Genomic DNA, 127,127 nt, shown 5'->3' with positions numbered 1-127,127 from the left:
TGAATCAATAATTCTGGTAATTCTTTACATTTATCTCCTAGACCGGTACCTGGTACTCGTGCCTTGTCTTCAGCTTCTAGAGCTGTCCAATCGATCTTTTTCTCTCCCACCTCCCATTCTTTTTCTTTTAACTTTTCATATACCCCTGCGGGTAACAGGACCTTTAACATTTTAATGATATCTGGGTAAGTGTATTCTCCCATACGGAGCATGTCTTTTAATTCTCTATGGAACCCTGCTGGATCTTTGTCATGACAGGGAATTAATTTCTTCATTTCAAGAAGTTCCATCTTTGATACAGGGACTGGCGGAGCGCGAACAGGATTTGCATATTCGGGGACTGTGTCGTCCAAATAGGACGAAATAAAAATATCAGCTGCGGTCGGTTTATGACGTAGCTTGGTCGGAACTAATGGCGGCGGGAAATTACTGGATGCCTCTGGGGTCGCTTTTGGCAAACCTTCGGCAAGGAGAGGATACATACCCTTAATTAGGGCATGCCTCTGTCTGTCTGACTGTTCGGTTTTGACTCGTTCACCTATCTCGATCAATTCTCTTTCTTGGGCTCGTTCTTGGGATTCTCTACTTAACTCTGACTTTCTGACTTCCTTTTCCGTTCTTCTATGAGCTTCCTTGCGCCATAACTCGATGGCATCTTTCTGTGACTGTCTGGCTTTCTTTTTCCATAATGCTTCTTCTACTCGCATGATACATTCGGCATCCCATGTACCCGATACGGGCCATCTATACTTTTCTTCTAACTGTTTGGTATACTCTACCCATAAATCTAGATACATTATGGCGCTTATGCCATGTTTCTGATACATAAAATGACCTGGACTGTCCCTAGGCGGAACAGGAACTGCTTCCTCTAACAGACCCTTTCTAGTTTTCAACTGACGTAATCTTGAAAAGAGCGGCATTGTAAACTTAAATCGGAACACAATACAATACACGAAGAACAATAACAAGTGGAAAAACAATTCAGGCATACCACGACATTGGAATTACATTAAACAATATCATAACATAACAGTTCGAACAGAATATTACCTGAAAATACTGAAAACAGAAACAGAACAGATTTTCTCGAGAACGGAACAGACTAGAGTTACCGGATGCACTGCTGTAACAGTACGGAACATACCGGTCCCACAAAGGGACGCATCAAGACCCGTATCCACCTAGGTGAACACTTCGTTTGTGAGTCTGGGCACCACCAACCCACGGACCAGGAGTCAATTTAGATTGGTCCTGTCTAGATACTACCCCAGCAATGGTACTCACCGGGCAGCACGGAACGGAAAGCCTCGGACGGGACTGGACTGCTACGACGACGAACTTCGGACTTCGGACTTCAGTTACGGGTGGGCCTCCGGATACCTCGGACCTTGGACTCTCAGCTTGGGCTCTGGTCGGGACTCGCCGCGTTCCTCCACCGTCTCGTTCGGATGCTGGACCGCCTCCTCCGTCTCCTCCGTGGGCCTGAGGGATACTTGAAGCAGAAATATCTGCACGTGGCCGGTATGGTTCCGTCACGGCTGCAGAGGGTCAGGGGGTCGGCGTGGCTTCACCGACGCGTGGGGAAAGGGCAAGTCCCTATTCGGGCGCCATTATGTGGTAAATAAATAAATAATACCCTATTTTTGAATGCTTAAATGAATAACAGATAGCTCAATAAATAAGAGTCAAGATTCGAGGTAGTAGGAGTTTTTGCAGGTTTATTACAGCATAAGGACAGGATCAGGACAACCTGCATAGGAAGAGCAGAATGACAGGGCCCAGCAGGACAACTGGGACCCAGTAGGGGAAAAGGATGCCCAGCAGCTGCTGGGGCTAGGTCTGGGATGAGCTTGAAATGAGCGCGCTAGCATTCAATAACAAGATACAGGCATATATACATAGCGCAAACACATAGCAGTACATTGCAGTAGGCGTAACAGTGGGTGGAGTAGAAGGCGTGACGTGTAGCAGTCGCGAAAGATAACAGTAAAAGTGGGTGTAACTGGGAGTTTACATAGACATGTGATGCAAACGTAACAGAATATGTCATGAATGGGCGGAAACATAGGAGGGGGCTACCTAAGGAGCCGGGACCTCTAACCTAATGGTGCGCGAAAACGGGCAATGACGTGTTACTAGGAGAAGCTGGGGGCTACGAACTCTGTGCTAGGAGTAGAGACTAGAGTCTGGAGGGTCGGAGCGACATGTACCTAAACCCTATCTAGTATCTGATGTTTAGGGAACATGTTGATATAAACTAAGAGTCAGGAGGGGAAAAGCTAACTTGATTCTAAGACTGGACCATGCATTATTCTACACGTAATGCGTGATGAAGAATATTAAATGACCATTAATACAGTATTTCTCTAACGTGGAGCCGAATAGGCTAGACAATGACGGAAACTATTGATGCAGTTCAGTAGCTTAGGAATGCAGAAGAGGAGGACTGAACTGATAACTGGAACTATAACATACTTTTGGCAGACTCAGAGGCAGAGCCAAGCTGCACCGGGCACTGCGAGGCAGGAAGTAAGTGAAAGGTCGAGGATACAGGTGGGGGCTGTATCGCTCCTCAGCGAGGCTTTCAGGAGACAGGAGCTGAATCTGTGGTCCGGGCCCTGTTGAGGCCTAGAAACGGGGACTTTATAATGGAATAACGTGCACACTGAGAAACGTGGCAACATAACTTTACATAGGCCTGATATTCGTATTATTCACGAGGACTGGAAAATGACATATCAGAGATGGACACAACTATAATTGCGTCAGTAATCAGACATGGGGAATAACATATGCATATTGGTCATGCACACATAACATATGATGGATGAGGCGTAGGGACACAGAACATGGCGAAATTTACTTTTCCACAAATCTGTTGTGACAGTCGACTCAACAGATCTGCTATCTGATTGTGAATTCCTGGAAGGTGTTCTACCGTCAGGTGTATGTTTTGAGGAATGGCCCATCTCCAAATGTTCTGTGCGAGCTGGGACAGTTGCAGAGAGTGTGCCCCCCCCCCCCCTGTTTTTGTATATAATACATGGCTGTCATATTGTCCATCCGGATTAAGACAGCTTTGTTTTGTATTTGCAGTTGAAACGTTTTGAGTGCTAGGAAAATTGCTAGCAGATCTAGATGGTTGCTATGGAACAGTTTTTGTTGGTTGTTCCATTGGCCTTGTGTGGTATAGTGTAAGAGATGGGCTCCCCATCCTGTGAGGGATGCGTCTGTCGTGAGCACTATCTGTGGAACAGGTTCTAGGAACGGCCGTCCCTTTGTCAAGTTTTTGGTGTTCCACCATTGCAGAGAGCGATATGTATGGCTGTCTTCCAACACCAGGTCTGTGAGCTGACCTTGAGCATGATTCCACTGTTGTGCTAGACATTCTTGTAATGGGCGCATTTGCAGTCTTGATGTGGAACTATGAAGATGCAAGATGCCATCATGCTTATTAGTCTCATGAACACTCTGGCTTGGAAAGACTGCTGGTGTTGAAAAATGGAGACTAAGGTCTGAATGCTCTGTATCCTGGCTGGACTGGGATACGCTAGAGCTGTAGATGTGTCTATGGTAGCTCCTAGCTACTGATGAACGTGCGAAGGCTCTAGGTGCGACTTGGTGTAGTTTATGGTAAACCCTAAGTCGTGCAATGTCTGAATTGTTTGCTTTGTGTGTTGTACACATTGGCTGAACGATTTTGCTTTTATGAGCCAATCGTCGAGTCAAGGGATGACCTGTATCTTCTGAGATGTGCCGCTACTACTGCTAAGCACTTTGTGAACACTCGTGGTGCCGTTGTGACCCCGAATGGAAGGACTTTGAATTGATAGTGCTGTCCTTGTATGACAAACCTTAGATACTTCCTGTGAGCAGGATGTATAGGAATGTGAAAGTAGGTGTCCTTTAGGTCTAGTGTTGAAAGAAAATCGCCTTGTTGTAGTAGTGGGAGTACTTGTTGCAGAGTGATCATGTGAAAATGATCTGATTGTATGTAATGGTTTAGGGGTCTGAGGTCGAGAATTGGTCGTAGTGTCCCGTCCTTGGGAATTAGGAAGTACAGAGAGTAAACTCCTGTTCCCTGTTCCTCTAAAGGAACTACTTGAATAGCATCCTTTTGTAGAAGTGCTAAAACTTCCTGTTGAAGCAGTCATATGGTCTGCGGACATTGGACGCTGCCTGGGAGGTATGTTTGGGGGGGAGGGGGGGGGGGGGGGGTTGCTGTGAGTTCTAGGCAGTAGCCATGTTGTATAATTTGTCTCACCCACCTGTCTGTTGTGATGGAATTCCAGACAGGTAGGAACTGTGATAATCTGCCCTCCACAGGAGTGGAATGCTGTAGGGGAAGCAGAGGGAAGTCACTGTTTGGGAGTGGAAGAGGAGCGGTTGTTGTTATTACCTCTGCCTCTTCCCTTGTTATTATTGCCTCTGTATCCTCCTCTAAAGTAACCTTTGTTAGAGGAGGTCTGTGTGTGCGTTTTAAAAGATGATGTTGTATCTGCGCTGGTTTGCTTAGAGCCTCCTCTATAAAAGGAGCGGCGAAAAGAACTTCTAGTCTGTGTTCATCTTTTCTAGTGTGTTGTCTACTTCCGGCCCGAACAATTGGTTTTGATTGAAGGGCTGGTTCAAGATGATAGTCTGTACCTCTGTTTTAAACCCTGAAATGCGTAACCACGCGTGTCGTCTGAATATAACACTAGTATTGACTGCTCTGGATGCTGTGTCAGCTACATCTAGTGCACATTTAATTGAGGCATTGGATATTAATTTGCCTTCTTGTATGAGCCTGTTGCCTGATCTTTGTATTGATCTGGGAGGTGCTCCATCAGTTTTTCTAATTGGTCGTAGTGAGCCCTGTCATAGCGTGAGAGCAGGGCTTGTGTATTTGCTATGCGCCATATATTTGTAGCCTGCGCAGCAATCCGTTTCCCTGACGCATCAATAACTTTAGATTCTTTGTCAGGTGGGGGCGTGTCACCAGAAGTCTGGGAATTGGCTCTTTTCCGTGCATTAGACACTACTAAAGAGTCTAGTGGCTGATGTCCCTTAATATAGACTGGATCAGATGGTGCTGGTCTATATTTCTTTTCTATTCTTGGATTTAATACCCTACATCAACCGGGTCTTTAAATATTTCTGGAGCATGTTTAATGACTCCTTTGATCATGGGTAGTATTTGGGTAGACCTTTGTGACTGCTCAAATGTATCAAGTAAAAAATCCTCATCAATGGCATCAGAGTGCATTGAAACCCCGTGGTAAAGGGCAGCTCTATTTAAGAGATGATTAAACCCAATACTATCTTCTGGAGGGGAAGGTTTTGTTGGGTAGGCCTGAGGATCAGGAATGTCGGGCACATTGTGTGGTGGGAAGCCATACATATCATCATCTTTAGGATATTCTGGATTGACATCTTCATCTAAAGGGTATGCATGTGGCACTGGTATGTCATTCCCCCCACCTAGATCATACTCTTCGTCATTGTGGTGTGATGATGCAGGAGATTGAACAGGAGAAACTGTAGGTTCAATGTAAGGAGGGATAGGAGAGGAAGAAGGTGAAGGAGAGGAAGGGTGCATTGGAAAAGTTGCACAATCCTTCTTTTTGGCAAGAACCACAGGTAGAAGTGGTGTGTCTACTGGTCTCTTCTTGTAAGGAATAGCTTCCACATGTCCAGTTTTTGGATTGATATGGACTGTTCTTTGTTTAGGATCTGGTCTAAACAGTTCTTCCTCCTCTACAACCTTCTTCGGCGTTGATTTCTTCAGTGCCGATAGGGGTTGTTTTGTGTTTTTTGCTATAGGAGGCGTTATTGAGTCCTGTGGCAAATTTTTCGGTGCCGAAGGTGGTTTCGGCTTGGTAGGCTTGTTAGAGGGTTTAGGTGTCTCTGTATCAGGCCTTGGAGTCTTTGGTACCGAGGTTGAAGATTTTTGAGTAGAGACGGGTCTCGTTGGCCTTGCGGCACCGGACTCTGGCTTTCCATCTTTATTTTTGAAACCGGAAAGTTTTGGAGTCGAAGCTTTCGGATCTGGTACGATCGTTGGCACCGATGCATCTTTTGGTTTGGGTGCCGAAGGATCTTTGTCTTTGGGTACCGAAGGGCGTTTTGGCTTCGGTGTCGAAGAATCCTTTGGTGTCGAAGGATGTGTGTGCTGCGGTGCCAATGGAGGAGGTGGAATTGGCACATGTGGTTTTGTCGGTGCCGAGTCGCCGGAAGGCGTAGTTGTTTTCCTCGGAGCCGAGCCCAAAGGCGGGGCGTTTGAGGGGATATTTCGATCTCGACTGGGCCCCATGGGCGGAGTGCTGACCATTGCCTTTGGCTTGGGTAGTGTCTGTTGTGCAGGGGCAAGAGTACTCACGGGTTGGCGAGATGGAATCGAGTCATCTGAGTCCTCTGCCCCAGATTATGATCTGGAGATCAGGCGAGTCTTCCTCTGTGACGAATGGAGCCTCGTCCTCGGAGATGTCTTCGAGTGGATCTTCGTCCTCGGAGACGTCTTCTTCGACGATCTCCTCCTTGAAGATGGCCTCCAGTGCTGGTGCTGATCTCCTCATCTCGTGTCGATGTGCCCTCCGATCCCGAATGGTCTTCTTCGATCGGAAGGATGCACAAGCTGTGCAGGTCGACTCGTCGTGTTCTGGTGATAGACGGAGGTTGCAGACCTCACCTCGTGATAGTCGCTATGAGGGAATTTTGCTCGACATACCGGGCATCTCTTGAATGGAGTTCTGTCCATGAGGCGTAGGCCGTACGGCGCCGATAGGCCCAACCGCCCGCGTCGACGCACCGGAATGTAGCTGATGTCGAAATTAGTCTATTCGATGTCGATAATGTTTTTAGAAAGTTTTTACGCTTCAAAGTTGCTGAAAAGTCTTTTCTAGCTGGAGCGGAAAACTTTCCTCCGAACCCAGTGGCGGAAAAATACCATCTGAGGATGGAGTCGATGACCATGCGCAGTATTGTCCAAGGGAGGAGTCACCTATCTCGTGACTACCAAGACTTTTTCCAAGAAGACAACCTGCAAATAATCGAGTCCAACACCAGGTGGCGATCTATTACAAAAGTGTACGATCTGCAGCTCATATGCCTCGAACTGTATGTTACTTTCCAACTCCATATTCCATTGGAGACCATCTAATGAGCAGCCATGTAGCCTAGTCCACATGCCTTCTGCAAACACTGTAGTGTGGATTAAGCATCTCAGCTGATGCCATGGTTTCCACCTTCGCACTCCTCGATTATACTTGATCTCCGCTTTCTTTCTAACAAAGCCACTTGCTAGACTCTTCTCTGTACAGACAGCATGTAAAGTTTAAAGCCACCAGGCTTGTATGTACTCATATTCAGCAGTGTTTAATATGCTGTAGAACATATTTTGCTGTGTCTGGCTTGTGGCCAGGACATTCAGTGAGCTATAAGGAAGAACGAGGAAGGGCTAATATTGAAAGAATCCATTCAAGGAGTAACTGCTATCTTGTCCAGTGTATGGAGTTACTATAGAGTTGGGTGCATGCTTAAAATGTCTTGCTAAAGGCTTAGATATTGGTGTATATTGATGAATCTGTCAAAGTGGTTTTCAGCTTCCCTAGGTTAGTGATGCGACAGACCTAAATACCTTGTTTTAACTTCACAGAAGTATTGACAGTGAGGCAGGTGACACAAAATTTACTTCAGTGGCCTCCTCTTAGCCAACTTAAACCATGACTGATCTGGTTGAAACCCCGAAAAAGAGGTGCAAATGCTACTTTGCATATATCACATTTGGGAAAGTTATGATAATCTAAATGAGGGGAACACAATATTATGGTCATTGTCTGCATTCATCTCCACTTCAGAATGTGTAAGGCATAGTGCATGGCGTAGGTCACTTTCTTGGATAGCTGGAGATTCCACATTAACAAATATAACCTGCAACCTGTTTCCATAGCTTGTTGTAAAATCAGTCTGAATGCCAGCTATTCAAAGGCATCCATTCACAAAAATGCTTCTAGAACCAAATGGTGTCGGCCATTAGGGGGGAAAAAGTAAGTTGTGTCTGAGTAAATTAGATTAGGAAAAGTGAACCACTAATAGACACAAGTTGTAAGAGGGGGATGATTTAGTTGAAGTTGTGAACCCCTTCAAGCACGTCAAGGGACTTGGGTAATTGCATGTCTAGAGACGTTCTTATGATGTTAAGGGAAAAAAGTTAACCAAACTCTTCTTTGGCTGTCTCTGAACTCATATCAATAAGCATCAACTTAGTTTTAAGAGAAAGATCCAGTTGATCTAACAGTTCTTTTGTGCTATTATTCACATAGTATAGTCTACTTCGTGCCCAGAACTGGTTTAGTTACCACACACGTATTTAAAGTAATCCTTTATTATTATATTCACTTCACATTAAAAAATGACCGAACCTTTCCAAGACCCATCAGTGTAGGCCTTGTGGTTCTAAATCTTTATTGTTGTAGCCTAGTCTATTTGATTCAGTGTCACCATGTAAAACATCCCCATGGGGAGCATTTGAGAGCCACCGGTTTCAAAGGTGGTTCTTATCTCTGGACTCCTCACATCCTGGAACACTGTCTCCATTACACACATACTTACAAAGATGCATGGATATTATATTTGTGCAGTAGTTCAGGAACGTTCATCGTGATAGATGGCTCAGATTTCTCAAGCAGGTGCGATGGTCTTGTCGTACTGGCAGGGGTTGGGCAGGCTTGTTGGATACATGGAGCAGAAAATAACATTTGTTTATTTGCTTTTAAAAGAAATCTTTAGTTGCTCCTCCAATCACAGCTATGATAGGATGGTCTATCCACACCTTTGTGTTGTGAAGACCGTCCAATATGCCATTCCCTTTTCCAGCCTTCACCAAAATCTTTAGCCTTTCTTGTACACTTGATGGAAGACCGATGACATGCCAAAACGTGTAGTATCACGCCTTCTTCTGGAAAGGAGCAGGCTTATGGAGGTGTTTCAAGTGTTTCTTCCTGTCATTAATGCAACCTGGAATGGAGAACAGAGCAATAACCTTTGTTGAGGGATAAAAAAACAAGTATTTGCAATGCAATAGGTCTCGCATTAGGAAAGTTTGAGCTATTGGTCTTGTAAATGACAATATTTTTATTTATGTGTTGGTTTTGAAAATAGCTAAATTAATAGCTTTGTCATTTACAATGCCAATATTTATAACTTTCGCAAATGTGACACCTATAGCATTTGTAATGCAACATGTTTTGTATTTACGTGACTTAGATGTATTGATATTACAAATGATGATGGCTTTTAATTTTTTTAAATAATACTTAAATAAAAGTGATTGTAATTTATAATGGCAATAGCTTAAACTTTTGTAAATAACTTTTGTGAAGATTCTGTTTAGTGTATTTTATTGTGACGAAAATCCAAGAACAGAAGTGAAATATTAACATCTTTTTGTGACATTTGTAATAAAGCTTGAAACATTGAGAGAACATACTTGACCCAGTTGTTGTTGAATTGTTGCACAGATTGATGCTGTGATGGCGCGGAGTGATGTTGTGGTGGCGACGAGTGATGCTGTGGCGTTTAGTGATGCTGTGGTGGCCCTGAGTGATGCTGTGGTGGCCCTGAGTGATGCTGTGGAGGCCCTGAGTGATGCTGTGGAGGCCCTGAGTGATGCTGTGGAGGCCCTGAGTGATGCTGTGGAGGCCCTGAGTGATGCTGTGGAGGCCCTGAGTGGTGTTGTGGTGCTGCTGAGTGATGATGTGGTGACGCTGAGTGGTGCTGGGGTAGCGCTGAGTGATGCTGGGGTAGCGCTGAGTGATGATGTGGTGGCGCTGAGTGATGCTGGGGTGGCGCTGAGTGATGCTGGGGTGGCGCTGAGTGATGCTGGGGTGGCGCTGAGTGATGCTGGGGTGGCGCTGAGTGATGCTGGGGTGGCGCTGAGTGATGCTGGGGTGGTGCTGTATTTGAAACGTTTACGTTTTGACTTGCACCAAATCATTTGACACATCTGGCTCTGATTCAAACAGCAAGTTACATCGAGCAGAAGCAAAATGTAGGAATCTGGCTGAAAGAATCACATTCTACATAAGTATGCCAAATGCCATCACGTCCTCTCCTACGGTCCAGTATATAGCTAAAATGGCACATAGAACAAATCTAGGGCCAATTTGTGGAGAACAAAACAATGCCAGGTACCGCTTTATTCAAGGTGAAAAGTATACGTCATATTTCACAAATGTTCTTATGTCAGCGCAGCCTAAAGGTGTGCCAAATCGGTGACTGAGCAGATCTGCACACGTTTCGCTGCCTTGAAATACTCCGAGACGAGGAATGCAACTGTTGTCGAGAGTGACAGGCAACACTGCGACTTTCACAAGGACACGTCAAGAAGACCTTTGAGGACTGAAATCAAAACACCGCTGCCGATAACCTAACTGATAGGGCAAGATCCTGCGCCTACCGGTGCATACTTAGTGCTGCATGGCAGGCTTGAATGATTTGCCTAGTGCTGTGTAACGTGAAGGGACACAACGTAAAGAGCAATGGTAAGAAAGGTAAGGATTCCCACAACAGAGCAGCATTGTTTTCAACTTGGGAAGGATGATGTGCGATTTCAAATACAACAGTGATCAAATATCGACACCGGCTCCCCAAGGCGACCTCCAATAATGATGTGAGAATTCTTTTGTCAAGAAGTCAACTACTTGTGCTGTTCTCAGACAAAAAGATATATTTAAGGCTCCAATTGATATTAAGACGTTAGATTCGAACTAGATTTTTTTTCTTTTTGAATAGTGGAGGACAAGACAAATCTGAGGTCTTCTGCTTTTGAAGATGAAACGCCAGGGGCGCTATAGAGGCCACAGCAGGATGGCCAAACTGTAGTGCAGCTCTGCCGGTTGGAGCCCACAATCTCTAAAATATCACCTCAATCGGCGTTATTAGGAAACTGCAACTTGATAGTGCAATGGACAAGGACTGTAACTGGCCCCAGATGAGTAGTTGAAGATATTAGGGGGCATTGAAACTATACTACGTGCAGAAACCAAAACAAGAACATCGCCGAAAGAAATAATGAAAAGCGGCAGGGAAATGCGCATTCCTTTGTACTGTGAAGGAGGGTGGGGGAGCGGATCCCTTTGAACTGAAGCTCACGGCCTCGCAGCCGTGAAAGTGAAAGCAGGGATGTAATTAGGGGGGAGGAGAAGTGAGTACGAGCGCGCATTGCACACGCTGGGGAAGCAGCAGATGCCTGTGGGAGGGAGGCTGATGACTTTGATGTGGACGCGCTTTCCGCACGACTGCACCACACGAACTGTCCCAAATCCGCGCTGGTTTAAGACCTTGGTTTGCCCACTATACTCTTGTCTATTATCCCTTGCGGGATTAATAGGCGAGACCTAAAAAACGCCTAAGGACACCGAAGAAACCAACATTATGAAAAACACATGACATGCAGAAAATCAATGTATCAACTGTAGATAGGATGGCACAGTGCGGAAGCCATGAAACTGGATGATATGAATATGATGGTGACCTAAGCCACAACGTCGGTCCACATTTTTAGCCCAAAGAACATCCAGGTGGTTTCTTCTTTCTCGGTCAACTGTGCTTTCTGGTTCCTGCTTCATTAGCTCTCTTTGGAGAAGCCTCCCCAGCACAGCAACCCTTTCACCTGTGGGAAATCTAGGCAAGATGGTTTAACCCACGCCACTTGGGTTTAAGTTCAACCAAACCTATTCCGAGGAGTAAGGGAGCTGGTTTAGAGATAGCTGCCGGAATCGTTAATATTGGGCTGGGTATTACCAGATCACTGGCCTTGTGGAAATGAGGGCTTAAAAGGAGAGCAATATGTAGAAGATAAAAATACTTAATTTTTACCTAAATGTGTGTTTGGTACAAAGTTTCCATTACTCAGCGTGTCTAGATGTCCATCTTCCTGGGAGACAGGCCCCTCGTTCCACATGAGGTCAAAGCCACCAACACGCCTTTCCTTCCCTGTCAACCTGAGAAAGAAGTGCAGGTCACAGGATTAAATGATTGACAATTATGCAGCATCAGTTCCATTACCTATAGCAAATCGTACTTTACTAAAGTTTTTAATCTTTAACACCATGGGGCAACTACCTTTCAGGTGACCTCACTAGAGAGGTTTGTATGCTCAAGATGACACCCAGCAGTATATGGTAATCGCATAGGCATGGAACAGAGGATCTTACTTCAACTACGAGTCTTCCCAAGAGTGAAGGACTCTGTGTATACCTTCACCATCCTTCACTTCTCCCCAGCATATGCGGCTTTCCTTCTCACAGCACCATTTGTGATGGCTCTTAGTAACATAGAGGGCAGTCCCTGTTATTGACCCTCAAGCAGTGCCTCTCTTGGCACATCACTAGTTACTCCCTGTAATGTCTTTAGTAGATAGTCAAAAGAATATCAAAGATGGTAGATCCACTTTGTATAGGAATCCACAAATCCAACTTGATAAGTCGTCCAAAGTATTTTAATGGTCGTTCTCCAAAACAAATTCTTTCGCAGCCAACACGTGTTTCGTCATGTGCTTAGTACATGCATCAAATGACTTCATCAGGGCTGCAACCCAGAAAGTTAAAAAACACAATATCAATAATTCTCTCATATTCAGCTATTGATACACCATCACTATTCGTATTTTGTTTTTGAACTTATCTATTATACGTCCAAGGATGGACTTGATATTATTTGAGGTAACTATTTTATATATAGATATTTTTATGTTCTGGTACTGGGATCTTTTTGGACTTTTTATCACAGTACACCTTTCAATCTTTCGGTGTGGCTTGAGTAGAGATTAACTTAAACTCATTCCTGTTTTTACTGACTTCTACTTATTGATTTGCACAGAGGGTGACAAAGTATCTCATGTGTCTCTCTGATTTGTTTAAATCTTTCTTTCTTTTGGTGATGGTGATCAATAGCTGAATATATGAGAGAATTATTGATATTGTGTTTTTTAACTTTCTGGGTTGCAGCCCTGATGAAATCATTTGATGCATGTACTAAGCATATGACGAAACAGGTGTTGGCTGCGAAAGAATTTGTTTTGGAGAACGACCATTAAAATACTTTGGACGACTTATCAAGTTGGATTTGTGGATTCCTATACAACAGTGGATCTACCATCTTTGATATTCTTTTGACTATCTACTAAAGAGAACTTTAAAGACATTACTTCTGCACTTACTTAATAATTATCTAATACATGAATATACATATTGTGGATTTGAATTGTTGTAGAGCTCAGGGAGTAACTAGTGATGTGTCTTGACAAACCCTGAATTTCTCATCCAGGTTTTTTTTTGGGATAGAGTGGTAACCTATCCCTTTTCCCTCGGAGTTCACGGTAATTGCATTTCACGACATATTGTTTTTACATCCTGGTGTGCGCCGGATATTTGACCTGGTTACCATTTTTGTGATAGTGCCTCTCTTGGGATCTCATCTTTGAGACACTCACACACATTGCACCTTCCTCTTCACCCATCTTATAGCCCGCTCTTCTAACAGTCTTTCACAGTATACATGTTTCTGTGTGCCCCACTTACTTACCTGCCTTCCATATCCACTATGTGCAAAGTGTCTTCCAGCAAGCGTGTTTTGAGCTCGTAGTCCTCCTGGCTGCTGGCAGTGAGGGACGGAGAGGCATTGATTTCCAGCAACCACCTGCAGACAAAGGAAAGGTATTGGTGATGGCTGGGCATGACAACGGTCACGTCAAACACCACTAGGCAGAACTCTGGCACTACCTAAGAAGCGCCCAGAGGTTGAATCTCACACTTTTAATCCAGCTAAGCCTTTACAAGTGTGAAAGTGTGCCAGGCGGCAAACACTTCACAAATCTGAAGGAAAACAAACACTTTGTAGTACCGCATGCTACCCACTTTCCTCTGATCGCTGGAAATCGCAGAAGTTGGTCATTATAGCTTCCCTATCATTTTTAGGGTTACCCTCGAAACATATGCAGCTCCTATCACTCTACGGTCTAGGATGAACATTATGTCCAATTGTAGTCTTTTGTTGGATTTTATATTGCGTTCATGTTATATATGATTGTATAGGTATATAAGTAAATGTCACGATTTAGATTTCTATAATCTACACGTTAAGTTTAAGTCTCCAACCTTATCCTCTGTTTCATTGCAGAACGAGGAACAGCTCCCTCCTCCCCCCCCCCCCCCCCTTCCATAACCTCTGAAATGTGTCTGCAGATTCCTCTGACGCAAGAGTCTCAGGATGTGCCTGATGCATGCTTCACTCCTTTCTCGTAAATCTTTCCCCCTTTTGCAGGCCTTGGACTGTGGTATGTCTGATCCTTTCTCCTCAAACCAGTTGTACTTCCCTACACAAAGTATGGTACAGGAGGGTATGCAAGTAAAACGCCTTTCTTCCTATGTCAGAACAATTAATGATGGAAACGGATTGTGCGCACACATGAGCTATATGATTGTATTTGTTAAACTGATTTATAAAGGTCACACCTTTTAATCTTGAGTGTTCGAGCACAGCTAACTGAACCCCCAGTATGATGTTTTGCTGATTACTATTAAATATTCTCTCTCTCTGCCTCTCTTATGTATATAGCTCTCTTACCTCTGTATCTAAGCGATTAAGAACCTTTTGACTGAGAAAGGGGCAGGATGCAAACTGATCAGTTAACCATACCTTTTCTTCTGAAACGAGTAAAGAACCACCATTTTCCCTGATAAGGAGTTGGTAAAGCTTTCTTTCTTGAAAAGGTAGAGGGCCAAGTGGAGAACTGGAGCACCTAAATGTCTGGGCTCACACTGGTAGGGAGGCTGATGTACATTTACAACATTTCGTATACCACCCTAAACTTATCTTCTTCTTTGAACATCACCATTTTAGTTGCCATCACCCTCCCTCACAAATGCTCATCCTCCTTTTACTAAGGATTTAAAAAACACATTCATATAACAAAGCTAAACAACCAAGTACCGAGGTCAGCCTAGCCAGGACAGTTGATATATAATTAAATGGAAAAGCTGGAAATCAAAGTCATAGCATGAACAGATCATTATTATAGGGGTCCTAATCCTATTAATGCCACCTTGTTTTAAAACTCTGGAGATTACTTCCATAAATGTTGTCCAAAGCCAAGATTGACATGCCGAGATCTTGTCACGTTAAGAAGACAGAAATGTATTGTTACTGGACCTTCCAGAGCAATCCCAAACACAGGTGGCGCTTGCATAACTACACGGCTCAAGAAATGTCCTATAACTACTTCTAGATTTTTGATTTGATATTGCTTTTTAAAAAGAGGGCAATATGTTTAACTGCTAACCTCCTAGATCAGCAATAGCTAAGTGAGCATTATCCCCTTGATTTGATCAGAGGTGAAGGATGTTGCAGCCAGTGCTATATTAACCCCTTTCTAAGTTAGACCTCGAAAGGATGTTGAGGCATACCAGTGACTTCATGCTCTCCGGTAACCATAAAGTCTACGGAAACTCACAGCACCTCGTTTGTTTCTCTATCTTTTTCCATTGTAGATTCCCAGCCTATAAGTAGGGAGCCAATCCCCACCCCCACTTGAGGCCCCGAAAGGATGTCGTATCTCTCTTACGCCCTCAGGTCACCATCAATTAGGATGTCGTAGCCATACAGCTCGAAGCAGTGTTTGTCATTGATTATCACTTTCTGTACACTCCGCAGGGTTTTGATGAAGATGTTGTCCATCTCATCGAATAGCTTTTCCACCATCAGTGGTCCATGCTTTGCCGTTAAATAATGTCGCAGCTGCTGGATCATCCACTTACAGCCCTAAGAAAATGAATAAATAAGCAACACACTTAAACAAGACAATTTTACGAGTCAACAGTCAGCAAGTACAGAAACAAACACTAAAGAAAAACAGAAATGCAAGCGCTTGAAACATGAAACTGCAGGAAGTCCAAGCTTCCCAATCAGGGCCAAGAATCAAACGCCATGATTTTGTGTGATAAGGCCAAAGCTTAAAATAAGCTCCCTTCTTGACGCAACATTAGTGAAATCAGTGCTTTTTCTGGAAAACTCCTGAATGCCCCTCTTTACTCCTCCTTTAACCCCCTTTCTCCTTGTGCTTCCTACAGCGCCCTGTTCCTGAGAAGCAGTGTGTGCTTTAAATCATTCATCCCTCCCTCGGTGAGGAAACATGAGAGTAACTGACGTGACGGGCAGCAGCACAGATGATCAATCAAAAGGGGAGTTTTGGAGCTGAAGTGGCATAGAGCTAAAGCAGACAGAATAGTGGTAGAAAAATAAAATAGGTGACGCGTCCCAATGGTGGCATTGGACTGGAAAGCTTGGAGGTGAAGGTTAGGGATGCACAGAGGCGGGGGTAGGACTCTTGATGCAGTCACCTTCTCTGGATCATAGTCAGGAGCCGTCTTCTGAACTGCCACATTGGTAAGATGAATATCTGGTGTAAAATCAATGTTAAGGCTCAAAATAACTGGTAAACAAGCTGCTATTGTAAGAATATGGTCCTAGGGGGCCAATACATTGATCATACTTCGCCCAATGATTTCAACTAAGTGTACCACAAAGCATTACAGAACTTGTGACAGGTGTGTGGGTCCTTGGAATGGCCTTTTCTTGCACTGCTGTATGTGCATAATCTGGATATACCATAGCCAAAACATCTCTTCATGCTAATTCTGCATATAATTAAAGTGAACAGCTGTAGAATGGTGGCGAGGGCATCCTGCTGTGAGTGTTTAATTTAATATATATATATCTATTAATAATAAGTGCCAAGGCATTTCATGGCGGCCAAATGCCAGTGCTAGGTTCACCTAATAACCATAACACTCCAACAATTTGACCATTTGGATTATTGCATGTCACCAAAGCAGTAAGAATGGCATGGACGAGGTTTTGTGTATTATTTTAATGTTCAGGTATATTGAATTTTAAGCCAATCTGTTACATGCTCTGCTAAAAAAAAAAGCAGGCAGTGCCACCATGAGGTTAACTGTCAGAAATAAGTGTTGGTGCCAAGCACTGGCAAACACCAGCCAAAATTAAGCATTAAAGCTTACTACGGGTTCATGCCACCTTCGAAGTCTTGCTGCACAAGCCATGAATACTGACGATTTGTATTTCGACTATTGTCCTGATTGTGAATCAGAGTACTTGATGATAACGTGGCGGTGGATGGTTGGGGAAGATGGCAACTAGCATGCTAAGTTCAAATCAAATCACATATGAGAATATTAAAGTTAAATAGTTGGCTTAAGCTTCACAGCAGCTAAGTTTACCCGGTGGAAGTCTATAGGGCCTAGCTAGGTTAGAACTTGTGAAGTCAGGAAGTTTGCTACAGGTATGTTAGATTGAGTGAATGTCAGCCATTTCCTGATCAGGAAGTCCAAAGGATCAGCTGATAGTCAAAAAAGAGAGGTGTGGGACATTTCTGAAAATATTTTACGACTTTTTGAAGCCAACTAGGCTAACGTCCAGCCTTCTCCCAGATAAAGCACACCTTTGACTCACAGAACACAAAAAAACAGGGAAATGGATAGTCGTCAAGTGGGCCAGAAAAGGGTTTGAATACCCAAAAAGGTGCAGTAAAAATCAAAGGGCTTATTTACAAGCCCCTTGAGCCACTTTGCGCCACTTTCCCATGTTAAAAATGACGCAAAAGTGGGGCAAGTGGCTTGAAAATCTCCCCCCAAGTATTCAAAAGAAAGTTTAAGGTAGGAATGAATGAGAAGAGGTATTGACTTGGGTGGAGCTAGAAAGATCAGAGCATTGACTGAAAGGGAGTGTTGTAGATGTGATAAAAAAGAGGAGATAGAAGGTGTAAAAAGCAAGAAAGGACAACCATGGAGAGAGAAGTAGAAGGCCGAATAAAGTAGGAAGAAGGTGGGTGTCCTACTTTAGAAGCGCGCTAGCTTGAGCAAGGAGAAATTGAGATGATTTAAAAAACAATCCAGAACTAATGAAACACTAACTACAAGACAGTGATAATGGCAAGCCCTGTTTTTTACACTCTAAATATCATCACCGTTAAGCTGCTGTTTTTGGCATTATTTTAACCTGTGCTGTGTTAACATTTTACTAGTTGGCGTGTTGTCTACTACTTTGTTAAAGGGGCTCTAATCTTTTTAATATTCAGTGAATGTTTATGAAGTGGTGCGGTATGTTAACTATGTATTTCTTGATGTCATTTGCAAATGTAAGAGACATGAGGTTTTAATTCTTCCTGCTGTTTTTATTGTGACTGATTTCTTTTTTTTTTTTGCTTCAGTCTACCAGATCGCAATGTATTTTTTCTGTTTTTACATGGGTGCGGTTGTGGGGGAAATTTGGTTCTGTGGCACCGAAATTTTAATCATCCATGTGTTAATCAACCTGCAATCATAAAAGTGAGTGCGTGGTGTGGGCAGAGTGGCATAACAAAGGCAAGCTGATCTGTGCCGAACGCAGCCTGCCATGCTGCCGGGAAATCCCTCCAACCCCCATGTTGGATAACTTTGTTTTTGCCTATTCTAGCTATTCAAATAAAAAGGGGCTTTATCACTGATAAAGATACCATAAATATGCTTGTGAAAGAAACATTATGAGAGAGACAAAACATTTTACTATTAAGTGCACATTATGCAATGTCTGCTCCCGGGGGACGTGGCCTGCTGCGAAAGATGGCGGACACATAGACGTGCAGGTTCCGGGCTGGGGCCGCTAATCTCACCGAACCCCCTGCCTTTAAACAGCCATCTACCATTATACTGGTAAAAAAACTACACTGCTGTACCGGCGGCGTCCCTGCCATGTGCCTTGCTGACGCTGAAGGGGGTGATTTTTGACCCGAAAAGAATCGGGTTTAAGTTGGACCTATCGACAGGGTAGCGCTGTGGCCGACTGCAGACGCCGAGCGAGTACAGGCCTATACTTGGGCCCTGCCTGTCGGCGGCCGAATAACTGCCGGTAGAACTGAGGGCTGGCCTCCAGGGAGAGTCATTGCCAACCGCCAGCGACTTTTGCAGATCTGGGTGGTGGCGCGAGCCCCTCAACGAACGTACCAGAGGTGAGGCCTAGATCTTGAACCCCTCCGGAACTTATAGCGAGGGTGGTCTGCGACCCCAGGGAGCGAACTAGCACTGTGATGGTGCTCGACACTGAAGGACTTATAGCGCACTACCGTGTGTGGGAGGGACTGCCACTGGAGCTTACCAACTCTAATGATAATTCCCTCTTTTAGTTGAGGATGAACATGTAACCCCTACGCTGGATCCCCACCCCCTGATAATCTGGACATTAACTAAAGGAAATTAGGGAATCACAGATGGTATTGGAGCAACAACTGGGCACCCTCACTACTGATGTTAATCTGCTGTGGGCTGATCACAAGAAACTGTCAGAGAAAGTTTGGTTTCACTCTACGGCGCTGTCCGACATCACTCCTTGGCGCAAAGAGCAAACAGAGGCGGTTACTAAACTTCAACTACAAAATCGTGCAGAAGGACTCGCACGTAGAAATAATGTTCGAATAATAGGCATTCCGGAGAATAGTGAAGGAAACAATCCCACACAATTTATTGAACAATGGTTGCGCAACGCAGTGGCAACATAGGGTCTGACTGGTATGTTTAGTGTTGAAAGGGCGCACAGGGTCCCCGGGGTGGGGGAGGCGTACACCCAGAGATGCGCCATGACCAATTGTGGCCAAGATGCTCAACTACAAATATAGAGACACTGTGCTCCGAACGGCATGAGAAAATGCACCCATGCTATATTAAAATACCAGAATTTCAATGTTCCCAAACTACACCATACAAGTACAACGTCAAAGGGCATCATACATGGGAGCCAAAAAACAGCTGCAGCAACCCAGATTGAAATATGGTCTCCTCTTTCCGGCCTGTCTGAACATTATCTACGAACTTGAAAGTTATTTCTTTGATGAAGTAGAGGCAGCGTGGTCCTGGATCAAGACCACGTTTCGGGATCTTGCAATTCTGGAGGAACACAGGCGCTTAATCTTTGCCGTAAAAGAAGTAAACAGCGCCACATGAAGCGCACAAAACAGGATCAGGGGCGGCTCTAGGCTCATGGTGGCCCTGGGCAGAGAGCGTAGGTAGGGGGACCCAGAGGAACCCAGGTGCTGAGGCCAGTGGAGAGGGAAGGGGGGGGGGGGGAGTCAGGGTGTTTGGAAGTGGAACAGAGCCGGAGGCCGCCAAATCCCTGCCAGGGGCCGCCACCCAAATATGTATCCACCCTCAGAGGATTATTATATTAAGGATATATTTTGGCGTGGCGGCCCCTGGGGTTTGGCGGCCCTGTGCAGGTGCACAGCTTGCGCATGTCTAAGGCCGCCCCTGACTGGATGAAGAGTCTTTGCCCACCCAGAAAATAGAGAGCAGATGAGCGGCGCTCCAGACAGCGGCTGCATTGAGAAACTCCGAAGCCCCAAACAGAGAGGACACATTTTCAGATGGAGCAACGCACACAGACACGGATAGTAGCCTTACTCCGAGATAATAGGATGACATGACCGCCTCAATACGGACTACAGTGCACGCCCTAAAAGGTATTTAATGGCATGAACTCATCATGCACATATACCAGATATGTGTGTAGCCGGCACTGCAAGATTAAGAATGACGGAACTGCAGAATACAGATACCTTGAATGGACGGACTGATTCTACTAGCTGTTATGGGGAGCTGGTCCTGGGCCCGGGCCCGGGCCCGGGCCCCCCTCCCCCCTGTAAAAGACACAGCTGTTAAGCCAGCAAGAAGACACAGATGATCACGGCAGGTCAAGAAACCCCACCTCCCTTACCAACCACCTCTCCCCCAGCAAATGCATGTACTGTTTTACAACAGTTGCACTTGAAGGCGTATGTTTGGTCAAGCACATTTTTACACAGAAGTTATGACACACATAGCGTCATCACACCATTATAATTTCACAAAATGGAATGTAAGGGAATGGGATCTATTTATAAGTGGCATCGTATATATGTGCAGCTGGGCATACTTAAATCTCAGATAGTATTTTTACAAGAAACGCACCTAAATACTGTAAATTCTGAAAAAATGGAGGGGACAATTGTACCATACCACATACTCAGTGTTTGTGAGAGGAGCGGCAGTGTGGGTAAGAGCGGGAGTCCCCTTTGAGGTACTAGATCAGCGCATAGACACAGAAGGCAGATATGCAGTAATTCGGGGGCAAGCTAGATAGAATACATGTGGTATTAGGAAGCATTTATGCCCCAAATAGTGAACAAGATGTGTTCCTTACGAAAGTCAGCACAGCATTAGTGGAGTGGTCAAATTACCCCTAGATACTGGGGAGGGGACTATAAATGCAGTGTTAGACACAGAAATAGATCGGTCATACCCCCACTACCTGGGGCTACAACGGTAAGACAAGCTAAAGCCCTAGTGGTATGGGTGGTCACTAGCGGACGCTTGGCACAGTAGGAACAGAGGACTGCGCAAATACTCATTTTATCCACCAACTCTCACACTACATACCCGTATAGATAGCATTCTGTGCTCCCCTGCGCTGTTGCCACAAATAATCAACACAACATATCTAAGCAAAACACTGTCGGATCATAACCCACTGGAGCTAACGTTCTTCTGGGGGCGAGTACCAACACCAGTCCCGACATGCAAATTCAATCCTATGCTATTTGAAGATGCCGCTTTCCGGGCGCATATGACCACCACAATTGACGCATATTTCTCGACTAATGCAAACACAGCTTCCACAACTTTATTAGAATGGGAGGCATTCAAAGTAGTAATGGGGGGAACTGTGATTGGTACGGTAGTGGGGGCGAGACAAACTATCCCCCGGGAACTTGCTAGTGTAGAATCACGATTGGGCATCCTAGAGAGAGATGCTGTGTTATCCCCGACTGGTGACAAGAAACAACAGGAGGCATGCATTGATCATGCGGACTTGCTAGAACGGCTGCGAGTGGTGAATTATTATGCACACGCACAAAAAATATACACTGAGGCAGACAAAGCGGGTACATTACTTGCCAGTTTAATTAGATTCCCCCCGTCGTTCCCATACCTGATATCTGTACCCCACTACGCACTTCTGTGAATATTCACCTTGAGATAAATGAAGCCTTCCGGAAATATTATGAACATTTATACACAGCCTCTCGGACAGTGAACCCCCAAGCAATACATAACTAACTGAAAGAACAAGAGTCGCTTAGAACACAGATTTTGGCAATAGAGATTCATAAGGTGATTAAAGACCTCCCACGTAATTAACCCTTTGGAAATGGATGGCCTTCCCGTAGAATTCTTTGGAGCCTACACTATACAATTGGTGCCCAACTCGAAAATCTATACAAGTCAGAGCTAGAAGGCGGAGCCCTCCCCAAAACTACATTTCAAGCCCACGTAACATCCCTGCTGAAACCAGGCGGAGCCCATACTGACAGAACAGCTTACAGGCCTATATCCCTTTTAAATACAGAATTCAAAATACTGAGTAAAGTCCTAGCAAGCCGCCTTTTCCCTTTCCTCACAAAACTCAACCACACAGACCAATGCCCGGCCAGAGCACATCCCTAAATATTCGTAGATTATATCAAGTAATGTGGGAGCTCCCAGATCACCTTCATAATGCAGGATGTCTCTCACTAGACCTACGTCAGTCTTGACACCCTTAGCTGGGAGTTTATGCTGGCAGCCCTCAAAAGATTTGGGATCCCAGACAAGTTTATTGAGTGGGTGAAGCTATTATATATCTTCCGACAGCACGGGCCTGTACAGGGGCACACATTTCAAGCCCATATGCGAATCAAAGGGGAATACAACATGGATGACCATTATCTACTATATTATTTGTGCTTGCATTAGAACCCCAGGCACAAAAACTGCGTGGCGATGCAAGTGTTTGGGGTATTCCACTGGGGCTGATGACACATGCCCTATCCTTGTACGCTGACAATATTATACTATACGTTAGAGATCTTCAGTGCGGGCTCCAGACAGTCGCCCAAATATTTGCCCAGTTTCACATGATCTCCGGCCTAGCCATTAACTTTGATAAATCACTTGCGTTCCCCTTTAAGGAGAATTCTGTACCCAGAACAGTCCCCTTTGGTGGAGAAGAGCATACAGTGGCGCCATACACTTATAAATAACTAGAAGTACGAATATACAGAACTCAGCAAGACACCCTGGATGAGCATGTACAGAGAGTAATTGCTTCCCTGCGATCCCAAACCACGTTCTGGATATCGCTCCCGCTGTACGTGGCGGGGCACCTGGCCATAGCGAAAATGGTTATGCTGCTGCGGGTCCCATATTATTTTACTACTCTCCCGATAGTGATTTCCTCCATCATTTTTAAACTATTGGATAAAATATTACTAGAACTAATATGGGGCACAGGGAGGGGCCGAGTCAGCCTAGGAAAGCTCCAACTGCAAGCGGACTCTGGACGCATGGCAGGTCAATACTTCAGGGCCTATTGTATGGCGAGTCAATTACAGTGGCTTGCTTACTGGTTAGCTGGGCGCAATCTACAAGAAGTAGCATACACACCTGGCATGATTGCACGAGGCGCACTACATACCCTACTGTGTCCTGGGAAGACCACTCTACCCACAACTCCACCATTACTGAAAGTGGCGCTGTCTTACTGGAAACTGGCATTAAAATATACAGCACCCACCATACCATATGCACCTAACATTCCGCTGCTATGGCTCCCTACACCTGGAGGAGTACTGACTTGATACCAGCTCTCTAAACGGGAGCGAGATGAAGTGACTACCGTCTGAGCACTATTTGGGGAGGGTTCTCTGCTAAATCATACAAATTTCGTTCACGAAGAAGACCTCACTAGTGTACTATTTTTTTTTTTAACATGCCAGCATAATACGATACGTCAAATGTGGATGGGCTCCCGAGGGTTTAGAGCCACCAACGCATGAATTAGTACACTTGATGCACTTAATGGGCACCGGCTAACACTTGACAAAGTGGTCATACCAGGGTATAAGGGCATCCTATGTACGCTGCGGGCAAAATGGGATGCAGACTTAGGTAAAGTCCTCACAGACAAAGACTGGACGTCCCTTCTTGCCTACCCAAAGGTGGTCTCCTACAGTTTATGCTTTAATTGTATACAGTACATGATCACTTAGAGAGCATACCTCACACCACATCGATTGCATGCGATGTTCCCTGCGGTGGCGGTGAACTGCCCTAGGTGTGTGGAACAAGACGCTGACTTCGTCCATATCCTGTGGAAATGCTCCGCCTTATCCACCTACTGGACACAGATAGCACGCTCGCTGAGAGAGGTGGTAGGTGGGCACACTTGGACTACAGTGGAGGACTTTACCCACGCCCTAAGGGGTACAAAGTGCAAGTGAGGTTTGCAGACCTATGGCTCATATTAGTAAACGCCTTGTCAAAAGACAATGGAAATCAGTGAGACAACCAACTGTGACATCCTGGATTGAGGAGGTAGAACACTGGGGGCTGGCAGAAAATGGGGCGATGCGAAGGCAGAAAAGGCTTGGATTACATAAAATGCATATCGCTATGTCCTGGGATATACTATTGGAATCTTTCAAAGCCCTGGACACAGATGAACCCCACTGGCATCTATATGACATACACATAGCAACAACCGAAAATTAGCATTACCCTGAGGCGCACACACAACAGAGAGGCGCAACCGAGGTGGGGAAGAGGAAGGAGAAAGCAAGGTTCTTACTGCATATCCATCCACCTTATGACATTCCTGTACCACAGAGTTGATGCCTACCCAAGGAATATACAGACGTCTCCCTACAATCCCTTACACAACTGGCTGTTGTAGAGGCTGCCCCGTTAGTTAGTTAAAGAGAGGGTGGGGGGAGGGGTGGGGGGGGGTGTTATGTTATCAATGGAATAAACCAACTGATAATAGCCGATGCAGGTTCTTTTGACATGATAGTGACAGTTCTCGAGCAGTTTTTCCAATTGAAGATATGTTGCCTACTGCATGCTCAAGAATACACTGCTTGTAGCATTTATACGCAGCTTAATACTGTATGATACACTGTGCCTAATAAGGTGGACAGAAATGTACTATGACTTAATATATATGCTCAATACTGTATTTATTGCAAAACTCAGTCTGGTATAAAAAATAAAAATGCAATGTCTGCTCCCGCACTGCACATAGAGCTGAAATGCAATTTCTCGTATGTAGCATGATTTAGATGTGATGTTTAAAACAGACTCAACTACTAAATTATACATTTTAAAATCATACCATCAGATAGGGTGCAAAAACCCTGATTTACGGACCTCCTCAATCATCATTAAATCAATGGTATGAGTCATTTAGCTTGCTTTGCTTTATAAGCAAACAATAATCCTCTTTGGTAAACTTAAAATTATGATTTTAACACCAGTGTAGGCGAAGTGGTCAATTAAAAAAAAACTTCTTTTCAAATTGAAATTGATTTCTGATCCAACTCACTTCGCAAGACAATATTCCACAATATCAAAAGTAACACAGTTGATAAACCTGTACCTTTAATAATATGGCTATTCCTTTTAGGTTTGAAGTGCCAATAAATAGGCATGGTTCATCTCAAAAGGTACTGTGGAAAAGACACTGGAGACTATTTTCCGCCTTTCCCATCACAATTAAAGTCACAGCTCTACAGAAAAATGTAACTTGCAACAAAGCACCTGTTGATCCAAATGGCCTGCTCACAGATCTCATTTCTTCTATTACTCTAGTCCTAATTGTACTTTTGCCAATCCAGACCAAAGTAAAATCAACAAAAAGGAAAGATAAACATTGGTTTTCCAAGGAATTTTCTCCATAAAGTTAAAACTTCACAGAATTGCACACAAGTGACTTAAAGCATATGCCACAGATTTAAAAATGTAATTCCTAAATAAATCTAAGGATTATTACAGACAGATCAAACAGGCCAAACAAGCTTATTTCTCCCTGGGCTTACATATTACCCTTACATTTTCCATAGAATGTTTTAAACCAGTGAAGGAGGGACAATCTCCTAAATATGGCCAAGCTCAAATTACTCCCACAGCTAGTCTATGTTACAATCTGGCATCCTTCTTTACTAAAAAGATGAAAATATTAGATATAAAATTAAGACAGAACCCATTGCCAGACCTTGCAATAATTCCAGAAGTGATATAACAGGTGTGTTTTTGACAAGTTTTTTCCAATTTCAGAATTCACCCTAAGGGACACCATTCATTAGACAAAATCGTCCTTCTGGTCCCAACCTTGTAATCTGCTGGCAAAATGAATGAAAAGATTATCATTAGGTATGTTCATCTTATTTTCTCTAACTCACTTAAAACTGGCGTAGTAACCAAAATTTGGGAAACTGTTGTTGATAAACCACTACTAAAAATTGCCTTTTTACATCATACGGATCCCAGCAACCATTGGCCAGTTTCCCTCCTCCCTCATTTATTTAAACTGTTAAAGAAACTGGTCAGTCTACAACTTCTTATGACAAGCAGCCTGGTAAATACTTGTCAAGCAGAATTTAGACAGACCATAATAGAGAACTCCTGGAAGTTTCTGTCTTAGATGACCTACAAAGGAAGATGGATCCCTTAGGTCAAGGCGCCTTGGTTCTGGACCCCTCAGCCGCATGTTACACCATCAACCACAATATCTTATTTGGAAGACAATGTGATATAGGGCTTAGAAGACTGTGGACTGATTTTTGGCCTGGGTTAAATCATTTCTACAAAACAGAACACCGTCTCTTTCCACAATTTATCATTTTCAATTAAGAAAAATTATCCCTGCTGTTTTTTAACATTTATATCCACCAACTTGCTTGCTTCGTTAGTGTATCATCTGGGTACAAAGTTTTTTTATGTGCACACATGACAAACAGTTGACTTCTGGATTGACTTCAGACACAAATTAAACTCATCCTTTAACAATTAGCCAGGAGGAAACTAGGCAATGCATATCTACAAACTAGCTAAAATTAAACCCTGAAAAAACTGAAATACATTAACATCACCCAAAGCAGCATCAGGGATTTGAACTGGCCCGCTAGAATGTGGCAACCACCCATGCCTTCAGCTGGTAACTTAGGAATTCGCCTCGACTAACCATAGCTCCTCTACTCAGATAGCTAATGTGACAAAACTGTGTTTTGTTTCTTCAAATTAAAAGGTTTCAGAATATCTTACCGCTTTTAGACAAAGAACTAAGAATATCAATGCTCTAATCCAGTCAAGGTTAGACTATGGCAGCTCAGTCTGGTTGACTGCACTAAAAAATGTTTTATGGAACTACAGCTGATGCAATTACCTTAGCCAGGAAGAAACTACATTTGCCACCAGTGCAAGATAAAAACCTTTTTTAAGCTTTATTCATTATACACAAAGCCGTCATGCTAATACTCTCTGTTTAATGGCCTAGAAATTCTCCTGGCATCAATGCTACTAGATACCTTTGTTCCAATGGAAAGTTCTTCCTGAAATTCCCCAGAGCACGAACTCCCACTTTTGGTGATCAAGCTATCTCAGAGGCTTCAGCCAAGTTGTGGAACACCCATCCAGTTCAGGTATGGAAAGAATGCACCCTCATAGTACTGTAAATCCTTAACACCTTGGCTGCGGCGCGAATTCCGCTGCGTTGCTGGACATTCCTTTCTTGGGCGTGGTTCGGACGACCTCAGCCGTCGTGCGCACACGACCACCATGACTCATGACGGCCGCGGGCCGTCATGAGCATGGAAGGGGTTAAAAACATATCACTTTAAGTAACACTGACTTCACACAGCCACTCAATCAATCTCACAGAAGCACCCACCAAGAAACCTCTGTTGGTTAATGAATTAAACATCAGAAAGGTCTCCCACCTTTCAGACGTTTAGCATATATTGTTCATTTGTAGTAAACAACCTATTTACACAAACCATAAACAGCTCACGTCTGCATGGGAACGTTTCTCTAGTTATTCTGCCAGCATACCACAATGTGCAGAAATGAGTCAAACCTAACCAGTGGTTTAAGACCCAAATGTCAGTCCATAGTGCAAACCAAAACATCACTTTCGGGAAAATACGTTTAAACTTCCAAGACACATGAGACATACATATATTTATGCATACAACTAGGGTATATTAGATTGAAAAAAACAGATTAGACAGATACTGTAAAACTTGGCAAAAGTTACTGAATGTCTAATGAGTCAGGATACAGTGGTCATCAATACTACTCAGGGTGAATCGGGTGTTGGAGAAGCGAGCAAACCCATCTCGGTATAACCAGGCCTTGAGCGGGATGTACTGAAAGCAAGCAACATACAGGTTATTAATGAGACAAACCTCCTGTCTACATGGATAATTCAAAAAATGTCTCTCATCCTACCACAAACTCAGCAAGAGCCAAACATTGATTAGACCAGGCAGTTAGGAATTTGTAGGACTTTTTTAGGAATCAAACTTCCTTGAGGCTCCTAGACCTCAATTAACAATGCTTGAATAATGTTGGCTTTTCCACAGGTCAATGCTAGATTTTTGTAAAGGTAAATTTCTGTAATGGGGGCCCCGCAGGGCCTCAGAAAACTGGACAGATCATAGTTTCGAACTGCAACAGTTCAGATCCGCGGGCAAGTCTCTGTTCAAGATATGCCCCATGCAAATAGTACATTTTAGCATTGTACACAAACACAAGAACAGTCCATTCACCTTTAATTATGTAGTTCATGCTGTGTAATCTGGCTGAGCATTGACAGACTAGAGCCCACGCCCTATTGACGAAACCACTCAGTGATGAGGGGTCATGATTACCATGGCTTGAAACAGAAAGTGTTCAAGATGGCCCCAATCTCATGAAGAATACCTTCTGTAAGATAGCTCCAGCCTAATCACCCTGTCTGAAAATTACATATTTACCCTTTGCAAAACAATCTGATTAATGCACTCAGGAAATTGGCTACACTCTGTAAAGCTTCAAGACTAAAACACCCACACACACTCATTAACAACAAAATAACAATACACAGCATGATAGCAAACACCAGTAAGAAATCCCCAGACTTTTACAGCACAGACTTTTGTTGCTTACTTACAGAGGTTACCAACACGTACACTCGGAGGTCAAATTTGCGTCCTGTTGAAAGGAACAGAAAGAGGTTAGCATTCTTACCAACAATGGACAAGGTACACTGGGAGAGGAAAAGTAGTAGGGAGAAGAAAATTGTTGATGGGGAAATTTAAGAGGAGCATGCGAAATAACCTGGTCTAGGAAGGAATTAGGGACACAGAAGCTTAGTGATTGACCTGCAGAAGACGTTATCGCAATCACCCTGACCAACAACCCGATGGCCTAGGAACCAACTTGCAGACTTGACCAACTAGAGTGATTACTAGCACGGTCGCACCATATGCTGCTGTGAAAGGCTCCTCAGGGACACCAGATGATTAGTAAACAAAAGCATGTGAATCCACAGAAGACTCTATGTTGGGGAGCAAGAGGCTACTCTAGGGTAACATTGTTTTACAGGTTTTGGACCATCCATAGATTCCCAAGCCGTTTAGAAAAATTACCACGATGAAATTACCATTTTACAACAGAACTGCACACCTTGAAATACCCAATACTGGTGAAGTCATGACTACTGCCAAGTCACTCTTTTCATAGGGTTAATTAAATTCAAGGAGGCATTTATCTTACTGCAGTGGTGACCTTTTCATCAGCCAACCACAGCTGGATCCCTATTGCAGTATCCCTGCTATAATGAAAAAGTGTTTCCATACTTTGAATATATGCTGTAATAATAGTGCAGAGGCCCAATGTTTTTCTTGGGAGCCGCTGTTGAGGTTACCAAAAACCACAGCTGCCAAATCATGATTGTCTTTCATATTGTTTCTTTCATCACCCTAATCTTCCTTGTTTCACTCTTTCAGGTTCTTTTTCCATCCCTCCTTTTAGGTCTTGCCCACAGAAATGCATATTGTGAATGATACCAATATTTACAGTGGGCTTTAGGTATGGGTAACCATTGCTTACCGTTAGTTGGCTTTCATGTCAATCTCATTTGAGGAAGGGGATGTGGCCTAATGGCTAGGGTGGTCGATCTCAAATCTGAGATGTGTGTAACAAAAATGAATGTGTCCATCTGTAACACAACTGGTGCCCATATAGAGCACTCTGAAACCTGATATCTTTGGGTCAAGTTTGCGCCACATATAAAACTCCTCTTCTTGGGTTTGTCTCTCCCCAGAAGCATATCTCCCTTCCCATCTTTTTTGATTGGGTGACATGTATACGTCCACAGCTCCACAGCATGGAACCACTTTTTTCTTTTTAGGTCTCGCGACCTATCAATGCGCGCAAGCGCATTGAGCGGAGCGAGAATTCAAGTGCTCAAAATCCTCGTCAAACCAAGGGCTTCTTGCTGCGGTTTTGTTTGAATTCACGTGAATCACGTGACCAAACAAGCACGCGCATCAGCCTCCCTCCCTCCTAATTGCATTTTTTTTAACGGCCGCACAGCACATCAAAGGGCTTCGCCCAGCGTGCGCTCTGCGGCTTCTCCTCCCCTAATTAATCATGGCTGGCCGGCCGTACTTTCAGTTTCCCGGCCGCTGCTGTGATAGACTCCAGTAAGACAACTAAAAGGGTCTTGACTCAAAACTCAGCAAGGCTGAGCCCAACTTAACTAATAGAACAACACATTTGCCAATACTGAGCACCTTAGTTATGACCTATAAATCAAAAAAAGTTGTCATGAATATAACATGGACACTTGCTTAAAGAATTGCAACATATACTTTTAATTGCTTTGTTTTCAATGATTATTCAATTTTTACACATACTTGTTTTGTGCATGGGAATACAAACAAACTATGTACATTTATATACAACAACTTGTAAAACAAATATCACAAAAAGAGATGGCAATAGACACACGCTATCAATTACACTCACTCTTGGCCAAACATTCAAACCACTGTTCAGACATACACATACAGGTCCTGATGTCAGCGCTATTATGCAAAAACTAAAGAATGAACCCTCGTTGTTTGGATCAATGTATAATTCTTTGTAAATTTTTAAGAGAAACAAAATTTTTGCTGTTTGAAACTCAATTTTTTGCTTCACAAAAATCTTTTAAGGTGACACAGGACCGGGTCGACGCGTTTCAAACCCCGTGATTGCCAGGGTTTTCCTCAGGACCAAACTTACTCAATTCTTGGGTCAAGGCTCAAAAACTCCGCAACGGTCAAAAGTTGTATTCCACTCAGAGTTGAGGGAGGAGCGGTTTTGTGTGCCGGTGTCTAATAATCATGCTTCATTTGAGTGGATCCACTACGAAAATCCATTGTGTCGGGTCCCCGACTTCTTAAACTTGGATCGCGCTAATCGTCGCGGTGAGAAGTCTCACACGTAACTCCCACACCCCTTGAGTTACTGCAGGAGTTGGAGTGAGGGTGCAAGGAGGAGTCCCACCGCGACGATTAGCGCGATCCAAGTTTAAGAAGTCGGGGACCCGACACAATGGATTTTCATAGTGGATCCACTCAAATGAAGCATAATTATTAGACACCGGCACACAAAACCTGACATCAGGACCTGTATGTGTATGTCTGAACAGTGGTTTGAATGTTTGGCCAAGAGTGAGTGTAATTGATAGCGTGTGTCTATTGCCATCTCTTTTTGTGATATTTGTTTTACAAGTTGTTGTATATAAATGTACATAGTTTGTTTGTATTCCCATGCACAAAACAAGTATGTGTAAAAATTGAATAATCATTGAAAACAAAGCAATTAAAAGTATATGTTGCAATTCTTTAAGCAAGTGTCCATGTTATATTCATGACAACTTTTTTTGATTTATAGGTCATAACTAAGGTGCTCAGTATTGGCAAATGTGTTGTTCTATTAGTGATAGACTCCAGGACACTTTGCAATACTTGCTTACACGGCAGGAAGCACGTTAGCGTCATTGTGGTTTCCTGTTTACGTCCTCTGAGACGTGAACAGCCAACATCCAATCCCCAACCCACACAGTATCCACGTGGATTAACCATGTCAACGCACATCAACATGCACCTTAGAGTTCATGTCAGATTAAGGTTTAAATAGAGTACCCTGCTACACCCCTGTAGCACAAACATGCAACCTTTAGCGTTTTAAGGAACAGGCGGCTTTCACGAGACACCCGGGCAGGGTTGTTAGGCGGATTCACACACTTTACTGGTAATGAGTTCCTACCGTGAATTTCATTCAAGACCTGGTTTAAAAGAATTAGCACCGCAAAATAATGCCGAGACAGGACATTGTGCTGTATGGCACTTGTTTATGAAACGCATCAGTTTAAGTTGTTATATGATTCATTTTCTCTATTGCTAGTTGATGAGGTCAAACTTGTGAAAAAAATATTGTGATGAATTTCCTTTGTTTTTTACTTTTGGGCACAAACATGCAACCTTTAGCGTTTTAAGGAACAGGCGGCTTTCACGAGACACCCGGGCAGGGTTGTTAGGCGGATTCACACACTTTACTGGTAATGAGTTCCTATCGTGAATTTCATTCAAGACCTGGTTTAAAAGAATTAGCACCGCAAAATAATGCCGAGACAGGACATTGTGCTGTATGGCACTTGTTTAGGAAACGCATCAGTTTAAGTTGTTATATGATTCATTTTCTCTATTGCTGGTTGATGAGGTCAAACTTGTGAAAAAAATATTGTGATGAATTTCCTTTGTTTTTTACTTTTGTGACACGACTAGTCAGATATTGCATGCTTAATTAGCCTAGTAACATTTGCTTCCTAGCCGCAGGCCAGGTGAAGGGCCCGCACCCCAGGAGCCAGGGCGATCAGTGAACTTCCACCCCTTCCGGACGCCCCCACCCCCCAAACTTTCCTTATCACAGAAGTGACCAAAAGGGAAGCACACGCAGCCTGTACTCCCTGTTAAAACTCTTATGCAAAGAGCTGCAGCCAAGAGACACGACCCCCGCGGAAGCATCCAAGCCGGGGGGCGGAGCCTGAATCGGAATGGAATTCTGTTCACTCTGGCAACATCCAGCCGGATCCAGTGCACATATACTGCTCTCAGTGCTATGAGTGTAAAACCTGCGGCACGAGCCAATCTCGGTGCCGGCGCCGACCCCCATTGCATCCCAACTCACCTCCCAGCGGAGCTCGCAGCACTCCAGCACACCCTGGTGCACTCCTGCATACCGCATGACACCCTGGTGCATTCAGGACACCCATGTGCACTCCAGCATACTGCAGTGCACCCAGCACACCCTAGTGTACTCCAGCATACCGCAGTGCACCCAGTACACCCTAGTGTACTTCAGCATACCGCAGTGCACCCAGCACACCCTGGTGCACTTCACATACCGCAGGGCACCCAGCACACCACAGTGTACCCAGCGCACCGCAGTGCATCCAGCACACCCATGTGCACTCCAGCATACCACAGTGCACCCAGCTCACCCATGTGCACTCAAGCATACCTATGTGCACTCAAGCATACCGCAGTGCACCCAGCACACCCTAATGCACTCCAGAATACCTCAGTGCACCCAGCACAACCTGGTGCACTCCAGCATACCGCAGTGCACCCAGCTCACCCATGTGCACTCCAGCATACCGCAGTGCGGTCCAGCTCACCCATGTGCACTCCAGCATACCGCAGGGCACCCAGCACACCCTGGTGCACTCAGGACACCCATGTGCACTCCAGCATACTGCAGTGCACCCAGCACACCCTAGTGTACTCCAGCATACCGCAGTGCACCCAGTACACCCTAGTGTACTCCAGCATACCGCAGTGCACCCAGCACACCCTGGTGCACTCCACATACCGCAGGGCACCCAGCACACCACAGTGTACCCAGCGCACCGCAGTGCATCCAGCACACCCATGTGCACTCCAGCATACCACAGTGCAATAGCTCACTCACACTGCACACAGGCCTCACTCAGTGCACACAGCCCTCAATCACACTGCACACAGTCCGCAATCAGTGCAAACTGCACACACTCAGTGCACACAGCCCTAACTCACAGTGCACACAGCTCTCACTCGCACTGCACACATGCGTTACTCAGTGCAAACAGCCCTCACTCAGTGCACACAGCCCTCACTCAGTGCACACAGCTCTCACTCGCACTGCACACAGGCCTCACTCGCACTGCACACAGGCCTCACTCACACTGCACACAGGCCTCACTCAGTGCACACAGCCTTCAATCACACTGCATACAGTCCGCACTCAGTGCATACTGCACACACTCAGTGCACACAGCCCTAACTCACAGTGCACACAGCCCTCACTCAGTGCACACAGCTTCACTCGCACTGCACACAGGCCTCACTCACACTGAACACAGGCCTCACTCACAGTGCACACAGCCCTCACTCACAGTGCACACAGCCCTCACTCACAGTGCACACAGCGCACTGCGCACACACAGGCACTGCATACACACACCGGCACTGTGCACACACAGGCAACAACAACATCTATCCGCAACACCACAGCATCAATCCATGCAAAAATTCAACAACAACTATTTATAAAATCTTCGCTCAATGTTTCAAACTTTATTACAAATGCCACAACATTTTTTTAAGATTTCACTTCTAATCTTACATATTCTTCACCAAAAAAAACACTGAACATAATATTCACAAAAGGTATTTAGGAAAGTTTACAATATTGCCATTATACATTATAAATAACTTTTATTTCAATATTAATTCATTAACAAAAAAAACATTTATATTACTAAGATATATACATCTAAGTCACGTAAATACAAAACATGTGGCATTACAAATGCTATAAGTGTCACATTTGCTAAAGTTAACATTATTGGCATTGTAAATCACTAAACATAAATATAAAATGTCATTTACAAAAACCAATAGCTCCAACTTTCCTACTGCGAGACCTATTGGCAACGCCAGTGCTTGTTTTTTTTTTGTCAGTACATGTGTTTTCTTGCTCTCGCCCCAGTGGTTTGCTTCACATGTAGCATCCTGGTTATACTGACCTTGTTGGCGCTAAAGAACAACACGGACACCAGTGTTATTAGGTAAATGGAATGAGGACATATGCGCACAACTCCTGTTTATTTGCAGGGTCACCTGATGAGTGATGCCTGTGAGACGATGTGGGTGAAATGTAGGGGGAAGCCTACTATGAGAAGGGGCTGTACAGTGACATGTTCTGATGGCAGTTAAAAACAATGAGAAGCCAACAGGAAAAAACAAAACAAACAGGTAATCACTGCAGGTCTAACAGCTGGCCATCAGTGGGCAACTGGATAAACTATCCCAGCGGCAAGAGAATGTTGTCGCTCCAGTTCATGTTGCGTGGTGTCCATTGCAAAGCTTGCTTTCCATTGATTGTGTTGCTTGTTTCTCAGAACACTGCCTTTGATGTACTTCGAAACTTGTTGGTGAGTTTCTGGAGCCTTCTTCTGGGTCTCCTTAGAATCTTGTATACTTCAGTGGAGCAGCTCTGAGCCCATCTCTTGGGTGAAGAGACACCTTGGACATGTCACAACAGCAATGGAGTAGGCTGTATTGGTGTTGCATGTGTGTGCCACTGCAAAACTGCTAAGAAGCCACTGCCAAGTCACTTGTGGAACACATTGATGGAATTAGGTCATGGTCAAGGCATGCTGAAAACTGGATCTGAACACCAGTGGGGTAAGCAGTTTGAACATCAGCTATCCGCTTGTTGCTTCTGAGTGCCACGGATGCTTGCAGAACTGCGGCTTGGCACCAAATGTCTGACTCCGGTCAGAATGTGAGTCGCTCTGTCGTTGGTAGCGGTGATGCACTTCTTCGGGGCAGGATGGCGTCAACAGTTGTATCACTTATGAGCAACAAGAATGTCTGGATCCATTACTAGGTGATGGCAGGGTCAGCTGACTGGATGACACCCAGGACAGTAAAGCTGTAGGTGAAAGGTTAACAAATGTTAACATTACAAATGAAGGTTTGTGACTTTGCTCTCAACTGCTTGACTGTCGAATGCTTGTCCATGGATTTGCTTTGGTTCTTCCATGATGTATTGAGTCTTCTCTTAAGTGTGAAGGTGGTTTGCTTGCTGGCAGCAGGATGGACCTCGAATTCCAGTGGGTGCTGGTGGTTGGAACCTTTCAATATGTGCAAGTAATTGGCAGTGGCATAGCACACAATGATGGGGCTCCCCTGCAAAATGCATTGAGGGGACCCTGAGTCTCCCATAGTTCACCTATATTCACTAGCCTCAGGCTGAATAAGGGCCCCCCTGAAGGGCTGAGGTTCTCCTGCACCTCAGGAGCTGCAGGGACATGTGTTCTGCCCCTGGGCATTAGTGATTCCTTTTAGTGCAAGTTCCATAGGGTTGAGGCAAACAGCAACGGTGTCTGGACAGCTGCTGTGGGACGACAAGGGTAGAGACTCCTGTTGCCTTCGTACATCTTATTCCTAGTTCTCCCTTTTGGTGGTCCCTCTTCATCAGTGGCCTGCCTGTTATTGACTCATGCCTGCATCAGCAGTTTGAGTCAGTTATGGCGATTTTCGGGCATGGTCAAACCTGATCTGAAGCTATTGTAGGATTGTTCTCCTCTTATGCACAGGAGCAGGCTTCACTTTAACTTATGTGGACTTGAGAGTCACTTTCTGCTTTTTAGTGCTCGGGCACAGCATTTTCTCTCCGTTCAGGCCAACTTGGCCTCTCCGATGGGGCAGTAGGCTTTGCGTTAAGTAGAGGGTGGGTGTCAATCTGGTCTGACCTCTTTCCACATCCCTTTCGTCATGGGGGACGTTCAGAGAAGTGCAAGAGCACCAAGGCTACCATCTGGGAGTTGGAGGCAGTGACATGATTTCTGAATGCCATCTTGCCCTTTCTTTAGGTGACCAGAGTTCGGTTGGAGACTTCCTGGCTGTGGAAAGTGAACTACGCAACTGCTGGGCTCTAGTTGCATTACTCGCCTTCAATGTAGCTTCGGGCCATGTAACAGCTGTGAAGCACCTTCCTTTCTCTTCTTTGCATTTACTTTGTCAAGCTTTAGGCCCTGGCTGGACTGGCAGTCTCTTGGCACAAAGTACAGATCCCAGTGGTTGGGATAAATGGTACAAGAGCCTTCAGGCACCATTCTTTCACCAGGCTGTCCCTGTCTCAGCCATGTCAGGATGCTGGGGCAGGCTGGAATGAACAAGGAGCCATCTCTGTCCCTACTGCACTCAATTCTGGACTCCAGTGAATGGCCCCGAGTTGTGGACTGCAAACAGCAGCGAGAAGCACTGCCTCCCTGTGGTGAAGGCACTTCCATGGCATCCTCTGCTCAGTGAGGCGGTTGGACAGTGGCATTCACCTTCTGTATAAGTGTGCGCCTTGGTGCAGGCCTTTGTCTGACCTGCTTCAGTGTAAGGGAGCCAAGACACAAGTACTGGGATGAGTTGATGCTTCCTTATTGGCAGCCTCAGGGACCGGCTGCAGCATAGGGTGAGCCTCAGGGACCGACTGTAGCATAGGATGAGCATCAGGGACCGACTGGAGCATAGGATGGGGCTTCAGGGACAGGCTGCAGCACAGGATGAGCCTTGGAGACAAACCTCTGGGAACAGCTGCAGCACAGGATGAGCCTCTGGGACTGGCTGCAGCACAGGATGAGCCTCGGGGACCGGCTGCAGCACAGGATGAGCATCAGGGACTGGCTGCAGCACAGGATGAGCCTCGGGGACCGGCTGGAGCATAGGATGAGCATTAGGGACAAACCTCTGGGAACAGCTGCAGCACAGGATGAGCCGCAGGGACTGGCTGCAGCACAGGATGAGCATCAGGGACTAGCTGCAGCACAGGATGAGCCTCAGGGACTGGCTGCAGCACAGAATTAGCCTCAGGGCCCGGAGCAGCACAGGATGAGCCCCGGGACCAGCAGCAGCATAGGATGAACCTCAGGGACTGGCTGCAGCACAGGATGAGCCCTGGGGACCGGCTGCAGCATAGGAAGAACCTCAGGGACTGGCTGCAGCTCAGGATGACTCAGGGACTCGGTGCAGCACAAGATGAGCCTCTGGGACCAGCTGAAGCATAGGATAAGCCTCAGGGACAGGCTTCAGCACAGGGCCTCAGAGACAGGCTGCAGCGCAGGATGGGCCACGGGGACCGCCTGCAGCACAGGAAGGGCCTCAGGGTCCAGCAGCAGTACAGGATGGGGCCTCAAGGACCGGCTGCAGCACAGGATGGGGCCTCAGGGACCGGCTGCAGCACAGGATGGGGCCTCAGGGACCGGCTGCAGCACAGGATGGGGCCTCAGTGGCCGGCTGCAGCATAGGATGGGGCCTCAGGGACCGGCTGCAGCATAGTGTCGGCCTCGGGGACCGGCTGCAGCACAGGAATGGCCTCGGGGACCGGCAACAGCCCAGAATAGACCACAGGGACGGCTGCAGCACAGGATGGGGCCTCAAGGACCTGCTGTAGCACAGGATAGGGCCTCAAGGATCGGCTGCAGCACAGGATGGGGTCCCAGGGACCGGATGCAGCACAGGATGGGGCCTCAGGTACCAGCTGCAGCACAGGATGGGGCCCCAGGGACCGGATGCAGCACAGGATGGGGCCCCAGGGACCGGATGCAGCACAGGATGGGCCCCAGGGACCGGCTGCAGCACAGGATGGGCCTCAGGGACCGGCTGCAGCACAGGATGGGCCTCAAGTACCAGTTGCAGCATAGGATGAGGTCTCAGTTGGTTCTATGCCAGTAGCACATGAAGTGCTGTGGTAGTCGTGGCATGTGGCATCAATGCTCCTGGGGCTGGGTCAACACCGTTGCCTGCCAGACCTGAGGGCATGCACCTAGTAGCCAGGGCTGTGGTGCGAGTGGCACCGTGAGTGTCCTTAGCTCCCTCCTGAGGCAACAGAGATTCATCGTTGGCAGACGTTTGTCTTCAGGAGCGCGCCCTGGTGTAGGCAAGCCGCAGGGAGTGTCGATGCACAGCGAGGCCTCTCTTGTTAGAAGGTGGGGTTGGGTCCTCCGCTTGAATAGAGTGGGCCTAGGTGCTCTGGGCATCACCTCTACTGGACAGCTTGTGGGGCCCGTCAGTGCCAGAAGCCTCTTGTGTCTTGCCAGTAAGGGTCTCCGGGCTGGTGTAGGCCTTGGGTGCTATTGATTCTCGCGCCCTGCCCTGGGACAGCCATGCTGGAGGTGTAGGAAGTGCCGAGGAGAACCAGCATCAGCAGACTGCTTTCGCCTCTTCTGGCGCGAGTCCTGCAGCTCCAGTGCAGGAGAGAGGTCTGTGCAGCGATGAAAGGGCAACTGCAGGTGTTGGAGCCGGACACGGTCTCTTCGCCATGCGTCTTGTAGCAGCTTTCTTTGGTGAGTGGAGAGGCAGAGAGCACCATGACAAACAGCCTCTTCTCTCTCCGAGGCAGGCAGTGCTGGGGCATCATGGGGGTCTCTCTAGGGTGAGACTATACTCACAGCAGGCCCCTCTGTCCAAGCTGGTGCAGCTGCATCAGTGCCTCTACTCACCATGGACTGCAGGATCAGTGTGCCAGTGGTGCCAGGTTGGGTAATTACCCATGGTGGTTGGTCAGAGTGCAATGGAGATATAGCTGGTGACCAGGATCCTGGCTGCAGAAGCCTGATGACTGTTGATCCCACCAATCTGGGAGGATTATCACCACAGATATATCAGTAACTCGCAGGCGCGCCTGATGCCCACAAGGCTGGACCCCAGTCTCCAGCACCCCTCGTCAGCACTGCTGTGGTCGGTGTGGTGCAGCCTTGCTGTGCTAAAGGGTAACAAAGATCATCCAGTTAGTGGGTAACTGGAGTGCAGGCACGTGCACCCAACTCTTGTTTATGTGCATGGGCCATCTGACCAGGTGTGGGCAAAGTGTAGGGCTAGCCTTGTTGTTCTGTGACTTCCTAACTCTTCGGTTGTTGCCATCAAACATCCCCACCATGCTCAGAGTTCTTTTGTAGTCTCCCTTCTCCATTCCACGCCCCTTCCTGATCACCCCTGCCGCTCTTTGGCAGCATTTATTTGCTTTCCCCACCACACCACCCTCCGTTGCCACCTCCCAAATTCTTTTTTTAGTGTATTTTTTGGAAATAACTTTTTCAGACGGCTGGCAGCAGCAATTTACCAAATGGTCGACTCTTTACGTAAATGTGCTTTGTGCGCTTTTTTTTAAATTTACCTCCACGAGCCAAAGTAGCTGGATGACCTATGTGCACGCATGCATGGTGACACATATATGTCATCAAGCTGAGACCGCTTTTGTGTTATGACACAACAGCGATGCATATACATCCTCGTGATGAGGCAATAACAAATTTTTTCCGCTAAACAGCATTAGGAAAAAAGCATTGGTAAAAGGAGAGACCCACCGAGTTCTCCATTGCATGTTCCCTTTATCACTACTTCCTTGTCCTTCATTCTCCCCTTGCTTCTTTTATCTCCTTTCTTCTTGGTCAAAGCTTGATGATGAAAACTGAGTCCCGGTGCTCAAAATTCAGTGCTGTTCGAGTCACCTCCAAACATCTGCACAAATTATGCACTGCTGCATTTACAGAAGAATCATTCAAATCAGTCTCTGTGTGTGTTACAATATAACATCACTGTAAGTGGCGCGCAGCTGGCAGGAGCCATCCGCTCCTCAGTAATGTACAGCAATTAGCATGATGACAGCATGAGACGCTTCCTGGGTGATCATTGATCCGCTTCTGAGCTGGAAGCGTGTTCCCCAACGCACACCATTTGTGGTCAGAGACTTCTTAGTCAACCTCCCCCAGGGAGCATCCCAATGTGATTCCTATATGGACCTACAGAATATGTGCTCATCGGAGCACGCGGGAACACGTGTGGGAAGTCACTGACCTTATCCTCTTGAGTTCTATCTGCTACATAACCCAATCTCTGAAGAACGTTCGTCATCGGTTCCCGTTCCTACATCGTCAATGCCCAGCCTGAACTAGCCATACCTGGCCATAACACTCAGAAGGCAGATAGTTGTCTGCAGCCCTGGACTCTTACAGTAAACGCTGAGTCCTCTGGGTGTTTTTTCTCCCACTTACCGCCAATCAAATAGGGGTTCTCAATGTAGCGCTGGGCAACATAGTTTTCCACAGGGACCTCATCTTTCTGATCATCTGAACGCCCAACATCCTGGAAGACAGTACACGTGATAATGAATGAATACTCTGTTTCTGCATTGCACACTCTTCCTCGTGGGTTTCTTTATATTAGTAAAATTATGTAGCTAGGCAACCTAACCTGCACACACTCCTTGCACTTTCCCACAGCAAACATTAGTAGATCGACCTACCTACTCACAGCGTAATGTACTACCTGTAACCACCCCACCACATGCCTATGACATGGATTCCATTTCCAAGTGGAGCACCATCTTCTGACTTGACATACAGACCTTCCTTTATCAACCTTACCATTCAGGAGTCCCTCCACTATAAGGGAGGCCAAACTTACCTACCTCTGCGTACGGCTTATACGGCATAACATCCGCCAGATTAGCACGAGTATTAAAAGATCACAGTTGCACGACCTAGTGCTTGGCCTTTTCCTCAGGTCCTGGTAAAGCCAGAGGTTACTGTGTGGTTCTAAAGTGAGTATATTAAAGTTCCTAGGCCTTTGATACTACTGCACCGCTCTAAAGTGACAGATAACTTCTCTGGGTGTTGACTTTCTGGGGGTAGTGATATCAAGCAGTCTAGGAGGAGGTTACAGATATGAAATAAGTACTAGCATCATAGTCAAATAACACTTAATAAGTGTAAATGAACCTCCATGGCTCTAGCAAACATGCAGGTCTTTATTTACACTCTAGTTAATGCAACAGTTGCAATGGTGATCAGCACAGCAGACGTCCAGGCACCTTTTGCAGCCGAGCCGCAACTCAAAATGTATTTGTCCAGCCAACAACACTTTAACATTGGGCCTGTGGCCCACATTACCTACTTGGGAATATTGTTTAAAAGCAACATTCTATCTGCAGTGACCAAGTGACACAGGCTGTGCTTGCGGTTGATGAATAAATCTCTCAACATTTCAAATGCATAATAAAAGATCTCTCAGATCAGTACAGGTCTGACACCAGGTTTCTTAGCAATTGAGACATTTACTACAACTTTGTCTCTGCTAAGTCCCTAATCCCTTTTAGGTTAAGAAGGGCCACTTGTATTTGGAGTGAAAATAACCTCAAGTTAAAAAGGTGTGACGAAATACATATTTTGTATAGTTCTGAAATTTAACTTGATGAATTTCTAAATCGACGAAACATAATCAAAGTATTTAGGTTTATGGTCCACCCAGGCATTGTCCTGCAGCCACTAGAGTGTAGGGACAAGTGGATCAGAGGGGGTGTAGGGTAAAGACCCTAGAAAGTATAAATGGGACATCTCAGGCACCTTTGGGGCTAGAAACATGAAATCACTGGTGCCTTGGCCTATGCAGTGCACAGCATCAGTAGAGGCTCTTGTGCAAGTGGGGTTGCCACTAGTGTTCCTAAGGGACAGATCGATAAATGGTGCATGGTCCCACAGGGACATAAGGATAACGGCGTGTCATCCTACAGAATTCTAAGGAGTTCAGATACACCAATGCAGATGGGGTCCAAGCTCATGGAATGTGCTTCTCCCTCCAATCCATGCTGTACAACGTTGAGATACAAGCTCAGCTTGCCAATCTTATGGAAACGGACACGACAGAGACTAAGCAGAGGAAGTGTAGGTCATCTCTACTCTGGCCTACCTCTTCTTTTTTTTCGCAGAGAACCTCAAATAGGGTTGGCCTGTTCTGCACTTTAGAGTCACGGAAAAACAGGATCCTGCAACTTGTCCACATCTTTCGTAATACAGCAGTGAAAAAACAACTGACAGACTGGCTGAGGGTGCAGTGTTTAGCCAAATCATAGGGGCTGCTACCTTTGAAATTTGGGTTGCTGTCAATTAATGTTAAAATATAACAACAAGGGCATCTTCCACAGATACGGACAAGGAAAAAGAGGAATAACGTTTGGCATAACAATCCGCATATGCGGTCATCCACTGGAAAGGGGGTAAGTCGGGTTACCCAGCCCTGCACAGGGGCTATAGGTTTCCTGTTGCTGAGAAGGCTTGAAGTGTAAAAGGAGCCCAAAGGCAGGTGGAGAGGAGCAGAGACTGAAGGCACAGACCCAAGGCAAGGACATTTTTTTCGTAATAAAAAGCCAGAATAGCATCTATTCTCCTCAACCTTTGTCGCCCCCCAAAAACACCACTTCTCTCCACTTCCTACATGGGTGTAGGGCACAATTTCCCTAGCGCAGCAGCCATGTGCAATCCAGGCAGTCATTTTCTCAATCTAACCAACCCTGTTTATTTTCCTATGCAGGAGACTGGTGCCACACCTTTCCCGACTGGTGCTTTATAGATTTTCACCTAGTCAGTGGCTTGGTCCAAACTGCCACTCTTTCTGAATGTAAGCCATCTCTTTTTTAGGAAAATTCAAAATTCACCTTGTGACTTGGAAGATTTCTGTACAGCACCGACGAGAAAGCCAACTGACATAGTCAGAATATGTTGGCCATCTCCCCTTAAGGCTAAGGAACATATACCTAGACTTAGGACAAAGCTTCTGCGTCCTAAAAGGAGAAACTGAGGGAGACTAGATGAAGTGTCAAGAACCTGTCTGAATTGAGCCCGCAGCCCAAGTTGAGCTGGCCAGATGCTGCTGTTAGAAGGCTTCCGATACAAGTCCTGCCGCAATCCGAGTACTGAGAAGGCTGCACAATGCAACACTGTGCTTGTGCTGCCACAAGGAGCTAAGAGAGATGAGAAGCCATCAGAGCAAACTGCTAATGAGGCACAAGCTTGCCCAAGATATCTCCCCCTCTGCTCTTTATAGAAGAATGTGTTAACGACCAGCTAAGATCGGACTTTCTGAGGCCAGTGTGTGCCTCTTGGGTCCCTTTCCCATGAGTTGTGTAAGGAACACAACCAAAACAAATGTTGACTCATTAGTGAGGCCCTTGTGACTCTCTACCAGCACCTAATCATTCCCTGAGACTGAACCCAACTTAACACCAAGTTACATTTATTCACCACAACCAAACTTAAGGGGTAACGCACCTGTGACCTGCCAATTCAGTGACCATGTAATAGTATTTTGCTTCTGTGGGTTTAGAGATAAGACAATATTTGATACAAGGATTACCTACTTGCCCTTACGCCCCAAAGGCAAAGTGGCCTCCTCACCCAAGAGTATCAGAAAAAGCTTGTATCCTTGCAAACAATTACTAACTGGCATCGACTATTAATCTCACAATAGTAGTGTCAGTGGATAGTAGTCATCCTCGATTAGAGTGGGCAACACACTTTGGATGTACCCTACAACCCCTTTAAGAGTTGTCAATTTACAACTGCACAAATGCTCATTTCAAACTTGCGTTAAGTCATAGCATAAACATCTCATTACGTAATTCAACTATACGTCCAATACGCATTTTCCATCTATTATTTTATACTGTTCTCAACATGCATTAGAAGGCATGTACAACCAGGGAGGGGGAATGGAAGACAGGATTGGAGCTGAAGTGTCCCCAGCAGGTTAATAAAGTTCCTCTAATAAATCGCGCCCTCATCCCAAATACTTCAATTCATTCACTAATACCTACAAATCAAACTAATTTAGGCGATAGCACCTTTCCGTGCCAGCATTTTACTAGCAGATCCTACAGTTACAAGCACTATAAGGAAACCTTCTTTAATCAAAGAAACATCTTACAGAATAGAAAGAGCCTCACCCTCTTCCAATCCATGATGTCCTTCAGTCTTCGGAAGAGAAAAATTCCCCGGCCCTGTGACCGAGCAACCTGCAGAGTAGCAAGAAAGGTGAGAATAAAACCATACTGGAGTGTCATAGCAGTCAGAGTGGGTGGCAGCGTAAATCACCTGTGCAATGCTCACATGACAACACAAGCAATACCAGAACTAATGGCAGAGGCCCCAAAATATTTCTTTCAAATCAATGTTTGTCCGGTATGTGTATGATTTACAACTTCGAGCAATGTGTTTCCTTCTATTGCTGCATTAACCCCTACCCGCAGTCCATCCTCGAGGACAGGGGGGTGGGGGTTAGATTACTTTAGCTTTTGCTGGACCTCCCTTTCATCAACTGCATCCTTACACTTAAAGCAGTGAGTGAGTGAACCTACACCTTAATTTCCATCAAGCGTATAACCTCAAGATCCATTTCTTCATTGCAAATTTAAATCTCAGAAAAAGTATTTCACTGAAAATTATACATTTCCAATTTTCCGCATTGAAAATTCAATCACAGAAAGTAACTTACTGAAATGGGCAACCTATTACTTCATTTACCTCTTAACGTAGTTTACTCATTAATATTATCATGGTAGCTTTATCTTCTCTCGTCCATTTCAAAATTAATGACACCCTTCTCTTTTATTAATTAGTTAGATAGTCTCCACTGTACCAATTATTTGCCTACAACAATGTCCAGCATGAAGTCTAATGTAGATGTACACATCACACCATCTTCCACCCCTTCATATACTCCCACCATAGTTCTCAACCTGTTCAAGTGACTTTCCAAATTGTGACCAATATGTTTTTTTTGCTTCTCCTAAATAAAACGTTTTCCATTGAGTCATTTTCAGAGAGTTGAAAATGGTGAGTTAACTGAGTCCAGATGAAATTTAGACCAGCATCGATGACATCAACCTTTCAACTATCAACAAGCAATTTTCATACAAATATTTTTTTAAATAGAGAATCATAAACATAGATTCCTCTACTTTTCACCTGCATAACCCCTCTCTTTGCATGAAGTGCCCTTCTTTCACTATTAGTGCAGTATGGCATTTATAAATATTTTATGTTTCTAAAACAAATTTGCGCGAGCTCTGTCCATCTGCTCCCCTCCTGTGCCCATTCTTTTCTGCCTATTCTGTCATCAATGCTATGACTTTATCCATCATGCTCACCCCTTGTGCCCTTTCAGTCTCTACCACCCAGCCACAGTTCTTCAAACTTTCATATCTCTCCATACAGTGTGTCGTAATGCTACATGTCCCCACGTGCTCACCATCTGTCCCCTTTGCATCTCTTCACCTGGTTCATGTACTTCTTCCTTTGGCATGGGTCACTTTTAGTCTCTCCAACCAGTCCCAAAAAAAACGCATCACCGCTGTCTGATCAACTAATTTTAGTGGAGGATAAGGCTGCGATATCAGAGCTTAAGATACTGGTAGGGTGCAGTAACAATGGAACGCCACCCGGAATTGTTGAAATCCTGTGCCTCAAACAATTTTTTTAAGATATGCCTCAATAGGCAAACAAAAACAGTCGTTTTAAAACTGATATGGATTTATGTGGAAATAAAAAGGTACCAAGTGGGCAGAACTTCTAATATACAGTTATGTATTATTGCCTGATCCACCTTGAGACTATGCCCTCGAGAGAAGTGAGGCTGATTCTTATCCGTTTTATACTTAAGAAACACACAGGCTATCTGGAAAATCTGCAATGAGCAGAATTTATCCTTTGTATAAATCAGACATACAGGATTTCATTAACATATTATTGATATGCTCAGATTTGAAATAATTTTATAGGTAAAGTTTGAAGTCATGACTAATGGACTGAATGCTAAATATGCACATATTAGGGAAATTGTATGTATGTTCGAGTAAGAAACGTGATTTGATTTCTATGAGTTTTTTACATTCGATTTTGAGTAAGTCAACTGTATTGCCTAATGTCTTATTAAAGGTGAATAAAATATGTAGGTAGGTTTTCTGTTTAAGTTGAAAACGTAATAACAATGGCACATTGCTAAACGATTTATGAGTTTCCCTCAAATGCAAATCTAGAAGTAAAATCTTTTAGGTTTATCTCATTGTCATAATGACCCTCTCCTTAAGGTAGTCTTTAAATTAGACCTTGTGTATAAAGGTAATTCGCTCAATACCATGTCTCCTACATAGAATATTTACTGCTGTAACCCCCACCCCCACTAACCCACTGACTATTTGGCAGAGTTTCCATGTGCACAATAGGAACAACTGTAGTCTCTCTTCCATTCATCTTATGAATTCACTTCACTAAAAAAGGAAAACTGCAGTTCCCATATCATCTAGCTCCTATCCATTCCCATAGATGAAAAAAGCATGACTGATGACAAATGCCTCCTAATGAAATATCTAAGACAAAGTGAGCAAATCTCCAAGTCCCCCTTCCTCAAACCTTAAATTTGAGCCACATAGTTCTCAAATCCTAGCCCTCCAATGTATAATTTCCCATTTTGCACCTGATAATAGCTATGGACTCCTGCAGGATGCAAGATACAAGAACAAAACTTCAACTCCATCTCAAATCTTAAAAGACCCCACTTACGGGTTTCATAATCCATGTGATTCCGGGGTTTTTTCTAAACTCCTCCACAAACAGATGATACTCAGATGGCAGCTCGTAGGTCTTTGGGAAGAAGTCACACTTAGCCGACTCATTTTTTCCACCATCTTTCTCCAGAGTTTTTCGGAACCGTTTCAAGTTCTTCACCATGAGGTTCTTACGAGTCAACTGGAAGGAGGCAACACAGCTGTGTTTTAGGAGAAAATCCACATTCAAGTAAATGTACTCATTTTCTGAGGAGTTGATTTGCAAATCAAATGTTAATGATGCCCCCCTTAACGGTTATGGGATCTAGTTCATGTCCTAACAGACTGATCTCCATCCTCTTTCATATAAGGAGGAGGAGGAGGGTGTGTGTGTGTGTGTGTGTGTGAGAGTGTGAGTGCGAGTGTGTGTGTGTCTCTCTCTCTCTCTAAGTTCTGGATGCTGTGAAACTGTGCAAAAGTATAAGTCTTTAAAATAGCTATAAGAGGAATTTTAAAATGCAAAATGTGGATAAAAAAAGAAGACAGATACATATGTATATGTGGATTATAATTGTGTCTTTTGTTGTTTTTCAATTGTTTTTATGTGTTGTAAACTTTGGTCCATGTGCTTTATGTAATATTGACAGAAGAACAAGTGAATTAAAGTCCTGACATGGACTCACTTTTCCCAGGATAATCAGTCTCACTCTACGAGTACTCTCTTTTTCTCTTAGGGATCCGCCCTAGTTCCAAGCACTCCTCTGCTTATCTTTCCCCAGGCCTACACATCTCCTTTTTCTGCCAGCAGCCCAAGTATACTTCTTTTCTGAATGCCTGTGAAACACTTACCTCATAGTGGTTGCGGAAGTGGCAGATACGAACATGTTCATCCAGATAGATGCGATCAAAGTTCTCTCTCAGCCATCCCACATCACACCAGTAAAAGTCCCACTCACCCTCACTGCATAGAAAGGAAAACACAAACAGTAGCTAAATAGGTCAATTGTGAGCAAAGCACGGTGAAGAAAGGTCTCTCAATTTTTCCACCCTTGCACGGCTAACTTTGAATTATAAGCTCTCTTGAAAGTATACCTTGATACTGCCCACCCATAGTTAGTTAACCCACTTCATTATAATACATCACTCTATCCGAAAATTGCCCTTCAATATGGAAGGTGATGTGTAAACTGAGGCAGCTGGCATGAATATTACACCTTGCCCTCGTCAGCAGCAGACTGGACTATGGCAACGCACTCTACACAGGAATCCCAGTCAAACACCTACGACGACTACAATGCATCCAAAATGCCTCCGCCCGACTGATCGTCAACGACCCCCGCCACAGCCACATCACCCCCCACCTGAGAAACCTATACTGGCTCCCCGTCAACAAGAGTATCACCTTCAAGCTCCTCACCCACGCAGCACCCAACCCCCCCCACCCTTCACGGGTAAGTAGCGCGCTTTACAAGTACTCTGATTGATTGATTGATTGGTTGTTATTTTTACTACTTGATGGCCAATCCCATTGCTTTGAGAGAAAGAGAAAGTTGGAATGGAAGGGTGTGGTGGTAAGAGTAGGGCAGGATGCAACAACACACTAAACACAATCTACAGTCTAGGGGAAAATAGATTGAACAACACTGGCCTGTTCTTACTCTTTCACTTCCACCCAGCCAGGTCTGTGACGCAGGACGTCCAGAATAGTGTTGTTGAGTGCACACTTGAATCGAATGAAGGGCCTGGGCTCCCTGTGAAATACAAATAGGTTAACCCTTTGGAACAAAACTACACAGGTGTAATTCAACAGAGTTATGAATTGGTCTGCCTTGGTTTAAACTATTCTGGAGTATACACAATCAGAAGAAAGCTGTGCCACACAATCTGTACATACTGCGTTCAAACGGGTCCAAAAAGGTCTGCTGCACAATGCAAAACCTCCACAAATTGTGGTGTACTGTATTGTGTTATTGTTTTCGTTGTGAGAAAATGGCCAAAGAGCTTTAAAGTTTTTTTTCAATAGAAACCCTTATTTACAACTGAACAAAAGAAAAAAACAAAACCAATGCAGGTATACACGGGAACATTAAATATATTACATATTTACAAATAAAAAAGGTAAAACAGCTAACAAGATAATGAAGACAAGGGACAATATGTAACAGGGGAAGCATATAAGTGTAGAAACTTGTGAAAGTGAAACATAAGAAGGGAAATGAAAAAAAACGAAATTAATGACAAACCGTGAAAGAAGTGATATGAACTGGTGCATTGTAAAAACGCAGTAAGAAAGTGTAAGATCAAGATAGTGTGACAAGCATAGGAGGATATTTAAAAAATAATGTGATAGACAAAAGGGTAGTAGAAAAGGTAAAAGGGGGAGACCGGACAGTAAATAAGAGTGAAATATCAGCGAAAGAAGCAGTATTAGAAGTAGGTTAAACATTAAATTTCCTGAACTAAAAAGTCAAAAGAGGAAGGAAGTGATTTAAAGGCAATAAGTGTAATTCAAGTTTGAAAATGCATTTCAAGAATTCTAGTTTCAGAGCCCAGAGGGGTCTACTAGAAATGATTTCCCACTATGAAAGTATTTCGTATTTCTATAGCACAAACCTTGCCAATAGATAGTGGAGCACTATGCAGGGTCAAAAGCAAGCATAAAGTCAACGAGTAAAGGAAGCTTGGTAGCTGACAGTTAATGCATTGTGATGTAGTGTTCTTTAAAGAGGTGAGTCTTCAACTCTTCCCTAAATTATAGCAGAGTTGAGGTGGTCCAGATGGATACGAGGATTCCAGCTTGTGGGTGCAAAGATGGAAAAGACCTGTTGTCTTGTTTTTTTTTCTACACTTCTTAGTCTGGGAATGACAGATGGCCTCCAGAAATGTTTCATTAAATCAACAGAAAGATGGGTCTGTGTGTGTAAAACTTTACGAGTAATATAGGAAGAGTTTTAAATCAATCTTGCTTGAATTGAAACCATATGTAAAATGGGCATGATATGATCAAATATCCAATGAAAGGGGCGTGGCTTGGCCGGCTGCAAGATGGCCGCACTCTGAGTGGGCTCTGCCGGCCAAGCTGGTAAATCCGCAACAATCCTGCAGGCATCTGCACCTTACCTGCACTCCGACGCTGCATTCGGCTTCCCCTGGTTGTGATGCGCTGATCCATTGCGCTGCGACTCTTCTACGAGGCCCCGGGGCGGAGATAAGACGTTCCTGGCCGACGCGGGGCCTACGATCCTGAGCCCGCATTCGGCGGCCTCCCTTGCTGGGTGGTGCGGAGGCCTCCTGTTGCTCCTGGCGGCTAGGACAGATCTGGGGACGGCGACCGTCAACACCGGGTGAGTGGCGTTACCTCTTTGGCTCGACTGGCGGGGTCGGGGGCCTGCGAACCGTTCCATACGGCCCGGGGGTGCTGCGGCCTGGGAGCTAGCGCTCAGTACGCCCTCGTGTTTCCTCCGTTTCATGGCCGCTGGCACACGGGCGTGGCAGTGTGGGTGACGGGCTCCCCGCTGGTTGTTTGCCTCTGTTTGGTGGGCGCCCCCCCTCCCCATCGGCCTCCCGGCTAGCTGGTTGACCTGTGCGCTGCCCGCGACCGGCGCCCAACTACTTGGCGCCCAGCTTCCCGGCTGTTTCTGCCTTTCTCGGCCCCTGGTCCCTGCCCAGTGAGCTGAAGACAGGGGATCGGGCCTTGGCCTGCGGGGCGGCTCTACTACATCCTCCACTGGCCTGATCCCTGGCCCGGGGGACACCGCTGGACCTTGGTGCTCCCCCCCTTACTACCATTGGTTCTGTGTTGCTGCCTCTGGGACCTACGCACCGCGTCCACCCTCTGCCTGCCTTCCACAGGGGGTCACTGCCAGAGCCTGGTGCCCCCCGCCTCTATGTCGGCGCGGCCCTCCTTTTGCCGCCTTTGTCTCCTGCACGCGTGGGCCCTTCCTTGAAGCGCCCACACTCATCACGGACAGACTCCTCGGCTCAGGCTGCTCTCTGGGGTGACATGGGTCCCAGCTACCGCCTTGCAATTCCTGCAGTCGCCTGGGGGTACCTTTCCCATCCATTCCGCTCCCTACTCGTCTCAATGTAGCCGGACGATGTTACCCTATATGTCAGCCATCCTCAGGAAAACCTCAGCCCCCTGGTCCGGGAAATCATACGTTTTGGCGGGCTTTCCAGCATCCAGGTGAACTGGAGCAAGTTTGTTCTATTCCCCTTGACTGATGCCACAGTGCCATTCCCACCTGATTTTCCGTTCGTGTGGGCTTCCGGCCCCTCGCGCTACTTGGGCATCTGGCTAAGTAGGGATTTGGATGAACTGTGGAGGTCAAACTTCGGGCGGGCAGTAGACTGGCTGGAATCCAGGATCCCATCGTGGAGCTGACTTCCGCTATCTCTGACGGGCCGAATCGCAATAGCCAAAATTGTGGTCCTTCCTAAATTCCTTTATCTCTTCCTAAACATCCCCATCCCCCTCACTTCTCATTTCTTTTGCAAAATGCGCTCCCTAGTCATCTCGCTTGTTTGGGCAGGTAAACAACCTAGGGTGGCTTATGATATCCTCACTCTCCCCATGTCTGCCGGTGGGATGAGCGCGCCTTATTTCAGGATCTATGCCCTATGTGCCCAGGCCAGGTTTCCTGCACTTTTGGATTCACCCCACCCCTATCCGCCCCACGTCGCAGTTGAGACCGTTGTGGCTTCTCCTTGGCCCCTGTCCACTGCTCTGTTCGCGCCCGCGGGCGGAGGTTGACACGGTTGAGACGCTACGTTGGCCCTGGTCTGGCCTGCGTCGACTTTCTGGTTTCCCTCTGCTCTCTGCCAACTCCATGTCAATTGTAAACCACCCAGATTTCCCCTCACTTCAGTCTTCCAGCATGTCCCGACATGCGACGCGATTGGGTTCGAGGACGGTGGCGGATCTATACCCAGAGAACTCCTTTTATTCTCTCCCAGACTCCTCGGGGCTGCAGGACACGCTTTTATTCTATCAGCTGCGCGCCACTTGCCGGAAGCTACACCCCACATTCCCTCAGCCCCCGCCTACCATTCCGGCTCTGGACTTCATATACACTTCCCCGTCGTCGCCAAGTTAGTCACCAAACTGTACGCTTTTTCCCTAGTGTCCGCCCCCATTTCCTTGGATCGTGCGCGGGAGGCATGGAGTGCAGACCTCGGTATTGATATTTCGGAGGCTGACTGCCTCTACTGCTGCAATCAAACGAAAAAGCTGTCACCGAATTACCGGCTCCGCCTGATCCATTTCAAGTACTTGCACAGGTTGTACCGCATCCCAGTGCAGCTCCACAGGCTCGGGCTAATACCTGGGGAAAATTGTGTGCATTGCGCTGCTCCTTCCGCGGACTTTGCCCATTTAGCGTGGCTTTGCCCTAAGGTCTCTGAGTTCTGGCGGGCAGTGTGTTCCACCATTTCTGATATCACCGGCGCTGCAGTGCGCCCCGATTCACCCCTGTGCCTTCTCAGCTTTGTTAAATTTTGCCCTGATGCTTCTCGACGTCTGATCTCGATGCTGCTGGTCCTTGCTAGATGCAGGGTGGCCATGTGTTGGGGTCGGCGGCCTGCTCCTAGAGCAGAGAGTTGGCTGGAGGATGCCTCTCGGTGCCAGACTCTCCTATCGGAGTTCTGGTACTTAATGCCTACCAGTTCTCGACCTGTCGACATTTGGGGCCCCCTAGTCGCCTTTCTCCTCTCCCGATCCCACCCCAGCGGCGCTGCCTCTCCCGCGCTCCCCGCCGGCCCTGGGTCCGCGGCGGCCGCCGGTGCTGGTCAGTGACTGCCCTCACCCTTTCCATTAGTGCCCCCGCTATTTTTAGAATCCCCACTGATGTTGCTATTTCATGTGTGCTCCCCTTGTGGGGATGAGACCTTGGTACAGGGGAGCTTTGATTTCAACATTCCTGGTTTGCCAAGTTGCGGTAAAATGTAATGTACCTGTAACTAAATGACTGACTTGAACTGTATTGTACTGTTGAGAGCTGTGGAATTGCACGGTGTATTGGGTCTACCATGATTTTGTTCCTTAATAAAGGTTTTTGAAAACGTAAAATATATATATATATATATATATATATATATATATATATATATATATATATATATATATATATATACATATATATATATATCGAATGAAAAAGCAATGTTCCTCATATAAAGGATGTGTCACGTTTCAAAACTTTGCATAATAGACCTGAATAACGGCTCAAGAGAACTGGGGGACCCTAGGTTACAGAAAATTTAATTGTTTTTTATAGTTGTGATACGTCTGGTTCTGCTATAGTCAGGTGAGTCATTGTAACAAATACGAAACACTGATAAATACTGATATAACAAGTCCTGTATATTGGTATACAATTGGTAAGTGTTATCTGAAAACTTCACTCCAGAAATCCAAATAATTCCAATATAGACGTTTTTATATTGGTTTTGAAAGTTAAACATAATGAAGCAAACTTTAAAACATTTCACGCCTTTTGCTCCAAAGATCAAATATGTGTAATGACCAGCACGTTGCCTTCACCATATATGTGAATGTGAATAAATAAAGAGTATCAAAATGACAATAATGAATTATTCTAAAACAATATTTGAAGAATCCAGTCCCAATAAAGCCATGTTGTTAAAAGTCACTCACAGTAAGTGACATTCTCCTTTCCATGGTCATATATAAATTGTGTGTGGTGTCTTCAGCAGGATCTGTGGTTGTTGTTGCTGAATTGAGAGGCTTGAATGGCTGCCCAGTTGGAGGCGTGGCCAGCGACGAAGGGAGTGGGAGACTGGGACATGTATGAAAGAACTCTTCACCAGTCACCCCATGCATATGGCTTAATCCTGAACCATCTGCTTTCTGGAACGGCACATATTAGCCGCACATGGGCCCTGGTGCTTGAGGGATTCAGCACGGGGCCGTAGCAAGAATAGAAAACCTTGCAAACAGCTAAACATTGATATGAAGCCAGCTGCTGTATTGTCTAAGATGGCAGCCACAACAAAATGAACCAGATCTCTGAACTGTGGAACAGTTTGAAGGCAAGACAACTGAGGAACCAACATACTCTGTCAATCTACCTTTAATATGGACCTCCTGAGGTCTGGCCATGGGTTTGTGGCAGATGCACAGGATGAAACGTGAAGAGAAGCCTTTCGAGAGACACAAGCCAGACCTGAAGACCTCAAGTCCTGAAAGCTGAGCCTGAGAGCACCCGCAATTGGCTCCCAAAATGATTATGCAGCACTGTCCAGGAGCCAAACACAGCCCAACGTAGAGGTACTTGCACACTGATGAGCAAATAGGACAGTGAGAGGTGGCGGGATAGGCCCAACTGGCCTGTAGAGAACTCAGAGTGGGATGGTTTGCAAGGATTCACACCTGCTTCCCAAAACCACAGGTAGATGCTTATCGGAGGCACCCTATGGGTTTTAAGACAAAGCCAGAGACCACACAATGGGAATTGAATCTAATAAGCGTCCGAATGCCACCCCTGCAGCAGAATGAGGACTGCACAGAAAAACATTGATCAGAACGCGCTTCTGTTGAACTGATTGAGAGACGGGCTGTACTACAACGACAAAAAATGAAAAAGAACATCAGGGCAGACCAATCAATCAATCATTTGTAAAGCGCACTACATACCCTCGAGGGTCTCAAGGCGCTGCGGGGGGGGGGGGGGGGGTGCGCTACTGATCGAACAGCCAGGTCTTGAGTATCCTCCTGAAGGTCATCTGTTCATTGGGTCTGTCATAGGCTCAGTGGGAGGGTGTTCCATGTCTTGCCGGCGAGGTGGGAGAAGGATCTCCCACCGGTGGTTGTTCTTCGGATGCACAGAGACGGTGGCGAGTGAGAGGTCAGCGGAGCGCAGCTGGCGGTTGGGGATGTAGAAGGAGAGCCGTCTGTTGAGGTAGGCTGGGCGTTCTTGTGGAGTGCCTTGTGTGTGTGTGTGAGGAGCTTGAAGGATATCCTCTTGTTGCGTTTTGGATGCGTTGTAGTCGTTTGATGAGCTTGGTCGGGGCGCCCGCATAGAGGGCATTTCCGTAGTCGAGTCTGCTGCTGATGAGGGCCTGGGGGACTGTCTTTCTTGTATCTGTTAGGATCCATCTGTAGATCTTGCGGAGCATGCGGAGGGTGTTGAAGCAGGAGGAGGAGACGGCGTTGACTTGCTTGGTCATTGAGAGCGTTGAGTCGAGGATGATTCCCAGGTTGCGTGCGTGGTCGGTGGGTGTCGGGGCTGCCCCCAGTGCCGTCGGCCACCAGGAGTCGTCCCAGGCTGAAGGGTTGGAGCCGAGGATGAGGACCTCTGTCTTGTCCGAGTTCAGCTTCAGACGGCTGGTCTTCATCCAGTCGGCGACGGCCTTCATTCCTTCGTGGAGGTTGGCTTTGGCGGTGATGGGGTCCTTGGTGAGGGAGAGGATCAGCTGAGTGTCGTCGGCGTAGGAGATTATGTTGAGGTCGTGCTGTCGAGCTATGTATGCGAGCGGGGCCATGTAAATGTTGAACAGCGTCGGGCTGAGGGAGGATCCCTGGTGTATGCCGCAGATGATCTCGGAAGCTTTGGAACAGAATGGGGGGCGGCCGACGCTCTGGGTTCTGCCGGAGAGGAAGGAGGTGGTCCAATCCAGAACCTTGTCTCGGATCCCTGAGGCGTGCACGTAGTGTGCGGTGGCAAACGGTGTCGAAGGCGGCAGAGAGGTCTAGGAGGATGAGTGCTGAGGTCTCACTGTTGTCCAGCAGGGTCCTGATGTCGTCGGTGGCGGCGATGAGGGCAGTCACGGTGCTGTGGTTGCTGCGGAACCCTGACTGGGAAGGGTCCAGGATTTTGTTTTCTTCGAGGTATCGGGTTAGCTGTCTGTTGACAGTTTTCTCGATGACCTTGGCCGGGAAGGGGAGCAGAGAGATGGGCCGGACGTTCTTGAGGTCTCTTGGGTCTGCCTTAGGTTTCTTGAGTAGGGCGTTGATCTCGGTGTGTTTCCAGATCTCTGGGAAGGTCACGGTCTCAAGGGAGAGATTGATGACGTTGCGCAGGTGGGGTGCGATGGAGCTGCTTGCTCTGTTGAAGACGTGGTGAGGGAATGGGTCTGACGGAGAGCCGGAGTGGATTGTGCGCATGGTCTTGATAGTGTCATCAATGCTCACGCTGGCCCAGGCTAGCAGGGGGTCGTGGTCGATGGTGTATGGAGAGTCTGTTGTGTTGCTGTCTGTTGGGGCTGTCTGGGTGTTGAAGCGGTCGTGGATGTCTGCTATCTTGCGGTGGAAGAAGGTGGCGAGGGAGTCGCACAGGGCTTGCGACGGCAGGATGTCGTTGGTGTGCCAGGGACATAGCTAGAGGACATAGGATAAGAGAAGAAGCTGCTAAAAGGGAACCACACTGACCACAACCTTCCTGAAGGAAGTGTGGTGAGGAGCGGTCAAAGAACTCAATTTGATAGAGAACTCAGGGAACAATTTGTGATTGACAGGGGCCCTAAAAAGTGGGGTTGTGGACTGAGAGAGAACACAGTAGGGCCACCTCTCAATGATTACTCACTCTTCTTTCCTGTGAAGAAATGAAATTGTTCCCACTGTTATTTCATGTCTCTGGTATACACCCGTTACAACACATCTTTTACTCCGCACTACCATTACAACGCGACTTTTACTCCGCATACCATTACAACGCATTGCGCTGGGGGGCGCTCTAGGATAGGGAATAAGTATAATTTACTATCCAACACCTTCCCTAGGGTCCACGGGGACTGGAGTTAGAATAGTAAATTATACTTACCACTATCCAGCACCCCAAAGCGCTATGCGTTGTAATGGTATGCGTTGTAAAAGTCGCGTTGTAACGGTATGCGGAGTAAAAGTATGCGGAGTAACATGGTACATCCATGTCTCTTATAGGAAACACGTGGATGCTGGGACTCTCATGCAAATTAATTTTGTGGCATTGATCACTTAAACACTTAGCTCAAATCATCATAGTGTACATATACCCATAACCAGGATAATTGGAGCAGTAAAGACCCACATACTAAAAGAACATGTGCACAACAAGACCAGAAAAGGACAAGACCCTCTCTCTACCTGACTTAAACAGTGGAAAATAGCAAAAGATTATATGCAGGAAGAGCGAGAAATGATTGTGCTTCACAATGAATCATCACAGAAAAAATGATGGGTAAGAATTTAAAAGCCATCACAGACACAAGAGTAACACTAGAACATAAAATCGATACAGTAATGACAGATGTGGGCAAATTCACTAGCAGGGTAAAGGAAGCTGAGGGCACTCTAGTAGAGCTGCAAGCGAATACTGATATTTAGTAAATACTTAAAAGAGCAGGTGAGTTTTCTATAGTACGGGGCAGAAGCTGAAGTGTGATCATGGGTCCAGTTTTTTTTTTTTTTTTTCCCGACCATGATGGCGGCCCAGTGTGTTGTAGAGTAAAGGAACTTCACGTACAGCGGAGTGACCCTTGGAAAGTTGACAGTGTGTAGAAAAGACACATTTGGATACGAATGAAGACGCACCGCTCCCAGGGAGTCATAAGAAATAGTGATTGTACCCTAAATGATTGTTCTCCTGCCGCTGCCGGATTAAGCTTGTTTGTTGTTTATCGCCCTGTCCTGAAGAGGCCAGACTTATTGGAAGGCCGAAACGCGACCGTGTCGACATTTTCCATACGGAGGAGTCTTTATATGAAAATTGATTTTGGAAATTAATGCCTTGAGACACACTTTTGGATTTAGGTTCTGCAAATCTGTACACTGAACCAGTGGTGTCGGACTACCTCCTAGTGCACCCCCTAGAGTTAATAGGAGGGCACTTAGCTGTTGCTACATTTGTTCTTTGAGGGTGAAAAACTATTTAGTTTTGTTTTGCGTCCCACTTATTTTTGTCAAAATTGTTTGTGTTGCTTTTTGTTGTACATAGGTGTGTATATAGACATGTATATAGTGTTGTATGATGTATTAAGCCTTGACTAAACATTGTTTGTTTTGTAAGGGTAAAAAAGAGAATAAGAAATAAGAGAAAAATAATTTATGCGGATTACAAAAAATAAAAATGTGTAATCATGTCCCCGTGTATGAGTGATGAAGTACAGAATGTTTGATTAATTTCATAATGCATATTTGCATAAAATGGGTGAATTAGTAGTCTCCTATTTTTAAAGAGCCTAGTATTTGTTCCTCCTTTCTCCATTGTTCTTGTTTTTTGCATGGCATAATAACAGGCTTGTGGTAGTCATTTTGGAACAATGGCTGGTTCAGAATGTAGCTCCACAAGGACTGTCTAATTTGTGGTGGAATACATTTGCCTAGGTTCATATTGCTGGGCATGATGCTTTCCTTGGATTTGTGGTACCTTTTTTGGATCCTTGTGTACCTGCCTCTTAGTCGTAAAGTGCTGTCCTGGATCTATGGTACGTGTTTTGGTACAATGGACCCGTGCCGCTGCTTTAGAGGATGGGATTTCAAGCATCTCAAAAAAGGATTTTCCCACAACTTATTTTACATTATTTTTTCCTATTCACTTGATGGGAGGCCCTTCGAAGCCCCCCCCCCCCCCCATCACCCCATCATGGGTCTTTTTGTGGAGTTTTACATTTAGAACATGGTGACCATTTCCCATGTCCTGAAACGACAGCCGCAAGAGAAATATTTCTCTAGCAGCAGCCAATCCGATCACTTATATATATATTGTACCAAATTTGGAACCACACATTCAAAAGGAACAACAGGAGAAAAGGCTCCCTAATCCAACTGAATTCATTTTTTTATTTTTATTTTTATTTCTGGGATTTTAAAAGACCAGTTGATCCCGAATGGCAGAGATGCACAAAAGTGTAAGACCTTTAAAGCCGGCTCATCAACTTTTTAAAACGCTTATTTCTCAAAAACTACTGAATAAATTTACACCAAACCACCAAATACAGTTCCTTAGTAAAGTTCAACTTTATTACCAAGTTTAAGTGTAAATCTATTGAGCGATTTGGGTTGTAGGTGGAAACAAAATTTCCAATGGGAGTGAAAATGGGAAAACGCAACTCTTTCCACGCTCATTTAACTTCTTTTTAGGGTAGGTGATAATGGAGCCTCATCCCACCCCATACATGTCAATAGAAAAATAAATTGTTTTGTTATAAGAAGGACATCCCAGTGGAGAGCAGGGCCTTGCATTAAATCGGCGATCGAGAGGACAATTGTGGTGCTAGTGGATATGCTTCCAACACTGACCAAAAACCCATTCCTTGAGTGGTTATCTTTATATGTGGCTAGATACTCACATCTACAGATGACACTGGTAGTTGACTAAAATGGAACAAGTGATGAGGTTAGAGATAGGCTTCATCTGCCTCTACCGTCCTCACCAGTGATAAGGATAGCACATGTGTTGGAAGCTCCAGGTCACTGAATGTTTCAGGTTCAAATATTGAATACCGCTGTATACTCATATCATGCCACATAGCTTTTGTTGGTGGGGCGATCCAACATCCCGAATTGGAGGTTGCTACTTTGAAAGACATCGATTCTAAGCATGACAAGTGATGAGATTCTACAGTATTTTAGGGACAATAAAGGGTTAGTGTAAAGCGCTTTGATAAAGGAAATTTAAAGTAATCACAGGCCTCGCATAACAACATCACATCATATCACATGTTGCACTTCCGAACATAGAGCCAACCAGATACACTCGAAAGCGTACATGAAGTCTGGAGATTAATGCTCCCTGAGAGATGTGACAGGAATGACAAACTGATTGTATTGCCTGGATTATAGATTTTGTATTGTAAAGAAAAAAGAAGAAGGGGACATATCAAGCAAAGCACACCTAGGAGGTAGTCAATCAAAAATTACTATTCTGCACTACACACACCAAAGGATTTAGCTACGACAGGAGAGCTGGAAGACAAGCGTGATCCATTAGACACACAACTCACAGTCCAGATCAGAAAAGCAATTGCTGATTTAGTGAGGGGCATGACTCTGGGAGGAGATGGGCTACTCCCTGAATTTTACACAATACTGGTAGACATTCTAACACCAAAGCTTACTGAGAAGCACATATCAGCGAATGTAGGTGGTGCACTTCCTCCCTCAACTAAAGAGGCGCTTACTGTGTCTCTTCCTCAGCTGGACACGGATGCATAAAAGGTGTCAATCTTAAACCCAGACTACAAGATACTCAATAAAGCTATCAAATACCAAACATATTGCCTCACACCATTTGATCAGACCAGGGTGGGTTGGTACCTGGGCTTAACACTTCTTTGACTATACGAAGTCCATTCCATGACTTAGAAAAATGTCCTGACACAGCGCCAGCACCATGGGTGGTAACAATAAATTTGGAAAAAATATTCAATATTGTTAGAGGGAATTATGTGTTTGTGGTAAAATGATCACCGCCTTAAGAGAAAATATGGCTAAATGGCTAATGCTGTTGTATGCCAGACAAACACCCAGCGTCTGAGCGCGCAGCATAACATGAGAACGATACCAAATAGGCAGGGGCACGAAACAAAGATTTCCTGTGTCACAATCAGTATTTACATTACTCAAAGAACCATAGGCAAACATAGTATGCTATAAGAGCAGAGATAATGTTATCACCCTACATGGAAGTACAAATGATATATCATTATTTATCAATAAAATGTTTATATTTGGAGAATGTCAACTCGTATATTTGGAGAATGTCAATCAAGGGCTGAAATTAATGATTGACAAGATGGAATGATTCCGCAACATATCAGGGCTCAGAGTGAACTGGTCAGAGACTAGCATATTTCCAATAGGAAAGAGTCCTGATGAAGAAACTTAACTTCAAGCCCACCACACACTGAAATGTTTACACATTCAGGCACTTAGGCATGAAGGTATATTGATAGAGCAAGATTTCGCATCGCGACTTGCTCGAGTCAAGAACCTCGAAAAATCAATTATAATCTTGTAACTTCAATTGTTCGTTTTACTAATTTATGTATTTTGAATGTGCGTGGGTATCATAGAGATGCTTGCCTATGTGTTTTACTAATACGATTAATCCTTGTTCCTAAAATGGCCGCTGCTTGACTTTCCTCTTCTGCGCATGCGTCAGTCACACTCACGTGACTTCACGTAGAGATAGTTTTGGAGGGAAAGGGTGCGCATGCATAATCGCCATAAAATGGCAGCTTAATGTGATAATGAAGTGAAGCTCGTGCTATTGCTCATCGTGTCGTTATGTGTAGCACTTACCCGTAATTGCATAGTATATTTTTTTTATGATAAACCTGAAGTGTGAAATCATGACATGTAATACATTCATTCATTTCTATGTTTTAATTTGTTTTCGCTTACTTTTCATGTACCACGATAATTGGGGGTCTGACTGAGCCAAGAACCATCTTGAAGGTCCCTTCTGCGCATGTCATGCAGCCCGGGGAAATTCAGCCTTGAACAGTGGAACTCAGCCAGCTGGCAGAGACGGGCAAGATGCTCCTGAGAAAGTGACCTGCGACCCAGCAGGACGGAGTCATCTGTACTCGTATTGAAACAAATGTTAACAATTCATTGTATTCCACTGGCTAGTCTCATGAGAACCCCAATCTTGCTAGGCGGTACCTTAGAATGCAAAATAGGTCTTACAATAGTCTGTTCTGATTGGTGTGTTAACCAAATCCTACCTTAGGACCAATCGAAATTGGGGATTCTGACACTTTGCAACATTTGGGGGGTGGTACACTGTCCCAAAACAGTATATCTAGCCTAGGTTCACCTAGGGAATTTGTCCGACTTGTCTGAATAGCTGACCTGTCACTGACCCAACGCACTCAATAGGTGACTTGATACAGAGGTGCTGCGGAGCTCTCTGTCCGAAATTTGACCATAGACTCTGAAGGTTTTACTGAACCTTAAGTGCTGGCGGAGCACTTTGCTGGGGAATTTGCTGACCCAATCGGGGTCCTGACTAATAGCTGCAGAGAGGGTGGAGCGCTGGCGTTGCTTCCGAACTGTGGGTGCTGGTCGTATCCTGGTGGTCCAGTCCTGATCCTAATCTGGGTTTCCTGTCCTGTCCTGGGGTGTCCATTCTGCACCTGCTGTCCCATTGATGACTGCTATTCCTTGGGGTATTTCCTGTCCTTAACTGACCCGTGGCCAGGGTTGGTTTTCACACCAGTCTAGGTAAATATCTTGCCGAAAACTCTAAACTGCACCTTTCTATTTTCTGTCTTTGCTTCAATAAAGACATACCTTTGCATATGATAATTTTCCATGCTTTTTCTCACGCAACCATTGCATCTCATTAAAGTCATTTGCCTTTAATTTCAAAGCATGTTCCTATGTTCCCCTGCCTTTTCAATATAAATCTCTCCATACTGTTTATGAATTAAATATGTTTTACAATTTTCTCTTAAATATTGAATTGAAGTAATAACGTTAGAATTATAGCGTGTTGCACTTTCTACCCTTCCATAGATGTATAGGTTTCCCTGGTGTCTTTTCTCTCGAAATATGACCCAATGATAAAATCCTAATACGTGCATAAAAATTCCTAGCATTAAGAACTCTCCCTTGAATTCCATTTCCGTTATTTCTGAATTCCCTCATTATAGGGTTAGATGGTTGCCTGTATACTCTTCCTATATGGTTATGTGCTCTTCGTTATTCTGATTATAGATTGCCTCATTACTATAAACTGTATGATTGCAGAATCTGAAATCTAAGATAAACTTTTAAAACTTCTCAGTTGTCCGTGGTCATTTTATGAAAAGTAAAGGTTTTAATGTTGGGTTTGTATTTTTCCTGCCTTTCTCTTTACAGCTAGCTCCCTGACCCATCGTGGTCATAGGTACCCGTATCTGTGGATGGTAAGTCGGGTACACTAGGAAATAGTAGGAAAAGGACTCACAATTATTGGTAGAAGATTGTAAGGTCATCTGGTCAATGTGGATGGTGAATTGAAGTATATGGGCCCGAAACCTGAGTGGTGAAAATATTGGTCGGGTGACCTGCGATCTCTATCAGTAATTTTCTGGTAGCATCGAGGATGGTTAGGGAATAGTTAAAGGTTAGGTAGGACTAGTTAAGATTAACTAAGTTGGATGCTGCTAAATGAAAGTAAACCATTCGAGTGATTTGATCACTCACTTGAAGTGTTTTCTTTAAAAATTATGAAATGTTTTAAAATCGTTATTCTTGTTATTATACTGTTATATGTATTAATCCATTCGTTTGTAAAACGGTTTATGTGTTGTCGGAAATCCCCGGGGAATTGAATAGCGAGTGGTGAATAGAATCCACTTGTTTTGAGGTCACTGCCTTTCAAGGAAAGTTGGTGCAGGTTAGGCAGAACTGGAAGCACAACTAGGGCTTTTTCTGAGTGCATGATTGAATAAATGTTAGTAACGAGGTTCATTGGCAAAATTCCTATTGTGGCATAACCTAGTAAGGGTCACACCGGAAGAGTAGCAGGTTCATCGGAGCTTGGGTGAAAGCAAAAGGGCTCGCTGGTGAAACTTTAGACTTAGATATATCCCGGAAAGGTGGATGAGTCTAGGGAAGTAGCAGGTGCCCCAATGCTAGTGTGAAGGGTAGGCAGAAGAGATCTACTCGTAGAGTGTGAAAAGTAAATGGAAGTAGTTTACTTGCAGTGAAACCAAACTCTTTACTGTCTAGACACTTGAGCACAGTGGCGAATGTGTATTCGTTGTTAAATAACAAAGCACTAAGCACTTTAGAAAGAAAGAAAGTTTCCGTTACCTTGTGAAGGAGGGAGTCAATCGCGAAGCTGCTCTGACGTCACTCCGTGCCGCGCTGGGATTGGTAGGCGTAGCGAGCTGGTAGCAGAGCTGAAAACTGTAAAGGAGGGGTGAGCGCCGGAGCGTGGGAACTGTCTCGCGAAAGGGCCGCGCACCCATTGGTCGAGATTATTTGAACTCGTGCATTTCATTGGTCGCACGAAAATAATAGACGCACTCGGATTGGAAGTGATTTTGTAAACAAAGTCACTCGTAAAAATCGTATGTGGCATTCGTATAGACCGCATACCAGACCTGATCCACGGCATATGGGATTTGAGGACGATCAGTGGAAAGGCGTTAAAAACAACATTATGTACGGAACTAAGAGAAAAGTATCTCTTGTAAACAAAGTGAAGAATTATTTCAAAAAGGACAAGCCGATTAAAACTAGAGAAGGTGTTGTCATACCGCAACCCAACACTCCCGCATCTTTCATGATGTTCGATAAAGGGTACAACACATGTGTATGGTTGGAGAATTGGGTGGAATACACGAAGGATGACGGAGTATTGGCTTTTCCGTTAGAGGGTACCTTTAACAGTAGGATTCTATTCAATCTTAGAACCCGAATGAATGACTTACATCCCAGACCTAGGTTAACGCAGTATGAAGCACTAGAGGAATGGGAAATCGAGGCTTTTGAAAGGGATAAGCCCCGAATGGATAAAGGGTTAACTAAATTTTACCCAAAGTTGAAGCAGGAAGCCCGAGCCAAAAAGATGAAACAGTGGAGACAGAATATGATTGTAGAAGGACTGTTTCCCATGTTGCCAGCATGTGGTCCTCCTGGGGGGGAGAAGAAAACAGAAAAGTGCAAACATTGGGTACCTATTGGAGAGTCGGATGATGAATTATTAGATGACCTGTGTATGAGAAGTCTGCCTCCTTATAATGAAAGAAATAGACCTTCCAGTGAGGGGGATAATTCCCGAAGACTTCATCTTCAGGATGAGGCCCGATCAGCCAGTGCAGGAGGGGGTTGGCCCATACCTCCTTATACCGAGAACTTAGGTCCTGTAGATACAAGAGATATCTATCCAAGAATATCAGCTGTGGGGATGCCAGACACTCCAGTGAAAGCGATTTTTCCCCGAGACCTCCCTATGAGGGTGAGCCAAGACCCTCAGGTTCAGGAATGCCATTTTTACAGCCTCTATATGAAAGAGAACCAAGGTCCCTAGGTACAGGAAGTTTGTTCCCAAGACCAAATTATGGTGAAGGACCTAGTGAGACTCATCCCACTGCCCCGAGTTATGCTCCCACTCTGACCCCACAAGTGTTACATGACAAATCCGTAGAAAGATTATTGGAAGAAAAGGAGCGAGAAATTCTAGCAAGGCAGAGAGCTGAGATAATTCAGAAAATGTCCCTGTTAAATACCAGTCCTGAGGCATTGACAATCCCAGTAACAATCGGACCCGTGGTTCCATTGTATGGGGATCGGCATGAGAGTCCAAACCCTCCAGTCATTTCCCCAGTCATAACCCAGCCAAGACCAGAACCCTTAATTGTAGATGAACAGACAAGCGAGGGCGAGTCTGAAATCTCACTAATGGATCTGCCCAAAAGAAATACAGGGAAAAGAATGCAGAAAAGGCATAATCCTTTTAATGCGAGGGAGATTCAAATGGAATCGACTTCGGGTACTAGAAGTGTCACTTTGGTCACACCTGAGGAAATCGAAAGATGGAGCCAAGAATTAGAAAAACAAACTTCGCAGACGAAACCATTAGATCTCTACAAATTGAGAGTAGAAATAGAAGAACTAATGGCAGGAAATGTGGGATTAGACAGATTAAATACCTACTCTGAAGAAGAGCTGTTGTTTATTTGCAAAAGTCTTACCCGCAATGCCCGAGTACTTCATGAAAAATTGACAGATACTGCCGTTAGCATGGGAATAGATATTTCAAAATCGAAACCCTTGCAGAAACCATACCGAGCAGAATTTTCAGACAAAGATTTGGAAAACCTGAATATATCAGGGAAAAAGGCACAGGTCAAAGAACTATTGACAGTGTTACAGAAATGGGGAGACGTAGAAAGATGGAAAGCCAGATGGGCTAGGAAAAAAGATGAGGCCAGATCTAAGCAGGTAACTCCCGAATTCGTCCTAAAGGAAGTTGACAAACCAGAACAGTTATGCCCTATGCGCGAAGTGCCAGGAGGAAAATATGTACATGTTCCATGGCCCAGACAGGATATTGTGTCCTTTACCAATGACTTCCCGAAAGTACGAGAAAAGCCCGTCGATTGGTACCGGCAGGTAGAAAGATTTGTAAAGGTGCAAAAGTGCTTGTGGAAGGACCTGGATGGGTTCTTCGACATAGTGGTCCCTGTAGATCTGTGGACTGAGTGTAAAATCGCCATAGGTTGGCCTAGTGAGGAATACCCGAGGGACTCAGCAACAGGAGAACCCTCTAAAGAAGTGATGAAAAAATATGATCAGGTAATTCAGCATCTGAAGCTAAAAGTGCCCGCAAAAGAAACTGATTGGACCAAGATAGACAGAACCACGCAGGAAAGGGACGAGACTGTGCATTCCTTTTATGAAAGGCTGTTGCAGGTGTTCAAAACGTACAGTGGTATAGATAACATCGAAATGAAGGACATGACGCATTTCATTTACAGGTTTGTAAACGGTTTAAGACCAGAAATTTGTCAGTGGATAAAAGATAACAAAATCTGTTGGCAGTCCAAGAAAATGGACGAGGTCCTACGGTACGCAAAGTACTGTGAGGACGAAATGGCAGAAAAAAAGAAGGCCCTGAAGGAGAAGGTGATGTGGGCACAAGTAAAGCTCGCAGAACAGCAGGAAAAACAATTGAGTAAGATAAATAAAACTACTCAGAACCAAGGCCCTGGGGGTGGGGGTGGAGGAAAGCCCCGAGCAAAAATGAGCAGAGAGGAAGCCAAAAAGAAGTTTCCCTGCCACCAGTGCGGGGAAATTGGACATTGGAGAGACGAGTGTCCGTATTTACAGTCCGATAATACCCAAACCCCTGATTTAATTCCACAGACGCAGAATGAAAAGCCAAGAAAGACCCAGCAGCAGGTAAAAACGATTCAAATACCCCGAGCGCCAAAGCCAACTTTTAAGGGAAAATCACCGCAGGGAGATGATATAGAGATTTGGGGGGGCAATGAGAACAGAAATGCAGCAACTTCGCAATATTTGTTAAATGACACTTTTTTCTGTGACGATGAGTACTGACGGGGGCTGAGAGGGGAGGACAAGGAGTGCGTACTTGGCGCCTCTTTGCCGGTAGACCAGTCAGGGCCATACATTGAAGGAAAGGTTGATGGAAATGATGTCACCTTTCTATTGGACACTGGTGCTACCCGTTCTACTGTAAGAACAGCAGACGTTCCAAACCTACCCCTCTCGGGAGAAGCAATCCAAGTAGTGGGAGTATCTAATCAATTGATTAGTACCCCCGTTACCGAGCCCATGGAGATCTCAATAGGGAACTTCAAAGAAATGCACAGATTTGTCGTCTGTGATACCAGTCCAGTGAACTTACTGGGACGTGATTTGCTGTGCAAAATGAACTGCACTATCTTTTGCACACCAAAGGGCGTTGAGATTCAAACCCCAGACGAAGATGGTATTTACAAGCTAATGTTAGTCAGACCTGACTCAGAAATTAAGCGAATGACTATACAAGACTTACCTGAAGAACTCCAACAGACAGTAAAGCCAGAAGTATGGGACTTTACTGGAAAGGATGTAGGATTAATGGACAATGTAGATCCAATACAAATAGCCATAAAGGAAAATGCAGCCTACCCCAATACTAAGCCTTACAGAATGAGTGCCGAAGTGAGAGCAGGAGTTGCCATTGAAATACAGAAATTGCTAGAAGCAAACATCATACAAGAAGTGATGAGTAGCCCGTGTAATTCCCCAATAATTGGAATCAAGAAACCTAGTGGCAAGTACAGAGTAGTGCAGGACCTGAGAAAGGTAAACACAATTGTGGATCCTTGCTGTCCTATTGTCCCAAACCCAGCTGTGATTCTGTATCAGATTCCCTGGGATGCTGAATGGTTTACTGTGATAGACCTATGTCACGCATTCTTTTCGATCCCATTGCATCCAGATAGCAAATTTCTTTTCTCATTTGCTTTCAACAGTCACGTGTACGTTTGGAACAGGGTCCCCCAGGGGTACACAGAAAGCCCCTCTATCTTTAATCAGATCTTGAAAAAATGCCTGGAAACTTTAGTCTTACCTAGAAAGTCTGTTTTGGTGCAATACATTGACGACCTCTTGGTGGCGTCCAAAAGTCATAGGGATTGCGTGATTGACACCATTGCCCTACTAAATCACCTAAGTGAAAAGGGACATAAAGTGGCCCCTGAAAAATTACAGTTCTGTTCAAAGTCAGTAAAATATCTGGGGCACCAGATAGAAAAGGGAATCAGAAAAGTCACCTCAGAGAGAGTCAGAATAATTCAAAAGATGCAGTTACCCCGTACTCAGAAAGAAATCAGAATGTTCCTTGGAGTTGTAGGTTACTGCAGGCAATGGATTGTGGGATTCGCAGTCCATGCAAAGCCTTTAATAAAAATGACAAAGAAAGGAGCACCGGACCCTGTGGAATGGGATGATGAAAGCTTAACGGCATTTACAAAATTACAAGATTGTCTGTGTACTGCTCCTGCTTTGGGAATGCCAGATTATTCCAAGGAGTTTGCTTTATTCTGTGACACACGAGACCATTGTGCATTGTCGGTCCTAACACAGGAACATGGCTTAACTAGACGGCCCGTGGCATATTTTTCTGCCACTTTAGATCCAGTGGCTGCTGGATTACCTGGATGTTTGAAAGCAGTGGCTGCAACATGCACAAGTTTAGAACAGAGGGAATCTATTGTCATGGGACATCCTGTAACTGCGTATGTTCCACACGCAGTTGTGATTTTACTAACAAGAACCAAGACTCAGTATCTCACCCCTAGTCGCCTGACTAAATACGAGAGGATTCTCGTGGGTGCTGCAAATGTGGCCATCACTCGGTGTAATATACTGAACCCAGCCACTCTACTCCCTAACTCAATGGTTTTAGAAGACCAGGGGGAGAACGAGCATGACTGCATTGACCTGACAGAATTCAGTACTAAACCCCGCCCAGACATTAAAGAAACACCCTTGCCTGTACATGATGAAGAATGGTTTGTGGATGGTTCATGCATGAGACACGAACTTGTAGGCCTAAGTGCTGCCTACGCTGTGGTTGCGTTAGACAAAGTCAAAGAAGCATCCTGTTTATTTGGAATAAAGTCTGCACAAGTAGCCGAACTAATTGCCTTGATAAGAGCTTGCAAATTGGGAAAAGACCAAAGAATAACAGTGTATACTGACAGCCAGTACTGTTATGGGGTTGTGCATGACTTTGGCCAATTATGGCTACAAAGAGAATTCCTGACTTCATCAGGTACCCCCATTCGAAATGGAAAAGTTATCCAAGACCTTCTAGAGGCAATCCAATTACCAAAGGAATTGGCAGTGGTCAAATGTGTTGCTCATAAAAAGGGCCTTGACCCTGTGTCATTGGGAAATTATTTTGCTGATCGGGTAGCAAAACAATGTGCTATGGATCGCATGTCAATGAACATCAGACGGGGTGGGACTGGAAACAGCTGCCAACTTATGGTGTTTGAAGAAGTGCCTACCTGGGATGAAGTGAGAGAATGGCAGCATGCTGTGCCTTGGGAAGAGAAAGAGAAGTGGAAGGGACTTGGTTGTCGACCAAGACGTGAGGATGGTGTCATGGTGGGCCCAGATGGTATGCCTGTGTTACCTAGGAACCTGCTCGCCCCTATGGCCAGACTGATACATGAAGGATCACACATTGGTAGGGATGCCATGGTTCTGGTATTTCAACAAACCTGGTGTTAGACCTGTCTGCTTCTGGGAAGACTCTAACCATCGTGATTTATTTTTGTCCCCCTTAGCCTCCCAGAGTTTCTATTTTTATTTTTACATATGTCCATCAGGAATTTTTTAATGCTGTCAGGGGGCTAGGTGTTCCTTGGCGATGACGCCATTTTTCCCTCATAACCTGTGAGGCCTAGTCAGCCCCCTTGAAAATCTAGGGATCTCCAGAGACCTAAGATGGTGTCCACCAACTGCCATAACGGACACCACTGGAGGACAGGTCCATAGGTTAACATTAGGGAACTTTCTAGAATACCCTAGAGAATTCTGCAGGTCTCAGGCCACCCTATATAAGGCCAGTGACCAGCAGCCATTTTGTGCTGACCCCAGAGTAGAGGAGTGAGGCAGTGGTGAGAGGAGGTGGACACACTGAGAGCAGCTAGTTTGTCACTGAGGCTGACAGTTACTTCAGAGGATTGTTCCCCCTTCAGCCTTTGACCGATCCCTCTCTCAAAACATCAACTATTGGAAAAGAAATCGAGCTACTTGAGGAAGCAGCCACTCACATCTTGGAATCTCAATAAATCCACTCAGGATACCCCTGACTGAAGAGAGTCCTGGCTACCCCTGATCAGCGCTGAGCTTACCGGGGACGTGGAGTAGCTGAAGTGAGTGCGGGGGTCTGTGGCACCCTGGCGACCTGTGGAGCAAGGGCGCCGTGTGTGGACATCCTTCCTGTGAAGCCCAAGTGAGAAGTGACTGGAGGGGAGCAGCGACGCTGCTCTGATCGGCATCGGGACCCCGGGGGCACCGGCCGCGTCAAAACAAAGAGATCGGCGCTTCCGCGCATGACCAGCAGCTAGACGCTTTTCGTGAGGCAGGAGGGGCCTATGATCGGGCAGGCCCGGGAGAGCAGCGTCACCGATAGACCAGCGTCCTCCCTTTGAGTGAGTGCGGAGGCGGGAGAAGAGCGAGCGCTTCCGCGCATGCCCAGCGGAGTAGTGCGCCTGAGGAGGGCCGGTCGCGTCATCGGAGGTGCGTCAAGGCAGAGCTCCAGCCAGCGGTAAGCTTGAAGAGGCAGAAGCGCCGCATCGGTCACCTCGGTGGAGCGCCTCGGTCTGAGGTAGGCATCCCTGACGCCTCTACAACTGCGGGGAGACTTCCCCGGCACCGCGGGACCCAGGCAACACCAGCTGCACTGTCCGGAACTCAAAAGTAAGCCGGGTAGAGGGGGTGCGGGAAGAGGAAGCATCGGGTGACTGAAGGCATCAAAGCGGGAAATCTTAAAGACAGGCAATTGACTTTTAAGCCGCCAGAATTACATATAAAGAAACCGAGTGACAGAACTGCCCAGTCCACGTAAAAACTCTAGCTCCTAATGAGATAAGAGGGGGAGAGTGGTGGGCAGGGAGAATTACCAGGCTCACTAGGAAGAGCCCTTATATCCTGTTATTAATTAAGGAAGTAGAACCTTCACCATTAAGGTGCAACCTGTGAATTGATCGAAGGGAGAACATTGTTGATTCTGTTTTGTCTCCTTTTAGCCACATGGCTGGGGGTTTATGTTGAGAAGATCCACCCCTGTGGTAGAGGTCTGTTGAGTGAGAAGAAGGCTAAGAGCTGAGGGGTAATGTACACGCCTAAGAGTGGTTAAATAACATGTTGAAACTGTAGAGTGCAAATCCCTAGCTGTAACCTCCTAGTGGAGTAGTGGGTTGTACTATAGACAGCCTCTTATCACAAATGTAATGTACCTGCAAATGTGTCTTTAAAAACATATTACTCTGCCAGACTGTATTTTGCCTTCCTGTAAAAGTTATTAGTGAAGTGTCTTGTGTCCTAAATAACTAAAGAACCTAAATGTACCTTTGATTCTCAAATTCTGAGCAGGAAAAATATTGAAGAGTAATTTAAATTTCATGTGGATGTGTATTTGATTGTCTTTCATCCCTGACTAAAAAGCATAACAAGAAGAGCATATTATTTTTATAAAAGGTATCGGTATTTTTCCAAACAGTGGTGTTGTGTCTTTATTTTAGTGGTTCATCACTGAGTTACTGTGGGTAAGATTTGTAAGTACTTAACCAGCGCTTGGAGTTAGCTGTAGACCACTACTGTGCCAGGCTACCATATGTAGGCTTGGGTAATCTAGGTCCAACATAATTGGTGGCAGCGGTGGGATAACGGATTTGTACTTACACTCACTTATTAGTAACGCAGTGCTAACCACAAGACCTCACCTGGAGTTTTCTCCCTGCGGCCCTCCTAATTTATATTTTTGATTTTTCTAAATTTACTTCTGGTGGTGGGTGGAGGTTAACCTCAAGTCACTTCGTGGTTTTCTCCTGTGAGTAATTTTATACCATGGCAAAGCTGGAGGTGAATCTTAAAGAGTTGGAAGCCAATACTGTGGCCCAACTCAGGGATTGGTGTCAGCAGAACGGGGTATTTTTCAATAAAGGTGCCAAGAAAGGAGAGTTGCTGACAAGCATAAGGGCATGGTTAGAAGCTCGCCTAAGGGAGGAACCAGAAACGGAAATGGGTGATGGGGACACTGTTACTGAGGCTGCATTGCTGAACCAAATGGGGAGAGGGAATCTTCTGACAGGTCCCAGGCTACCTTCAAGGGCAAGCAGCAGTGTTTCAGACAGGGGCTTAACCGAAGCCGAGCTGGAAGATAGGAGGGAGGAGAGGAGGTTGAAAATAGAACTAGCCAGGATGGACATGGAAAGGGAGGATAGGAGGTTGGCACATGAGCGAACCATCAAAGAGATGGATTTACAAGCCCTAAACCGAGGATCCCCCAAATCAGAGAATGGTGGCAGCGATACCCAGACCAACATCAAAGAACCTAGACCGTACCTACCAAAAGATATTATGGCTTGTTATGTACCCAGTGACGACATTGCTAAGTGGCTAGCCGCCTACGAGGTCTCGCTAAGGGCCCATGGGATTCTGGAAGTCCACTGGGGAGGTGGGTTATACAAATACATGCCCCCCACTGGCAGGGATACTTTGTTGGCTCTTGACCAGAGTGAACAGACCTACTATCCGGCTATGAAATCAGCGCTGCTCAAGAAGTTTGGGTTGACCCCTGAGAAATATAGGCAAAAGTTCCGGGGTAGCTACAAGCTGGGCACGCAAAACTGGGTAGATTTCTTGGACTACGCCAGGAAGGCCCTGGAGGGTTGGGTAAGAGGCAGCGAAGTAGGAGACTATGAGGGACTATATGACCTCATACTCAAGGAACACCTACTCGAGAAGTGTCTTCCCGAACTAAGACAGCATCTGGTGGACAGCAAGCTGACCAGCCCCAGGAAGCTTGCTGAGGAGGCGGACATCTGGGTTAGTACCCGGGTGTCGACTAAGGGGACTGGAGGGAATTCCCAGAAGCAAGGACAGGGCGCCCCCCAGAGGAAAGAGGGAGGGGAAACTAAGAGGGAGTTCTCAAAAGGGCCACAAAATACTTCGCAAGGAAGGGGCAGAGGATTCATCCCCAAGAGTAACCCCCCTCGCAACCCTACCCCTGGCCAAAGCCAGCAGCCAAGGGTTGTTCATTGTTTTGAGTGTGGTGGTGTGGGACACTATAAAGGAGATGTGAGGTGCCCAAAAAGACCACCCCCTCCCACTGGAGGAAAAGCCCCGGGAATCACTAGTGTAGTGCTCGGGGAGGAGATGCCTTTGGTTAATGGGGGGGAGCGGGCGGGTGTCACCTTAGTGTCCCTAGGAGATAAGGAGATGGTTCCCAAGACCCAGCTGCCCTCTAATACTACTAAGTATGAGCAGTGGGTCACCATCAATGGCCGAAGAGGGGAGGCTCTGAGAGACACAGGAGCCAGCATGACTATGGTAAGGAGTCAGCTGGTGTCTTCAGAGCAGGTCATCCCAGATGTACTCCATCCCGCCGTAATGGCTGACGGCAGATTGGGCCACTATCCTGTGGCCGAGGTTCCCTTTGAGTGGGGAGGGGTTGCAGGTCCACTTCGAGTTGCCGTAAGCCCTGCCGTGCCTGTTGACTGCCTGTTGGGGAATGATATGGAGCACAATGCTTGGAGGAGGGTGGAGTACCAGACTCACTCTGAGATGCTGGGACCCCCTGACTGGACTTGTGTCAGCACAAGGTCCGCGACTGCCCGAAGGGGGAGTTCATTGACGCTGGAGCCTGGAACAATGGCCCAGCCGGCTGCCAGAGAGGAGAAGGACAGGAGGCCGGAGGACCCTGCCTCGACATCTCCACCTCGTGAGACAACTGGACCACCTGCGGAGGTGGATCTGGAGTCCACCGGGGAGAATGTTGCTTCCCTGGAAAACCTACCCATCCCAACTGAATGGCATGTGGAGGGAGGTCCTTCCCGGGAAGAATTCTGCAAAGCTCAGAAAGAGTGTCCTACTCTCGAGGGGCTGCGGCAACAGGCCAACGCCCAGGCAGCGGGAAACATTGAAGGGAGCTACCAGATTTACTGGGAGGATGGACTCCTCTACAGTGAGCCCAAGACACCTGGCCACGGTTCAGCCAGAGCCTTGGTGGTCCCTCAATGCTTTAGAGCCTTTCTACTGGAACTGGCTCATGAGATACCATTGGCAGGACACCTAGGACAGGACAAGACCTTTGCCCGGCTTGTCCCCCATTTCTACTGGCCTCGAATGAAAGTGGCGTCGGATACATATTGTCGGACGTGTGTGTCTTGCCAAGCCAGTGGGAAAACTGGGGTGAAGCTAAAAGCTCCCCTGGAACCACTACCCGTCGTTAGCACCCCCTTTGAGAGGGTGGGCATCGACATTGTAGGGCCATTGGATCCACCAACTTCAGCTGGACATCGGTTCATACTGGTTTTGGTGGATCATGCCACCCGGTACCCAGAGGCAATACCTCTGAGGACCATCACTGCACCTGTAGTGGCAAGGGCCCTGATGGGGATTTTCACCAGAGTGGGTTTCCCCAAGGAGGTCATTTCCGACAGGGGGACTAACTTCCTTTCAGCATACATGCGGGCCATGTGGAAGGAGTGCGGCGTTACCTATCGGTTTACTACTCCCTATCACCCACAAACCAATGGCCTTGTGGAAAGGTTTAACAAAACCTTGAAAGGTATGATACGGAGTCTTCCTGAGAGCCTACGGAAGAAATGGGACATCCTCCTACCCTGTCTCTTGTTTTCCTACAGGGAAGTGCCACAGAAGGGAGTGGGCTTCAGCCCCTTCGAACTTTTGTATGGGCACCCTGTAAGGGGACCTCTCAGCCTGGTGAAAGACGGATGGGAACAGACTCCCAGGAAGCTTCCCCAGGACGTGGTGAGCTACATGCTGGCCTTCCGGAGCCAAATGGCTAAGTTGTGGAAGCAGGCTTCAGACAACTTGGAGGCCAGCCAAGCAGTTATGAAAGAGTGGTATGACCACAACGCTCACCCAGTGGAACTGGAGCCTGGACAGAAAGTGTGGGTAATGGAACCTGGAGAGCTAAATGCCCTCCAGGATCGTTGGACAGGCCCCTTTGAGGTTTTAGAGAAAAAGGGGAAGTCTACCTATTTGGTGGATCTTAAGACCCCGAGGCAGCCCCTCAGGGTGCTGCATGCCAATCGCCTCAAGCCACATCATGAGAGGCCCGAGGTTGTCTTAATGCTGGTGACCGATGGGGCAGAGGAAGAAGAAAGTGAACCTCTCCCTGATCTTCTCTCGTACAAAGAAAAAGATGGATCAGTGGAGGGAGTGATTCTCTCGCCATCCCTGACTTCTGAACAGCAAAGTGATTGCCGCCAGATCCTGGAGCAATTTTCTCCCCTGTTCTCCCTTGTCCCAGGCAGGACCCACCTGTGTACCCATGACGTGGACACAGGAGACAGCCCACCTGTGAAATCTAAAATCTACCGGCTGTCGGACAAGGTGAAGGCCAACATCAAAAGTGAAGTCGCCAAGATGCTGGAGCTAGGGGTGATTGAACCTTCTGGTAGCCCTTGGTCTAGCCCGGTGGTTTTGGTACCGAAAGCTGCCCCACCAGGCACCACACCTGAATTGAGATTCTGTGTGGACTACCGAGGCTTGAACTTAGTGACTAAAACTGATGCACATCCTATCCCACGGGCGGATGAGCTTATTGACCGGCTGGGAGCTGCCCAATACTTAAGTACCTTTGACCTAACTTCAGGGTACTGGCAGATTTCCCTTACCGAGGAGGCGAAGGAAAGGTCAGCCTTCTCTACACCTGAGGGACACTACCAATTTCGTGTGATGCCCTTTGGGCTCAAGAATGCCCCTGCCACTTTTCAGCGGCTGGTGAACAGGGTCCTTTCGGGAATGGAAGCTTTTTCTGCTGCATACCTGGACGACATTGCTGTCTTCAGCAGCAGCTGGGAGGACCATTTGCAGCACCTGCAAGCTGTTCTTCATGCCCTACAACAGGCTGGCTTGACCATCAAGGCCAGCAAGTGTCAGATCGGACAAGGGTCGGTGGTGTACTTAGGTCACTTGGTGGGCAGGGGGACGGTGCAGCCCCTCCAGGCAAAGATTGAGACCATCATCGCCTGGGAGCCCCCCAAGACTCAAACCGAGGTCCGAGCCTTCCTGGGCCTCACGGGATACTACCGTCGCTTCGTGAAGGGATATGGCACTATCGTGGCCCCCCTCACTGAACTTACTTCCAAGAAGCAACCCCGACGGGTAGTCTGGACAGAGGCTTGCCAGCGAGCCTTCATGACCTTGAAACAAGCATTGTGTTCCGCTCCCATTCTCAGGGCCCCTAATTTTGCTAGAGAATTCATTGTCCAAACAGATGCGTCTGAACATGGCATTGGGGCAGTGTTATCGCAGCTAAATGATGAGGGCTTGGATCAACCCGTGGTCTTCCTGTCCAGAAGGCTACTCCCCAGGGAAAGGAGATGGAGTACAATTGAGAGAGAAGCCTTTGCGGTGGTTTGGGCTCTGAAGAAGCTGCGACCATACCTGTTTGGTTCGCACTTCCTAGTTCAGACTGACCATCGCCCCCTTCGTTGGCTGATGCAAATGAAGGGGGAGAATCCCAAGTTGTTAAGGTGGTCCATCTCCCTACAGGGAATGGACTTTAGGGTGGAACACCGACCTGGGGCAGACCATGCCAACGCAGACGGTCTATCCAGATATTTCCGCCTTAGTGATGAGGACTCCCAAGGGGTTGGGTAGTTCTCCCCACTTTCAGCTGGGGGGGACGCGTGTTAGACCTGTCTGCTTCTGGGAAGACTCTAACCATCGTGATTTATTTTTGTCCCCCTTAGCCTCCCAGAGTTTCTATTTTTATTTTTACATATGTCCATCAGGAATTTTTTAATGCTGTCAGGGGGCTAGGTGTTCCTTGGCGATGACGCCATTTTTCCCTCATAACCTGTGAGGCCTAGTCAGCCCCCTTGAAAATCTAGGGATCTCCAGAGACCTAAGATGGTGTCCACCAACTGCCATAACGGACACCACTGGAGGACAGGTCCATAGGTTAACATTAGGGAACTTTCTAGAATACCCTAGAGAATTCTGCAGGTCTCAGGCCACCCTATATAAGGCCAGTGACCAGCAGCCATTTTGTGCTGACCCCAGAGTAGAGGAGTGAGGCAGTGGTGAGAGGAGGTGGACACACTGAGAGCAGCTAGTTTGTCACTGAGGCTGACAGTTACTTCAGAGGATTGTTCCCCCTTCAGCCTTTGACCGATCCCTCTCTCAAAACATCAACTATTGGAAAAGAAATCGAGCTACTTGAGGAAGCAGCCACTCACATCTTGGAATCTCAATAAATCCACTCAGGATACCCCTGACTGAAGAGAGTCCTGGCTACCCCTGATCAGCGCTGAGCTTACCGGGGACGTGGAGTAGCTGAAGTGAGTGCGGGGGTCTGTGGCACCCTGGCGACCTGTGGAGCAAGGGCGCCGTGTGTGGACATCCTTCCTGTGAAGCCCAAGTGAGAAGTGACTGGAGGGGAGCAGCGACGCTGCTCTGATCGGCATCGGGACCCCGGGGGCACCGGCCGCGTCAAAACAAAGAGATCGGCGCTTCCGCGCATGACCAGCAGCTAGACGCTTTTCGTGAGGCAGGAGGGGCCTATGATCGGGCAGGCCCGGGAGAGCAGCGTCACCGATAGACCAGCGTCCTCCCTTTGAGTGAGTGCGGAGGCGGGAGAAGAGCGAGCGCTTCCGCGCATGCCCAGCGGAGTAGTGCGCCTGAGGAGGGCCGGTCGCGTCATCGGAGGTGCGTCAAGGCAGAGCTCCAGCCAGCGGTAAGCTTGAAGAGGCAGAAGCGCCGCATCGGTCACCTCGGTGGAGCGCCTCGGTCTGAGGTAGGCATCCCTGACGCCTCTACAACTGCGGGGAGACTTCCCCGGCACCGCGGGACCCAGGCAACACCAGCTGCACTGTCCGGAACTCAAAAGTAAGCCGGGTAGAGGGGGTGCGGGAAGAGGAAGCATCGGGTGACTGAAGGCATCAAAGCGGGAAATCTTAAAGACAGGCAATTGACTTTTAAGCCGCCAGAATTACATATAAAGAAACCGAGTGACAGAACTGCCCAGTCCACGTAAAAACTCTAGCTCCTAATGAGATAAGAGGGGGAGAGTGGTGGGCAGGGAGAATTACCAGGCTCACTAGGAAGAGCCCTTATATCCTGTTATTAATTAAGGAAGTAGAACCTTCACCATTAAGGTGCAACCTGTGAATTGATCGAAGGGAGAACATTGTTGATTCTGTTTTGTCTCCTTTTAGCCACATGGCTGGGGGTTTATGTTGAGAAGATCCACCCCTGTGGTAGAGGTCTGTTGAGTGAGAAGAAGGCTAAGAGCTGAGGGGTAATGTACACGCCTAAGAGTGGTTAAATAACATGTTGAAACTGTAGAGTGCAAATCCCTAGCTGTAACCTCCTAGTGGAGTAGTGGGTTGTACTATAGACAGCCTCTTATCACAAATGTAATGTACCTGCAAATGTGTCTTTAAAAACATATTACTCTGCCAGACTGTATTTTGCCTTCCTGTAAAAGTTATTAGTGAAGTGTCTTGTGTCCTAAATAACTAAAGAACCTAAATGTACCTTTGATTCTCAAATTCTGAGCAGGAAAAATATTGAAGAGTAATTTAAATTTCATGTGGATGTGTATTTGATTGTCTTTCATCCCTGACTAAAAAGCATAACAAGAAGAGCATATTATTTTTATAAAAGGTATCGGTATTTTTCCAAACAGTGGTGTTGTGTCTTTATTTTAGTGGTTCATCACTGAGTTACTGTGGGTAAGATTTGTAAGTACTTAACCAGCGCTTGGAGTTAGCTGTAGACCACTACTGTGCCAGGCTACCATATGTAGGCTTGGGTAATCTAGGTCCAACACCTGGTATAACCCGAAATTCAGGAAAGTAGCAGAATCCCTTTGCCAGAGGTGCATGACGTGTCAACAGTTCAACGCTGGCAAAAGAACAGTAGTTGAACTGGGGAAAATTGGAAAATCAGGGGGTCCCTTTGTAAGAATACAAATTGACTTCATCACCATGCCACGCTGCGAGGGAAAAAGATATGTCCTTGTAGTGGTCTGCCTATTTTCAAAATGGGTGGAAGCTTACCCTGTCCCACAGAGTGATGCCTTAACAGTAGCCAAATTGTTACTACGAGAATTGATACCTAGGTTCGGGGTGCCAGTCAGTATTGAATCAGATAGAGGCGGACATTTTCAGAATGAGGTGTTGGACAAACTCTGTAAAGCGTTTGGAATCACACAAAAATTGCACTGTGCACATCGTCCAGAGGCTTCTGGAGTGGTAGAGCAGATAAATGGCACTATTAAATCAAGGTTGGCCAAAATGTGTGACTCAACTGGAATGAATTGGATTACTGCTTTGCCTCTTGTTCTGATGGGACTCCGAAGTATTCCTGATCGGAGAACAGGCCTGAGCCCCCATGAAATATTGATGGGAAGAGTGATGAGACAAGCATGGGTACCAGGAAACAAACTGTTAAGCATTTCTGATGATTTGGTACTTGAGTATTGCAGGAAACTGGGTGACCAAGTGCGTTCTATCTCTCGCCAGATTGGGGAAGACGCCGTCGCCAACCCGACAACTCCAGTTCACAAATTGGTTCCAGGTGACTGGGTTAGAATAAAGAAGCACACTCGTTCGAGTTGCCTTGCACCGAGGTGGGGAGAAAAACGCCAAGTAATACTGGTGACCACGACAGCAGTGAAGTGTGCAGGCGTTCCCAGGTGGATCCATGCCAGCCATACTCAGAAGGTAATTCCAGACAAGGAGCCTGGAGCTGAAGGTTGTCCAGCTGAGGGATCTGCGGAGGTCGGTCCTGAAGTAGCTGAAGACGAACAACCAAGCACCAGTCCAGCTGAGGGTCCTGTAAACGTTGGTCCGGAAGTAGCTGATGACGAGCAACCGAGCACCAGCCAAGATGATTGGATACCTATAATCGATTTCATTGAAGACCCAATCAGAACAAGAGAGCGAATCTACGAAGATAGAGAGTGGATTAGAGAGGTCGAGACAGGCACAGGCGAAGACCCTCAGATCATTGAGATTCACATCAAATCTGAGGACGAAGAGGGAGGTCAGACAGGGACAGAACAAGTGATCGATACTCCTCCACTGACTCCTGATATTGAAAAGGGACAGACTAGAACTAGTGCAAAGGTTCGAGCAGAAGAAAATCAAGAGATCGAAGTGCTTGAACAGGATCAGACAGAACTAGAAGAACGTGTTCAGGACATAGAAACAGAGACATTTAAAAGCCAAAACCCAATTTCACCTGAACAAGGCCAGGTTAGTAACCAGGCAGAAGAATTAGATACAAGACCTGGGACTAGTAAGACAGGAAGGGAAGAGACAGAGGAAGTGCCACAAACGAATGAAAACAAAAGAGCATTAGAAGAAAGTCAAATAACAGTGCCAACCAAAAGACTCAAGAAAAAGAAAAATATCGAACCAAGATACATTAAGAGACTAAGACTGAGAATAAAAACAGTAGAAGAGAAACTTGCTGACAGAAGAAAAAGCATACGAATAGCAGAGCAAGCTGGAGAAAGCTCCAACAGAAGGAGTGATCGAATAAAAAGACTAAATGAGAAATACCAGGATCCTGAGTGGACATATCTGATTCTGGAAAATGTAGAGGATCTTGAAATTACTGACGAAAGCGACAGGGAACAGATTACTGATTACTCTGCAGAGGAAGAGGACGAACCGCCGTGAAATTGCTCAGCATAAAGGTACCGGTGCAAGTCCACAAAGAGGGGTTGAAAACTTCTTCTAAGCCAAAATGTCTGATTCAAGCGTGAGTGGTAGACCTAGCCGCAGTTGTTGCAAAACATGCTGCAAGGTATGTATATGTAGTATAGTTATAGTAATATTAGTTTGGATAGGACTAACAGTTTTCATTCCCTTTATGGTAAGCAAAAATACTAATATTGACCCTACTCAGATTACCGACACTGAAGAACTGACAACACGAAGTGTAGAAAGACGTGAAAAAGCACTCAGACAGACAAAACGAGACTTAGAAGCATCAGATGAGGAAGGACTACATTACCACGGAGTTAGAAACCAGACACACCTAAATGTTTTCGCAAACCTGTTAGTGCATTATGTAGAAACTATGGAAATAGAAGATTGCTATGTCTGCATGAAGCTACCTACTTCTGTGGCTGAAGGCATGACATATCATCACCTACCTCTGACCTATGGAATCTCCTGTAGTATTTTAGCAAGCTTATTTTACAAAAGAGGACCGTTACAGTACTATTACTCTAACAATGACGTGATCTTTTCTGAACTTCCTATACGTGGAAATCTGAATCCTGTACATACCAAAAGTGACGTTACACGTTATATGGGAGAATACTTTCTGACTATAGGCACCATAGACTTAAATGAAGCACACAGAGACAACTTGACCTGTTCATTACATGAACAAGAGAAAATATTTTTGAACATGGCAGAGAAAAGAAGGGAGAGTTTCCAAAGAAAGGCAAATGACAAAAGACAGAAAACACCAAAATGGGCTGAGGACATGGAAAGCACCTCAAATGGCGGGACAGGGCCTGCTTTGTTGCTGGATTTCGAAAAGAAAGGGAAACTCTGTCTTCATCGCGAGAAGACTAGTTATTATAATAATATTTTCATTGGTTCCAGTCAATGTGAACACAATTACTAGGTAATTGGAGGTTGGGGTTTTAAAAATGGGTCAGAACCTGTGTTTCCCGGAATTTATTATGTATGTGGAAACAAGGCTTATTTCAAATTGCCGGATCACTGGTATGGAAGCTGCTATTTTGGCATTGTTTTCCCGAAAATATACCACGTGAATGAAATTGCTGGAAGCAACGAAAACACTAATGGCTTAGTGCGTAGTAAAAGAGAAAGCGTAGGTGAAATAATGGGTAGTATTTTTAGTGCACTGATACCTGGAGTGGGAGTGGTTCTGAACACTCACAGAATTTGCAAATTATCCACAATAGTGGATGTATTGTCTACGGACACGGCTCATGGATTTCTGCTGGTCAATACTGAAATGGTTGCGATCAGATCAATGGTTTTGCAGAACAGACTTGCTCTTGACACCTTATTAGCAAAAGAGGGCGGAGTCTGCCGGATGTTGAAGGCGCAACATTGTTGCACTTACATTCCGGACAAAAGCGTACAGCTCAAAAGATATGTGAAAAACATTACTAATTTGGAAAAGGAACTCAAACCACTCGAGGTTGACAGTGCCTGGAAGAGACTAGTTGATGGTCTCTCCAATGTAGGTCATTGGTTTGCTAGTTTAGGTAAAAGCTTATTACTTAAGGTACTGATGCCAATTGGAGTGATAGGTCTTATCTTATTTCTCATATTCGTCTGTTGCAAATGTCGCAAACACACAAAGAAATACCAAGTGAATGCGAGAGGAGTGAAACGGAGTGCGGATGAGCTTGAATTGGAAGAAATGAATAATCAGATTTATAAAAAGGTGAAAAATTCTCACCCTACCAAAAACGAGAAAGAGAAACTGAATCGCCTGTTAGAAGAGATAGAAATGTACAAAGTGTGAAAGAAAGTTGGCATCTGGTTCCATTATTTTGTGATGATAGTAAATATCATCAAAGAGGGGATTGATAGAGCAAGATTTCGCATCGCGACTTGCTCGAGTCAAGAACCTCGAAAAATCTATTATAATCTCGTAACTTCAATTGTTCGTTTTACTAATTTATGTATTTTGAATGTGCGTGGGTATCATAGAGATGCTTGCCTATGTGTTTTACTAATACGATTAATCCTTGTTCCTAAAATGGCCGCTGCTTGACTTTCCTCTTCTGCGCATGCGTCAGTCACACTCACGTGACTTCACGTAGAGATAGTTTTGGAGGGAAAGGGTGCGCATGCGTAATCGCCATAAAATGGCAGCTTAATGTGATAATGAAGTGAAGCTCGTGCTATTGCTCATCGTGTCGTTATGTGTAGCACTTACCCGTAATTGCATAGTATATTTTTTTTATGATAAACCTGAAGTGTGAAATCATGACATGTAATACATTCATTCATTTCTATGTTTTAATTTGTTTTCGCTTACTTTTCATGTACCACGATAATTGGGGGTCTGACTGAGCCAAGAACCATCTTGAAGGTCCCTTCTGCGCATGTCATGCAGCCCGGGGAAATTCAGCCTTGAACAGTGGAACTCAGCCAGCTGGCAGAGACGGGCAAGATGCTCCTGAGAAAGTGACCTGCGACCCAGCAGGACGGAGTCATCTGTACCCGTATTGAAACAAATGTTAACAATTCATTGTATTCCACTGGCTAGTCTCATGAGAACCCCAATCTTGCTAGGCGGTACCTTAGAATGCAAAATAGGTCTTACAATAGTCTGTTCTGATTGGTGTGTTAACCAAATCCTACCTTAGGACCAATCGAAATTGGGGATTCTGACACTTTGCAACATTTGGGGGGTGGTACACTGTCCCAAAACAGTATATCTAGCCTAGGTTCACCTAGGGAATTTGTCCGACTTGTCTGAATAGCTGACCTGTCACTGACCCAACGCACTCAATAGGTGACTTGATACAGAGGTGCTGCGGAGCTCTCTGTCCGAAATTTGACCATAGACTCTGAAGGTTTTACTGAACCTTAAGTGCTGGCGGAGCACTTTGCTGGGGAATTCGCTGACCCAATCGGGGTCCTGACTAATAGCTGCAGAGAGGGTGGAGCACTGGCGTTGCTTCCGAACTGTGGGTGCTGGTCGTATCCTGGTGGTCCAGTCCTGATCCTAATCTGGGTTTCCTGTCCTGTCCTGGGGTGTCCATTCTGCACCTGCTGTCCCATTGATGACTGCTATTCCTTGGGGTATTTCCTGTCCTTAACTGACCCGTGGCCAGGGTTGGTTTTCACACCAGTCTAGGTAAATATCTTGCCGAAAACTCTAAACTGCACCTTTCTATTTTCTGTCTTTGCTTCAATAAAGACATACCTTTGCATATGATAATTTTCCATGCTTTTTCTCACGCAACCATTGCATCTCATTAAAGTCATTTGCCTTTAATTTCATAGCATGTTCCTATGTTCCCCTGCCTTTTCAGTATAAATCTCTCCATACTGTTTATGAATTAAATATGTTTTACAATTTTCTCTTAAATATTGAATTGAAGTAATAACGTTAGAATTATAGCGTGTTGCACTTTCTACCCTTCCATAGATGTATAGGTTTCCCTGGTGTCTTTTCTCTCAAAATATGACCCAATGATAAAATCCTAATACGTGCATAAAAATTCCTAGCATTAAGAACTCTCCCTTGAATTCCATTTCCGTTATTTCTGAATTCCCTCATTATAGGGTTAGATGGTTGCCTGTATACTCTTCCTACATGGTTATGTGCTCTTCGTTATTCTGATTATAGATTGCCTCATTACTATAAACTGTATGATTGCAGAATCTGAAATCTAAGATAAACTTTTAAAACTTCTCAGTTGTCAGTGGTCATTTTATGAAAAGTAAAGGTTTTAATGTTGGGTTTGTATTTTTCCTGCCTTTCTCTTTACAGCTAGCTCCCTGACCCATCGTGGTCATAGGTACCCGTATCTGTGGATGGTAAGTCGGGTACACTAGGAAATAGTAGGAAAAGGACTCACAATTATTGGTAGAAGATTGTAAGGTCATCTGGTCAATGTGGATGGTGAATTAAAGTATATGGGCCCGAAACCTGAGTGGTGAAAATATTGGTCGGGTGACCTGCGATCTCTATCAGTATATCACACTGAAGATGATTAACACAAGTGGCAATATCTTCAAGTCGTCAGTAGCCCTCAGAAGTAACGTAACCTTCTGTCAATGGTAGGAAGAACAGTGGTGGCAAAATTGTAATATTACCACGTTCACAGTATTTTTTCACTAACCTACCTATTAGGTTACCCAATAAGATATCCAAGGATATTGACGTTATATTATTAATGCAAATCTGGAAAACTCATAACGCCAGAGTGGCCTTATGTAAGCTTCAATTGCCGACCTAAGGGACCAGCTTGGAAGTGCTAACTAAGAACTCTATTACATAGCAGCACAGTGACAATGGCTGGGTGTTCTGCTCTCCAATCCACCCTTTCAGGAAACTATTCATGTCCACGCAGATCACACAAAAGGGGTTACTGGACCTATTCCTTAAACCATAGACCCCAGTCTCAAAACTGATTTTGCTGCTAAACAAATTGCCTGGATAGAAGGGGTCTGAATCAAAAAAAGGATGCCAGTCTGGGATGATGTGGAAATTAGGACACTAGGGGGACTTGCATGAGACTGGCATAGTCAGATCTAAGTCATAATATGATTTCAGGAGGTACTACCTGTTCAATATACTCTTCCAAAGATATTGTTATGTAGGCCCTATTGATGCGAGAGATCTGTGAGAAAGCTATTACAATATTATCTCGGGCACTTATTGAGGCTACTAAGGGAAACTGGGAGTCTACAAAATACGCTGGTTGGACAATGACAGAGAACAAAATGAGAAAGAATGCAAATTGCTCCTGAGTTATTCCTCTAAGATTTCTAGAAATGCTACATTTTAACTATTCTAGTTTAACATATTACATAGGACATACCTCACCCCGAAGCAAGTGGGCAGAATAAATCCTCCCATAGCAGACTCGCATCCAACAGGGATATAGGGATATCTATATATATATATATATATATATATATATTCACTGAAAAAACCATAGGTTTCAGGCCTTATATAGTTAGGAATTAGCATTTAAACAACCTTTGAAATTCACTGAAAAAACCATAGGTTTCAGGCATTATATAGTTAGGAATTAGCTTTTAAAAAACCTTTGAAATTCACTTAAAAAACTATAAGTTTTAGGGGTGTTATAGTTAGCTGGACATTTTACTCATACAAAACCACTGAAATTGCTCCTATATAGTTAGTTGTACTAACTATATTTCGCGCACCCGCAATCCACTGCTGATGATGTCACATATTAGATCATTCATGACATGGTCAGTGACATCACTGATGACATCTCAAATGACATCACTGATGACATCACTGATGACATCATCCAGTGAATTTGGTTTGCTTCGTTATTTAAATATGCATTATATATATAGCAATTTGCATTGAAGAATGAGTGGATATATATAAATAAATATTTGGATGGAGGATTTAGTAGCAGTGTAATTGACTGTTTACTTGACCAATTTATAATGTCTCACTAAATATAGTGGATAGTGACTAAACTGTGTGAATATCTGTATCACTTTGTCAGTTGTTGTGTAAACTGATTCTAAAGTTGGTTACTAGCTATGTGAAAGTCTATATTAGTTATTGATTAGTTAACTGAGTATTGTATGGGAGTGTGAAAGTGTGTGTGGTTCGGTGAGGTGTGTGTGACTGTCCAAAGATGTGTGAATAGTTGATTCAGTAGATATATGAAGTTAAAACTACATGTTCTAACAGTTTGGGTGAGTGAATCTCTTTATGGGTGTGGTGATGAGCAAATATATTTCTCAATGGTACACTTCCAACAAACTAGAAAAATAAAAGGCAGTGTATGTGCAGTTGTTGTATATAAATAAGTATACATAAGACTCAATGATTGTTTGAGTGACTGTATGGATAACTGTATACGTGTAATAATGATTTTATAATTCGCTAAGTATGACTTACTATCTAAATGAATAGAAGAAGTGGTGTTTGTATAAGTGTTTTGCTAAGTAAATATGTAAGTATGATCCATTGTTTGCATAAGTGAGTAGGATGACGTGCTGTTGTTTAATGTCGATATAGGTGTATAAGTATTTTTGATAGTGTTCTATTGTTCATTGACAGCATGTATGAGTGAATCCATAGGTAAGTGATTAGATGTGTGTATACATCTATGAATCACTGAGTGGGTTTTTAGATACTTGTATTGCTGTGACAATGGATTCAAATATGATACTTTGTATTTTACAAAGAGTGATGAAAAATTGTAATAGTGTATGAAAAGGTGTATGTGATTGTCACGTGGATGATGTCATCAGTGATGTCATTTGAGATGTTGACACGTTTGTTTTTCTGCTTTCTTGTGCCTCAGTCTACTAAGACCCAAGAAGGATGCAAACACTTCCTGGTTAGAAGTGTTGACAGCCAATGAGCATGCAGCTTTCTCGGGAAGGCATGGTGATTGGCTGTCACTGTCTGTCAACACTAGCACAAGATGGATGCCAACACCTCCTGGTTAGAAGTGTTGACAGCCAATGACCATGCAGCTTTCTCGGGAAGGCCAGAAACTGCTCTTCCAGCCCTTCGTGAACAATGCCTCTGAGGAAAGGACTATTTCCTGAAACGCGTCAGGCTTTACATGTTCAAAGATTGCTCTGAAAGCTGTCAAGGAGCGAGCAGTGAAATGGATGCAAATAAACGTGCTGATCTGAACTTCGTGTGGCTTTGCTTCAATGGGGCTTCCTGTTTAGATTTTATATATATATATATATATATATATATATATATATATATATATATATATATATATATATATATATATTTCCACGATTAATCCCCAACTTGCGAAGCAGATTAAGAGGCGGCACACGAGGTAAGAATAGGTTCACCTCTCCATTTATTTTACATCAAGCATGACGCGTTTCGGAGTTATCCTTTCTCAAATGCTTCTTTAGTAAAAAATTGCCACTGGTGTAAGCAGTTCCTCAATTGTCTTTTATATGTGTGCCTCCATTTTACCTGAAGTAGGCTTGGACGCCCGGAATACAAGGCACGGAGTCACTTAGTGTCCATGAGTTCGGACTACATCCCCCAGCATGCAATGTTTTTCTTATGCTGGCTGTGGCTCCGTTTGGTCGGCTCGTTGTACCTCTCATTGTGTCCGACCAGCGATGCTTCTAGGCAGGGACTGCTCCACATTTCTGGGCTGAGGTGCATTGTCTATCTTCACTCTCTCCCAGCCCCGTACATTCAGTCGCTTCAGATACGGAGAGGCCGGTGAAGTAGCGGCTCCTCATCATCAGGTATGACCCACCATTTGGCAGCGTTTCCTCTGATGCTACTGGCGTGTGAGGCGGTCCGGGAGTCTTCGCAAATCCATAGCGACCCCTGGAACACTTGTGGGAGGTGCCTTCCTTTTACGTGCTGCCACACACGCATATTGATTTCCACGATTAATCCCCAACTTGCGAAGCAGATTAAGAGGCGGCACACGAGGTAAGAATAGGTTCACCTCTCCATTTATTTTACATCAAGCATGACGCGTTTCGGAGTTATCCTTTCTCAAATGCTTCTTTAGTAAAAAATTGCCACTGGTGTAAGCAGTTCCTCAATTGTCTTTTATATGTGTGCCTCCATTTTACCTGAAGTAGGCTTGGACGCCCGGAATACAAGGCACGGAGTCACTTAGTGTCCATGAGTTCGGACTACATCCCCCAGCATGCAATGTTTTTCTTATGCTGGCTGTGGCTCCGTTTGGTCGGCTCGTTGTACCTCTCATTGTGTCCGACCAGCGATGCTTCTAGGCAGGGACTGCTCCACATTTCTGGGCTGAGGTGCATTGTCTATCTTCACTCTCTCCCAGCCCCGTACATTCAGTCGCTTCAGATACGGAGAGGCCGGTGAAGTAGCGGCTCCTCATCATCAGGTATGACCCACCATTTGGCAGCGTTTCCTCTGATGCTACTGGCGTGTGAGGCGGTCCGGGAGTCTTCGCAAATCCATAGCGACCCCTGGAACACTTGTGGGAGGTGCCTTCCTTTTACGTGCTGCCACACACGCATATTGATTTCCACGATTAATCCCCAACTTGCGAAGCAGATTAAGAGGCGGCACACGAGGTAAGAATAGGTTCACCTCTCCATTTATTTTACATCAAGCATGACGCGTTTCGGAGTTATCCTTTCTCAAATGCTTCTTTAGTAAAAAATTGCCACTGGTGTAAGCAGTTCCTCAATTGTCTTTTATATGTGTGCCTCCATTTTACCTGAAGTAGGCTTGGACGCCCGGAATACAAGGCACGGAGTCACTTAGTGTCCATGAGTTCGGACTACATCCCCCAGCATGCAATGTTTTTCTTATGCTGGCTGTGGCTCCGTTTGGTCGGCTCGTTGTACCTCTCATTGTGTCCGACCAGCGATGCTTCTAGGCAGGGACTGCTCCACATTTCTGGGCTGAGGTGCATTGTCTATCTTCACTCTCTCCCAGCCCCGTACATTCAGTCGCTTCAGATACGGAGAGGCCGGTGAAGTAGCGGCTCCTCATCATCAGGTATGACCCACCATTTGGCAGCGTTTCCTCTGATGCTACTGGCGTGTGAGGCGGTCCGGGAGTCTTCGCAAATCCATAGCGACCCCTGGAACACTTGTGGGAGGTGCCACACACGCATATTGATTTCCACGATTAATCCCCAACTTTTTTTTTTTTTTCCCGATCCTAGCTGAATTGTGTGAATATGCCGCATTGAATTTACCAGCCTGCTGAAACCAGAGAAGTGCCTGCCAGGCTTCATACATAGACCACAGAAAAAGAAAACTCTACCAATGGAGTTGATTTTGGACTAGTATTAGCAAAACAATGTATTGCAAAAGCATGGAAGTCTATTACAGCCCCTGAAACCAGGAGATGGGAAAAGTGAATTGGCGCCCGAGCAGAACTAGAGAGTACAATATGGGACATCAAATACAGTAGAAGAAATATAGAGAGAACCGCCCTGGGATTGTGATATTATAGTACAGACACTAAAAAATGTGAATCATGACCACAGACTTCCATGAGATGTGAACATTCTTAAGGTTTGGATGGTTAGAGGAGGTAGTCAGTGGCAACATCTCGGTCCACAGATTATGAACGCACTACCCTGCAAACAGGGGAACACTGAAACAGAAAGACCAAGGGCAGAGAATGTCTAGACATCATTGACAGAGGATGTAATGTGTGTATGAGTACCTGTGTGAAGTACTGTTGCAGAGCTAGCATGAAGGGGACGAGACAAGGCTGAGACCCATTTAAGATCATTTTCCCTATCCTGACAAATATAGAAATTATATCTGGGAAATGTCACCATATATTGTATGCCTAATGATGCTGACTGACACTCTTAATTTCTGAGCTGAAAGTTAGTAAAATGTTAATGTTTAAAAAAATTATATACATGAAAGAAGGACTGGAACGACTATTGTTTATAGTTGTGAAATAATATGTATTTGATATATAGTGTATGAGACTGAGGAGAGTAAGACTACAGAACTTCTGATTGTGTTGAGCACATACCCACACCAGCAGTAATGTAACAATAAAACTGGCAGCAAACAGTAAACTAGCATTGGAAAAGCCAATAGGTCTTGCCTATGTGCGCTCTATAGGCTTTGCCAATGTTTTTAGCCATGTTGCAAATAGCTGAAAGTAAAGGAAAAAAGATAAGATCTATTCACAGGAAAGAGTCAGCCTCATTGTAACACAATTTAACACTGCTTGGTTTTCACTTTGATATGTAAAGCATATGCTTTATTTAGGACATATGTGGCAACTCGTTTTAGAGTGTGGTAGGCTCTTTTGTGTTGTGCTCGCTTTAGGGTGTGGAAGATGTGCAGTATACCCTTTGTCCTTTCCCCCGCTGTTTTGTTATTTTCAGGTCTTACCCTCAACAGATTGGCAGGTTGAGTTGGAGGCTGGAGACAGCAGTCTCTTTAGAGGCTCAGGGTCCTGTTATTTTGTTCTGCAAGAGGTGCTGCTTTTAAAAGACTGTCAAGTGTTAAGTGTATATAGTCGACCCACCCTTTTGTGTCTGTGTTTTAGTTCTCTCTGGGCAGGATATTCTCAGGCCTGTCCCTCCTACTGACATGAAGAGACAAAGAGTGTGCCTGTAGAATCCGCAGACCCTATCTGAAGTAGGGTATAAGAAGAGGGCTGAACCCAAAGTCATTGTTCCAGGACTTCTCACTCAAAAGTGCTAAAGTGACAACCTGCAGGAGAAATGACTCCGATCCAGAGCTCCTTTTGCCAAAAGCCAGCTTCCAAGCATTGTGAGAAGACTAGCCATGTGCATGTCCTGTTCCATACCATTTTTTCTACAAGGCATCATGCATGCCCCTTATACCATAGTATTCCAAATGTATATTCCATCGTTTTGGCTTATTTCAAGAATAATTTGGTTTGCCATAACCTATAAACATTTTGTCAATGCACTCAAGAGAAGGGACTGCAAATCCTGTCATGGCATTACACACGAGCGCAACCAATGAGAGTGTCCAAAATGCAAACCACCTTTCTACCAAACACCATACTGTAGCGCTAGATTATTGGAATGGGCTCCTTTCACTTCTGCATCTGGTGCGGAGACAAAAAGGTTTTCCAACTAAGAGCATCGATGGTCGCTGTAACCAAACAGTACGAGCCACATGACTCTTGCTGCACCCAGAACCTTCACGGGTATGAAGATTTCCAAGCTAGGCGCACCAGTAGCATACTACTCTTATCCAAAGATTTATGATCCCAGTATGCACAAAATCTGAGGGCCTGTTGAGGGCAATTTGACACAGTTCTGTCCATCGGATGTCAATGGCAGTTTTTACATAGTACCACGCATGCAACAAGTATGCCTAAGTCGCATTGCCACGTTGACTTAATGTTCCTTATTTGTATAGTGCAGGGGTCTCCAACCTTTTGTGTAGTCAGAGCTACTTCTGGCCAGTGAAAATCGTCGTGAGCTACTGAACCCGAAGCAACTCCCGCATTTTTCTGAGAGACCCCCCACGCCCAGTTTAATTGACTTTAAGCCTAATTTCATCAGAGCCCATACAGTGGTTTGAACAAAATACCCAAGACAGGCCTGACTTAAGAGTTCCCTAGAACACCAAAAGGAATGACTTTGGATTTGTGACGCTTCAAGACATTTCAATTAATAGGTCTAAAATTAAGGTCCAAAATTAAGACCTTTCAGAAATAGTTGTCATTGTAATAATCATTGTAATGCAGCTGCATAATTTGGTCCAACAGTGCCACATAATACCAGTGGCCCTGAACAATGACTTAACAGTCATGCCCCTCAATCCCATGCCCCCCATACTCCTCTACTCCCCCCTGCTGCATCATGAGCTTGGCCTTGACTACTGGACACAGATAACTATAGAGTTGTAAGAGGCAGTGGTACCCAAGGGCTTGTGGAAAGTGATCAATAAGACAGCAGCACGAAAATCCTACTGCTGACCCTGGCTGCATCTATTTTTACCTGCCTGCCAAGTAACGGTAACCTATACACATGTGCCTTTCAACGTTTTATTGCTTTTATTGTATTGCCTGTATTACCATTGTTGTGTCTGTGACTGCTGTTGTCTGTCTTCCCCCGCTGCCTGTACGTGGCCCATGCCCCTTTTTCTTCCTTCTGTTCCCCTCGCTGTCCCCGTGCTCTCTCTGCCCGGTCTTTCCTTCTGTACCCCTTGCTGCCCCGTTTTCCCTTCTGTTCCCCTCGCTGCCCCCATATTTCTGTATTCTGTATTTTGCCTCTGTGCCATTTGTTTTTTGTGCCCGTCTGCCCTCTGTGCCACTCGTTTTTACCTTGGTTTTATGCCCCTTTTGCCTTCTGCTCCACTCGTTTTTCCCCTAGTTTTTTGTGCCTTTCTGCCCTCTGTTCCACACGTTTTTTTTGCCTTTCTGCCCTCTGTTCCACTAGTTTTTTGTGCCTTTCTGCCCTCTGTTCCACTCGTTTTTGCTTCGTTTTTTGTGCTTTTCTGCCCTTTGTTCCACTCGTTTTCCCCTTATTTTTTATGCCCTTCTGCCCTCTGTTCGACTTGTTTTTGCTTCGTTTTTTGTGCCCTTCTGTCCTCTGTTCCACTCATTTTTTGTGCCCTTCTGCCCTCTGTTCCACTCGTTTTTTGTGCCTTTCTGCCCTCTGTTCCACTCATTTTTTGTGCCTTTCTGCCCTCTGTTCCACTCGTTTTTTGTGCCTTTCTGCCCTCTGTTCTACTCGTTTTTCCCTTTTTTTGTGCCTTTCTGCCCTCTGTTCCACTTGTTTTTGCTTCGTTTTTTGTGCCTTTCTGCCCTCTATTCCACTCGTTTTTTGTGCCTTTCTGCCCTCTGTTCCACTCGTTTTTGCTTCGTTTTTGTGCCCTTCTGCCCTCTGTTCCACTCGTTTTCCCCTTGTTTTTTGTGCCCTTCTGCCCTCTGTTCCACTCGTTTGTGCTTTGTTTTTTGTGCCCTTCTGCCCTCTGTTCCATTTGTTTTTGGTGCCTTTCTGCCCTGTTCCACTCGTTTTTGCTTCGTTTTTTGTGCCCTTCTGCCCTCTGTTCCACTTGTTTTTTGTGCCTTTCTGCCCTCTGTTCCACTCGTTTTTGCTTCGTTTTTTGTGCTTTTCTGCCCTCAGTTCCACTCGTTTTTGCTTTGTTTTTGTGCTTCTCTGCCCTCTGTTCTACTCGTTTTTGCTTCATTTTTTGGACCCTTCTGTCCTCTGTTCCACTTGTTTTTTGTGCCTTTCTGCCCTCTGTTCCACTTGTTTTTTGTGCCTTTCTGCCCTCTGTTCCACTCATTTTTTGTGCCTTTCTGCCCTCTGTTCTACTCGTTTTCCCTTTTTTTTGTGCCTTTCTGCCCTCTGTTCCACTCGTTTTTGCTTCGTTTTTTGTGCCTTTCTGCCCTGTTCCACTTGTTTTTTGTGCCTTTCTGCCCTCTGTTCCACTCGTTTTTTGTGCCTTTCTGCCCTCTGTTCCACTCGTTTTTGCTTCATTTTTTGTGCCCTTCTGCCCTCTGTTCCACTCGTTTTCCCCTTGTTTTTTGTGCCCTTCTGCCCTCTGTTCCACTTGTTTTTGCTTCGTTTTTTGTGCCTTTCTGCCCTTGTTCCACTCGTTTTTAGTGCCTTTCTACCCTCTGTTCCACTCGTTTTTTGTGCCTTTCTGCCCTCTGTGCCACTCGTTTTTGCTTTGTTTTTTGTGCCTTTCTGCCCTCTGATCCACTTGTTTTTGCTTAATTTTTTGTGCCTTTCTGCCCTCTGTTCCACTCGCTTTTTTGTGCACATTCATAAAAAAACCAGAATCCAACGTCACTAAACTATCTATCTGCTTACCTGCAGTGGAAGGCATGTCTCCTGGCTGCTTCTGGTGGTAGAAGTCACGTCTCCTACTGCTCCGCGCTGGCAGCCGTCGGACAATGGCAGACAGTGCGATGCCAGCGCGTTTTCAGTAGACGATGACGTCACAAGAGTCAGACTCTCACGAGAGGAGTCTGCAGGAGCGTCATCCTCTTCACCCGCCCCCACCCCAGCTTAGCTCCAATCCAAGCGGCTGGTTTGGGTGAGGCTGGTTTGGGTGGGCAAATGGAGCCGGAAAGGCTGAAGTGCTACACAAGCTACTCCCGGGGTCTCCGCGAGCTACCGGTAACTCGCGATCGACCAGTTGGAGACCCCGGGTATAGTGTATCCTATACTGAGGATCTAACAAGCCCTTTTTCATCTACTGCCTAGTCTGACACACATAGAACTCGAGGTTTTAGAAGGCATCCTATGCACAACAACCTGGTTATCCTACAGTCTCTTCTGTCCTCACTCCAATCCTTTTTTCGTAATTTCTCCCTCTAGTATTATTTGCAAGCTGAGAGAAAATCAAAATCCTCTTAGCAAAAAGGTATAGTCTCAGGAAGGACTTGGCACCTACCAACAAAGTTCACTAGACTGCACTTCTGACAAACCCTCCACCCTTTCCCTCCAGTTACAAGACAACATGTCCATATCCCCGTTGTGAGGGATCCGATAAACTAAATGCGTCAATATTATACTTCCAGGGGTTAGGGCGACCAAGACTAGTTACCTTTAGCCCCAGAAACCCAGAAACATAGAGAGTGATATCCAGAAGAATCTTCTAGGTCCCATTTGTGGAACCTGGGCGGTGATCTTTTGGGACCGTTTAGAGAGAGTTTATGCAAAACAGTCTGTTTCGCATTTTTATAAGTTTCGGACTGATGTTACAGCCTGGGCCAATGTGACTTTGTACCACAAATAAGGGACACTGATATTTTCATCAATGTAAACATACTTCTTAAGAACATTTCCTCACTCACTTAGGCACATTTCTCATGATGCTGATGTTCTCTCACTTCCCTGCCCCCTTACAGATCCGAGCACGATTCATTGATTACACAAATTATATCTTGGTGATGACCTATAATAATAATGGTAATAATAATAATAATAATAATAAAAGGCATTTCTAAAGCGTGCAGCTACCCCAGATGGGGTGTCCCGGCACTATAACAGACAGTGAACAAGGAAGAGGACAGCGCAAAACTAGTCTTTCCGACTAAAAAGCCAGGTTTTCAAGGCCTTTCTGAATTCCTGTTCGGACTGCATCATGCATAAGTGGGGATGGAGGTTATTCCAACATTTGGTGGTAACCACCTCGAATGTTCTGCCTCCCATTCTTGCTTCGGAGAGAAAGCGTTTATGGTTGGACCTTAAAGGTCTGTCTTGTTGATATGGGCGGAGTCTCCTCCTCAGATAGAAAGGCCCTCTTCCCTTTGTTTGCTGGAAAGGCAAACGTCAGGGCCTTAAATTCAATCTGTTTGGCTAGCAGCAGCTAGTGCAGTTGCCTGGGGTAAGAGAAATGCAGTGTCGAAGTGGGACCCGGAGGCCAGTCAGGCTGCCGCATTTTGAATGATCTGGAGTCTATAGATCATACCAAGCGGCAGACCCATGTACAGGCCGTTAGCATAATCAAGGTGGGAGGTGATTAGAGCATGGACCACGGTTTTGCGGGATGAATCAGGCAGACGATTTATAAATTTCAAGCCGCTGAAACCGATTGTACATGGGTCGTGAGGGACAGATCTTTGTCCCATCTCACACACAGATTTTTGATCGAGTCCTGCCCTATAAGCCCAATATTCCAAGAGGCTGGTAACTGGCCACACTGCAAGTTCCCACCACAACTAATTTGCGTTTAAAATATTTGGCTGATCGAAAACAGGTAAGAAGTCGTTTGACAAAATGTTATTGTCAAGCACCAGGCACACAACATAGAAGAAACTTCATCTTTAAGAAAAAGACCTCATAATTGTCAGAAAGGCACACACATCACCCAGCTGTAAAACGCAAAATTATGCCTTCCCACGCCTATGCAGAATGTGATAATGGGCCCCTGAGTCTCCCATATCTCACAGATATACATTGGTCTTGGGCTGATTGAGGGCACTTCTAAAGGTTTCCCCCTTCTTCCTCCACACTGTAGGGACTGCAGGCCCTGAATTACGCCCCTGATGTCACTCTAGAATTTTCTCTAGCAAGCCACAGAGAATTTCTGGCATTTCTAGCTTGGGGCACCCCATTGCTAAGGAAAATTGATGAGGAAATGGCATGCCGGGAGCAAAAGCAGATGCTACAAGGGGGAAAAGGGAGGGGAGGGGGACTAAGTCTGTTGTCTAGGTGAATGAGTGTCAAAAGAAACAAGCACTGTCAACGCCACTAGGTCTAAAGTATGCAAGATCTATTGGCTTTGTCAATGCCTTTTTAGACATGGGGCACAGCAGAACAAGCGGCTGTGCAAAATAGCTTAAAGTTAAGACCAAAAAGTACTATGATGTAGCCTGCATTGATTGCATCATAAAGATCTTTTTAAGACACGCTGCTGTGCAATGTTTAAAAAAAGAGTGGGGGGGTGGGAAAGCAAAACAAGCATTTGCAATGCAATAGGTCTCGTATTAGGAAAGTTAGAGCTATTGGTATTGTAAATGACACATTTTTTATTTAGGTTTTGTTTTTGAAAATTGCAAAATTAATAGCTTTGTCATTTACAATGCCAATAGTTATAACTCTCGCAAATGTGACACCTATAGCATTTGTAATGCAATATGTGTTGTATTTACGTGACTTACATGTATTGATATTACAAATAACAATGTTTTTTAATTTTCTTTAATAATTAATACTTAAATAAAAGTTATTGTAATTTATAATGGCAATAGCTTAAACTTTTGTAAATAACATTTGTGAAGATTATGTTCAGTGTATTTTATTGTGACGAAAATCCAAGAACATATGTCAAATATTAACATCTTTTTGTTACATTTGTAATAAAGCTTGAAACATTGAGATAACATATTTGAACCAGTTGTTGTTGAATGGTTGCACAGATTGATGCTGTGGTGGAGCTCAGTGATGTTGTGGTGCCACTGAGTGATGCTGTGGTGGTGCTGAGTGATGCTGTATGCTATTCTATGTTTTGTTTTGCTATCCTATGTTTTGTTTTGTTATGCTATGCTATGCTGTTTTGTTATGCTATGCTATGTAATGCTATGCTATGCTATGCTATGTTTTGCTATGCTATGCTATGTTATGCTATGCTATGTTTTGCTCTGCTTTATTATGCTATGCTATGTTTTGTTGTGTTTTATTATGCTATGCTTTGTTTTTCTATGCTATGCTATGTTTTGTTGTGTTGGTATGCTACGTTGTGTTTTGCTATGTTATTATGTTTTGTTATGTTTTGTTCAGCCATGCTATGTTTTGTTAAGCTATGCTGTTTTGTTGTGTTTTGTTATGCTATGTTTTGTTATGTTATGCTATGTTTTATGTTATGCTATGTTTTGTTATGCTATGCTATGCTATGTTTTCTTTTGCTATCCTATGCTTTGTTTTGTTATGCTATGCTATGTTTAGTTTTGCTATCCTATGCTTTGTTTTGTTATGCTATGCTTTGTTATGCTATGCTATGTTTTGTTATGCTATGCTATGTTTTGCTCTGCTATGCTTTGTTATGCTATGTTTTTTATGCTATGCTGTGCTTTGTTGTGTTTTATTATGCTATGCTTTGTTTTATTATGCTATGTTTTGTTCTGCTATGTTATGTTTTGCTGTGTTTGGTATGCTATGCTGTGTTTTGCTATGCTATATGTTTTGTTATGTTAAGCCATGCTATGTTTTGTTGTGTTTTGTTATGCTATGTGTTGTTGTATTTTGTTATGCTATGTTTTGTTATGTTATGCTATGTTTTGTTATGCTATGTTTTGTTATGCTATGCTATGCTTTGCTGTGTTTTGTTATGCTTTGTTGTGTTTTGTTATGCTATGCTATGCTATGTTCTGTTATGTATGCTATGGTTTGTTTTGTTTTGCTATGTTTTGTTATGCTATGTTTTGTTATGCTATGTTTTGTTATGCTATGTTTTGTTATGCTATGCTTTGTTGTGTTTTGCTATGTTTTGTTTTGCTATACTATGCTTTGTTATACTATTCTATGTTTTGTTTTGCTATGCTTTGTTTTGTTATGTTATGCTTTGTTATGCTATGCTATGTTTTCCTATCCTATGCTTTGTTTTGTTATGCTATGCTATGTTTTATGCTATGCTGGTGAGGGTGGGTGAGTGAGGGTGAGTGAGGGTGGGTGGTTGAGGGTGGGTGAGTGAGGGTGGGTGAGTGAGTGAGGGTGGGTGGGTGAGGGTGGGTGGGTGGTTTGAGGGTGGGTGGGTGAGGGTGGGTGGGTGGGGGTGAGTGAGTGAGGGTGAGTGAGGGTTAGTGTGTTAGAGCGAGGGTGAGGGTGAGAGGGTTGTGAGGTTGTGTATGCTATGCTTTTTTTGTTATGCCATGCTATGTTTTGTTATGCTATGCTGATGAGGGTGAGTGAGTGAGGGTGGGTGAGGGGGTGTGAGGGTGAGGGCGAGGGTGTGATGGTGTGTGAGGGTGAGAGGGTTGGGGGGGTGAAGGGGGTGTGAGGGTGACCTAAAAACGAAGGAGGAGGATTTACAGATTGCATGTTCCTTAATAACACCTAATAAAAACAAGTTTTTAAACCAGAAAAATATATGCAAACCCCAGCAAAATGAAATGAACAGGTACATGTGAATAAAGATGAGAATAAATGTGCAATGCACACGAATATTAAGAAAGCCGAGCTAATTGGACGAAATTTAAATAAATTAGTGCTACGAAAAAAAATAATAAAGCTGTGCGCTTCGGCGAGATGGAGAAAGTTTGTATGAAGCACTCTTTACATTGTGAAAAGCGCAATAAACATCGTTGCCACGTGGGATGATAAAGCCGTGTGCATCGACGAAATAATACAAAACTGCACAATACGACAAGGAACAGTGTAAAAAATAAAATAGACATCATTGTCAGCACAATCATGTAAAACCATATGATGCGCCACTTTAAAGTGTACATAAATCGTGCGCATCAGCTGAACACTAATCAAGGAACTCCCACCATGGAGTAATGGTTGTGATCAACATCAGATGGGTCGATAAAGCCACATGCATCGGCGAAATCATGTAGAATTGCACAACGCGCCCTTTAAATTGCAAATAAGAGGTGCGCATCAGCGTAAAACTAAACAGGAAAAGCCAGCTATGAGTAATGGTTGTGAGGGACGTTGCTATATAAACGGCAAACACAACCAATGGCCCGACGTTATGAAATGTGACATGGCACGTAGTGGATTCGCTGGAGGCAGCGTGAAAAGTCATAGCGCGAGAGCCGTGAAATGGCCTCCTGTCGTGACACACACGAGAACCGCAAATGTTATAACACAGTAACAGAGCGATCCCAATGAAGAAAAGGCAGAACTTCCGTCCGACTACGGGAAACTCCACCTAGAGGTAAGGATGATTTTATCAAACATTACTTGTGGTTATGGATGTTTGGTCGCTGACACCAGCACATCTGCACAAAAAGGGTCCTAAGGCAGCAAATAAAAACAAGTTTTTAAACCAGAAAAATATATGCAAACCCCAGCAAAATGAAATGAACAGGTAGATGTGAATAAAGATGAGAATACATGTGCAATGCACATGAATATTAAGAAAGCCGAGCTAATTGGACGAAATTTAAATACATTAGTGCTATGAAAAAAAATAATAAAGCTGTGCGCTTCGGCGAGATGGAGAAAGTTTGTATGAAGCACTCTTTATATTGTGAAAAGAGCAATAAACATCGTTGCCACGTGGGATGATAAAGCTGTGTGCATCGGCGAAATAATACAAAACTGCACAATACGACAAGGAACAGTGTAAACAAGCATAAGCAAACCAACCAATCAAGCGGAAAACGAAAGCCGTGGAAAACTAGATGTGCGGGCCGGCCAGCAGTGAATAATTAGGGGAGAGAGAGGGGAGGTGCTGGGGAACAGATGGCCGTGAAGCAGGGGGCACCCTTTGAAGTCACGGCCTGCGGCCGTGAATAAGTGATGGCGGGGGGCGGGGCAGCGGAAGCCTTTGATGAGGCAAATGCTGCTGGCAGGGAAGCCTGTGCGGAAATGCAAGCTCGTGCACGAAGGAGCTTGTGGTCACGTGATTTCACGTGAACATTTGAAAATCCGGATCGGAAAAAGAGGATTGACGGCATTAGGTCTCTCTACGAGACCTAAAAATCAAGGTGCAGGGAGCAGGGTGGGAGCAGCAACAATGGGAGTGGGGACAGCAACACAAGTGAGGAGGGTTGGGGGGTAGAGAGCATCAATAATAGAAAGTGGGACAAGGGGTTGGGGAAAGGGAGTGGTAGTGGGGGAAGAATAAATAGTACCTTAGTCATAGCTTGAGCAGCTGATGGATGTTAACTAAGTTGAATCAATCTGTGCTTGGTCCATGCTCCACTGAAAGGAATGGAAGTGATGTTTGGCCAGCGCTGGCCAATTAGGAGGCAGTAACGAAGAGTGACAATGAAGCTAACGGACTGTAAGCAATTGGCAACCTTTAAGACCTATACTGTACACAATAAGTCTCATAAACGAGAGTGCATGCGCTGTGGCAGGCTCAACCTAAAAAGTTTTTTGAAATCTTGAACAACTTGTAACAGCGAATAAAAAGAATATTGCATCTAAGGTATTCCCAAAATATAGTTTAAGAAAAAGGACATGAAAGTTAGTTCAATTCCACGGTACTTTATTTGCTCAATGCGTTTTCTCTACTGATTACTTGACTATTTTATATGCTAGGTTCCTTTGCTTTTAATTTGTCTTTTACTTACCTCTACTTTGCCTGAATATTCCCTCAACACTGGTATACCTTTGTGCCTACAAGACTGCGTACTCCATACAGGAGAAGCCATTGTTGATTCGCACATGCCCAATCCCAGTTCTGAACAATAAATATGAAGTCTTCAGTGTGAAGGAGGAGCGCATTGCCATCATTAACATAAGAAGTCAAGCTAAAGAAATCTTCTTTATGTGGGAAAAGATCAAAATAGCAGACACTCTTTCTTGGTCTACTTGTGGTTGGCAGAAGCATTGGTTCACAGTGTGGGTCCCCTTTAGCCTGCTGAGGGTACTATTACCAACAGCACCTCTTTCGTAAAAATTCAATTCTTGCATAGTTTTTTCTTAAACATGTTTTTGTTTGGAATCATAATTTGCAAGTCATGCATACAGAAGATTTTCAATTCACTAGACATAATAATAAAAGCCTAGCATCATGTTGGATGCAAAAAACGTAACACAAGCATTCATCACTTAGGCTATAGTCCCTTCTGGCCCTGTCCCAGGTACATCAATACACTTTATATTCAATTATTCTATGTTATAGTTCTTTGGAGGAATCTCCATTACCTAACATGCATCAAAAATGTCTCACTATGGAATAGTGACAAAACTCTTCCACATGTACACAGTGGCCGCTCCTCCGCTGAGGCGGAGGAGCGTGACTCTACTGCTTTAACAGTGGAAATGAAGGAAAAATAAAATGATAATTACTGGACGAAATTAAAATTGTATTTCTTCCTAAATCTTTGCGGGCGGGGCTGCCCTGCTCTCAGAGCAGGGAAAGGAGAGGTGGAGCTCTGTAAAATGGGGCCACCCAAACAGTCATGCGCACTTTCCATGTTCTCTATACAGGCTGCATTAGAGCCTGCATGGAGAACATGCCCTGGCTCCCATTCCCTATCTGAGCGCCGAACTACGGTGATCAGACCAATCACAACGCTGCCCGCCCGCCTGCCACGCCACGTACAATCCATGCCAGCCGCTACTGCGTGTACAGAATTATGAAAGGTAAAACGAACCTGTAAAAGTGTCCACTTTCAAAGCAGGACAGTTGGAGCTCAATAACAAAACAGACTTTAAGAATCCCCTCCAGACTTGAAGGTCAGGAAATGCGTTTATAGTGACTCACCGCTCCTTGAGTTTCTGATATCCATATGGCCCTTTGTAGCCTTGAGTCTGTAGAGAACAAGATATAGAATAAACAAACACAATCAAACAGATAGTGATGCGAAGGTTGCAAGAAGACTCAATGATAAGAATGCACACAGTAAATCACAACAACCTACCAAAATCAGATAGGAAGCCACAAAAGTTCGAACCAGCTTCAAAGTCTTTAAGTAGACTTAATTAAAGGCAAGAAGGAAAATCCCACACAGGTCAACATGGCTCGAAAAATACCAGATCAGAGAAAGTTTTATACAGAGAGCACTAAACAATTGAAAATCGTAGAGCTAATTAAAATAAGAGGGACGTGTTATGTGCAATATCTTATTTGTCGTCATATGGTAATAGCACAAGTGTTGTTTTCTACAAGTGCCCAAGTGGAAAGAATGTTTTTTTTAGTTTTTCATACGAGGGCCAAATTTATGGTTGAACAGCTTACCCTTATTTCTCTAGCCAGTAAAAAGAAAAGCAATTGAGGGTATCATAAGGGCTGACCAATGCTTGTTTGCGGTTGCATTAAAAAGTATTTATATCTTCTAAAATCTGTATCTCTGGAACCCTCAAGTGGATTTGAACGATGAAGGACTCTAAAAAATCGTAAAAATATGCTCTATTTTCACAATTTGTTGTTGTGTCTCCTTTTTGTGTGACTTTCTTATTTCATTGTTTGGTGCTGTTAAAATCTTTACACCAAGTTCCCTTGTTAAGCATTGCTGCTCGAAGCCAAAACAACCCAGGGTTGAGCGTAAGGTTTGCAAACAAGCCTGACTGGACCCAAGACAGTTTTTGTGAGTGTATAGGATGATAAGGCGCCACAGTCATATCATATAATACACCCAAATCTGCACAGTGGGCCTCTCATTTTTGATGTAGGAACTGAAGAGGAATTCATGTCAAGTTGACCATAGGTCACCCAGTTCCTCCCTAGGTTACCTCTCTGAATGAACCATATGTTTTATATCACACTAGATGATGATGCAGAGTCATGTCACAAGCTGGCTAGAAAATTGGAAATCTTAAGACTACTAGTCAAGTAGTTGCCTTGTAGTGACGAAGAGTTCGACAAGTAGTTAGTCATTCAGAATGCACTCAAATCTAAAAACAAACGAGGTGGGGGAACCGGAACATCTCCAGTAAACAGGGGGATTGAACAGGATATTGCACACCCAATATGGATCGATGACGTGTGACTACCGGCACTGAGAAAAGTCGAATTCATGATTGACTTGAGTGCGGCTTGTTGTTATTGGTGTGCTGGTTATGTGTTTCTCATGCAATTGAAATAAAATAAAAATATATATTTTAAAAAAAATCTAAAACCTAGAGACCATCATACAGCTCTGAATGGATCTAGCCCGCATCCAATAGAAAGGGAGAGAATAAACCAAATTCCAACCAATGAGTATAAGGTAAAAGAACTGTGTTCTGAAGCACATACTATTTTCATCCACCATAAGGTGTAACAAGCATTTGCAATGCAACGGTCTCGCATTTGTGAAAATTAGAGCTATTGGAGGTGTAAATTACAATGTTTTTTACTTTTGATTTTTGTTTGCAGTGGAGTGATTATATTTGCAGACCCAGAAAATGGCAAATTGGTTTCGAAGGAGAGGAGGAGGAAAATAAATGACACTGCCAGCCCCCCGGTAGCCAGTGCAGAAGGCAGGCGTAGGGAACAGGTGCTGTTCAGAAGCTCTGCAGAGAGCCTGGAGATGCTGGTTTAAAGCCACAGCAAACAGGGCTATAGTCCACGTTGTCCTTACACTATAATTTGACAACCTCATGGTCCTTTAAACCCATGAAGTTGGCAGATTACACAGATAACGTAATCAAAAGGGAACCTAATTAGCCAAAGATGTAACGTTTAGGGAGAGATAGTTACAACAAGCTAACTAACCAACACAGCACTGGCTGTGCCTGCCAGTGCGCGTGAACAGAAGCGGTCCCCACGTTTCTTCAGCTCCGACTGTGTGTTCCTGGGCCTACATCATGGGGACATACAAAGCTCAGGTACACAGAGCCCTGCAGATCAAACAGAGCATATCTGCGTCATCGGCTAGTGTACACGAGAAGCGGAGGTATCCACATTTCTGTATCTCAGGCTGTGCATTCCTGGGCTTACATCATGGGTACACACAGCCTACAGATCGGGATGTACATGTCAGTGCCTAGCCCATGTATGTGGAAACGGGAGGTACCCACAGCCCTGCACATGCTCTACATGCATGTGCCCACGGAATGGGTATATTGAAGTGGCGGGTACCCACCTCTCGGAGCTGCGCTGGGATTCAGGGTGTACAGCCCTGTGCACTCAGCAGATAAACAGCAAACACCCAGTTACCTGGAGCATAAAAGAGAACAACAGACTGTGCAGCCCTGTGCCCTCAGCCTGGGTACACGGAAATGACAGGTACCCCACACTCTAAATACATACATGCGCCGCCTGAATACATGCAGCACTGGAGGTATGAAGTTTTTTTTTTTTTTGCATATTTATATAGCGCAAACTCGACCCGAAGGTATTGGAGCGCTTTACATGAGCACCATATTTACATTACACATTCAGGCATGGGGAGATTAAGTGATTTGCCCAGAATCACAGGATGTGGACGCTCTACTAACGGTTCTGTGGCTTACAGCCCATGTTCCCACTGTCGGGGGGCACCGGGACCACAGACGGCCTCACCCTGGTGACTGGTGAAGGAGTTACCCCAGCAGCAGGGACCGGTCTGTGGGGAGCAGGCGGTACAGTAGCGTCTCTCTGGGGCAGACTGGCCGTTGCTGCTGCTGGGGGCTATACAGGCTTCGATTGACCCATTTAAGGATGAAGGTAGCTTGAGTTAATTACTGCGCAACAGAGACCCCTCCCCCTGCCCAGTGACCAACTCTATGAACAATGCGCAGAGCTGAGCTCCCATTACCTGCTTAATTATAGTTAACTGAGCCCAATTGTGCGCCTCCGCCAAGCCCCGCCTCCTACCTTTCACGCTGGGCTCCTAATCCCTTCATGGGATGGGCCAGTGCCACGGAGAAAGAAACCCGAAGAGGGAGGGGGCATTTCAACCAAGTTCAGCTCCACTGAACCGGGACGGAGTATCGGGAGGACAGGGAAAGGTCACAAAGAAAGCTCCTTGCATCTGAGGCGTGCAGACACAATCCGTCACACCCTGGTATATATGTGTAAACAAGTTGGAAGGTTGTGAAAACTCTTGTTCGAGCAGCCAGCGATGCTCAGAATTCGCTGTCAGCCGCAGAGCTCACATACCTGTGTTTACTGTGCACGTTCTGCTCTCCTTCCCCTGGCGGTGAGACAGTGATGAATGTATACTGGCTGTTTAGAGTATTAAGATAATCCCATGCTATGTCCTAGGAGAAACTCCCATTCACTGCTACTTCTGAAACTTCTCGTCTTTTCCTACCTGTCCTGCTCTTTAACACCGAGTGCCTGCTAGAGCTGGATGCGAGGGGAAAGAAGAGCCAAGCCGAGCTCTAAGACCCCAAACACGAGTAGAGGCAGAGCATAACAAGCGCTCGGCATGATGCAGACTTTCCTCTTTTAGAGCCATCCCACTTGGACGGGCTTGGCCTGACTTACGTGTGTGGTAAAAGGTTTATTATTTCTTCTTTATGGGGCCATCTGTTTCGCACCATAAAGAAGATAAGAAACCTTTTACCACACACGTAAATCAAGGAAGCCGGTCTGAAAATGACGGGGCTAAAAGAGAAAAGAATACGTCACTGGGACCTCTTTTCCAATGGCTGGCCACCGTTTAGCATGAACAGTGATGCCAGCCAATGGAAAAGAGGGGCGGGCTTAACCCTCGCTAGTGAAACTACCTCCATCTCATTAAATCTCGCGAGCTCGACTGCGCATGTGCGCAGCCGACGCCAGCTCGACCTAAAAACCCTTGTCAGGCATACCTGAGAAAGCTCCTTCGCTCAACCAGAGACCTTCCTCAATTAGAAGGGTGCCCAGAAAATAGACTTGCATGTAGATTCACAAAATCATCAACTCGCATAACGAATGATCTCCCAAGCACTCCACGAAAGCAAGAAGCAAAGTCCTACCTTGGGCACAACTCCCAAGCTATCTCACTATAACATTTTGCATACGCTACTTTGCATTTTAACGCCTAACCTGGTGTCCCAATGAGTGAACGGCATGGATGGCATCTGCCTGGCAATCTATGTCAGAGTCTTGTAAATGTCTACGGGCCTTGTCTCAGTGACTCCAGGATAACATGCCTACAACTTGCAGGGCCACAAAGAAGTTCAAAGAGTAAGCCATATTTTGATCAATTCACCCACTGCTTTCTTCAAATGTCCATCATCATCCCGAAAAGGAGATCACTAGGTGTTCAGTTTGATTTGTTCAAACTGCTCATTAAAGAGAGGACTGCTCTATCTTTGATACAAGCACAAACATATTCTGGCCCATAGATACTCAAAGGGTAATAAGGGATCCTATTGAGACTGTCAAATTAATCTTTCCCAAGACCAAATCCATCTATAGTACACCCCACACCTGTTTAAATTCATTCAAACCTCTCCCCAGCCCTGCACCAATTATATTTTTATTTGGTTTTGGTTAAAAGCAATGTATTACTCATAGAATGTGCCTCCTTGTGCTATAGTAAATTTACAAATACTGCAACTGAGGACCACAGCGAAAAGCCAGGTTTTGAGTAGTGTATGAAACTTGAGCAGATTAGATTCAGCTCTACTCTTACAAAGCGGAAAGCCAAGGGTATGTAGGATCTCCCATTCCATTCCATGTAGCTGCTAAGAAAGAGGGACTCTGAGCATTCAGTGTTTTATGGAGAACACAGGCCAATTTAAACATGATCCTTTTATCGATGTGGAGTCAATGGAATTGTTTAAGCTATTACAAAACATGGTGGCATTAGCCTTTATGCAAGTAAGACTTGTATGATGGGGGAGGCCATGAGAAACTGCATTCTACTCTTTTGATCGCACAAATCATTTGCAACATGCACTCTGTGGGAAAACGAGTGAAAATTCGGTGGAGCATTTTCAAATGAGAGAAACAGGATTGTGTTATTGCTGAGACATGAGTTTCCAGACTCAGTTGGGAGTCAAGAATAGTGTCTAAATTTCAATCTGATCAAACTGGTTCAGCAAAAGCCGGAGGGAGGATAGCCGGAGGCTATTATCCCATTTACATGGTTTAAAGATGGGGATAATTTCTAATTTAGATGGATTTCGTTTCTGTAATTTGTAGCCATCCAGTTCTTTGTGACCTCCAGACCTAACAGAAGGTCGGAGGGAGAATGTTTGGAAGCATTACATAGACTGAGTATAATCTAAGTACCCTCAAGGTAAAATGTGTTTTCACTTCAAAAGTATGCAACAAATCAGCTAATTAGAGGAGGTATAGGTTAAAAGAGCAAAGAAGGAATTTTAGTACTAATCCTGATCCGATACATAGTTTAGGGACCTATAAATAACACACATACACATGACCGGGCTACGCAAAGGAGGGTTGGCTGGGAGGGAGATGACAGTTATCAACTACACCCACCCGCTCACACAGCTTCAACCCACAATATGAGGGTGAAGGACCCTTCAGAAGAGTTAATGTTATATTTTGGCAGGTAGAGTCGGAGTCACATTTGAAATATCAGATGACTCTGCCACTATACGTTCGATTTCTGCAGGAAACCCACCTGCTGGAAGGGGAGGGCTTTGTCACCCTAGTGATGCATAATGAATAAATACACAGAATATGAGGGGTGGGAATCTGTAGTGGGAGCAACCTCGACTGTGTATTGAATCCAGACTTGGACAGCTCACACCTGTAGGAAGCTGGCTCAATCCCAAGGTGCTCTTCTAGGGAATAGTGTGGTCAAGCAGCCTTAGGTTTACAGAGAGGAGTGTTAGACATCTATTGCAAACACACAGCCAATAAATGATACACATGCCTCAATAAGGAGATCCACATCAATCATTGGCGCCCGCGGTCGTCACCTACCCAGCCGGACATTGGTGCATGGCACTCCTCGTCCTTTCGCTGCTGTCTCTTTATATCTTCCTCCGATGACCTCCTCTCCCTCTCTCAGAACCCCTTTTCTTGTCCCCATCTTCCTTCTCACCCTCTCCTCTGATCCTAACCTGCCGTCTTGTTCCGTCCTTTGTCAGTTCCTTTCTCGCTGCTCCCACTCATTTCCACGTTTCCCTTCTCCCTCTTTTCCCTTACCCCTATTTTTCCCTCGCTCCCATTGCTCCTTAATATCTTCTGTTTTTGTAATGATCTAATCATTAGATGTATTTGTATAACCTTGTTTTTCCTCTTCCTCGCAACGATCTTTCATGTAAATTTTGTAACGTTTGTAATATGCTAAATGCTAAATTCCTCATGTAAAGCGCTCTGATACCTCCGGGTCTAGCAGCGCTATATAAAACTCTTAAAATAAATAAATAAATAAACAACAATAATACTGATCTTTATATAATTTTAGCCACCGTGGTCTTCAAAATCAGGTAGGTACTTTTTAAAATGGTAGGTTTGGAGAAAACAGCCTTTTAATACTTTACATCGTGATTGAAACACTTTGTGGCATTGTTAAACTATGGAGGAAAAGCATGTATTTCATTCAGGCACTTAACAGTCACTTACGGAACCAATGTTATGAACTTACGGTGTGTATAGGGCAAGGTCTAAGGCAACACCAACACATCACTTCGGGTAGCACTGGGGCGGCCAGCTGCAGGGGTGCCTTACAGCGTTGGGTGCTCCATTCAAGTCTATGGAGTTCGGTCTGCTGGAAAAGAGGCTGAAGGTTTAGACTGGGGACCAGTTGGGCTGAACCAACAGGGGGTTCAACTTTTGTGATGCTCGGGGACGCCTTTGGTCCTCTTCCCCAGAGGCCAGGGGTGACGGGTGCAGAGGTGTCTTTAGGCATTAGATTTATGTCATTGGGAGCCCTCGTTGTAGAGGGGGGGCTGCAAACAGAGGCTGCAGGCAGTGTTGGGAAGTCCAGAATGAGCAAGTCCAAGGTGGGCTTTGTCTCTGGAGGGCAGTGGACCAGGCTGGCACTGTTGGCCAACTTCAGCTCGGGCTAGGAAGCACAACTGCAGTGGTCTTTTATGGTGTCTGTTTTTTGCCATCCGGAGCACTCACAGTTTTCTTTGGGGTGCCTGCAGGATGCAAGGAAGCAGCTCTGCTGGAGTTCTTGCATCTTTACTGAAGGCAGGCTGTCCTCCCAGGCTTGTGTCGCACAACAGCTGCAGGTCGAGAAGTCTTTGGCGCGGTTTTGAGGGGGAACAGCAGACCGGCCAGAAGGGCTGGGGCCAAGTCTGTTGCTTTTCTTTAGTCTCCTGCTTTTGTGGCTCTACAGTATCCTTCTTCTTAGGCCATCAGGATCTTGGGACCACGTTGGCACGTTGGCCTACTTCAGCTCAGGCCAGGCAGCTCGGGTGCAGTGGTACTTTCTGGTGTCAGGTTTTCGCAGTCTTGGAGCCTCACAGCTCAGTCTTTGGTACCTGAAGATGCAGGCGAACAGCTCTGGTATTCCACAGGAGTTCCTGAGTCTTTGGAGAAGTGCTGGCAGTCCTCCCAGGCTTTGGAGGATCAGCAGCTTGCAGGACGAAACGACTTTGGTGCAGTTTTCGAGAATAGGCAAACAGGCCATCAGGGCTGGTGCCAAGTCAGTTTCTTTTTCTGCAATTATTGCTTTTGCTGCCTTCTTTTGGTCAAAGAAAAACCAAAGGTGGTGATGGACGGATCGTTGACAATACAAACACTCACCCCCAGTCAACTGATCTGGGTTTAATCCATCACCGTTCTTTAGCTCACTCCGCCACCCCAGTTCAGACATGGTCATATGCAAATCAGTCTGACCCTGTGCCTCATGGGAACAGTCCAGTCCGAACTGCCAAGCCATGTCTTCCCTGGACCGGAATCAAGCTTCCCAGGACCGGTTTCTGGCATTACAGCCGTCTTCAGCCGGACTTGCTTGACTCCAGTGGCAAAGTGAGCAAGGGACTCACGTCTGAGCATACCCTGCCAACTTAGGGCGAACAAAGAAAAACCAAAGGTTGTGATGGACGGAGCGTTGCCAATACAAACACTCACCCCCAGTCAACTGATCTGGGTTTAATCCATCACCATTCTTTAGCTCACTCCGCCACCCCAGTTCAGACATGATCATATGCAAATCAGTCTGACCCTGTGCCTCATGGGAACAGTCCAGCCCAAACTGCCAAGCCATGTCTTCCCTGGACCGGAATCAAGCTTCCCAGGACCGGTTTCTGGCATTCCTGTTGGTTTTGCGTTTGTCACCCCGAGTGGGATGGGTATGCTCAGACGTGAGTCCCATGCTCTCCACACCACTGGAGTCAAGCTATCCTGGCTGAAGACGGCTGATAGCCAGAAACCGGTCCTAGGATGCTTGATTCCGGTCCAGGAAAGACATGGCTTGGCAGTTCGGGCTGGACTGGTCCCATGAGGCACAGGGTCAAGGCTGATTTGCATGTGGCCATTTCTGAACTGGGGTGGTGTGGAGTGCAAAAAAACGATGGATTTAGGCCCAGATCTCTGTACTGGGGTGAATGTATGACATTGTTCTGCATTCTGTCCATCAACTGTTGGTTTTGCGTTTGTCATCCCGAGTGGGATGGGTATGCTCAGACGTGAGTTCCATGCTCTCCACACCACTGGAGTCAAGCTATCCTGGCTGAAGATGGCTGATAGCCAGAAACCGGTCCTAGGATGCTTGATTCCGGTCCAGGAAAGACATGGCTTGGCAGTTCGGGCTGGACTGTTCCCATGAGGCACAGGGTCAAGGCTGATTTGCATGTGGCCATGTCTGAACTGGGGTGGTGTGGAGTGCAAAAAAAACGATGGATTTAGGCCCAGATCTCTGTACTGGGGTGAATGTATGACATTGTTCTGCATTCTGTCCATCAACTGTTGGTTTTGCGTTGGTCACCCCGAGTGGGATGGGTATGCTCAGACGTGAGTCTCATGCTCTCCACACCACTGGAGTCAAGCTATCCTGGCTGGAGACGGCTGATAGCCAGAAACCGGTCCTAGGATGCTTGATTCCGGTCCAGGAAAGACATGGCTTGGCAGTTCGGGCTGGACTGTTCCCATGAGGCACAGGGTCAAGGCTGATTTGCATGTGGCCATGTCTGAACTGGGGTGGTGTGGAGTGCAAAAAACGATGGATTTAGGCCCAGATCTCTGTACTGGGGTGAATGTATGACATTGTTCTGCATTCTGTCCATCAACTGTTGGTTTTGCGTTTGTCACCCTGAGTGGGATGGGTATGCTCAGACGTGAGTCCCATGCTCTCCACACCACTGGAGTCAAGCTATCCTGACTGAAGACGGATGATAGCCAGAAACCGGTCCTAGGATGCTTGATTCCAGGAAAGACATGGCTTGGCAGTTCGGGCTGGACTGTTCCCATGAGGCACAGGGTCAAGGCTGATTTGCATGTGGCCATGTCTGAACTGGGGTGGTGTGGAGTGCAAAAAAACAATGGATTTAGGCCCAGATCTCTGTACTGGGGTGAATGTATGACATTGTTCTGCATTCTGTCCATCAACTGTTGGTTTTGCCTTCTTTTGGTCGGCAGGATCTAGTTTCCTAGTGCCAGGGCTCCCCTAAATTCTGAATTTAGGGGTGTTAGTGAAGTGTAGTGTAGTAGGCAATGGGCTACTTACCCCTGGGGTCACTACGTTCCCTATATGACCACTACCTGGGAGAAGTGGACATAACCCTGTCCCAGAGATCCTAAATTTGCCATCATCAAGATGGTCACTTCTGAAAAGTCGCGTCCACTTCAGGTAGCCAAGTTCAGGGGTGGAACTCGCCTGAGGTTGGACAATCCGGTCTTGCCTAGCTAATTTTCCCACCTGTCCAGGAACCAAAGAGCTCTGGACAAAAAGGGTTGTTTTCCTCTCTTGTGATTGAAGCCAGATTTGCACAGCAAAGGTGGTGCGGCTCTTTGAAGTTCTGCTGCTTTCGAATGCTAATCCGCAGGTCATCCTGTGGGCGGGGGTGCAAAGTGGCCCCTGGTCCGAGCATTCTCGGTTTATGACCCCAGGGGAGCAAAAGCCCTCACCCTTGTGGGGTCAGCAACTCATCTCTGGTGGCAGCCTGGCAAAAACATTCAGACACCACACCAGTAACTGGTAGGTTTTTCAGGGGGCACCTCTAAAGTACCCTCTGGGTGCATGTATTACTAAATATGTCACTGGCATCAGTGTTGGCTTATTAATACGAGATGTTTAATACCAAACATCCTTATTTTCAGTAAAGCCATCATGTAGCTGGGGAACTGATTTTCACCAGTGTCCAGCACATGCTTTTAAAATTGCTGCCCTGATCACTTGTACTGGCAGTAATGGGTCTGACCAGTACAGGGGCATATCTTCTCATGGGGTTATGCCCTCACATGTAGAATAGTGCACTCTGCTTTAGGACGGTAAGGCCTGCTGTAGGGGTGAATTACTTATTGTGCATGCATTGTTCACAGGCTGGTAACACAGGCTGAGTGCCATGTCGTGTTTTCACTTTTGTCTGCTCCAAGACATGCAGCCTGCAGTGGCAGTTTGCATGAGCTTGGTGAGGGGTTCCTAAGTGGGGCACAATTTGTGCTGCCGCCTTGGGGACCCTCTTTAGCACCTCAGGCCCTGGATACCGGGGATACCATTTACTAGTGACTTACAGAGGGCACTAAAGGTATCACCAATTGGGGATAACAATTGCATCGTTTTGGGAAAGAGTTCAGGCACTGAGTACCTGGTTAGCAGGAACCCGGTGCACTTCCAGTCGAAATTGCTTCAAACACCAGGCAAAACGTGGGGGTGGCCATGTCAAAAAGGGCACTTTCCTACACTGCCAGAAATAGCAGCCACTTGAATGCAAGCAAGGCTTGACGACTGGCGTAACAACTGGAGTCTCACATATAGGGGGTGGACTGTGCACCTGGGGTGGAGAAATTATTCCTACTATTCCCATCTGCAAACGCTCCACTCTCAAACACATCTGTTTTAAACTCTACACAATTAACAGGCCATGTCATAACTGCAGAATACGTATTTAAAACTACATCAAACAATAACCCCCTTTCAATCCCTCTGCAAAATCTCAGGACCACAATACAACAATATTTTATTAAATACACAGCATCCATGAACAGTGCGCTAACAGAATGGGAGGCATTTAAGGTTTGTGTGAGGGGACCAGCTTATGAATGACACACAAGTTAAACATGTCCTGAACAAGAAAGCCACAAAACTCATGAGAGTATTGGAGAAATCGGAAGTGGCAGACCGAGGAGCCATAGAGCGACTGAAAGAGAACAATGGAACACTACACTGCAGTATTAAAAAGCACAATTATAGAAAATAATTGAGAGGAACATAAACAGTGTTAAAGTTGGGTGTGTTCTTGCTTGAAAGAGACCACCCCACAAAAGAAGTAGTGCGGATATCGAATGGAATACAGGTAGACACATTCAAAGTGAAATAAACGGCATCATATCAGATTTTTTAAACTTTTTATATAGACTCAATGTCACTAGCTCTCTGGTATAGGAGAAAGCCTAGTTACACAAGGCATGCTGAATGAATCCGATGCTTGTACAAGCAGAACAAATAGGTGATCCCTTCTTAATTGAATAAATAAAAACAGTCAGCATAAAATTAGTGGATGGTAAGACACCGGGATGTGACGACGTACACTCGAATTTTACCCAATTTATCAGAATACTCTTGCATCTTACCTACTAGATACATAAAAGGCTGCGTGGGAAATTTGTGCTTTACTCCACTCCCTGTAAGAAGCCACTATAGTGGCACATCTGAAACAAAACAGAGACCCACTTGAAGTGGGGTCTTACCCCCCACTATCAATGTTGAATTTTGACTGTAAAATATTAGGCAATGTATTAGGAACCAGATTTGCTCAAGTATTGCCTGACCTAATGCTTCCCAATCAATCAAGCTTTGTGCCTCATAGAAATACATCTTGGAACAAAATATGTTTATTTCATGTTCTAGACAACCCATTACTGATGGCTGCTATCAATATGGCTAAAACCTTTGATGCTCCTGAAGGGAGCTATATGTTCACAGTCTTGGGCGAAATGGGGCTCAGAGACAAAATCTGGTATGGGTTTGACTGCTGAACTCTTGACTACCCAAGTGCAAATTGGTCATGTCCAATCAGACTCCTGGGAGGTACGGAGAGGGGCAATACAGAAGTGTCCATTGTTTCTGCTGCCGTTCACCCTAGCATTTGAACCAGTGATGTTAATCATGGTCAGACGGCAAATAAATTTGAGGGGAATCACACGTAATGGTCACTCATGCAGTATAACATTTCACGTGGATGAAGTGTTAATATATCTCCACAACGCGGAGGTCCATTTAAAAGCGGATGTCACTCATTGAGCAATATAGCAAACAGTCTGGATTACTGATAAACAAAGAAAAATGATGTTAGTTTCCACTACATTTGTAGACCTCCTCAAGATGACATCAAATTGCCTAATCTACCCTAGGAGTGGAAGTCCTGCACTTTTAGGTACTGAGGCGCACAAATATATCATAGGGAGTCAGATTGTATTTGCCGTCTGACCATGTATTTAGAACACAGGAACACCTAGAAAGACTCCATTCAGTTTTGGAAAAAGCTCCCATTATTGATTATGGGTAGCTTAACCGTCTATAAAATTACTATATTGTACCAGTTTGTGACAATATTTATTAAACTCCTTAAGAGATTTTTCACAGAACTTAACGCACTATTGACCGAACTGATCTGGGGCATTCGCAGGCACAGAGTGCGACTGCAAACAGTGCAGTTGCCAACCTCGTGCAGAAGAAGGCTGGGAGCATCAGCCTACGAAAGATTGTATTGGCAGCTCAGCTGCAGTGGATAGTTAAGTGACAAGCCGACCCCGACACGGAGGAGTCCAGATATGTCGAAGGGCCCCTATATTGCGACTCATTAACTGAGGAGTCACTGAAAACACGTAGTGCACCAAAGCTGCACTCCAGATTACTAAATGCAGTAAGGTACTGCTGAAAGAGATGTACTAAATCTAATCAACCATACCCACTGGACCTCCTGCTCTGGATTCACTCAGACTTTGACACATTGTCAACAATTGGCATTTTTGCAGAGTGGTACAGGGCAGTCAACCAAAAGCTAGGTGACCCTTTTGTAGATGGCACCCTGCAAACATTCAAACAAATGTGCCAATCTTACAACCTTTCGGTGGGTGAATTCCAGACTCCTGGCACTCTCATCCGGCTAGTTAAGCGGACATGGAGATGCACTCTTGAAGAACCTGTGATGTGTGTCCCTCTCTACTTCCACAGCAACAAATGCAGGCCCAGCCTTCAGCCTGCAAAACACATCACTTCTGAACTGGTGAGTTGAGGTAAAGGTGAAAGGAGCAACTACAGAAAATATACCTGCATGGTTTCTACATTTTGGAGGTGTGGTGCTGCTGATTATCTCTCTAATGCCCCTCACACACCCAGGTTACACACTCATTCACTCTCTCACTCGCAGACTGAGGAATTATGGGCATACGATTTATTTTCCACACAATTCACTTTTCTAAGACACAGACTTCTTACACCTGGACATGGACAATATGGCTCCATGAAAGAGTAGCAAAATCAGAAGGTTTAAACTACAGACTTAAAGTTTGTAGATGTACTGTTTTCATACTGCGGATCCCATTTCAGAAGCAGAGGGAAACAGTGAAAAATAATGTCCGTAGGTGAGTAACTGCAGTCTGAAAAAGAAAAACAAGTTCCACAATGATGCAACCAATCCCTCAAGGTCTCCCGCAGAATCCTCACGCTGCCAACAGGCCATATTCAGGAGGTCTTCAATTGAAATAAAGAAATTGCCCCCTTCTTAGGTGCCGCTGGACTAATCAATGTTAGGAACCTGTCCACCAACCACAGAAGATGAACACACTAAGGCTGTGCTATTTTAGGAAAGTCCCAATACACTTCAGAAACTCTTTCTACAAGATGCCGGGCATTCGTGCACTCAAAGACATTGAAAGGCCAGGAAGTGTAGGGTTGGCAGAACCGTTTTATCTTTATGGCCAGAAGCGTAGCCCAGCAAAGCTTCCTTTTCACATGCCAAAGCAGGCATGATGCAGGATTTGAGAAGGAAACATTGGGCATTGCTTGAGTCTTTCAGTTGAGAGTAAAAAATTGCCTCATTCCAGGCTGTGCTTAATACTGGTAGTTTAGCTAGCCCTTAAGCCCTTCAAGCTTCTTTTAGCAGGAGAACAGAGACATATCAGCCTGCATACAACAATAACAGAAGCATAATCACACAACAAAGTGAGAGGTCAGACCCGCCAACTGAAGAACACTGCCAAATCAAATCCAGCTCAGTGCACACCTGGCAGGCTAGGGATTAGAAGCTATTACAAGGGGACATCCAGAACTCAACAAAACACCAAAACTACATAAATAAAAGGGCAGCTCATGGAAGATCTACAAGTTCCATTTTTGAAACCTTGGCAGAGGGGAGAGGAGCTTCTCTCAGAGAGATAAGTACAGCGAGAACATGGTTGTCACAGCACACTTTTGTTAATAATTATAGGTTGGATTTATCTTGCTCTACAGAGAAGAATTTTGTCATTTTATATTTTGAGTTCAGCAATTAAGTAATTGTTTGACATTTAACACATTTTTATGTTCAGCAGGATGCAGTCGTCGAAAATGAAGATTACCGGTAAGCAATGTACCCTCTAATTTTTTTTCCTCTGTGTGCGGCAGTATAAGGTCTCTGTGCGCTGCAACTAAGGCTATGTGCGCCGGGAACCAGTCCGCACGTGTGGGTGCAGCGCTAAATATCACTCCAAACTTTTGTTTGAAAAAGTGAAAAGAGAGTGCATTTTCACACATGTAGCGCCACATGAAGTGTCTTAAGGCAGGTTTTCAATTTAGATATATACGCAATGACATGAATTGGTTACACAGGCAAGTATACTTTGGGTTTAGAAAAGCACAGGACTCCAATGGTGGTATCATAATAAGATTTTACTAAAGATCCTCAATTCCAGCACTGTTCATAGGGTGGAGAATGCTGGGAGCCTATACAAGATCACATATATACACAATTACATAACATATTTACAATTTGATGTGCAAGCTACGGAGTAATGTCTGACTTTCCCATCAGAGATAATTTGTCACCAGTCCAAAAATGTGCCCCCTACAGCAAGTTGTCGTAACAACTTCTAGGTTAAAGTAACTTGTGATAAAGTCGCAGTTGGGGTAGCGAATGCTTTGCAAAGGCTGGTCGTTGTTGAGACTGCAAGATAAAGGAAGTTTACAGTGATTAATATTTCTGCTGGAGAGAGTTGTTTGTCTAGTTGCAGTTTTGACTCATCATACAGTATTACAGAGGGTTAATATGGCTGTTACAAAAATGTGTATGAAGTGTCAAAGAGCTGCTTGCAAACTGCATGGTATAGGTTAAAGAATTATGTATTTTTCCTCATCTTTCACTGTACTAATGATGGTAAAAAGGGTTGCTTTAGGTAGAAATACATTCTTATTAGTAAAGACGACCCTAACCACTCCAGTATGTTTTAAACCCTAGACTTCTCCTGCAACCACTGGCTCAAATAAGCACTAGCAACACAGTATGTTGCCTTCTGCTAGGGCGCTAATTGAGTTTCAGGTTAGAACTCTGAGATATGAGTTCTGGTCCCTGCATTCAACCCCTTTATGAAAGTATAGCAGCTGGCACATGCCACAATCCAAACCACCAGCTGCACAGGATTTAGGATAAAACAGAAAAACAGTTCACATAGATGATTTTATAGCTCCCAATCTAAACTAAAAGTAATGTTTGTATTTACCGGTGTTTATATTGCAGGACAAATATGTGATAGTATTTTCAAGGCACATTTTATTTGTTCTTAAAAAATTAACATATATGCTTTTTAAAATTAGACGAATATATTGAACCACATTCTGCCTGCAAAGCTAATAAAGACAGCACCCACTTTACAATGACCTCATTTAAATAAAAACTGTCCTGCGATTTCATTTTTTCTTTGTTTTGGGATTAAAAAGTAGAAGACCAAAAGGTTCTGATTTAAATATCCTTTACCTTTTGGAAAATCGTACAAATGGCTTGTGCCTTTACGTACGCAAATATGGAAGGCCTCAAGGTATCTCTATTTCAAACATATGATAATAAGCAGCAATAGCCTATCCCCAATAATGGTCTCTCTCTCTCTTCTTTTGTTACCTGGTTGATAGCAGGTCACTACAGGGTAATGACAGTGACGGCTGGTGCCATAATTAATCCATGCAGGGCATGAGAACTTTGGCCTATCATTGGAGAGGGTGCGGCACAGAATATTTAAAGAATTATAAAACTAAATCACCATAAAAAGTAGACACAGGGAAGAGGGCACAATAAAACAAGTATGAAGAAAAGTAATAGATGGTGTAGCGGCACTAGAGTATAGGTAGCCTAAAAATGAATGCGTCCATCTGTAATGCAACTGGTGCTTATGTAAAGCACTCTGATACCTTTGGACTGAGTTAGCAATATATAAAACTGCCAAACGCCCACAATCAGCTTTGCAGCCCCGCACTAATAAAAGAAATGCAGTCTGAACCATGATGTGTGCTTTCAGAATCCTGAAAGCACAAGTCGTGCTTGTTGACTTGCTGCATTCCTTTTCCTCATAGTGCGCGGCTGCGAGGCTGATTGTGGGCCTTTGAAATAGTATTCATGTTAATTGCAGCGCATGTGTGCGCTGCAACTAACATGAATACTATCTCAAAGGCCCACAACAGCCCCGCAACAGCTTACTATTAAGAAAAGAAATGCAGAAAGTCAACCAACACGACGTGTGCTTTCAGGATTCTGCATTAATTTTCCTAATAGTGCGCAGCTGTAGGGCTGATGTGGGCCTTTGAGATAGTATTCATGTTAATTGCAGCGCCATTGTGTGCTGCAATTAACATGAATACTATCTCAAAGACCCACATCAGCCCTGCAGCTGTGCACTATTAGGAAAATTAATGCAGAAAGTCAACTAACACGACGTGTGCTTTCAGCTTTCAGCAAGTGAATGCCAGTCCTCCCTAACCCCACCATTGTCTCTTCCTGCCTCCCGCAACCAGGAAATAATGGCTTTTGCGCGGCTCGCGTTTTAAAAGCGGCGGCGCGAACGGTCTCGCAGGGATGCAGTGTGCGCACTAAATCCAGGACACTGCACGCTCCGGGTGACCATGGTGCGTGCGCACCTTATTGAGAACAGTGCCAGTAAGTAATTCATTCATTATCAAGGGCCATGCATTGGCAACTTTTACTCAACCTTGCCCACTGCCAGCATCTATGCATTTCAAAAAGGGGGTGGTGATGGACAGAGTATCTGAGTTAATCAGAACACTCCTACCCAGTCAACAGATCAGGGCTTGATCCATCACCGTTTTTTAGCTCACTGCACCATCCCAGTTCAGAACCTGGCTATATGCAAATTAGTCTGTCCCTGGCCCAGTGCATCATGGGAACAGGGCAGACCAAACTACCAAGCCAATTCTTCACTGGAAAGGAAACAAGCTTCCGGGGACCGGTTTCTAGCATTACAGCCGTCTTCGGCCCGGCTTGCTTGAATCCTGATGGTGCAGTGAGCAAGGGACTCATGTCTGAGCATACCCTTCCACACTTATGGTGGCCAAAATAATTTCAAAAAGGGGGTGGTGGCATCTATGCATTGCCATCACTCATTTCAGCCCCTACTACCAGAGTCTTTGCAAGCAGTACAAGCCAGAAATAGGCGGCTCTAGATCAACGCAGTCACCTCCTCCTACTTCCACACACTTTGCATGCTCCACAGAATCTTCAGATGGATGCCAGCCAACACCAGAAAGACCTTCAGTCAGGCACTTGTCACCAGCCTCCTTGCCTACAGCAACTCGCTCTATGCCAGCATCTCCACCCAGCTCCTCAGAAGACTCCAGACTATACAGAATGCTGCAGCCACACCCATCATGGACCTCCCCAAACAACCCACATCACCCTCCACCTAAGAGACCTCCACTGGCTCCCCATCCAGAAGACATGCCAGTTCAAGATCCTCATGCACACCTACAAAACCCTCCATGACCTAGGACATGCCTGCATCAACCATCGACTGAACGTCCACCAAACCTCTAGACACCTGCAGTCTTTTAATTTTTTTTGCAGAGTTATATAGCGCGAACACGACCCAAAGGTAGAGAGGAGTGCTCTACATGAGCACCAGTTACGTTACACAAGGACACATTCATTATTCATAGGCGCTGGGCGATTAAGTGATTTGCCCAGAATCACAGGATGCTGAGCAGATGCCGAGGCTCGAGCCCGGTACCACAGCTCCTAAGTCGGCAGGTCTAGCCGTAAGGCTTCATACTCGCCCTCACACAGACCAGCGGAGGCCTCCCCTTCTCCTACATCGCTGCCAGGACCTGGAACGACCTTCCCCTCCAGCTCCGTATAGCCCCCTCATTCGCAGACTTCAGAAAGAGACTCAAGACCTGGCTCTTCGACAGAAACACTGCGCCCAGATACCGCTAGGGGTGAAAGTGTGGCACTTTACAAATGTTGCTGGTTTGGTAAGTATCCCTACTTACTGTACTAAGCCTTTAACAACATTCCCACTCCTTCCCATTATTATAAAGACACAATTCTGACTATGAATATTTATGCATGTCTGCATATCTTCTCACACTCTTCGAAACACTTTCTGCATATGCGGTGCACCACGCTTAATTCTCGCATACAGGACACAGTGCATCAAACACCTTTCCAAACACACACTTCCAATTTGACACAGATGAAAACTTGACAGCTTTGAGGACTCGTCAAGGATATGAAGCACTACATAGATGTTTCACTCCAATACAATACCTCCTCAGTGCCATCATGACAGCGCCACAAGTAGTGTCACTTCCTGCAACGTTAATACATTTGATGCTGCTTCTGGCATCTTCAGACTTCCTTTGCCTCCATCCCACCTGCATTCGCACCCCACAATTTGATGGAAGTGGGGCGGGGCGTTTGAGTTTCCAAAAAGAAACTCTTAAAAGGACTGCGTCCCTATTGAGTGTTTCTCCGGTATGAATTATGATGCTCTGATGAGGCTCTGATTCTTGGCGTGGAGAGCCGGAATAGGATTTAAGTGAAACCGAACAATGCCATATGTAAGCTGATCTGTTTAGTGGGGAACTTGGGGGTTATTTCTCTGTTAGGGCTTGGAATCTTAGCAGACGTGCTATCTGGGGAACGGTGTGGGGTGTGGTTGCATGGGTCCCTGAGGTAGTCGGGCTGTTTTTAAACTGAGGCGGTTTCTTGAACGATGAGCTTTTAAATGCCATGGGTGGCTGTGTTTATTGGGATATTTGTGCTTCTCGTAGGGGCTGAGAAGAGTGGCCTGGGTTTTGAGGGAAAGTTGACTATATTTATCTGGTGAATAAGTTTTAGTGTTCCTTTGTGAAGGAAAATGCAGTAGTTCTCACCCGATTCTTGGACATGTCCCTCGTTTTGGCTTCTCATGGCTTCACAGACATCTTGTATCTCTGTCACCATAGCAACCTTCGACGCTCCAGAAATGACTTCACGAGTGTGAGCGTCGCAGGTTCCATGACGGGCTGGTAAATCACCGATGTGTGCGGGAAGAGATATCTTTTGCATTCAGCGTTGATATCTATAACCCTAACACGACCGCCAGCATGAAACGCTCTCATTATTATTTGAATGGAGGTGTGCTCAAGTGTTTGAAACGAGAGGTTGGCGGCCATCTTGGAACGGTAGAATGGTAGCCATGTAGGGCAGTTCGGTAAACTGGTCATTTTGGAATCGTTATTTGGACGCCATCGTAGAATAGTTCCGCTGTTTAGATTATTACTTTGTATCCAATAATGCTTCTGTCACTTATGCGTGTCCGAATGCTTAAGGAATGCGTTTCATACAAATAACGTGAACCCCGATTTAAATTCAGAAGAAAAAACAAGTCTTCCATAACTTTAATGCAGACACAAAGCCGCTGATCCTATTTGGGAACTAAGAGTAGTAGAACACCCATGCCTACAGATTTTTTATTTTTTTGCACGAACTCGACGCTTTACAAGTGAACCAGTTACATAATACAAGGAGACGTTCATTTTTGGTAGGCAGGGTAGATTAAGTAATTTGCCCAGAATCACAGGATGTTTGTTGTGCCCATGCTTAGTCTCGAACCCTGTTCTGCGGGGCCAAAGTCGGCAGTTCTGGATGTTATGCCATATCCTCGCTCCTGTGATGATTTGTTCAGGTTTTTTGTTGTTGCAGTTTTATATCGCTCAAATTCGACCAAAGCTATTGGAGCGCTTCATATTATAGGGAAAGGATATGTGAAATGTGTATTTTATTGAAGACACCTCGCCGTAGTTTGTGTAAACTTCTTTATTGACCCGGAGCGCCGGGAAACACCGCTATACTAAACTGCGGTCGGCGCCTAATGACATGGCTGCCTTACGCTTCCGCTGGCGTACATCCGGCTCCGGTCCGTGCAAGACTAGACCGTCACCACATATCTCCCTCCTTTAATACAATTTTATTTAACAATTTCATCTTACTGTTAGTCCATCTCAAAGTCCTTGAACTTCTCAGGAATCCTCACTCTTCTTCCAGCTCTCGTAGTCTTTACTCCTCCTTGTGCTCTGCCTTGTCCTTCTAACGACCTTCCCAACGTCTTCGCTTTCACTCTGATATCGCCCGTACCTTTATCTCCTCCATCTTCACCTTTCTCTTCCTTGGGTCCTCTGACCTCCTCGTGTTCACTTGCCGCTCCAATTTCCACTTGCTGCATGCCTTCTTCTACTTGCTCACACGTTTGTCCTTCACATTCTTCATCACGCGTCTCCACATCCTCTGTCCTCTCGTCTCCTTCTGTTCCCCAATTCAAGATCTTACTACACTTCGCCATCCTGTCCTGCGACCACACTTTTCCATCACTAAGCAGTGCCTATCTGGCGTATGGTTCTATGACTTGTAGGGGTGGGGTGAACTTGCTTTCCCCCTTTCTTTTGAGCGTTGCTACCTTTACTCTCACCCAATCGCCTCTATCTAAAGTCACTTCCTGGACACCGTGTCTTTTGTTGAAATGTTCGGTGTATGTTTCCTGTGCTCTTTCCAGGTTCCTTTTGACCACCGCTGGAGACCATTTGCTCTGTACCACCATCTTCCTCCACACAGCATTGTCCTTTGTGAAGGGTTCTCTTCCTCTTAACACTTTGAATGGGCTGTACCCCGTGCTTCCAGGCGTGATCCGGTAGGCCCATATCATTTTTGGCAGCTCCTTCTCCCAATCTAAACCATCGCTTATGGCCGCCTGAATGGTGCCCATGATCACCCTGTTGAAACGTTCCACTTGTCCATTTCCTGAAGGATGATATATGGGCGTGTGTTTGACCTCTATGCCATTTCTTGTCATAAATGCTCCCCACTTCACCGACGTGAACTGTGGTCCATTGTCACATATTATCACTTTCGGAATCCCTTCCTTGATAAACGCGTTTCTCAAAAAGGTTAACACATCTTCCGTGTCCATAGTTTTCTTCACCTCAATCTCCGGCCATTTGGAGTACTTGTCGATCAACACTACCACATATTTTTGTAGTCCTTCCGTGTTTAGAATGGGTCCCATGATGTCAACGGACACCATCTCCCATGGTCCTTCTGGTATGGGGAATCGTCCCAATTGGGGTAGCATCACACACTGAGATTTGTCTGCCTTGGAGCATGACTCACATTGTCTTACATGCCTCTCCACCTGGGCGTCAATGGCTGGCCACCAGTACATTTGCCTAGCCAAGGCCTTTGTTTTTGTGATGCCTTGATGTCCTTCATGCAGTAATGTCATTAAATGGTGTATCACTCCTTGGGGGGGCACCACCTTGTCTCCTCTCAACAGGAATATTGGATTATCTCCCAGTGACATTTCGTCACGCACTTCCCAATACCTTCTCAACGGTTCTTTGAGATGCCTCTTCTCAGGCCATCCATGGACGACGTACCCCTTGATTGCTTCCATGTCTTCGTCCGATTTGTACGCCTCCTCCCACTCTTGGGCACTTATTACTCCTTCCATGTCCTGGATGGTGGCAACCACATAACCATCCCAGTTTGGGGTCCCTTGTACGTCGGCCCCTTCCTTTGCTGCTGCCCGACTCAGAAAGTCTGCCACCTTGTTTTGTGGCCCTGGTATGTGTTCCACATCATACACGAAGTCTAAGAGTCTCAGTGCCATTTTGGCTATTCTGGGAGTGGCGTGGGCATGCCCACATGATGTCAATACTTTTATTAGGGGCTTGTGGTCTGTTCTTACTAGGAACTTTGCTCTCCACAGATACTGCCGGAATCTCTCCATTCCCCACACTACTGCTAGCATCTCTTTTTCAATGACGCTGAACTTTTCTTCGTTCGGCGCCAAGGACCTCGAGGCGAAGCTGATGGTAGACATCTCCCCTTTCTCCGATCTCTGCATTAGCACCGCTCCCAGGCCTTTGTCACTTGCATCGGTGGTGAGGACTGAGACCGCCTCAGGATCAAACCCGGTCAGCGGTATCGTCGTGCTGAGTTCCTGCTTCAGCTTGACAAATTCTTCCTGTTCTTCCTCCTTCCATTGGAAACCATTTCTCTCCGTCAGAAGTTGGCGCATGCAGTGGGTTTTCGTGGAAAGTTGGCAATGAATTTGCTATAATATTCTGCCATCCCCAGGAACGATCTGACATCCTCCTTTTTCCCTGGGGCTGGCGCGTCCACGATTGCTTGCATGTTGGCCCTCTTTGGCTCTATCCCTCTCTCACTCACTTCATGTCCAAGGTACGTTACTGATGGCACGCCCAGTTTGCATTTCGACCACTCCGCCGTCAATCCATTTGCCTGCAGCGTGCGTAGTACTTGATGCAGCTTCTCATTATGTTCCTGTCTGGATGCACCCATGATGAGGATGTCATCCTGGAAGTACTGGACACCACTCATTTTCCTGAAGAGTCTGTGCATGAGGTTTTGGAACACGGCAGCTGCAGATGCCAACCCGAAAGGCATTCTCACAAACTTGTAGCAGCCAAAAGGAGTGATAAAGGAAGTGAGGTGACTGCACGAGGGATGTAGTTTCACCTGGTGGTAGGCCGAAGATAAATCCAAGGTGGAAAACCACTTGATGCCTTTCGTTTTTGCTAACATCTCGTTGATGCGGGGAAGAGGGAATTTGTCCACCAAGATGTTTTTATTCAATTCCCTGAGGTCGATGCATAGTCTCACCTTCCCGCTAGGCTTCTGGGCCACCACCAAAGGTGAAAGCCATTCCGAGCTTTCTATGGCTTGTATTATCCCGCCTTTCTCCAGTCTGTCCAGTTCCGCTTGGACTGCTTCCCTGCTCCTGAGTGGAATGTTCCTCACTTTGTGCACCACCGGTTTCGCTCCCTCCTTCAACTTGATGAGGTGTTTGTACTTTACCAGTTCTCCTATTTGTCCCCCGAATACTTTGGGGTACTCCCTGCGCCATGCTTCATTGTCGCCGTTTTGTTCCATGTCCATCAGCACAATCTTCTCTACCCCTCCGGGGTTGAGTTGTATCCCTAACGCTCCCTGGTCCTTCCAACTGAGCACAGACGGTCCTTTCTCAGCGACGTACAGCTTGCACGTTGCTTGTCGACCCCTGAACTCAAACAGCAAAGGGCAGTATCCTAACATTGATATCCTCTGCCCCGTATACGTGACCGGTCGTAAATCCATAGGGCGTAGTTCTTGCTGTATTTTCGTAGCGAATTCCTTGTCCCACACTTGTCTTTGTATTATGGTGATGGGTGCTCCACTGTCTGCTATCATTTCTACGGGCACTCCTCCTATGTGCATGTCTAACCTAGGTTTGTCCGACTCTGTACATCCCACATCCAAAATTTGGGCGTCAATGTATAGAAACTCTTGCAGGTCCTCGTCATCTGATCTGCTCGCCTCTTCTTCTTGCTGCTCCTGGTCCACATACCTCACCGTGGCCCCTTTAGGCTTGCGACGGCACACCTTCTCGTAGTGTCCGAACATGCTGCAGTATGCACATTTCGCCCTAAAGGCCGGACATGCCTTGTCATTCCCCAAATGTGTCATGCTTCCACACCGGTAACAACTGGGCTTACCACCTCTGCCTGCTTTCTGGGCTGTTCCTCCGGTCGGTGGTGGGCCTCTCCTATATTCTTGACTCTTCGTTGTGTCTTTCTGCTTGGTTTTCTCTCCTCTGTGGCTCGCCATGATTCTGCAGACCGTCTGTGCACTCCCAGTGGGAGGCTCTCAAACGCTGCTTGGGGGTTGCTGTTGCTGTTGCCCCTACCTTCCTGGGACTGTCTGTGGAGACCGACCGGCTCCCCCTCCCGCTGCCGCCACACCATCGGAGCGGCCGCCGAGCGGAGGGGACGAGCGAACTACACCCCCCAGACTCCTCAGCGGCTGCATCAGC

The 127,127-nt window shown here is 45.3% G+C and overlaps 1 protein-coding gene across 1 annotated transcript; it reads right to left on the bottom strand.

Moving 5' to 3' along the window:
* Positions 1–8,349: 8,349 nt before the first annotated feature.
* On the bottom strand, positions 8,350–122,708 carry TTLL9 (tubulin tyrosine ligase like 9). Its single transcript, XM_078650444.1, has 14 exons — positions 122,152–122,708; positions 102,579–102,625; positions 49,046–49,138; positions 48,237–48,348; positions 47,404–47,589; positions 44,790–44,858; positions 41,065–41,155; positions 29,092–29,132; positions 28,219–28,306; positions 16,380–16,438; positions 15,605–15,801; positions 13,567–13,680; positions 11,860–11,984; positions 8,350–8,997 (listed from the first exon to the last, which is right to left on the bottom strand). Exons 1-14 carry the CDS (start codon positions 122,164–122,166, stop codon positions 8,927–8,929), a joined length of 1,308 nt encoding a protein of 435 aa, XP_078506570.1. The 5' UTR covers positions 122,167–122,708; the 3' UTR covers positions 8,350–8,926.
* Positions 122,709–127,127: the final 4,419 nt, after the last annotated feature.

Source organism: Lissotriton helveticus, chromosome 7, assembly GCF_964261635.1.
Source record: "Lissotriton helveticus chromosome 7, aLisHel1.1, whole genome shotgun sequence".
Taxonomy (NCBI): Eukaryota; Metazoa; Chordata; class Amphibia; order Caudata; family Salamandridae; genus Lissotriton; species Lissotriton helveticus.
Note: the sequence above shows the minus strand (reverse complement) of the source record. Positions and strands in the feature narration are given on the sequence as shown.

What these genes read in the sequence shown, in the direction of transcription:
- TTLL9 (XM_078650444.1), bottom strand. An exon ending in GAGTAGTATTGATGACCACT is followed by an intron (nt 16,439 to 28,218) that starts GTATCCTGACTC and finishes ATTTTACACCAG; the next exon opens with ATATTCATCTTACCAATGTG. An exon ending in CTGACTATGATCCAGAGAAG is followed by an intron (nt 15,802 to 16,379) that starts GTGACTGCATCA and finishes TCATTTTCTTAG; the next exon opens with GGCTGTAAGTGGATGATCCA.